This window comes from Ictidomys tridecemlineatus, chromosome 11 (assembly GCF_052094955.1).
Source record: "Ictidomys tridecemlineatus isolate mIctTri1 chromosome 11, mIctTri1.hap1, whole genome shotgun sequence".
NCBI classification, from domain to species: Eukaryota; Metazoa; Chordata; class Mammalia; order Rodentia; family Sciuridae; genus Ictidomys; species Ictidomys tridecemlineatus.
The window spans coordinates 41,135,514-41,276,729 of record NC_135487.1 but is presented as its reverse complement, the minus strand read 5'-3'; the positions used below and the strand labels follow the sequence as shown (position 1 = coordinate 41,276,729).

At 49.5% G+C, this 141,216-nt stretch overlaps 3 protein-coding genes and 1 long non-coding RNA gene across 7 annotated transcripts in view; 2 read left to right on the top strand and 2 right to left on the bottom strand.

The window, feature by feature from the left end:
- LOC144368060 (uncharacterized) overlaps window positions 1-9,228 on the top strand; it is a 15,151-nt gene extending 5,923 nt beyond the window's left edge. The window contains exons 2-3 of the long non-coding RNA XR_013427799.1: window positions 3,657-3,741; window positions 6,763-9,228. This is a non-coding gene — a long non-coding RNA (uncharacterized LOC144368060). The remainder of the gene's footprint in view (window positions 1-3,656; window positions 3,742-6,762) is intronic.
- Mroh7 (maestro heat like repeat family member 7) overlaps window positions 1-37,945 on the bottom strand; it is a 42,688-nt gene extending 4,743 nt beyond the window's left edge. Inside the window, exons 1-21 of the mRNA XM_078026329.1 lie at window positions 36,802-37,945; window positions 36,198-36,239; window positions 28,707-28,780; window positions 27,403-27,486; window positions 26,336-26,415; window positions 25,948-26,077; window positions 24,230-24,325; window positions 23,613-23,717; window positions 23,322-23,457; window positions 21,855-21,967; window positions 21,343-21,519; window positions 20,798-20,952; window positions 18,435-18,573; window positions 16,747-16,937; window positions 13,168-13,305; window positions 11,201-11,315; window positions 6,967-7,107; window positions 6,027-6,206; window positions 5,327-5,482; window positions 4,922-5,044; window positions 1,266-1,368 (exon numbers count right to left, since the gene is read on the bottom strand). Coding sequence (XP_077882455.1) covers window positions 1,266-1,368; window positions 4,922-5,044; window positions 5,327-5,482; window positions 6,027-6,206; window positions 6,967-7,107; window positions 11,201-11,315; window positions 13,168-13,305; window positions 16,747-16,937; window positions 18,435-18,573; window positions 20,798-20,952; window positions 21,343-21,519; window positions 21,855-21,967; window positions 23,322-23,457; window positions 23,613-23,717; window positions 24,230-24,325; window positions 25,948-26,077; window positions 26,336-26,415; window positions 27,403-27,486; window positions 28,707-28,780; window positions 36,198-36,239; window positions 36,802-37,885 — 3,562 coding nt within the window. The 5' untranslated portion in view covers window positions 37,886-37,945. The remainder of the gene's footprint in view (window positions 1-1,265; window positions 1,369-4,921; window positions 5,045-5,326; window positions 5,483-6,026; window positions 6,207-6,966; window positions 7,108-11,200; window positions 11,316-13,167; window positions 13,306-16,746; window positions 16,938-18,434; window positions 18,574-20,797; window positions 20,953-21,342; window positions 21,520-21,854; window positions 21,968-23,321; window positions 23,458-23,612; window positions 23,718-24,229; window positions 24,326-25,947; window positions 26,078-26,335; window positions 26,416-27,402; window positions 27,487-28,706; window positions 28,781-36,197; window positions 36,240-36,801) is intronic.
- Window positions 37,946-56,927: 18,982 nt separating this feature from the next.
- On the top strand, window positions 56,928-72,129 carry Fam151a (family with sequence similarity 151 member A). The gene is made up of 8 exons (XM_078026328.1): window positions 56,928-57,223; window positions 58,885-59,028; window positions 64,970-65,122; window positions 66,169-66,328; window positions 68,182-68,406; window positions 69,160-69,299; window positions 69,949-70,092; window positions 70,550-72,129. The coding sequence occupies exons 1-8, from the start codon at window positions 57,097-57,099 to the stop codon at window positions 71,221-71,223; spliced, it is 1,767 nt and encodes a 588-aa protein (XP_077882454.1). The 5' UTR covers window positions 56,928-57,096; the 3' UTR covers window positions 71,224-72,129.
- Window positions 70,360-138,388, bottom strand: Acot11 (acyl-CoA thioesterase 11). Of its 4 annotated transcripts, none has more exons than XM_078026325.1 (16): window positions 138,226-138,388; window positions 91,935-92,142; window positions 90,891-90,960; window positions 85,155-85,215; window positions 84,208-84,306; window positions 83,703-83,838; window positions 81,348-81,504; window positions 80,094-80,213; window positions 79,311-79,455; window positions 78,177-78,232; window positions 76,627-76,693; window positions 76,229-76,312; window positions 75,456-75,589; window positions 73,066-73,197; window positions 72,352-72,478; window positions 70,360-71,504 (listed from the first exon to the last, which is right to left on the bottom strand). In XM_078026325.1, the coding sequence occupies exons 2-16, from the start codon at window positions 92,071-92,073 to the stop codon at window positions 71,349-71,351; spliced, it is 1,683 nt and encodes a 560-aa protein (XP_077882451.1). In that variant the 5' UTR covers window positions 92,074-92,142; window positions 138,226-138,388; the 3' UTR covers window positions 70,360-71,348. The 4 variants fall into 4 exon arrangements, with proteins under 4 accessions (XP_077882451.1, XP_005326086.2, XP_077882452.1 ...); XM_005326029.5 differs by lacking the exon at window positions 138,226-138,388 and adding an exon at window positions 115,477-115,933; XM_078026326.1 differs by lacking the exon at window positions 138,226-138,388 and adding an exon at window positions 115,033-115,154.
- Window positions 138,389-141,216: the final 2,828 nt, after the last annotated feature.

Here is a 141,216-nt window from a genome sequence, read left to right as displayed (position 1 = left end):
TGATCTGGAGCAAGACTTGAATCAGCAACCAGGAAATAGATGGTGTTCCATGTAATAAGCTGCTTCTGAGCAGCACCTTACATTCTCAGGCATGCCCTCAGTCCTAGGCATTGTTCCTCCGTCCCAGCATGATCATGTTAACAGACCATCCCCCCAGCTCCTTGTCCCCATCAGCATCACCTTCCAAGGGCTCTTCCTTTCTCTAGCCTAAGCATCATGCCTGGTACATAGTAGGTGTCAACCAATACTTGCCAAAAAAAAAAAAAAAAAACACAGAAGGATGGATGCATGGGGGGGTAGACGAATAGATGAGTGGATGGCTTGCTAGTTGGATGGGTGGATATGTGGGTGGGTGGCTGGCTGGTTGGCTGGCTAACTGGATGGATGGGTGAATGGGTGGGTGGATGAGTGGATGGGTGGATGGATGGTTAGCTGGATGGGTGGATACAGGACTGGCTGCTGGGTGGATGAATGAATGGATGGATGAGAAACAACAAATTAATTGAGGAAAGGCAATAAGAGAACCTTCACTTTACAAAGGTCATCACCTTGAAGCCTGTCTGCAGCAAGGTCTCCTGGTCCTCAGTGAAGGGAGCATGGTTATTTGGAGGCAAGGTGGAGGAACAGGGGCGGTACCCCAACATGCCATCACGAGGGTTGTTTGGAAGGATTTGGGACAAGGGTAACTTATTTGGTTTCTTCACAGAAAGGCAGGGATTGTGATTGTGGGAAAGAGAAGAATGAAAACAACTGACATTGAACACCTTGATGAGCCAGGCCTCACCTTTTTAAAAATATTCTCATCCAGTCTATGAAATAGGAGTTGATCCTTATTTTACAGATGGGGAAACTGAGGCTCCATGGGAATAAATAAGCCAGTTGGAGTCACACAAGAAGGGAGATTCTACTTGACTCTCTACCCAGTTAGTCCCTACTGCTGCAGTCAATGGGGATTTGCCCAGACTGCTGCTTAGCTCGGACCCATGTTGTACTCCAAAGGGAAATAGCAGTCTGCTGTGTATAGTTGCCAGGGTTGTGACCTGTACAAAGGCTTAAGGCTGACTCAGCCTGAGGCCCACTTCTTAGCCACAATCTTTGAGGAGGGAAGACCACTGTAACATGCATCACAGCTGATGGCTGGCCAAGCCTTGCACATAAGGGGAGGCGTCTGCCCAGGTACTAGATGGGCTGGCAGCCTTGAAGGAAGCAGACTGGAGAGCAGGCAGACCCCTGGAAGCAGGACTGGTTGTGTTAGAGCAGGTTACCTATGAACATGACCGAAGATTTCCGGAGGGAGGCCCTTGAGTTCTTGGCATACTCCAAGCTCTGGCCGAGGAAGTTGAAGGCATTCTCTCGATGGGTGTTTACCTGGAGCAAAGAGAAACCCAAAAGTGCTGGGTCCTCAGAGAGATTCATTCCCCATCTACCCATCTTGAAGTTAGAAATAGTGACCCTGTCCAATAGTCACACTTTCATCTCCTTGCTTCCTAAATATCTCTGCCCTCTCCCAAAGGGGGCCTCATCTCCTCTTAGCTGATTGCAATGGTGTTCCTGTCTTGTGTATCCCTTCTTCCAATCCATTCCCTTGCTGCTACCTGAGGGAAAGTTCCCAAATGCAGATCCTGCTCCTGAGATCAGAATGGACATGACAGGCAAGGAGATAGATCTGATCAGAGTGAAGGATTCAAGTTTTAGAGCAATGGGGGAATAAACTAGGTATTGGAGGCTCTTAAAATCCAGACAGGAATGGGACTTATTCATACATTGGAAAGTAGGAAGCCAGCATTCATTTGTGGCAGGGCAGTGACAAAGCAGTGTTTGGGTAAAATAGCCTGACAGTAGTAGTCAGAATGGGTTTGATGAGCAGGAACAGGGAGGTGTCCAGCTAAGAAGCGAAGAGAGATGGTGAGAAATCTGATCGGATCATTCTCCTGTTGACAGACCCTACACACTGAGGTCTAACCTCCTGGGCCTGGCATGCAATGCCTTCAGAGAGCCTAGTGCAGATCTAGAATGCTATGCTTCCAATACACATCCCCTGCCCCCTCCCCACTACCTCCACCTGCCACACACCCTGCTGCAGACCAAGAATATGGCCTGCTCCCCCAGATCTATGCCTTGCACAAGCAATTGTTCCCTCTCTTCAACCAATAAATTACCTCTCACACCCTTCCAGCCTTAACTCAGAAGCCTTCTGTGACCCTCAGGCAGAGCTCACCCACCACCTTGATGTTTCTGCAGCATCTTGCACGTCCTTTCATGGCAGTGTGTTGTGATTATTTATACCGTCTTCCCACCAGACAGGGAGCTCTCCCAAGATAAGCCCTTTCACTCAAGCTTAGAGTCCTCAGCACTTGGATAGGGCCTGGCTTGAAACCAGTGCCCAGAAAGTGTTGGATGAATGAATGAATGAACAAATGAACAGCAAGTTCAGCAGGTTATTAACAACAGCTGCCTCCTCCTCCTCCTCCTCCTCTTCTTCTGCTTCTCTCTCTCTCTCTCTCTCTCTCTCTCTCTCTCTCTCTCTCTCTCTCTCTTTGTACTGGGCATGTAGCTCTCAGTAGCACTTTACCACTGAGCCACATCCCAGCCCTTTTCTTATTTTTTTATTTTGAGACAGAGTCTTCCTGAGTTGCTTTGAGCCTTGCTAAATTGCTGAGTCTGGCCACAAACTGCAGTCCTCCTGCCTCAGCCTCCCAAGTTGCTGGGATGACAGGCATGCACCACCAGACCTGGCTACTGACCTCTTCTTAAAGCTGAAGCTCATATGACTTTCACATGAGTAAAGCTGATGATGGCCTAGAGAGCAAGGAAGAAAGTGAGAATCCACAGAGGTCTGCCATGCAGGACATGAGCTAGGTGCCACAAGTAGCTGGCAGAGCAGTGGCCAGCAGTGTTTTAAATAAGATAAATTGATACTTTGTTAATGTCTTTAAAATGTAGGTTTCAAACTTTTCTCCTGAAACCAGAGCACCTGGCCTTTGACAGGGCCAGGGCCCTCCCAGTTCACAGGCTGCACTATGTCCTTGTCACTCATGATCACTGTCTGCCTAGCCACTGTAGGTATGTGAATTAGCAACACTGCCCAAACTTCTTCCATATCTTTTTCCCCTCTGTAAAGTGATGGAAATAATATTAGAGGCTTGACTACAGAGGCTTTGAGTGTGGCTGACAGCAGTGGGGCCTTGTTACTTTTTATATTTATGTTAAACTCCTGGGTGCAAGATGGCTGCTTACACCTTCACATGGGAAGAGCTTAGTCCCCCAGCTATTGGGATTCACTGCTGAAAACTGCCTGGCCCAGGCAATGTCCCTTTCCAGGGTGGTTGGCATCCAGGGATAGATGGACACAGGGGCATAAAGACCTGACTCCAGCCAGGTGTGGTAGCACATTCCTGCAATCCCAGTTCCATGGGAGACTAAGGCAGGAAGATTGCCTGAGCCCAGGAGTTTATGGCTAGCCTGGGCAACACAGTGAAACCCAGTCTGGGGGGACACACACACACACACACACACACACACACACACACACATGCATGCCTGACCCCTGAGCCCATTTTGATACTCTCACTTCAGGGTCTTAGGGTTGGCTGAGACCTCCGCTGAAGTTCCTTTGCAGCTTCCTCTGCCACCGACCCCTCTTCTCCCTTCCACAGGGCTGATTCAACGGAGCTCCTCCTAAACCTTCCAAGCTAATCTCATCTGCCCACGACAACAGGGAGGAGAGATTGGGACTTGATGGTAAGTCCTGCCAAATATTCTACATTTGCAGTGCTGTCCTTCTCAGCACGAGCATGGTTTGCTCCTACTCAGACTGCCCTCAGGTACCACCTAGCAAGGGGCTTTTGTGGTTAAATTAATTTACCTTGAAGTCAACAACCACAAATGCTTTTCCTTAGCACAAAACATCTCAGAGACTTTCATGTGCTGAGATGCACACATCAGGAAGCATTGCCTAAATTTATTCATCCTAGAACTTCTCCCCACACCTACCTGGGGCATATCTGGTTAAACTAGTGTCACAGGGAATACATCCTGGGGATTGCTATTGCAGAAAAGGAGGCCACTGTAACCCCTTATGCAGGGATACATTGTATAGGGTTGTAGGTATAGCTCCTATGTTTGCCTAGTTCATGCAAGGTCCTGGTTCCATCTGGGCAACACAGAAAATATTATCTACGTATAAATATATAATATAAATATATATTATACATGCAAAATATATAGAGAGGAAGACTAGTGTTTTTTTGTTTTGTTTTGGGTGCCAGGATTGAACTCAGGGGAACTTGACCACTGAGCTACATCCCAGCCCTATTTTGTATTTTATTTAGAGATAGGGTCTCACTGAGTTGTTTAGCATCTCGCTTTTGCTGAGGCTGGCTTTGAACTCACAATCTTCCTGCCTCAACCTTCCTAGTCGCTGGGATTACAAGCATGCACACCACACCTGGCTCAGGCTAGTGTTTTAACAATGCCACCCTGGTGGTCTGGAAGGGGAGTAGATTAAAATTAAAGGCTGGGAGACCTACCAGATAGCTGGACTCATGGCCCCAATGAGAGAGAGTTAGGATTTTTAAGATTGATCAGATGTGGAAGGTGAGAAAAAGGAGTCTAGGATGATTCTAGGTTTCTGCTTTGAGAACCTAGAGGGTCAGAGCAAGAATGAAAGGGAAGTCTTTAAAGTTCAAAAGAGACGTGCTAGCTCACAGTGACTCCCACAGGGGTCACTGGTCCAGTAAGCCAGTGGAGAGGGACCACCAGAGGTGGGGAGAGAAGTCAGAGATGGGTTTTCCAGAGCCAACCAGTTGTAGGTGGTCATGGAAATTGTCAGGATGCTGATGTGCAGAGAAGGATAAGAGAAGGATGGGATCCCCACCTGCAACACACTTGCAAGGAGCCTGGGCAGAGTCTGGAAACTCACAAGGTACTTGCAGATTTTGGCCACCGCCTGTGGCTGGTTGTCCCAGGGCTTCCGGCTATAAGCTTTTTTTGGCAACTCCCAAGTCATGAAACAAGAACAGCGGAAGAGGGTCTTCACACATTTCTGGGATCAAGAGAGAGGGAATACCAAACTATGAAATTCTAAGACACTCAGAACATGTTCCAGGAAAAAAAAAAAGTGTGAAAAGTGGATTTTGGAAAAATCAATTCCTATTTGAAGGGGTATAAGTGAAGTCAGGCATTTTCAGGGAGAATCCTGACATAGACACTTTGGGAAGACAGATGTGGCTGGACATAAATAACCGCCCCCACTGGGTTGTTTGTGGTCCGGGTTTGTTTCCACAAAGGGAGACACACCTACAGGCCCAGGGCCCCACAAGCTCACCTGGCCCACCTTGGTGTTGCCCTCCTGCATGATCAACAGTAGGGGCACCAAGGTATTGATCAGCTGCTCCTCCATGGCCTGAGTGCGGGGTGGCCGAAGTTTCTGGACCACCTTCCCGTATATGTGGATGCAGGAGAGGCGCACATCCTCTCTTGACTGCAGCAGACCCCAGGCTCAGAACGCCCCTCCTCCAGGAGGAGGCTCCATGGCCTTCTTTTCCCTCATTCTGAGGGGCCCTCCAGGCACAAAGACACAGAGACAAAGAACAGCCAGGCCACCCAGTGGGGCTGTCTGGGGCCACTACTCCTCCCCCAAGCCTAGGTCTGGAGTTCTCTTCATTCTTCTCAGCCAGGGCCCTCACTCACTTAAAAGGTGCCTTTGTGCCAAGTGGGGAAATGCCCCCCTCTACCAGGACTGGTTAAAAAAGAAGTATCCCTTTTTTAGGTGAACCAACAGCAATATTATCACCTTCTCTGGGCAGACTTGATTAGCTCCCTCCAGGGGGAACCAATTAGAATAAGGAATCTTCTCTGGATGAACCAATTACAAGAAGATAAGGACCAGTTGAAACAAGGTGCCCCTTCTTCTGGTCTGGAGCCTGACTCGGAACCCAATGGGGTAGGGCCAGCAGGATTACAGCCCCCCAAGTTAGTAGGGAACCCCACTCCCTATCCCTCCCTCAACCTGCGGGAGTCCTTACATCACTGAAATGCGGAAGTAGGACCTGTAGCATCTCCACATAGACTGAGCTGTCCATCAGTTTCCGGTCCTGCCCCTTGAAGATGGTCTTGAGATTGTGGACCGCCTCTACCACGAGTACCCCATCCACATTCTTCAGGCCCTTCACCATGGACGGCAGGAGGGCCTGCACCTTGGCCGTCTGTAGAACAGAGCCATTTGACTTGGCCTCTAGTTCACCAGTTGCACTTGGTGGCCCAATTCCAATCCCCTGGCCTTTGTGTATTACCTGCCACCTGCCTGAATGCCCTCACTCAAGCTCTTCCCTCTCCCTGAAGCCTTCTTTGGCCTTATTAACTCCTTCCTGGCCTGGATTTCTAGGATCTTTGGGACTAGGTAGGTGACGTCTTGCATTTGCAGTCAGCTTCCTACAGCTAAGCCCTGTCCCTTTGTCCTGGCTACATCCTGAGCTGCAACAGTGCAACAGAAAAACAAAGCACTTTAAAAAATGTCAATAACGGGGGTGGGGTGGTGGGGTGGTGGGGTGGTGGTTGGGTGGGGTGGTTGTTGGGAGAGGGGGTGGGCCTGGGGTTGTGGCTCAGCAGTAGAATGCTTGCCTAGCACATGCGAGGTGCTGGGTTTAATCCTCAGCACCAAATAAAAATAAAGATTTTCTTTAAAATGAACCCTGGCCTCCCCCCAACCATAATGATGATCTATAAAATAATAATAACTATTGCCATTCCCTTCCCTCCTAGCACCTGCCTTCAGAGTCACTGTGGGAAACCCTGATTAGAAAGTATTCAAAAAGAATATAATACGTAAAGGTTACAAAGGTAGATCCATTGTACAGATGAGACCACTAAGGATGGACAGAAATGGGCTCTGAGATGCTCGGATGGCTGAGCTCCATACTCCTCCAGGGCCAGGCTAGGCTAGGTGTTCCTCTGCCTTCCACTCACCTTCTCAGCCCTACGGGCCAGGATGACCAGGCCTCGGATGGACAACACCTTCATGACAGGGTCACGGTGGCTCAGGCCTTCCACCATCCGCCCCAGAGAGTACTCCTCGGGGATCCTGCGCACCTGTTCCATCTGGAGGAGCTGAGGAAACCAACGGCAATTACTCCCAGGCTGAGGTGCGAGTGGCCCACAGGTCTCCCACACTTGGGGAAAACCAGGCTCAGCTTCGGCCTAGAGCTGCAGACTTGGAAAACCAGCAGCTGGCTGGAGACCTCCTCTGCATGTCCTCAACACCTCGTGGCAAAAACTATGTCTCTCCCCAGTTCAGAGCCCTGTGCCTCTCCCTGCCTGTGCCATCCAGCCCCTGCTGGCCCCTGTGGCCTCATTCACACCATGCCCACCCAGCAGCCCACAGCTTCCCACCCAAGCTGCCCACTGTTCCCAGAAGGGCTGGGCTGTCTTGTCCCTTCTGTGCTGGTAGGAGCCCTTCTGCTGGGACGCCCACCTCCTCTCTGACCCCCACCACCTTCCATGGCTGCATCCAAAACTCAACTGCTGGAGCCATGCTGGACCTGAACATCCCAAGGCAGCACCTGGAAACCTTCAGGCCCCTTCTGCCCTGTGTGCCCCTCCTGGCCATGTGGGGGCTTCCTTGGGGGAAAAGATCAAGGCTTGCTCCTTGGGCTAGGTACCTAACCTGAGCTCTGGGGTGAAGTGTGAGACTAGGGAACACCTGCAGCGTGAGCTCAGGCCCAACATGAACTCTGGCCCCTTCCTTCCTGAGGACTGCCCTTCCCCTGTCCCCACTGCCCTCCTTCCTCTCCCTCATGCCCTCCCTTCAGTTTCTGCCCTTAGCCTCATGAACACGTGTCCCATTGTGCCCATGCCTAATACCTACCACCACTATTAAGATCTGTGTCTGTGAGAAGGGATCACAGGGCACAGGGAGAGCTATAGGAGAGGGTGGGCAGTTGACCAGAGGGAGGAGGCAGGGAAGAGTGGCTGCACCCACCACCCACCCGTCCTTCCACACGGCTTGGCACCAGGTCAGACAGGAGAAGCACAGTGATGTTGGCTGTGCTGACACACAGAAAGCACTTTCTGGGTGCCAGGCTCTGTTCTAAGGACATATGTGAGCACATGTCATCCTCATTGAAATTCAGTGAGGCAGGCGATTCAGTCTTCAAATTGCAGGTGAGGAAACTGAGGCACAGGCAGGCTAAGCAACTCACCCAAGTCACAGAGTTCCTTCCCTGAGTTTAACTGCCCTTGGAGCAGCAAGCACACACAAGGACAATCACAGGTAGAGGGCTATGGGGTGCAGGCACAGGCACCTCTGCTGGGGAGGTGGAAAAGCCTGAGCCCACAAGATGACTCTTGCCCCAGAGAGGCAGGGCCAGTGCTCAGGGCTCCTAAGGATTGCTGGGATCAGAAAATCTGGAGTCCCTGACCTTGTAGTGGACCTGGAGACACCCGTGAGTTCTACCAAGTTCCAACCTTCACCCCTTCCCCCAAGAATCTGTGTGTCAGCCACTAGCAGACTTAGAGAGAAGCCCCTCCCAAGAGACCAACCAGGGCAGAATCTCTGCTCTCCCTGGGATGTGTGGCCTTGAAAACGACCCCTGGCCTCCCTCAACCATAAGCACCACAATTATTTGCAAGGTTGTGTGCAGACTAACGGGGTTGAAGGGGCACCCCCTTTCTCCACAGAAATGCCCTCTTCACCATGGCTGATTTTAGGACTGTCAGCAAAAGAGTCTCTGCAAAGGAGTCCAAAGTAGATAAACTTCCAATTTTCGTGTTGCCCTGTTTACTTGGCCACTGGCCGAGAAGATACCAGCACTCCAGGTGCTGGACACCCCCTTACTAGTTTTTCACAAACATATCCAATATAATACTTTGAAGAAATGTGCAAACAAGGCCTCTGGCCTTGAGCTGGGCTTCACAGAGATGTCTACATTTTTAAGGTAAGTTACAAATGGGCTCCATGGTAACAGCTGGCAGGGGGAGGAAAGAAAGGGAAGCAGAAGCTCTCCCCCTTCTCAGGTGTTGTCCTTGAAGAGTTTACTTGCCCAGAACAGTGAAAGAAAAAGCTGCTTTCATGTGAACTTCTGCAGACTGTGAATTTCTGAGCCCCTGCCCTTACATGCTGGATATAAAACTCTGAAACTCCCTGAACTCGGGGTTCAGGGGATTAATTGATTACAGCAAAAGCTGTACCCTCTGAACCTGGCTGCAGCCAAATAAAACTGTTTCCTGCTATCTTCAGTGCCTTGCCTCGTTTGTCCCTACAACAGGTGACACACAAACAAGGCTGCACACAGTAGGCCTGCAAGACATGGTCCCTTCCCTTTCCATCACCAAGTCAGGGAAATCAGAAGTAGAACTGAGCAGGAGCTGGAGCCCAGGGCTCCTGACTCCAAGGTTTGTCCTCCCTGGAGGTGACACATTCTGCTGATGCCCACAGGGCTTGGCAGTGTTCCTTCGGGCACTCACTTGTCCATCCAAACCCCACTTTCTGGAGCCCTCCTAGGACGGGCCTGGGGATGGAATGCAAACACAATGTGGCCCCTTCTCCAGACTCACAGTGCACCCAGAGAGGGGAAAGATGCAAGAAGTTCCCCTGCTGCCTCCTGTCCATCTGACAAACTACTCACCTGTCAAGGCCCAAATGTCACCACCTCCAGAAAGCCTTCCTTATCCTTCTTATTATCCAAGCAGACATTGAGCCTCTTGCCTCTGAGCAATAAACCCTTGTAATAGCCAGGACTCCCCTGCATGACAACTGTCAGGTCATAAAAGGCAGACAAGTGTGGTGGCCAGGAGAGTGGACTTTACATTGTCAGTCAACAGATGAAGGGAAAAATGACCTGTGGTGTGTTCATATGATAGCAATCCAAAGGGAGGAGTTCTTCCACATGCCACACCTGGATAAATTGTGAAGACCGCTGCAGGGAGGGAAATGGCAGATACAGAAGGACAAAGCCCCCCCTTGCATGCAGCATCTAGAGTAGGCAAACCCATAGGGAGAGAAAGTAGAATGGAGCCAGGCACAGTGGTGCACACCTGGAATCCCAGTGGCTCAGGAGGCTGGGGTAGGAGGATTGCAGGTTTGATGCTAGCCTCAACAACTTAGCAAGACTGTAAGCAACCTAGTGAGACCCTAGCTCAAAATAAAACATAAGAAGGGCTGGGGATGTGGCTCAGTGGTTCAGTACACCTGGGTTCAATCCCTGATACCAAAGAGAGAGAGAGAAAGAGAGAGAGAGAAGAATGGAGGTTCCCAGGGGTGGGGGAGAATAGGAGAGGGAGCTAATGTTTAATGGGTACAGTTTCAGTTGGAGAAGAAAAAAAGTGTTTTGGAGGTGGACGGTGGTGATGAAGGCAGGATGATGACTGTACACTTAAAAGGGCTGAATGGCAGATACTATGTCATATATATATTATCCCAATAAGAATAAGAGAGAGGGAGAAAAGGAAAAAGAAGTGGGGGATTCTGGAACCCAAATGTCTGGCTTGGAATTCTGAATCTGCCACTTGGACCCTGGGAAAGGGACAGAAACCTGTGCCTCAGTTTCCTCCTTCAAAGTGATCATAGAATTACTGTGAGGATGAACTAGATCAGTAAATGTAAGCTCCTAGCGCATGCCTGGAACATGGTAGCGCTCAACAGACACTAGCAACCACCGCTAAGGACTCTCCCCTTCTGGATCTGTCCCTTCCAGCTTTCCCTGACCTCTCTAGCACCCGCCCCCAGCACCTCCCACCGACTTCCTTCCTCCAGGAAGCCCTTCCTGACACCTCCTCCCTGAGTCTCCTCTTCTCCCACCACAGCCTGGACTCCTCGTCTTCAAACAAGTTGCACTATGGCCCCCCAGGTTAATATCTGAGTGTCCTTTGTCTCCCAGATGCACCAAGATGCATGTGATGATGATCCTCACCATCACCCTTCAAGACGGTTGCTGTGGGAGGCCAGGTGGGATCAAGTTCATATCAGCATCTCGATGCCTGGCAGCCAGGGTTGGTGGTTGCCTGGGGCAGTCGGGGAGTGTGGGGAGTGTGAGGAGGGGGGCGAGCAAGGGAGGGAGACGGGTAGGGTCTTCATATTCTGAGAAATCATGCCCCCTAGAAAGGCTTTGGATGCTCTAAGGCACTGTTTGCACAGGAGAAATAACCACTGTTGTCACCTGAGGCCCAGGACAACCCCACCCCATGCCCCGGTCCCAGTTGGTACCTCCACGAAGAAGGCCGTGGCGGTGATCTTGTGCTTCTCGTCGCCTCGCTCCAGGAGCGGGATGAGCAGGTAGAGGATGCGGCACAGCTCCTGGCAGGAGTAGTGCACCATGGCCCTGGTGGGGGGACAGTCCCTTCAGGCTCTCCTGCCTCAGGGGACATGCCGGACTTCGACCATGGCACTGGAAATCCCCCAAGCCAGGGTCATCTGGGTTCCTGTGTTCCCAGGCCCTCTCCCCAGTGGGATCTCTGAGGTAACTAGTTTAACTCCTCCATTTTACAGGAGGGAAACTGAGGCCCGGAGTGAAGGCAGTGTGCCTGAGGGCACAGAGCGAGTCAGTAAGAGACAAGCTGAAGACCCCGGCTGCACAGGGCCACACCAGGAGAGAGGGACAGGAAGGAGGGGAAGTAAGGGTCCTTTCACTAAGCGCCAGGTGGCAGCCAAACCCTTTGACCTTGCTACTTGATTTGATCCTCACCATCACCTTCAAGGCAGTTGCTGTTATTATCCCCATTTCACAGCTTCGGCTGCTCAAGGGCACAGCGCTGGAAGGCAGCAGAGCTGAAGCCCCAAACCCAGGGCTCCCCCATTCCTGCTGCCTGGCTCACTCTAAGCTAGAGGTGCTCAAAGTGTCCCCTCCACCCACCACCCAGCATCAGCACCACCTGAGAATCTGTTAGAAATGCACATTCTCAGGTCCTAGTCCAGATCTCCCAAAGCAGGAACTCAGAGCAGCAGGCTCTGGAGATGGTCCCAAAGCATGCTCAAGTATGAGGCCCATGCATGATGCTCCAAAAATCAGCAAATCAAGACAATGTGGCAGGCAGGAAATAGGGACAGGAGTGAGATGGCTTGGGTTCAAATTCTGGCCCTAGCACTAGCTGTGTGATTTGAAGCAGTCACTTAACTTCTCTGGGTTTCAGCATACTCCCATGTAACCCTGGGATAGTAATAATGTAATGCCAATGGTCATGGTGAGAGAACTGAATGAGATCATCCATGTAACCACTCTCCACAAGGTGTTTAAAACATGGTTGGTGCTCAGTAAATGTAGTTGTGCCTCAAGACCCTGGGGAGGGTGCCCTCCTGAGCACTCCGGGGTAGGTTCTCCTACAGGAGACACACCACAGAAATCAAGGTGGCCCCCCTGACCCACAGGAAGTTGTGTGGATTTGAGAGGAGAGCTCTGGTCAGGACCAGTGGGTCACATATGGCTGTGTGATCCTGGGCACATGACTGCCCTCTGGAGCTAGGCATGTTCCTATGCAAAATGTGTATTAATGCCTGTCCCAGGCACCAGGATGGAAGCAAAAGCTAATCTGTGCTGACCTTACCACATGGCAGAGCTCTTCAAAATACCTTATTTAGGGCTGGGGTTGTGGCTTAGCGGTAGAGCACTCACCTAACATGGGAGCAGTGCTGGGTTCGATCCTCAGCACCACATATAAATTAATTAATTAATTAATTAATTAAAGGTATTGTGTCCAACTATAACTAAAAAAAAAAAAATAGCTTATTTAATCCTCACTCCACTCTCAGAAGTGGGTCTTACTATTTCCATACTACCAAGGGGGGATGGAGATACAGAGGGACAGTCATTGGCCCCTGTTCACACAGCAGGGAAGGGGCTCGGCGTCAGATGCAGGCAGACTGTCTCCATGGCCCCTCCCGGATGCTCTGACACCATCATTTCCACCACATTGATGTGGGAACCAAATTCCTATGAAAAGGTGCTTGGTAAATAACCTACGGGCTCTAGAACTGTCGGGGCCCACTATGTCCACGGTTACTTCCCTGAGTAAGTGCCAGGTGTTGGTGTCGTCCACCTGCCAAGGAGGACAGTAGCCCCTTGCAGAGACGAGTTGACAAAGGGAGCAATGAGTCTTGCTCAGAGAGATGGGAACCCAAGTCTGTCTGAAGATCTGGAGGTTCCACCCACCCCTGCCCGAGGTGTCCCCAGGGCTCACCTTGCCAGCAGAGACACTCCGCGATGGTGGTTCTCCGCCTGCCCCATGAGCTCCCAGCCACCCTGGTCCTCCAGGGAGGTGGCCTCGTAAGAGCAGCCCATCTTCAGCAGCAGGGTTTTCACCACTTTCACCACCCAGCTGCCAAGACAAGGGGACCGAGCGCTCAGTCACCCCGTTCTAGCAGGCCAGGCCTCCCTCAGCCCTCCACTTTCCCACCATCAGCTGCCGCCAGCCCCACAAGCTTCTCCCCCATGTCGTTAGAGGTAAGCAGTGTGTCTGCAAAGGGAGGCTCGTAAAATATTTAGCTTGGAGAACAAGAGAGCAAACAGAAGCAAATCTCCTTCCCTGGGAAGATGGGGTGTTCCCCCTCCCTCTTCCCCCACGCCTCATGCATTGCAGGAAGAGGCTGAGCAGGCTCTCCCCAGCCACCTGGTTCTCTCTCCTCCACTCCTCATCAAGCCCATGGCTGGGTGGGCCCCTGGCAGGTCAGTCCTCTCTGCTCACTTGGACACTCAGTCTCCTGTCCAGGACAGAATCCTTTACTCCCTTGGGACATTTAAGAAATGATTCCCCGCTGGGCAGAGTGGTGCATGCCTGTAATCCCAGTGGCTTGGGAGGCTGAGGCAGGACAGTCACAAGTTCAAAACCAGCCTCAGCAACTTAGAGTGGCTCTAAGCAACTTAGCGAAACCCTATCTCAAAAAATAAAAAGGGTTATGGATGTGCGCTCTGGACTCAATCCCTGGTACTAAGAAAATAAAAAGAAAGAACCATCAGGGTGCCCAGCAGAGTCCCCTGGGAACCTTTTACACCCCGGGGCACTGACCAGGTCTCTGCATTCTTGGGCTCCTGAGTAAGCTCAAGGAGCTGTGGTGGCGGGGGGGCATTTATTGAGATCCTACCGTATGCCTGGCATCGCACGGTTCTGTAGTTGTTCTTATACAGTCAGTCATAGCTTAACTACAGGATATATTCTGAGAAATGCTTTGTGGGCTGACCTTGTCCTTGTGCAAACATCACAGGGGTGCTTATGCAAACCTCAATGGTCTAGTCTACTCCACACCTGGCCTCCACCATAATCCTAGGGGACCTCCAAGGGTGTACTCACCATTGAGCAAAACCCTGTTATGAGGCACAGGACTGCAGACACAAACTTTTACTAAGATAAAAACTGACATGAATGGATAAAGTTTAAGTTTATATATAGTTTTCCAAAACATACACATGTGCTTGAAGGGTTCACCATGCACTGATCTGAGGAGCTCAGGAGACACAAAACTGCTAGTTCTTGTGATTCACAACAAATCCTGTCAGAAATCAGGAGAGCCTCATCCTTAGGAATTTGCTTTCATTTCTATCTTTACTTTTCAGTACAGGGTTGGGACAGGGATGCTCTTCCATGTGCTACACCCCCAGCCCTCTTTTTTATTTTATGAAACAGGGTCTCACTAAATTGCCCAAGCTGGCCTCAAACTTGTGATCCTCCTGTCTCATGCCTCTCAAGTACCTAGGATTATAGGTGTGCACCACCTCATTTGTTATCTTTCTTTCTTTCTTTCTTTCTTGATTCCAGGGATTGAACCCAGGGGTCCTTAACCACCAAGCCACATCTCCAGCCCTTTTTAATATTTTTTTAGAGACAGGGCTTTGCTAAGTTGCTGAGGCTGGCTTTGAACTCATGATCCTCCTGTCTCAGCCTCCTGAGTTGCTGGGATTACAGGTGTGCACCCCTGCACCCGACTTGTTTCTACTATATTTTAAATGTAGAGCAATCCCGTGTGAAAAAGAGAGCTCCACCTGAGGCCAGGGCGTTTGGAATCGGAATCATGGAGCCTTTATGCTGGTTCTTTGGAACCTGTGCTGTCAGGAGCATCCTCTAGCAGCCATGGAGGGAGTAGGAGCGTGTGGGGGAGGCCTTTTCTAATACTAGCCTCTCTGCCCTTCTTCCTCCCTCAGGAACCCCTTGTGCTGGTGGAGTGGCTGAGCTGGGTTGTTTAGGTTTGCATTCAGAGGACAAAATTGGTTTTTCTCTTCAAGTTAGGGCATTAGCGCCTTCTGCTAAGGCAGATTAGTGCTCCCCCTGCTACTGCAGCGGCCTTCCCTTCTGGGTGGCCCCATTTGCAGGGCAGCTTTGGTCACCTCCCCAGCAACCGCACTGAGCTCAGTGCATCCAGACAGCTGCAGCTGGGCCTGCCCTCTTGGCCCTCCCTCACATAGCAAGACGAGTATGTGTTTAGGCCAAAGCTTCTGGACATAGAATTAATTCCTAGTGTGTCCTCTGCAATGTTTCTTATTTCCTCAATCTGGCCCTACATTTTGACAAAAGTGACTCTACCTATCTCCCTTCCTCTTCACCCCAGTCCCAAAGATTTGCTTGTAACATCCCCAAATGACACCATGCCACCATGCAGAGTTGAACCAGGCACCATGGCACACACCTGTAATCCCAGCAGTCTGGGAGGCTGAGGCATGAGGATTGAGAGTTTAAAGTCAGCCTCAGCAATTTAATAAGACCCTAAGCAACTTAGTGAGATCTTGTCCCAAAATAAAACATAAAAAGGACTCGGGATGTGGCTCAGTGGTTAAGCGCCCCTGGGTTTAATCCCTGATACAAAATATATAAATTTCTGAATGGCAGAACACAATAAAATAATTTCAGATCAAGTTAAAAACTAGAATACAAAGGACAAAAAGTTAATTTCTTTAATATATAAGGAGCTCTTACAAATTAATAAGAAAAAATCCTCAACAGGCCAGGCACAATGGCATACACCTATAAACCCAGCAACTTGGGAAACTGAGGCAGGAAAATCACAAATCTGAGGGCAGCCTCAGCAACTTAGGCCCTAAGCAACTTAGCAAGATCCTGTGACAAAAAAACAAAAAGGACGGGGGCTGGGGCTCAGTGGTTAAGCACCCTGGGTTCCATTCCTCATGACAAAAATAATAATAATGAGACAGTTCTCTGTGTGATGAGATCTAAGATATGGCATAAGAGAGGAGCAAAAATGGGTACCTGTGTGAGGTCTTTTTTTTTTTAAATCCATGTGCATATACTACTTATTCCAATAAATAATTAAAAATTAAACTGCTTGAGCCTTACACATGCACCTAATGCAAATAATGTTTCTAGGGAGAGAGGGAGAAAATTCAATGGTGAGCTTCTGGGGGAGGAGGACAGGTTCCTGTGCTCCTGTGCTAAGCACTGCTGGGCACAGAGAGCAGTTGCTCAAAAACAGCTGCTGGATGAAGTATTAACTCTAATAAAAGTGTGCTTCTGGGACTGGGGTTGTGGCTCAGTGGTGGAGCACTTGCCTAGCATATAGGAGGCACGAGAGCTAGAACTTGAACCCAGGGAGAGCCTGGTTCCCACTCCAGACCTCAGCACCACATAAAAATAAATAAATAAAATAAAGATATAGAAAAAATACAATATCATTATTAAAAAAAAAAAAAAAAGGGTGCTTCTGCTTTCTCGTCTAGTCCCAGAGCTTTCCATTGATGGACTGCCCTGAAGCCTTGTGGAGGGTCTTGCTGTCCCCCCAGGGACAGCGGGATCAAGAGAGATGGCAGAACATACTGCACAGGTACGAAGGCAGGCGGCTGTGTGTCGGTCTTGGCATCCTTGCGAGGAGCCACGCGGCCGGGCAGGTTGAGGCCGATGTGGTAATGCACCTGAATGAGCAGGGCCAGCAGCAGCTGCGGGTAGATGCGCCTCACGCGGCAGACACAACTGTTGACGGACAGCAGCTCACACAGGCCGCTGGCTGCCTGGGGGAGGAGTGGGAGCTGGTGGCATGAGAAGGCATCTTCCCTGCACTCCTGCCTAAGGCCTGGACTTCTGCTCTGGGAGGCTGGACCTAGGTCTTTGCTCTTCCCTGGCCCAGCCAGGGAGAGCCTGGGTCCCACCCCAGACCTCTAGCCAGGTCCCATCCCAGAGTAAGAACAGCCTGTCTTTAGGTTTGGTCCAGGGTTATGATGTCATGTGACCTGGGAAGATTCATGGTAAGGGATCCCTTCCTACTTCCTGAGAATTAAAACAGTCTTGATTCCATTTTGCAGTTGAAGAGAACTGGCTCAGAGGAATGAAGCAGCTGCCCAAAGTCACCCAGCCCCATAGGGGCAGAGCTGGAACTTGAACCCAGGTTTCCAGATACCAGCTGTAGCATTCCCTGCCTCTTCCTCAGTCACAACACAGGTGCCCAGAACTGGGCAGAGATCTGGGCTTGGGTCCTGGTGCCACCACTGGCTAGCTGTGTAACCTTGGGCAAGGCACAGGCTATCTCTGAGAAGGACTTGCTTCTGAATCCTCAGAACTTATCAGTGTGCCTGGCACTAAGTAGGTGCTAACAAATACCTATTACATAAACAAATCAGCCCCCCAAAATAGTTGGGTACCTATTATGTGCCTGGTGTGTTTGCCATTGGGGATATCATTGTGAGCCAAATAGGACAGGCACTGGCTTGTGCATCTCACAAATTAACCCAATGGCCGCCCTCACACTATTACCAAATCACAACTAGGATAAATTCTCCCAAGACAAAGTATGTGAAGCAAAGTACACTATGCCCAGATCAGAGCAAGTCAGGGAGAACAGGGAGGCTTCCCCATGGAGGTGATGCTTGCATTGAGAGCTGAGGGATAAGCTGAAATTAGCTTGGTGGAGGGCATTCCAAGGAGTAGACACAGAGTGTGCAAAGGCCCTGTTGCAGAAGACTGCTGGATGTTTGGAGTTCTGACAAACACCAGTGAGGCTGCACTAGAGCAAGCAAGAGGCCTGTGGAGGGAGGCAAGGTGGGCAAGGGGTACCAGGTAGGAGCACCATGGCATTCTCTGAGGCCACGGGAAGCCAAAGCAGGGGCTGAGAAGAGCAGGTGTGCATTCTGGAAGATGCTTTGGAGGGATCACAGGGCAGGAGTGGAAGCAGGAAGGTGAGCAAGTGGTGAACCAGGTAAAGGTTAAAGGTGAGAGAGGCAGAGAGAACCCCATCACCAAGAAGGGCAAGGCCTCCATGGAGCCCTGGCTGGTGAGGACCCAGCCCCCCTCCAGCTCATGCTGTTCCCACTGCTGCAGGCTGCTATCCCCACAAGTGACACCACTATGTCATCCAGTGGGTCACAACCAAGAGCCTAGAGTCAGGGACTTGCCCAGGGAAGGCCAAGTATCACTGGCAGGTGGGACCCGGAGCCCTTTAAGCTAAACACAGCGGGAGGGAAGAAGGGAGGGAGGGAGAACAGAATGGTGGGGCTGGTGGGCTGCGTTCTCACCGCCAGGGGCACAATGGAGGCCCGGCCCTTCTTGGTGACTGGCTTTTCCTTCAAGCTGGTCAGGAGCAGATCCAGGAGGTCTCGGACATCACAGCTGGGCTTGCGCAGTATCAACTGCCTCCACATCTCTGCTCCATTACTGAGGTGGGGGAGGGGGAAGGTTAGGGGATGCCAGCAAGGAATGGTCCAGAAAACACTCTCCAAGGGAAAGGAGGCTCATGGTGATTGAAAACCCTGTTCCCAGAGACCACGCCAGGTGCTTTATATTCAATTTACTATTTCAGCAAATATTTATTGAGCATGTGCTGCACTAGGCAAATCTCTAGGGCTACAGAAGCAAAAAAGAATCGGATCCACGCAGGGTAACTGAATTTTCACAGTGACCCTCAAAGCAGGCATTGTTATTCCCATTTGATAGAAGCAGAAGAGAGGCTCAGAGAGGCGAGATTGCTAATCCAAGAAGATACAGCTAATGAGCTACAGAAGCAAGGAGTGACCAGATCTGATGTCTCCAAAGCCTGCGCTCCTCCCTTCACACCAATGAGCAGGCACCAAGGCAAGGGAGCCCTTATCACCTAATACTAGGGATCATGTCTCCTTCCCCTGAGCAGGCAGTTCCCCAGGCAGGGGAAACCCCTGAATGCAGCAGAAACCAGCCCACAGAAGTCCTGCCATGGGAAGTTGACAGAGTGCTAAAGGGTTAACAGAAACCCTTTCCCCCTCTACATGAGCATCTGAACCTTCCCTTCACTCTCTAGCTCTGTTCCCCTGGAAACCTGATAAAGATAGTATGTCAACTGTGTTGCTAGGCAACATTACTTATGGTAAAAATGGTCTTTATGACCACTTGGTAAATTGCTTCTGGACTGAAACTATCAATTAGCAATAAGAACTGATGGGGATGATGGGGACGCTGCCAGGAGCAGTGACTCTTTAATGGGATTGTCCCTGTGGAGTCCCCAAAAGTGAAGCCTCTAGAGTTGACGTAAGAGACTCTGGTCCCTGTGGTTCCATTTCAGCCAGGGTATTCCCCATGGGTCTCCTTTCCTCAAACCTGAGCTTTACCTGGGAGGCCCAAGAAACCATTTCCCAGACCCAAGCATCCAGGGCACAAAACTCAAGGAGGTCCTCACCCTAGGACTCATGCAAGTGCAGGCTTAGCACCTGGGGAGGGGCCTCCTTCAACACCATGCCTAGATGCTTGGCCTGCCTCTGCCTTGTGCTCTATCCTGACTGACTCTGCTATCACATGTGATCCCTGGAAGTCATATGAATCAGTCTATTTAGGGGCCCCAAGAAGAAGGCCCCTGATATCAGTGCATCTGAAAGATGCTGGATCATTCTATTCTTTTTCTTTTAATATTTATTTTTAAGTTTTAGGTGGACACAACATCTTTATTTTATTTTTATGTGGTGCTGAGAATCAAACCCAGTGCCTCACGCATGCTAGGTGAGCGCACTACCACTTGAGCCACATCCCCAGCCCCGAGCTGGATCATTCTAATGGGAGGATGTGTGGCTGGGTCCTCACTACCCCTGCTGATCTCCTTGGCTTCTGCAAATGACCCCAGCTGTCCTTATAAGAGCATACCCTAAAATGCTGTTTGCACAGCTCTGCATAATTCTTTCACATTTACTCAGAAAAAAAAATCATCCTAGGGTTTTGATCAGCCACTGCCTTGTTTTATTTATTCAAAGACATGGTGGGAGCATTTCCTGGGCTGAGAGGTCAAGGTCAGCCAGACTGGTCACCATCTGGCCACCGTCCCCTCTGTCCATCAAACCAGGAGCTCCCTGGAGGCAGTGAACATGGGGCATCTCCCTGCACAACTACAGGCCCAGCAGGTGCTCAGCCCAGCTGGTCTCATTACTTCATCACACCACCCACCTCTGGTGTAAATATAGGGATCAATTCCTCCTTTTGCTTCTGGGGGGAAAACTGAAGCCCAGAGAAGGCAAGCAGCCTGCCCAAGACCACCAGCTGCTGGAGGTAGAATCAGGACATGCAGGCCTCCTTCTTATGACACCAATAAGAGCTCTGGGCTTAGAGTCAGTCAGACCCAAGTTTAGGTCCTCCTTCTATTGATGGCTCAGTGGGCTCCTAGAGCAAGAAACTTCCCCTGAGTCTCAATTTCCTCATCTGTAGAATGGAGCTTTTTTGAGAACAAGAGAATGTACTGGCACTCAGCATGACACCCAGCAGTGCTCAGGAAACGATTAATGGTTTTCTAAGTACCACAGGTCATGGGCAGGGGCCATCTGGGAGGGTGAGGGGCTTCTCTAGAAGGGGGGTTCCAGCCTGGGGGGGGAGCTACTTTGTCCCTCTGAGGTATAGTGGCTGAGAACCCGCCCCCAATTGGTACCTGTCTAGCGGGAGGGGACACATGAGCAGGGCCACCACAACCTCCGTCATGAAGGAGCTGGCCAGGAGGGAGACGGGCAGCAGGGCCACCTCTCGGGCCCGAGGTTCCTGGATGTGGCTCAGCTGCATATAGATGCCCTGCATGATTTCTGGGATCTGGGATACAGCCATGAGCAGGCAGGACGAAGGTCCATCAGAAAAACCAAGAAGGCACGGGGCGGGGGGGGGGGCGCGGGGGGGCGGGGGGGGAGGAAAGAAGATGGAGACAGGAGACAGCAACAGGGGCAGGGGTGGGAGGGGACAGGAAGGAAAGAGGAGAGCAGCACGGAAGAGGGGGCTGCGTCCCACCTCCGCACCCCACCCCGCCAGGTGAGCTGGCTTCTCTGAGGGTGGAGAGCCACCCCCTGCCCTGCCCCAGTGCTGGGGGGTTCCACCACCTCCCACCCTGCTCACAGTCAGGCTGTGCCAAGGGATGAGCAGGCTGAAGGGACAGGGGAGTCCCCCAGGCCCCAGTGGCCACCCGCCTCTGCCCCCAGGAGGCCTTACCACCTCCAGCGCCCTGTGGCGGTACCACTCCAGCACTGAGCTGAGCGTGACCTCAGAGGCCAGCTGCATCATCTCCCCGGAGTCCTTCCCCCGAGCCTCTGAGCCGCCTTTCAGCCCTTCCAAAGCTGCCAGCAACAGGTCCTTTACCTGCTGGGGCCCCAGGAAGTCTCCAAATTCCTGAAGCAAAGGTGCAGAGAGAGCTCCAGACCTTGAAGCATAGAGCCAGAGCCATATAGAGGCTCGAAGACGACCTGACCTGCTACAGAGGGCATGCCACCTTCATCAGCAAGGGCTGAACCCTCTGGGGAAGAGCTACAAAAGTCGGGGTGCATGGGCCCTGCACTCAGGCTGGGTGTCAGGGAGAGGGAAGTTGTGGCATGGGCTGGGGGAGGGGCACTCAGGTGGGCTGCTGTGGCTGGAGCTATGGGGAAGCTGAGCTGGCACTTAGGGCTGCGGCACTGTCCTCCTTCCCTCCCTCCCATGGGAGGCGCGGGCTGAGGGGCAGCAGTCACCGCGATCACACGCAGGATGTTCTGGCAGGGGCTGACAGGGTTGTAGGGCCCCAGGAAGCGCTTGTTGCTCTCGTACAGCTCCTTCTTGTTGGTCTCTTCCTTATCTCTGGCTCCTGCAAGAGAAGAACCTTCCAGGTGAGGCCTGACCAGACTATTGCTCTTAACTTTTTATTAAAAGCTACAGAAAGGGGCTGGGCTTGTGGCTCAGTGGTAGAGCTCTGTCTAGCATGTGCGAGGCCCTGGGTTCAATCCTCAGCACCACATAAAAATAAATAAACAAGATAAAGGTATTGTGTCCAACTACTTCTTTAAAAAAAAAAAAAAAAGAAAAGAAAGAATGAGCACACCCAGGTAAGGTAGCTGGCACCCAAGTCAAGAAGCAGAACACAATCAGCATCCCAGAGGCCGTCTTGTGTACCCCTCTTAGGGTTACCCCTTGCTCCCCACAGGGCAGCCATTCCTGACCCCCTACCTGGAGTTCCTGGCTTTGAACTTCATAAATGGACTCATGTGGTGTGTGACACTGGGCTGGTTTCCACATATACTCTTTTTTTCCTCCCCCAATACAGAGGTTTGAACTCAGGGGGTGCGTTACCACTGAGCTATACCCCTAGTCTTCTTTATTTTGAGACAGGGTCTCACTAAGTTGCTCAGCCTGGCCCCAAGCTTGATTTCTTCCTGTCTCAGCCTCCCTGGGATTACAAATATGCACCATCATGCCCAGCTCTTAGGAAAGGCCTCAAAAGCTTGTAGATTTTATTCTACTGTAATCTTTATACAGATAAGGAAATCTAAGCCTAGACAAGCAAAACAGCTAGGAAGGGCCAGAGGTCCTTGTAGGCAATGACACTCTTTCAGAGCCAGAGGTCACCTGGACTGGGACAGAGTGGGACTTTAGAGAAAGAAAGACAAGAGACGGGGCTTGTACAGTGCGTGCCACATCACTAGCTCCCTGAAATTGAGTCACCCCTAGTTTCTTCCACCAACAGGCTCCAGCCACTCCAGATCCTAAAAGAGGATCTGCTCTTTGTTAGTTCCTTCAACAAATACTCACTGAGCACCCACCATGTGGCCTTGGGCACACAGTGATGACTAAGATACAATCCTGCCCTAGTCTCATGGGGTTACATTTGAGTGGGGAAGACAGACAAGAAAACAACATGTTGGGACCATCTTGCCTGAGTGTACATGATACTGTAGGGACATGAAAATGACTGTCACAAATTAAGCACAGAAGGACGAGGAAAAGCTTAGAAAGGATTATTTACATCAAAATAGGTTTGTCTGTAGGTAGCCTCTGTCCCCTGGCTCTGTGGGAACTAGGGCTTCACACCAGCTTCCACAGTGGCCATCTGACCCCGGGCTGGTCTTCCCATCTCCCACCAGGGCCTTACTGCCTGTCTCCAGCCAAAGACCAGCTGAGTGGCCTCCCAGGAGACCTGCCCTGGGGGCTCCCACAGGGCTTACGTTTCTGGAGCTCCAGGATAGTGTAGAGGATGGTGATGCCGTCCAGCGCCTCCCGGCCAATCTCCTCGTCAGGATCCCCGATACGAAGGATGAGCCTCCCCAGTAGGAGCCCCAGTGCAGGGAACCCCGAGGACATCTGTTGGTGTCGTAATCACAGGGGCGGAGTCTCACAGGTTCAGTATACTACACAGAAACTGGTGAACAGAGCTGGGCCGCCCGGCCCTGACAGCAGAGCCCTCAGAGCTGGGAAGAGTCTCCCTAGGAGCATCCACCCCTCCCAGCCACACTCACGAAGAAAGGCAGAGTCAGGAGTGTGTGGTTCAACACGGAGACGTTGCTGTTCACAGCTCGCGCTCGCTCGTGGGCCTTCCCAGAGTTCATCCAGGGCCCTAGGGGCTGTGGGGACCAGGGCAAGACTCAGCTAAGGTCAGATGCCAGCCCCTGCTGCTGGGCAGACAGGCCAGCCTGCACCATCTGCAGGAGCTTCAGAGAGCGCACAGAGGCAGCTCACCAGGCCCTCCTCCTCTTGTGGGGCTTAGGGAGAGATGGGGTCCAGGAGCTGAGAACAGGACTCACTGACCAGAGGGAAGGAGGACAATGAGGAGAGAGATGAAAGGAGGAGAGTCATGAGAGCAGAAAGAGACAGGGACAGATAGAGAGAGGGAAGCTATGGAGCAATCGCAGGAGCTGTATGGGGCGGCTCTACATAGAGTAGGGGGTGGGGAGAGAGTAAGCGGTGGCAGGAGTCTGGGACAGGGCCTGTGAGTAGCACCGGGAGGCAGAACACTGGCCCAAAATGACATCCTGAGGTCAGATCACTCCTTCTGGTCCAGCCTCCCGCTGCTCAGACCTGACTCCCTGCTTCCCTCTGCCCTTCCCTGCTCCCTCCCCAGCCCCATTCCCTGCACCTCCAAGATGCTCTTCAGTCCAGCAGGAGTGGGGTCTTCAATAAAGAGGGCATTAAGCAACGTCTGTAGAGCATCCAAGGTCTGATGGTAAAGTGTCTGTGGACAGGAGGGAACCCAGTTGCTAGGGGTTAGCACCCTCTCTGGTGGCAGGGAAGAGGGGGCAGTAGGGCCCATGAGAACCACTTTCTGGCCCCACTTCTGAGACTCGCCTGAAGTGTGATATTGGACAAATCACTCCCCCTTCATGGGTTCCAGTCTCCTTACCAACAAAGTGGTAATTATGATCCTTGCACTTCCTACCTTAAAGGGGGAGAAAGCAGAGAACCAGCATTTATTGAGACTCTGCCATGGGCCAGGTGAGTGCCTGGTGATTTGCATATCCACATCCTCAAATTGAGGAGACACTTGTCCAAAGTCACACAACAAGGAACTGTCAGGTAGTGAGGAAGGAATGAGGGCCAGCCTTACTTTCATTATCTCTGCTCTGATTAAGACCCAAACGGAGTCTCCAAGTTGCCTTAAAGGAGCCGTCTCTCCCTTGGCTCACCATGCAACAATGCTGGAATTGTTCTATGGCTGCAGCAACCACACACACATAATGCCAAGCAGTGGGTTTGTATCACTTTGGGGAAGGCCCTCCTTTCCTTGCCTCCCCTCCTCCTGCTGGCTCCCCAAGTATATCTCCCAGGTTGTCACTGTCCAGGCTTCTTGAGTCTGCACACACCCTGGAGCTAGTGGCCCTTTGAGGTACACCACAACCACCAAGCAAACTTCACTGCCAACTACCTCCTTCTTCCCTCCTATTTGCTGATTACTGCGCAGAACTTCCCTCTCCTGGCCAGACCTGGTACTGCAACAGGGCCGCCTGCTCTTCCCAGCCTGTAAATGATGCCTTGCCTGGCCTTCTGGTCTTCTCTGAGGGCCCCAGCACCACACCCAGAGCCCTCCAGCTGTGTGCATGGGCTGGCTTCCCCTGCTCTCTAGCCTGGCCTCCCATTTTAGGCTCTTTACAGCACCAAGACTTTCTTGTGTGTAGCACTGCCTGCTGGCTGCGATTTTACATTTCTTTGAGTGAACCTCTGATAAGGTTCCTCCACCCCGAGCACTACTGTGAGGTCCCCACACTGAGCCGGGTGTGAAGAGGTACTGGCTAAGGGAGAGGATGGGTGAACACGCTTCACCCTGAGCTGGAATCCCTCTTCCTCAACCTTCCCCCCAACCTGGCTCCCCACTCATCCTGGACTGAAGGTCACTTCCACCACTTCTCCAACGATGACATCACAGAAGTTCAAAGATGCTCAAATGAGCCCCTTGAGATTCTGCTCCTCTAGGTGTCTGCTCCAGTTCCCCAATCTTGCTTCCTTATGGCTCAGTCCTCAGCACCTGCCCCCGCAACCCTGGCCACCTCCTCCAGCCATAGCAATATCTGCCCACTTCCCTCTCTCAGGGCAGGGCCCAGAAGTGAAGGGCCCCCAGATGAAGAGGCAGCTTTTGCAGTGATTTTATTTACACACCAAATTTATCAAATGCCAGCTCAGGCCAAGAGAGGTGAGGTGAGTGACCCAGGCCACATGACTAAGGCATAGGGAGAGGCTCCTACCTACTCCCAGAACCTGGCCCTTTCTCTTGCCCGCTAGGTGTCCAGAGACACAGCTCACTCCAAGCCCCCCCCCCCACAGCCCTGGGGACACACCTGGAAAGGAGGGCAGGCACCTCACCTGGATGTCCTCTGCTTTGGCCTCGTCTCTCTCCTGCATGGCCTGCACGGAGGGCAGTGAGAACACACTCCGCACACACGTGTTCACCAGCTCTGCCCTCTCCCGCACACCCAGGATGGGCTGGGTGTGACTGGGAGGAAAAAGGAAGTGAGGCATGGAATGAGGGAGGGGCTGCAGGTGCGGGGCAGGGGTGAGGGCCCCTGGCACAGGCCTGGATGCTGAGGTCTGAGCCACAGGAGGACGAGATGAGGTGGCACCAGGAGAGTGGGTGTGGAGGGCTGACAGCCAGGCAAGGACTGGGCCAGGGAGAGGGGAGGCTCAGAGCAGGGAGGGGCTCAGGGAAGGGCCCAGGAGAGACAGGCAGAGCCCAGAGGTAGGGTGTGGACACCTCAGTTGGGTCAGGGTCTCCATGGCCTGCCGGCGGACGGAGCTTGAAAGGGAATCCAGCGGCTCATCCTGGATCTGCCTCTGGACAGGGACCACAGAGGGCCAATGAGGACACCTGGTTACAGACCACCAAAGCCAATGCCACCCCTCCTCCAGGGAGCAGGTGCAACAGCCCTTCAGCCTGGGCAGAGTCCCCCACCAGCGGGGTCCAGAGAGCCAGCTCACTGCTCAAACTCTATCCTGAAACTTCAGTTCAAAATGCCAAACACTCCCAGCCCTCACCTGCTGCACCCCACATGGAGAACTCGGTAAAACTGTTCCTGCAGCAGCTTAGTGACAGAAAACTATTTTACCCACAGACCTGCCCAAGCAAAAAACACTACTCATGGCCCTGAAAGCTGCCTGGTTGGATTCCTCTAAAAGGACCTTCTACTTTTCACTTTTGATCTAGCACCTATATACAGTAGATGCTCAATGAATGTGTGTTAAATGAAAGTGTACTGGGGATTGAACCCAGGGCCTCACACATGCTAAGCAATCACATGACCCCTGAGCTACACCCTAGTGTCTCTCTCTCTCTCTCTCTCTCTCTCTCTCTCTCTCTCTCTCTTTCATACACAAAGCCAAATATAATTTTATAAACTTCAGTGATTAACCTTGCCCAACTCATTCTGGTGGATAACAGAGAAGAGACTGCATTCAGCAATCCTGAAGTTGCCCACCAGGAGGAATTTCTGGGGAAAGAATGATTCAGTGATAACCATTTCCCATGCACAAGGCTCTGCAGGGAAAGCCCACTGGACTGTTCTCCCAGAGACACAGGCATTGTGACCCCATCGGCAAAATGAGGAGAGTTGGCTCAGAGAAGAAAAATAACCTGCCCAGGCTCCCTCAGGGTAGGTAGAGGGCAAGTAGAAAGGGAGCCAAGGCTCAAGTCTAGGTGTCCTGTCCTTCATCCTATCTTCCTCCCACCTCACACCCACCCTCGCCCAGTCTCATCAATGGGTGGGCTCGGGAATTCCACCCCTTCCCACCCAGTGCCGCACACCGCTGTGGCCCCCCTCGCACCATCATCTTCTTCATCATGGACTTCTTCTTTCCTTCCCCTTCCAGCAGGTCCTGGCCCTTCTGGACAGCCTTGACATTCTCAGCCTTGGAACAGAACCACAGGGGAAGCCCTACTGAAGCCAGCCCTTGGGGGGTACATACAGCATCTGCTGACACCCAGCACCTTGAAAAGCCAGTCCCAGCATCAGCTCAAGAGAAATAACAAGTTTCTCCCCCTCCCCCCCAGGGGAGGCAGGGAGAGCTTGGGTGGGGTGGGTGAAGACTGGAGAAAAATCTTGGTGATAGGGATTGGGAAGGGTGATCCTGAAGGCCAGCATTTGGAGATCAGATATGAGAGATGGCAACAGTTCTCCTTCTCCAGGAAAAGACAGGGAGAGACAGAAAAGGTCTCAGCATCCAACCTGAAATTCCACTATTACTAACACTTAGGAACCTTCTAGAACATACCAGTCAAATTAGGGCATTCTGCTGCATGACAGAGGGAACATAGGAACCCACCTCCAAGTAACCTATCAGTTACCCTATCTTAGAGGTGAAGAAGAGAAGCTAGCCATGAAATAAGTAAATAAATTTAAAATAGTAAAGAAAAAACAGAATGGAGATGGTGGTGGGGTAAAGATGGCCCAGAGTTCTTTTCCACTTCTATCAATGGAAAGGGCAAAGACCCAGAGTCGGGAGGGAGTTCAGGGTGTGAGAAGAGGGAAGGGCAAGAGTAAGGCGATGACAAGAAGAATGCTCTGGGAGGAGGATGAATGTTCCCTAAATACAGGGCCTCTTGCTCCTGTCACCTTCTCCCTGCCCCCACCCACACTGCCTAGGGGCTGGAGCTGGCCTGAGTGGATCCCCTGATTTCAGACCCCATCCACAAGCTGTTCTTGCTCACACTCAAGTGCCAACTTCATGTCACCTAGAAGGCCACACCAAGGGGCCAGTGGGCCTTCATTTGTCCAGTCTGCCCCACTGGCCCTCACCAGGTCCTGCAAATGCTGTGCTTCCAACGCCTGCTGCATGGCCCAGACCTAAACTGGGAAATGACTGTGTCCTTAAAAACTTTCATAGCGCACCTACTATCATGCCAAGCATTGCTCTAAATGCTGAAAATGCTTCTGTAAGACAGACGGACATCTCTGACTTGTGGAAGACTCATTCTAATGGAGGAGATGAACAAGAAACAGGAATGAGGCACGCGGTGCATGAGAGGATGCTGGCTATTTAGAAGGAAGAAATGCCACCAAGGAACAGGAAGCTGGGTGGATGGGGAGGGGTGCCCCAGGAAAGTGGCTAGGAGTGGAGCAGAGGCATACCAGTGCCGGTTTGTTGTCCTCTTCTCTGTTCTCTGGCACCTTCCTCAGATTTGAGGTCACTTTATCAAAGATTTCTGCATGTCACGGTTTCCATGAGAAGAGAAGCAGATAGAACGTAGGGGGACTCAGGGTGCCAGAGTCCCTTCCCACCCGACACCCCAACCCTCACTCCCCCAGCTGGCTGAGCTTAAAGTATAAATCAGCTCAGGTCACCCCCCCTACCAGAAGCCCTTCAGAGGAGCCACATTCCATTAAGCAGGAAGCCACCACCATTACCAGGACCGTCCCCCTCCACTTCCCAGCTTCATCTCCCACGGCTCTCCCACCCTGGCCTCCTCCAGTCCTGGACAAGTGTACCCCCAGGCCCTGACACAGGTCGTTTCCACTGCCCAGTCAGTCCCCTGCCATTCCCCCTTGTCCCTCCGGGGTCCCTTCCTTCCGGTCTTTGCCTGCCACTCCTCAGAGACGCCTCTCCTGACCGTTGGGCCAATTGAGGGCCCACTGGCCCCTCAGGGCGGCCTCCTAGTGACCCAATTTATAAGTGACCACTTATTTGTTTCACTAGGCACCTGCTACTGCTCAGCCCTCAATTCTCTCACTTTTTTTGGGGGGGTGAAGGCCCCCCTTTTCCCGGGGCTCTTCCGGTGGGTGTTCCAGCGACTGAGTCCCCCAGAATACTGGAAGCCCTGCCCATCGCCCCCTCTTCAGCTGGGGGTGGGGTGGCCTGAACCCAAACGTGGCCGAGAAGAGCCCCAGTGACTGCTGCAGGGCGGGTACTGAGGTGAGCAGGGCCAGTTATGGGTCCTTTACTTATGGGTACCGAGGGGACACTGAAGGTCAGCAGGTCTCTCTCAGAATTCTGAGGTCAAGAACCAGAACCTGGGAGAGCTGGAACTCTGGGGCACCTTGGCTGCAACCGCCAGAGGCTGCCAGGGGAAGGCGCCAACGGGGAGAACCCAAGGCGGGCCACGCTGGGGCCAAGACCTTGGCTTCCCATCACCGTCTCCACTGCCACCCACCGGGCTCCCTGGAGAAATGGCGGATTCCAAGACTTGGGCAGGGGAGCCCAGGATGCGCCCGGGATACCTTGTATCAGAAAACAAGGAAGAAAGCTTAAAGAATCAGCGGGATATTTCAAGAGAACAGGAACACTTACTGGAAGGGTATTCCACTGGCCAAATTAAGGAAATTTCGAATATCAAGAAAAATAGATAAAGGTTGAGATTACTATCAGCAGAATTCACCAAAGGGAATTCTAAAGGGTATCCTTCAGGCCAGAGAAAATTAATCCCAAATAGAAGGTCTGAGACACAATAAATAAAGAAGCAACTGAAGGAGGTTAATATTTGAGAAAATAGAAGAATGTGAACTATATAAAATAAATAAGGGTTATGAATTTAACAACTTAGAATTAAAATGTCTTACTGCAATAGCATTTAAATTGGGGGGGGGAGTGAATTAAATGGGATTAACGTGTTCCTAAATCTTAAACTTTCTGGGAGAAGGATATTTGTATTGGGCAAACTGGACACTTTTATTCAACCTGTACATTAAAGCTTCTCTACAGAATCACTAAAAGAGCACAGAGGTGCTGGGTGGCTCCGTATAGTGTGTGGCTAACATGCTCCAGGCCCTGGGCTCGTCCCCAGAACTGCAAAACAAACTTCTACAAATAAAAGACAGCAGAGGATACTACTTCCACCCAAGGAAAATAGAGAAAGTGAGGAGAAACAACCACCCTAAAGCCAAAAAAGGACAGAAAAAGAAACAGAATCAGCAGGACAGAGGACACAAGCAGGTAAAGACACACAGACACCCAAGTCGTCACATTACATATGCGAGGACTGGGGCTTGGAAATAGCACTATATAGAGGACACTACCTAAGTCCATCTGTGGGTTTAATGAAATCCCAAAGAAAATCCCAGCTGGTTGTCATTCTATTTTACTTTGTGGAATTTGACAAGTTGTTCCTAGAGTTTATATGGAAAAGCAGAGCACTTAAAACAGAGGTTTTGTTGTTGTTGTTGTTGTTGTTGTTGTTTTGTACTAGAGACTGAACCCAGGGGCACTTTACCACTGAGCCACATCCCCAGCCCTTTTAATTTATTTATATTTAGAGACAGGGTTTCACTGAGTTGCTTAGCACCTCACTAAGTTGCCGAGGCTGGCTTTGAACTCGTGATCCTCCTGCCTCAGCCTCCCGAGCTGCTGGGATCCCAGGTGTGCACCACCATGCCCAGCCTAGAACAGAGCATCTTCAGGAAGAGCTAAGTTGGAGGACTATGGTACTAGATATCAAGAGTAACTAAATGTTCTCTCTCACATGTGGAGCTAGAGAAAGAAAGGAATAAAAAGGAAGCTTGTGAAAACAGAAGAGAGACCACAGAGTAAAACTAAGGTGATGGAACAGATGGGACAATGGGAGGACACAGAAAAGTCCTGGGGAACAAATCTACAAATTATGCTACGTTCATGTACAAATATACCACAATGAATCATGCATATATTTATAATGCACTAATTAATAAAACAACAATAAGAATGGAAGAGAGCCGGCGGGGTGGCACCACGCCTGTAATCCCAGTGGCTCAGGAGGCTGAGGCAGGAGGATTGTGAGTTCAAAGCCAGCCTCACCAATAGCAAGGCACTAAGCACCTCAGTGAGACCCTGCCTCTAAATAAAATACAAAATAGGGCTGGGGATGGGGCTTAGTGGTCAAGTGCCCCTGAGTTCAATCATCAGTAACCCCCTCCCCTGCCCCCCCCAAAAAGAATGGAAAGGTGATCATGAGAACAGGGCCAGTAGATTGGGGAGAGGGAGAAGCGAGGGAAATGGAAGGTACTGGGGAATGAGACTGATCAATGCTATGTGCATGTAAGAATATGGCCCCAGGAAGCCACTAGTATGCAGAATTATAATGTCCATGTAAAAAGAAGTTTTAAAAAGAGTAAGTCTAAAACCCGGTAATTAAGGGGATGGTTAAAGGTACGGCTTGATGTGACTGCAGCCATCTTGAGTCATTAGTGACAATACCAAATGCTGGTGAGGATGTGGAACACACTGAACTCTCACATTGTGGGAGGGTAAGTTAATTCAACCACTGCTCTAGTTGGAACACTGTGTCCCTCCAAAATTCATGCTAAAACCTAGTCTCTAATGCCACAGTACAAAGAGGGATGGACTTTAGGAACATTAGGTCATGAAAGTTCTTCCCTCATGAATGAGATTAGCCTCGACTAGGTGCAGTGCAGCGCACCTGTAATCCAGTAATAAGGAGGCTGAGGCAGAAAGATTGCATGTTCAGGGCCAGCCTGTCAAGACTCTCAGCAACTTAGTGAGACCCTTTCTCAAAATAAAAATAAAAAAATAAAAAGGTCTGATGGTATAGCTCAGCAGTAAACCGTCCCTGGTTTCAACCCCCAGTACTACAAAAACAAAACAAAAGAGGCTTTACATAGCCTTCAACCTATTCTTCCCTTTCTACCTTCATGAGAACACAGCATTTGCCCCTTCTGCCATGTGAAGATATTGTAAGAAGACTCTCACAAAACACCAAATATTGGTACCTTGATCTTGAACTTCTAGCCTCCAGAACTCTGAGAAATAAATTTTTGTTATTTATAAGTTACCCAACCTCTGGCATTTTGTTACAGCAGCAAGGACCAACACAACTATTTTTAAAAAAATATTTGGCGATGTCTACTCAAGCTATAAATACACATACACTATGACTCAGAGATTCCACTCTTGGATAAAGGTCTCTGCACCAAAAGGCATATACCAAAAGGTTCACAGTGTTGGGAGCAGTGGGGTATGCCTGTAATCCCAGCAGCTCAAGAGGGAAAGGCAGGAGGACAGCAAGTTCAAAGCCAGCCTCAGCAATTTAGCAAGGCCCTAAGTAACTTGTTGAGAAACTCTCTCAAATTTTTTTAAATTACAAAAGGGCTGGCAGGGGGAGTTCAGTGGTAGAACCTCTGTGGGTTCAATCCCTTAGCAAGGCATTAAGCAACTCAGTGAGACCCTGTCTCTAAATAAAATACAAGATAGGGCTGGGGATGTGGCTCAGTGGTAAAGTGCCCCTGGATTAAATCCCCAGTATGTATGTATGTGTATATATATATATATATATATATCTCCTGAGTAACTGAACAATCTTGAAAGAAGAAAACAGAGCAAGAGGTCTCACACTCCCTGATTTCAAAATAACATGGTACTAGCACAAGGACAGACGTGAAGACCAACAGATTAGAATAGAGAATCCCAACATAAATGCTCCCATACAGGGTCAAATGATTTTTTAATAAAATGCTAAGACTTCACTGGGGAATTGACAGTCTTTTTAACAAATAGTGCTAGGAAATCTGGACATCCACATGTAGAAGAATGCATTAGGAATATAAGGTCTTCCTAAATCAAGGAAGACAGCCAGTTGCATTGTGGGTGCCTGGAGATGGGCCTGGGGAAATGGGGAGTTACTGTTTCATGGGAACAGAAGTTCAGTTTAATAAGATGAAGAAAGTTCTGGAGATTGAGGGTAGTGATGGCTGCACAAGATTGTACTTAACACTACAGATAAGCACATTTAAAATGGCTAACATGGGGTCTGGGGTTGTGGCTCAGTGGTAGAGTGCTCACCTAGCACTGCAAGGCCCTAGGTTCGATCCTCAGCCTCACATAAAAATAAATAAATAAATAAAGGTATTGACAACTACAACTAAAAATATACATTAAAAAAGTAAATAAATGAGGGCTGGGTTGTGGCTCAGTGGTAGAGCGCTTGCCTTGCACACATGAGGCACTGGGTTCAATCCTCAGCACTACATAAAAATAAATGAATAAAATAAAGATATTGTGTCCATCTACAACTAAAAAAAAGAATTTAAAAAGTAAATAAATGAAATAAAATGGCTAAGATGGTAAATTCTATGCTATGTGTATTTTAACACAGTAAAAAGAAAATTGGAGGAAAACAAACCTTTTTAATTCAAAAAGAAATGAAGTTGAACCAGACAGATATATATATATATATATATATATACACACACACACACAGACACACACATAAACACATGCATACAAGAGTATATTATTAATATTTAAAGTATATTGCAAGCTGTGCTGGTGCAGGTCTGTAATCCCAACAACTAGGGAGACTGAGACAGGAGGACCATAAGTTTGAGGCCAGCTGTATCAACTTAGCAAGGCCCTAAACAACTTAGCAAGACTCTGTCTCAAAATAAAAAATAAAAAGGGCTGGGGGTGTAATTCAAGGTAAAGTGCCCCTGGGTTTGATCCCCAGTATCCCCCCCCAAAAAAAAGAACAGAATGCAAAGGTAACCCACAGAATTGCACAAAATATTTTCAAGTCATATATCTAATAAGGGAATAATATTCAGAACATGTAAAAACTACAACTCAACTACACAAACAAACAAATTCAAAAATAGGGAAAGGATTTGAATAGATATTTTTGCAACAGAAATATACAAATGGCCAAAAAAGCACAAGAGGGCTGGGGTTATGGCTCAGCAGTAGAGCGCTCGCCTAGCACATCGGGGTGCTGGGTTCAATCCTCAGCCCCACATAAAAATAAAATAAAGGTATAAAAATTAAAAAAAAACACACACACATGGAAAGATGTCACTAATCAAAGCCACATTAGTCACTAATCAAAGCCACAGTAAGATATCACTCTACACCCTTTAAGTTGGATTTTAGGGAGTGAGGGAAGGAAAATAAATGTTGGCAAAAACATGAGAAAATGGAAATCTTCTACATTGCTAGTGGAAATTACCAATGGTTTCTCAAAAACTAAATCCAGAATAACCAGTAGTTCCACTCCAAGGCATATACCAAGGGGAAATAAAAATGTGCATCTATATAAAACCTTGTGGGTAAATGTTCATAGTAGCATTACTTAAAATAGCCAAAATATAGAAACAGCCCAGGTGGCCATTAACAAAATGTGGTATGTTCCTACAGGGGAATCTTATTCAGCCATAAAGAGGGATGAAATGCCAATACAGGCTATAACATGAATGAAACTTGAAAGTATTGGACCAAGTGAAAGAAGCTAATCCCAAAGAACCCCATTCTGAATAATTCCACTTATATAAAATGCTCAAAATAGGTAAATCTATGCAGACAGAATGTAGATTAGTATTGTCTAGGGCTGGATATGGGTTAGGTAGGTGATTATATCTAAATGGTTCAGGGTTTCTTTTGGGATGATAAAAATGTTCTGAAATTGATCATGGCCATGGTTGCACAAATCTGTATATAATATAGCTTTTAGATTGTACACCTTAAAGGAGGGAATCAGATTTTACAAAGTAAATTATATCTCAATAAAATTGTTTAAAATAAAACCTGCTTGAGCCAGGTATGATACACACACGTATTTTCAGCTACTCAGGAGGCTGAGGCAGGAGCATCCCGAGTTCAAAGCCAGCCTGGCAACTTAGCAAGACTGTCTCAAAATGAGAAAAAGGGCTAAGGAGAGGCTGGGGTTGTAGCTCAGTGGAAGAGCACTGGTCTTGCATGCATGAGGCCCTGGGTTCAATCCTCAGCATCATGTAAAAATAAATAAATAAATATAAAGATATTGTGTCCATCTACAACTAAAATAAATATTTTTTTAAAAAGGGCTGAGGATGTAGCTCAGTGTCCCCGAGTTCAATCCCCAGTACTTAAAAAAAAAAATCACTATCAAAAACAAATTTCCTCTACATTATCAGAATCATCAATACCAAAGAGGGATTGTATTAGAAAGCAAGATCTAGGGCTTGGGCTGGGGCTTAGCAGTAGCGCATTTGCCTGGCATGTTTGAGGCACTGGGTTTGATTCTCAGCACCACATATAAAAATAAACAAAAAATAAAGGTCTATCAACAATTTAAAAAAAGGAAACAAGATCTGATTTATGATACCAATTAAAACCATAAAATAGCTAGGTTTAATCCATCAAAGACTGCACTAGACCTAAATTTTCCATATACCCTATAGCAAGGAAAACTTGAATACATAGATAAACCAATAGCATTCTAATAAAAATGCCAATAAAAGTTTTTGATGACCTATACAAATGTATTTTAAAATGTATGTGGCATAATGAAAGTCTACTAATTGCTAAGTCAATTTTTTTTATACATTTATTTTATCTTTTTTATGTGGTACTGAGGATTGAACCCAGCGCCTCAGATGTGCTAGGCGAGTGCTCTACCACTGAGCCACAACCCCAGCTCCCTGCTAAGTCAATTTTCAGGAGGAATTTCCTTTTGAGGTCCTCCTCTCTCATCTTCACAGATGTGAATACATATTTACATAGTAAATTATATCTCAATAAAATTGTTTAAAATAAAACCATGGTAATTTTTAAAATAAATCACACATGGTATTGGTACATAAACAAAAATTGATTAGGAGAAGATGTTTATAGCAGCAGAAACTGATAGAGAATGAATTACAGAACTGCAAATCAGGAAGAAGAACCAGTTCCAGACAAGACTATAGGGTCTTGACCTGGTGGAGACCCTGAAGTCTCAACAGTGGTGAGCTGAGTCTGAGCTACCTTGGCCTGAGGAGCAAGGCCCGAAATTTTTCCATAAAAAGGTGGACATTCTGAACGGAAGGTATAGTTGCTAAATAGACTTAGAATGTGGACAGAATAGAAATATTATATAGTTCTGGGTGTGGTGGCGCCTACCTATAATCCCAGCGACTTGGGAGGCTGAGGCGGGAAGATCACAAGTTTAAAGCCAACCTCAGCAGCTTAGTGAGGTCCTAAGCAACTTGGTGAAACCCTGTCTCAAAATTTTTAAAAGGGGCTGGGGATGTGACTCAGTAGTAAAAAATGCTCTCGGGATCAATCGCCAGGATCAAAAAAAAAAAAAGGAGGAGGAGGAGGAGGAGAAGAACAACAACTCCTCAGGGAGTTTAAGCAGCTCATTCTAAGTCAAGTGCTAGGTCTCTGTGTGCTATTGCCATTGTGCTACCTGTTGCAGGCTGCTCCCTTCCTCTGTCCTCTCTGCTCCCCGCTCTGCCCTATGAGTCTGAGTATAGTCATCCTTTAGGGCTGTGGCCCTTCCTTACTCACCCTCAGGGAAGCTGTCGTTGACTACATTGTTGCACACCTCGGCCCAGCTGTCCAGATTCCCCTCCAGGGGCATGGTGCGAATGCTATTGTCCTCAGAATATTCCTGCTGGCTGCTCAATGTCAAGGTGGAGGTGTCACTGATCATGAGGCTGGAGCCCATGCTCAGAGTCTCATTGGAGCCCAGGATCAGAGTCAGGCATGAGGGTGGCGAGAGGGAGGACCTGGGGCCATGGGCAGCGGAATGCATGCTGACACCATCGCTCGAGGCAGAAATCAGGGTCAAGCATGAGGCCTGAGTGACCGTCATGTTCACATCAGGTCTGGGGAGACTATCAGAAGCCACGTTGACGGTCCCCTTTGAACCTGGGCTCCAGGTTGCACCAAAGGATCCTTTGGAAATAGACCCAGCGATGTTACATGGAGCCAAATTGAGAGTCTCATTTGTGTCTGGGATTGGGGTGCCACCAGAATCTGCATCAGCGTTCAGGTTTAGTGCGCAGATGTTTTCTGAGCCCACATCGAGAAGCTGATTAGAGTCAGGGTCCAGAGTAGTGTTTGAGACTCGAATAAGGGGTGCTTGTGAGCCCGACCGAGAGACACAGTGGCCCAGAACCAGGGCTTCTCTAGAAAGGGACCTCATAAATGAGTTCGACTCGGGCCTGGAAGGGTTGGAGTTACTCTGACCCAAATCAAACATCTTGCTCGGAAGGGGCTTGCAGTCCTGCTCAGGATTCAGCCCAGAGTGGTTCCCTGAGCTCAGACAGGTGGCCTCTGCAGGGCCTGGGCTCAGAACAGGGTTTGAGGCTGGACTAAGGGACCCCTGTGGGTCAGGCTTTGAGATGAGACTCGGATTGTCTTCGGGGCTGGCAGTGTTATCAGGAATTAGGTCAGAGGCCTCCTCTGGAACAAGATTCAGAGTTGGATTCAGGTCTGGAACAAGAGGCACTCCAGGACTATGGGGTGGACTCAAGATAGGATCAAGGGCCACATCCATGTTGGGCCCAGCGAGGGTACCAGAGTTGAGACTTGGTGTCATCTTTGGGTCTTCATGGAGGACCACACCAGCCATTGGACTCAGGGCCATGTGCAGTCTGGAGGTCTCTCAATGCTACTGCCCCTTCTTTTCAATGGCCAACTGTCGAGCTCCCTGCAGGACCCCTGAGAGAAGACAAAGGCCACTAGGCGGCACCTGTTAAAACTTCCCCTGCCAGCTCACCATTCTTAGAATGAGGGCCTCTTGCTGTGACTTACAAGCCCTTGATGGTCCTTGGACCACCTTTCCAGCCCCATCACACCCTGTTCCCCTCCTTGCTCTCTTGGTGTGTAACCCCCTTCTCTGACCACAGCCTGCTTCCCCTCAGCTCATGACCCTGAACAAGCGCAGTGCTCTTGGCTTCAAACCTCCCCCTGTCATCCTTTGCCAGTCCCACTACTCCCAGTAAAAATGCATCCCCCTTCATTCCAGCCGCTCACTGAGTAATCTGGCCCTTACTAGGGTCAAGCTCTGGATGTCTAGACCTGTCTTATCTTGGACTCTGGGGCACTCACAGCTCCTAACACAACGCCAGGCACACAGGTGCAAGTCTACAATGGACAGACCAGGAACCTCTTCTGCTTTAGGTAGAAAAGGGGGAGGAGCCGAATTCCAGCAGGGTACCTGTGTCAGGGCCATGTAGGTGCACTAGCAAGGATCCCTGAGCCTTGGGACACTGCAAGCCAGAGATAAGCTCTGAAGTTGCTAGAACTACTCTGCATGTGGTCATAGCACTAGCCTCAAAGCCACGTTGGCAGAGCCACCTGTGGCCCTTGACGGCTGGCCTGTTCTGGGTGAGGCCGACTCTGTAGAGAAGAGCACGGGCCGTACCAGAAACAGAACCTGCTCAGTGCAGCAATCTAACCACTGAGTGGACTCCCATGTCCTCCACTACCACCCCCCACACACACACACACCCGGGGCCACGCTCCCTGCAGAATCATTGGGTTGGCTCACCTGCGTACATGGTGTTCTTAAGCAGGCGTGGGCCCCTAGGAGGAGATGCAGAAGGAAATCAAGTCAGGAAAAGAGCAGCTTTTTCAACTCCCACAGAGCAGTCTATAGGCCAGGTAGGAACACACATGCGCCACTCCCCACATTGTGTGCACATACACAGACCAAGTCCTGGAGTTCAATACTACTAGTGAAGGTCAAAAGGAGAAAGGTCACTCACCCCATTGGCCCTCTGGGCAGCTAAGACCATCTCTAAATTCCTGCCTAAACTCCTCCTGCCATCTTTAGGAAAAGTACCCTGTCATTAAAAGACCCTCTGCATGTGTCTCTGGCCCCAATTTTTGCCCTCCATATATCCTCTTCCCCTCTCCATTCCACCCTTGCTTGGCTCCTTTGAGTCTCTCCAAAAAAAAAAAAACCAGTGATGTCTGGACCTCCCAATGGCCGGGTGCCCCTTCTATACTCCCCTTCCCCAGCTACTGCTTACAGCTTCACCCTCTCAGGGCTCAGGGTCTCCTAGATGGTTGAGGGCACCTGTAAGTTCTCAGGGTACCTGGTTCCCTTCACCTTCCCTGGAACCCAGAATCTGGCTTCCCCACCAGACTAAACTCCCTAAGAGCAGGGACCGTGACCACCTGGCTCTCTGCCCATGTCTAATGTCTAGCATAGCACCTGGCATGCAGTAAATGCTCAAAAAGGTTTGGGTCCACTGTTTGATCCTTCTCTCTCTCCTCCACTTTTGCTAGGTCATTCCATCCCTACTCACACACCAACTCGGTCACCGAATCATTTCCTCCCTCTGCAAATGTGCTGTGCACTTTCTAACTTGGCTTTGGGAAGATCATAGATCTGGATTCACATTGTCTTGAATTCAAACCCCAGCTCATCCTCTCACTAGCCTGGGTGGACCAGGTCAAGAGACTTCTCCCTGCTGGCCCTGTTCTCCTCAGGGGCACAAAGTCCCTGTCTCACCCGGAGGTGATAGTTACCGGGCCTGCCATGGAGCTCATGGCCCGGCCAAGGCCTGACCTAAATGACAGCTGCTCATTTCATTCCTTTGCTGAGCACTGTGGGAAAGAGCTGTGACGCCCTCAGCGGCCATTGTTTCCTAGAGGTTCCTGTGTGTTGCATGTGCCCCAGGACCAGGAAGTGTGCACTGCCCCCCAGTACAGGGCGATTTCACACAGGCATTTTAAATGTGGGCTGCTTGATTCCACAGTCCCTTGCCAAAGCCCTGTACTTAATTTTGTGTTCATAATTTTGTCTTTTTTCATTTAAAGAGGAGGCTGTATTTTTCCCTGATTTTCCCTCCCATCCATGCACACAGGCACGCGCGTGTGCGCACACACATCACAGTTATGAAAGAGAGGCATTTTCAACCTGGAAAAATAGGGGTGGTGCAGCTAGGAAGCAGTGAGTAGGATTTTGAAAGAGCTACCTAGTTAGGGCTGTGGGAAAAGGCACTAGTGTCCCCCCGCACCCCAGCAGATGCTCAGTATCATGTCCCTTGGGCAGAATGCCACAGGTCTCAACCCTGGTTGAAACCCTTCCATGAGAAAATATTGGATCATCCCCACATTCTCAATCCTCCTCCTCCACCCTGCTACAGGGAAGCCAGTCTTCAGAGCTGCCTGACAGGCACTGGGGCAGTCCATGGTTTGCCCTCCACCATGCAGATGCTGTGCATTGAGAAGAGCAGCAGCTGGTGAGGGACTTGTGGGACCCAAAGAAGCTACGATAGCCACAAGCTGCCTGTGGACCTTAGCCCCAAGTTCTCATGCCCACAGTGGGGAAGGCAGAGCATGGCTATAAAACAGCTCGTCCAGTGCAAGAGTGAGAAGCACCGGCTGATGGCCATCCCTCTCCCCGAACTCAACCATCCTCTCCAGACCCTGGGCAGGGGCTGCTAGTGCACTGCCCCCCAGTACCTTAATGGGTAGAATTATCAAAGATCTTCCGGTTCCTCTTTGAGGAAAAGATTATCAGATATATGGGCCCAGAATGTGTTGGCCACTTGTGCAAGTATGTTTATATAAACAGATGTGCACGTGCTCAACATCTGACACTGGGGCACCTCAGATCCAGACAATGCAAACCAGAACTCCCCAGGCCCTCCAATTCTCTATTACAAAGGAATGAAATCATCACCCAATGCAAGAACGGTAGGATCCTTGACTACCATGTTTCTCACTTGCTGCATGCAATTTTAGCCACGTTCTACTCATTCTAGATCCAGAACATTTCTCCATTCCCTCTGCCAGACCCTAGTCCTTGTCCCATTGCCTTGGGTTGAATCTTGGAATTGCATCTTGGGATTGCTCACTCAATAGACGCTCCTGTTTGTAGTCCTGCTCCCAACAAATTATTTTCCATAATGAACCACAAAAGTCTTCCTTTAAAATTGCATGCATCAGGGCTGGAATTATACCTTAATGGTAGAGCACTTGCTAGCATGCATAAGGCCCAGGGTCCAATCCCTAGCACCACACATACACACATACATAAATCATGCAACAGTGTGGTACTGGCATAAGGATAGACCAGTATAATAAAATTAAAAGTCCAGAAATAAACCCATGTGAATGGGATCAATTGATTTTGATAAGGGTATAACTATTCAATGGGGAAAGAACAGTCTCTTCAACAAATAGTGATGTTGACATGCAAAAGAATAAAGATGGACTCCTACCTTCTACAAAAATTAACTCAAAATGTATTAAAGACCTAAAAGTAAGAGCTAAAACTATAAGACTCTTGGAAGAAAACACAGGAGTAAATCTTCATGACCTTGGCAATTGCAATGGTTTCTTAGGTATAACACCAAAAACATAAGCAGCAACAAAAATAGATAAAATGGACTTCATCAAAGGTAAAAATTTGACAGGGGTACATGCCTATAACCCAATGACCTGGGTGACTGAAGCAGGAGGATCACAAGTTCAAAGCCAATCTAAACAAATTAGAAAGATTCTCAGCAACTTAGTGAGATCTGATCGCAAACTAAAAAATAAAAAGGACTTGAGACATAGGTCAATGGTAAAACACCCCTGGATTCAATCCTCAGGACAAAAAAAAAGGTAAAAATATTTGTACATCAAAAGGCACTGTCCACAAGTGAAAAGACAATCTACACAATGGTAGAAAATGTTAGTAAATTATATATATGATAAGGGTATAGTATTCAGAATACATAAGGAATTCTTACAATGCAATAACATAAAGACCGACAACCCACTTAAAAATTCGACTAACAGGGCTAAGGATACAGCTCAGTAGCAGAGCTCTGGCTTGCATGTGCAAGGTGCTATTTTCAATCTCCAGCACTGGGAAAAAAAAGAGACAGAGAGATACACAGGGAGAGAGAGAGACAGAGACAGAGAAAAACAGAGAAAGAAAGCAAGCAAGAGCGATTGAGCAAACAATTTAAATAGCCATTTCTACAGAGATGAACAAATGACTCATATGCACATGAAAATATGTTCAAAATCATGAGTCATCAGAGAAATGCTAATCAAAATGATATGGAGCTGGGTGCAATGGTGCATACCTGTAATCCCAATGATTTAGGAGGCTGAAGCAGGAAGATCACAAGATCAAGATCAGCCCCAGGGGCTGGAGTTGTGGTTCAGTGGGCAGCGTGCTTGCCTAGCATGCATGAGGCACTGAGTTCGATCCCCGTCACCACATAAAAATATGCAAATAAAATAAAGGTATTAAAAAAAAAAGATCAGCCCTAGCAACTTAGTGAGTCCCTAAGCAACTTAGAAAGACCTTGTCTCAAAATAAAAAATAAAAAGGGATGGGAATGTGGCTCAGTGGTTAAGCACTCTTAAGTTAAAACCCCAGTACCAACAACACCAAAAAAAAAAAAAAAACTATAATGAGATACTATTTCACATCCACTAGGATGGTTATAAATTTTTTAACAGAAAATAACAAGTGTTGATGAGGATGTGGAGAAATTAGAACACTCATACATTGCTGGTGGGCTTGTAAATTGGCACAGCCTCTATTAAAAATCAACTTGGTGATTCCTCAAAAAGTTGATCCAAAATTTCCATTCTGAGGTATATAATCAAAAAAATTAAAAATCTGTGTTCCAAATATATACAAGTGTTCATAGCAGCAGCAATATCCACAAAAGCCAAAGGTGGAAATAACCCAAATACCCATCAACTGATGAACAGATAAACAAATATGGTATGTACATACAATGGATTATCAGCCATAAGGAGGAATGGATTCCCAGTGCATGCTAAACAGGGATGAATTTTGAAAACATGCTAAGTGAAAGAAGCCCATCACAAAAGACCACATATTATGTGACTCCATTTGTAGGAAGTATCCAGAATAGTCAAATCTATAGAGACAGAAAGCAGATTCAAGCCGACAGAAAGAACTGCCAGGGCCCAAGGAAGGAGAGAGCAGAAGTGACTGCAGAATGGGTGTGGAGTTTCCTAGCGCAGATACGTTCAGGAACTAGGCAGTGGCGATGGTTTCGGGACTCTGTCAACACACTGCATGTCACTAATGGTAACTCCTATGCTGTGTGTTGTACTGAAGCGGCACCCCCTTTCTCCACAGAAAAACCCTCTTCACCATGGCTGATTTTAGACTGTCAGCAAAAGAGTCTCTGCAAAAGAGTCCATTGTAGATAAACTTCCTATTTTCGTGTCGCCCTGTTTACTTGGCCACTGGCCGAGAAGATACCAGCACTCCAGGTGCTGGACACCCCCTTACTAGTTTTTCACAAACGTATCCAGTATAGTACTTTGAAGAAATGTGCAAACAAGGCCTCTGGCCTTGAGCTGGGCTTCACAGAGCTGTCTACATTTTTAAGATAAGTTACAATTGGGCTCCATGGTACAGCTGGCAGGGGGAGGAAAGAAAGGGGAGCAGAAGCTCTCCCCTTCTCAGGTGTTGTCCTTGAAGGGTTAACTTGCCCAGAACAGTGAAAGAAAAAGCTGCTTTTATGTGAACTTCTGCAGACTGTGAACTTCTGAGTCCCTCCCCTTACATGCTGGATATAAAACTCTGAAACTCCCAGAACTTGGGGTTCAGGGGATTAATTGATTACAACAAAAGCTGTGCCCTCTGAACCTGGCTGCAGCCAAATAAAACTGTTTCCTGCTACCTTCCGTGCCTTGCCTCGTTTGTCCCTACTACAGTACCACGCTTTACAAATTGCATGTAGTAGACAAGAGGGTGTAGAGTCGCTTTTCTCTGCTTCTCCCTTCTAAAGACAACTAAATATTCAGGAAATAGTGAAACAGACAACCATTAAAAACAACAACAAAAAAAAAAATTTAGGGGCTGGGGCTGGGACTCAGCGGTAGCACACTTGCCTGGCATGGGTGAAGCCCTAGATTCGATTCTCAGAACCACATATAAATAAATAAAATAAAGGTCTATCAACAATTAAAAAAAAAAACTTTAAAAGCTGAAGAGAATACAAAGGATTGACTTGGAGGATGACACTATGATGCGTTCCTTGGGGTTTTGTTGTTTTGGGTTTTTTTGTCTCGCATATATCCCAACTGGACCAGAGAGGTCTGCAACATGGACCTGCTTAAGTCTTCAGACAAAGAACAAGGAAAGGGGAAACCCAACAGGGCGTGCACCGCACTGGTCCCCAATCCCTACTCCATACCTGGAGCAGTGGCAGACCATGTCAACAGAGCTCCACCCTGTGGCAGGGAACTTACCACACTCCACAGCCCCTGGCCCTCCCAGTGGCAATGGATGGCCCAGGGGAAGTGACTTCGGTCCCTGCATGCAGCATCCCCAAGAATGATCAAGAGCCACAGCAGTGCTCCCCAAATTAAGCAACCAGGGCGCTATATACTATCATTGAAATCTCAGTCCACAAAAGTAAACACTAAACCTTTACAGGTTGACTGTCTACTAAAATAGAGGATTAAAGTAGGAGCAAGAGTATCTTAATATAGTCAAACAACAACAAGTGCTGGCGAGGATGTGGGGAAAAGGGTACACTTGTTCATTGTTGGTGGGACTGCAAATTGGTGCAGCCAATTTGGAAAGCAGTATGGAGATTTCTTGGAAAGCTGGGAATGGAACCACCATTTGACTCAGATATTCCCCTTCTTGGTCTATTCCCTAAAGACCTAAAAAGAGCATGCTACAGGGACACTGCTACATCGATGTTCATAGCAGCACAATTCACAATAGCAAGACTGTGGAACCAACCTAGATGCCCTACAATAGATGAATAGATGAATGGATTAAAAAAAATGTGGCATTTATATACAATGGAGTATTACTCTGCACTAAGAAATGACAAAATCATAGAATTTGGAGGGAAATGGATGGCATTAGAGCAGATTATGCTAAGTGAAGCTAGCCAATCCTTAAAAAACAAATGCCAAATGTCTTCTTTGATATAAGGAGAGTAACTAAGAACAGAGCAGGGACGAAGAGCATGAGAAGAAGATTAACGTTAAACAGGGATGAGAGGTGGGAGGGAAAGGGAGGGAAATTGCATGGAAATGGAAGGAAACACTAAGGGTTATACAAAATTACATACAAGAGGAAGTGAGGGGAAAGGAAAAAATAATACAAGGGGGAGAAATGAATTACAGTAGAGGGGATAGAGAGAGAAGAGAGGAGGGGAGGGGAGGGGGGATAGTAGAGGCTAGGAAAGGCCAAAGAATACAACAGACACTAGTATGGCAATATGTAAATCAATGGAAGTGTAACTGATGTGATTCTGCAATCTGTATACGGGGTAAAAATGGGAGTTCATAACCCACTTGAATCAAAGTGTGAAATATGATATGTCAAGAACTATGTAATGTTTTGAACAACCAACAATAAAAAAAAAGAAAAGAAAAAGAGTATCTTAATATGATATTCTAAAATGTCCAGGATACAGTTAAAAAAAAAAAAAAAACACTACCAAAACCAAGGAAAGTCTCATCTTGAGGAAAAACTATTAGCTAACATTAACACTGAGATGAGTCAGATGTTGGAGTCTGTGACAAGGATTTTAAAACAGTCATCATAAAAATACTTCAAGAAGCAATTACAAATCCTCTTAAAACAAATAAAAAAATAGAAAATCTCAACAAAGAAATAGGGTGTTGTGAAAAAGAACAATAAGTACTATTTGAGAGGCTGAGATAGGAGGATCACAAGTTCAAGGCCAACCTCAGCAATTTAGTGATGCCCTAAAACACTTAGTGAGATCCTCTCTTAAAAAATAAAAAGGGCTGGGGATATAGCTCAATGGTAAAGAACCTCTCTCTGGGTTCAATCCTCAGTACTCAATAACATAAAATAAAATAAATTATATTAAATAAAATTAAAATATTTTAAAAGGATGGGGGACATAGCGCTCACTGACAGAGCACTTGCCTAACATTCACAAGGCCCTGAGTTCAACACCAGACTGAAAAAAAATAACTGAAACTAAAATAGAAATTATTTTAAAATACAATAACTGAAATTTTTTGGCTTTTTTGAGATATAATTGGGCCAGGCATAGTAGCACACGACTGAGGAGGCTGAGGCAGAAGGATCTCGAGTTCAAGTTCAGCATCAGTAATATAGCAAGACCCTGTCTCAAAATAATAACTCAGTGATACAGCACTCCTGGGCTCAATCCCCAGTACAAACAACAAAAATAAAAGAGGTATAATTGCTATACAAAAACTTGTACATATTTAATATGTATATTTTAAAGAATTTGGGTATATACATATATCCATGCTACCATCATCACAACTGAAGTATGAAATATTATTTCCAATTTTTTTCTTGTGTTGTTTTATAAGTACTTGAGAACACTTTACCTAAGATCTATTCTCTTGACATATTTTACATCACAAATTATCACAGTGTTAACTCTAGCCACTGTGTTATACAGATCTCCAGAACTTACCTATCTTTGCGTAAGTGAAATTTTATACCCAATGAACAACAGCTTCTTACTTCCTCCTCTCAGGAATAACTGAATCTTTTTAAACTTGCTGGATGGGCTCAATAGCAGAGTGGAAGACAGTGAACTTGAGAAAAGATCAATAAAGATTATTTAAGCTAAACAACGGAGAAAACAAAAAATGAACAGAACCTCAAGGATCTGCGGGGCAATTACAAAATATGTACAATTTTATATCATCGGAATCCCCGAAGGGTAGTACAGATACACAATGAAATATTATTAAGCCATACAGAAGAATGAAATTACGGCCTTTGACAGTAAGGCACCACCTGGATGGAACTGGAGGCTATCATGCTAAGTGAAATAAGCCAATCCCAAAAACCAAAGGTCAAATGTTCTCTCTGGTATGCAAATGCTGACTCAAAATGTGTGTGCATGTGGGAGATGGATGTTCACCAGATTGGGACAGAGGGGAATGGGGGGAAAGAAGGGAAAGAAGGGGGGATGGGAATGGGAATCAGACATCGCTTCCCTACGTTCATATATGAATATCACGTACAACCACATACATCATGTGTACATCATGTTCACATCATGTACAACCTTAAGAATGGGAAGTTATATTCCATGTATGTATGATATACAAAAAATATAATCTACCATCATGTATAACTAAAAAGAAAAAAAATTTTTTTTTAATGCAATTAAAAAAAAAAACAAAAAACAGAGTCCCGGCATGGTAGTGCATGCCTGTAATCCCAGCAGCTCAGGAGGCTGAGGCAAGAGGATCTCAGTTCAAAGCCAGCCTCAGCAAAAGCAAGGCACTAAGCCACTGAGTGAGACCCTGTCTCTAAATAAAATACAAAATAGGTCTGGGGATGTGGCTCAGTGGTCAAGTGCCCCCGAGTTCAATCCCTGATACCAAAAACAAAACAAAAATCCCAGAGGGAGAAGAGAAAGGGTGCTGGAAAAATATTCAAATTACCAATAGCTGAAAACACCCCAAATTTAGTGAAATACATAGATTCAGAAAATTGAGTAAACTGACAATGGATAAATGTAAAGAAATACATGCCAAAACACATCATGATTAAACTTCTAAAAACTGAACACATCAACAAAAATATCTGAAAAGTAACCAAAGAGCAATACATACAGGCAAAGAGCCACTCAAAGGACAGCCGATTTCATATGTGAAGCCATGGAGAGCAGAAGAAAGTGGCCCACGTTTTTGAGCACTCAAAGAAATGAAGTGTCAATCACACATTCTAGATCTGGGAAACCATGCTTCAGGAATGAAGAGGAAATAAAGAGACCCTCAGATGGAGGAAAAACGCATATAAATCCAACAATCACTTTCCCCCATGATAACCCCCCTGCGAGGACTCAGGAGTTCTCAAATTGCAGGGCGCAGGTGGAGCTGATATTTTTAAAAAGCTTGATCCCAAGCATCATGCTCAGACCCCTTTGGGTAGCTCAGGACCAACTTTTTATCAAACTCTCCTCCCTCTCTCTCCAAAATGATTATTACGGAGCTGGTAGACCCTCCATGAGCGGGGACACCGGGGTCTGTAGGAAGATGTCTCTTGTTTCTTTGACTCGAGTCCTCGGCCCACAGCACTGTCCCCTCCATCTCTCCAGCTGCATCCATCCCTGTTCCTGGCCTTGCACCCCATACCTGAACCACTCTTTCTCCCAGGTCCACCTCTTGCCTCAGGGCCTCTGCTAGGACTCTTTAATCTTCCTGTAAACTTCCCCAAGACCACCGATCCACACTTCGAATGTTTCCTCTCACATCAAACCTAGTCACATTTCAGCACTATGTTAGATGTCCCCACCTCTGGGAAGTCTTCCTGGGACCCCCAAGTGAGGCGCCTCTCCATGTGATCACTTGATTTACTTGTATGTCTCCACTCTAGAAAAATAGGCCTGGTGAGTGTCTGACTGCCTTGTTATCTGTTTTTCCAAGACATAGCACAGTGCCTGGCATAAAAGGGAAGCTCAGAAAACATTCCTGGAAGGAATGAGTGAGTGAATGACAATTCCCCAAGGTAGATATCATTCTCCTCATTGACTAGCATGTTAATTTAGACTGCTCACAGCTCTAAACTGATTTTTGTCAAGTCCCCAGCAAGTGGCAGAAGCAGGATTCAAACCCAGCTCCACTCAACCCAAATTTCCCCATGATACCAAAGAGATTTCCCAAGACATAAATCACAAAGGAAGCACATCTTCCCGTTTCTCATTTCCCATCCCCTCTGCCACCCTTAGGTCCTCAGAGAAAATAGTCAATGAAAACAAGCCAAATTGCCTAAATCCCTGCTATAATACAAAACTCCAGAGATTTGGAATCAGAACTGAATTGGAAACTGGTCCTGTCTTTCTCCAGCTATGTGGGGCCTGGACAGGCCACCTTGTACGCTAAGGACCCATCTCAGGTCCATAAATGGGATCAGGCACATAAAATGATGACCACAGAGCTTGGCCCACAAAAGTCCCCCACCAAATGTCCACCTCCACCATCCTTCCCTGCCTCTGAATGGAGATGGTGGGGGACTGGGAGAAAAGAACAAAGTCAGTTTCTAGGTTCTCTGCCTTCTCCTTCCCTCCCCCTGGATCTTCTCACCTCCTTCCCCCTCCCCCAGCTCCCACCCTCCCTACTCTGAGGATTCACTAGCCTAATTCTGTGAGCCTCAAGCTGTTGATGTCAAGTTCAATGTGTTACCTCCACCTGGGGCATCCACATGGTAACAGAACATTCAGCTTTAAGCCAAAGCTATGAAGTTCTAACTGGGGAATTTCAGCCAGAGGGGGAAATTTTACCCAGGGGGGTGGGGTCTAGGTGGTAACTGCCTTGTGGAGGCTTTGGAGGCTGACCCCACCCCTGGGACTTTCTCTAAGCTTCCCCTCAGCTTACCTAGGCTCCCCCAAGCCCAGGCTGGTCTGCGGTCTTTGTGAGGTCACCATGATCTGGAAGCTGTCCAGCCAATAAGACCTCTGCCTACACAGTGGGGAGAACCAAAGGAATGTCCTTTCAAAAAAAAAAGGCATGTCATTGGGCATGGTGGTGCACGCCTGTAAACCCAGCAAGTCAGGAGGCTGAGGCAGGAGTATCCCAAGTTCAAAGCCAGCCCCAGAAACTTAGCAAGGTCCTAAGCAACTCAGCAAGATCCTAAGCAACTTAGCAAGAACCTGTCTAAAAATAAAATATCAAAAGTGCTGGTGATGTGGCTCAGTGGTCAAGCACTCTGGGTTCAACCTCTAGTACCAAAAAAAAAAAAAAAAAAAAAAAAGAAGGACCTGTCTTCAGGCTCCCCACAGTTACTGGGAAAGGATCTCACTTATGAAGACTTGAATATAGCCCTTGCTGCTCTGTTACTGTGACTTCTTTTAAAATGGACCTGTTTCTCTTCCTGTGTCTCAAATCCTCCCTAATCTTTCCCCCTCCCTAATCTCAGGGGGAAACAGGATTGTCTTTCTTCCCTATCCTAGGCAGAATTATCTGTCCTTGAGCGCACACCCACCACAAGACGGAAGTAATTCAGATGGCACCAGAAAACCTAAAAAATGATTATCTCCCAAAAGAACAAGTGAATCACAACTCTGAGTAGCCGTTGAATCACCTCTTTAAAAATACCATCCCCCCCCCCACCATGGGCAAAATCACAGCCTCTGAGACAGGACTGTGTTTCTCCTTTATTAGCAAAGCAATAAACCTTCTTTTTCCTTTGTCTCAAAACTGTGTCCTTGTTATTGGATCGGCATCGAGGACAAGGATTTCAATAGCAAACTCAGCTTCCCATGGGCATTGAAGAGTCTCCATAAAAACCCCTCACCGTCTGATCTCAAGTCTCTGTTTATCTTGGGGGGAAATAAAGGTCTTTTGAACTGGGTAGCCCGTGGTAAGGAAATTAAGACTCTTAGAGGAAAAGTACTGGCTCAAGGTCAGAAGCCAGGAGGACTGCCAGTGCAAGTCCTTGATCTTTGCCCTACTCCACCCTGCCTCCTCTGCCAGGTGCAGATAACAGTGTGGAGCAGGGTGAGTAGGGCCAAGCCAGTCCTCGAGGTGCAGAACTGCAACACCTAGATTCTTGGATAAGGAAAGGACCTGCAGCTATCTCCCTAAAGAACATCATTTAATGATAAGCAATAACTAATATAATAAAATTACAGTAAGTAGATGGAAAAACTGAACCATTTACAAAAGGAGAATGAAGCTGTCCGTGAGGTTGGATTCTCCTTTTTCACCCAGATCAGTCAATCTTGGGATAGTCTCAGATATGAAAAGTAACATGTTCTGAGACATGCCACCTAGAAATTGTCAGACTCACTCCTGACCCCAGAAGCCCGACAGCCCTTGAGAGTAACCTCACACAGCAGCTGGTGATGGCAGACTCTTGAATTCCCTCCCATCCACCTTGAATCTCGCCTTTCCTGCCCCCACCCCTTGGTCCTTCACCACTCCAATGCATTCTTGGTCCCTGCCTACCAACGCCGCCTACAAACACTGCCAAGTTCTCTCTCCTAGCAAGACTCCTTCCTGCAAACGTGCCTCTTTCCCCAGCAGCCCCTCACTATTTCTTGAGCTATAACAAGCCATGACAAGTGACTCCCGAGGACCCTTTGACTCTTCCCTCTCCTCCCAGGTAAATAACAACCAAGTCCTTCCAATTTTACTCCCAAGTCTGCCCTGTCCCTCCAACCTCATTGGGATCCTATTATGGGAGCCCCAGATATTGGCCAAGTCTTCTAGGAAATGTCCTCCAGGGCAGGTGCAGCCAGCCTCCTGCATCCCCCCCCCCCATGAAGGGAGCTCCCTGCAACTCACTTCCTCTAACACCTTCAACATTTCCCCACTGTCTGCCAAGGCACAGCCCAGTCCCTGGGCCCCTTGGCATTGAGGCTGCTTCACAGTCTGCCCATCTACCTTATCTCTGCTCCCATCTCGGATTTTTTAATTTATATGGAAGATCATATATATGCAGAAATTTGCACGTGCATTAATTCTCACCAAGAGAGCACACCCATGTAATCAGCACCTAGATCTAAAACATTTCCACAATCCCAGAATCCTCCTCCCCCTGCAATCACTGTCCCCCACAAAGGTAACCACTACCCTGACTTCCAACACCATGGTTTAGATTGACTCGTCTCTGCACTACATAGAAATGGCATTAGCACACAATCTTGTTTCTGTTACCTTTGGTTCAGATTTGACCTAGTTCACACCTGGTAACTGTTCCTCCTCTTCCTTCTTTTTCTTATCACCAGTTCTTTTTATTTATTTAGAGACAGAGACTCACAAAGTCACACAGGGTTACTCAAACCATTTTAACATTCATACTCCAGTTATCAAAGTCTAAAGTTAATACTGTTATCTTCCTTTAAACAAGCAAACATATAAAAAAAAAAAACAACCCACAGGGACCTTATAAGATTTTAAATCCAATCAGCCACCTCCAATTTCTATGCTGCTGTTTTTCCTTATTTTAGTTTTCCTCTGTTTTTATTTCATTTGCCTATTAGACTTTATTATTTTTTTTTCAGTAATAAAAAGAAAAAAATATATTGATAGGCCCAGTAAGTGTGTGTTATATGTTCATGAGCTGGGTTCTGGAACAATCAATCATTTTTTCTGACTACAGTGACTCCAGCTGCATTTCCTAACTGTGATGGGCTTCCTTCAGGGAGAAGGGCAGGTGGGGACACTGTCGCACAGAAGCAGAACCTCTTACATTAGCAGCTTGTTTTGATTGTTTTATTTTGTTTGGGGGATCATGGATTGAACCAAAGGGTACTTGACCACTGAGCCACATCCCCAGTTTTTTTCATTTTTTTATTTGGAGACAGGGTCTCACTAAGTCACTTAGGGCCTCGCTGATTTGCTGAGACTGGTTTTGAACTTGCAATCCTCCTGCCTCAGTTTCCCAAGTCACATCTAGCCTTAAGCCTTTTTAGATTAAAATTGTTTTGAGACAGGATCTCACTAAATTGCTGAGTCTGATCTCAAACTTGAGATCCTCCTGCCTCAGCCTCTCAAGTGACTGGGACCACAGGCATGTCCCATCATGCCCAGGCAGCAGAAGTGATAATGTAAGAGGGGTCCGGCGGAGCGTCGGAGGGAGAGACCACACAAGAGACTTACTCCATGCAATTGGCAAAAGGGGATTTATTGGGGATCCATTCCAGCACACTGGGGCCCCGTGCTCACTCAAGAAGGGAGAGCAGCCCGGAGCCCAGAGCAAAGGTCAAGCAGAGCTTAAGTACACTTTTTGGAGAGGGCGGTAAGCTTTGCATACATCAGAACAAATCATCATGAGGCGCGGGAAAATTGAACAACAACTCTGAGATGTGATTGGCACATTCATTGGCGGGAACAGGTAGGGTAGGGGTGATTGGTCATTCCTAAGCGGGTTACACATTCAAACTGATTGGTTCGGGCCCTGTGACAAACTGCACAGGGCCCTAGGCTAAATGGCCAGTAGGGCGTTGTTTTAACTATCTCAGGAATTCCAGGTTCTGGGTGTAACAGAGGAATTTAATAATACCTAATCTTTTACATTCAAGCTTTCCAGCTTAGAAACTTTACCCTTTCAATTGAACAGCTAGCTGCTCCACATCTGCAGTGCTGGAGCCTCCCAAGCACCTGCCTTCTTCCCTATTTGTCATGGGGTGAGAGTAGGAGAGTATCAAAGCAACCCAGGTAACAAAGCCTGAGGCTCAAATTTCCATAGGTCTTTGGCTGTTCTGGGTGTTGTAATGTGTGACAACAGGTTGCTTTGTGGCAGTGCTAAACCTGGGTACTAGGGACATCTGGCCTTCTCCAGCTATTTCTCATACCAGCTTTAAGTATCACCGACTCAGATATAGCTGAGCACCCTCCTGCTCACCCCACAGGTGAAGGACCCCATCCTCCACACTGAAAATTAGTTTTTTGTTTTGTTTTGTCTTTTGGGAACCAGGGATTGAACCCAGGAGTGCTTAACCACTGAGCCACATCCCCAGCCCTTTTTATTTTTTCTTTTGAGACAGGGTCTCACTAAGTTGCTTAGTGCCTCTCTAAATTGCTGAGGCTGGCTTTGAACTTGAGATTCTCCTGCCTCACCTTCACCACCACACCCAGATGAAGTCTAGCTCTTTACCAGGGGCACCAGGCCCTGCCCACCTCCCCAGCCTCATCTCCCAAACTCTTCCCCCATGTCCCATCTGGTGCTCAGGCCAAGCTGCACTGCACATATCCTCCAAGATTTGGCTGGCTTCTCCCAGCCAGCTCAGGCTGTGATTCTTCCCAAAGGATCATGGCCCATGAAAGAAGTTGGGGCTCTTCCCCCATCTCCTGCATCTCCTGATCACACACATCCAGTCCCATGCCCACTGCCACTTTCCATGCCAAACATCCTTACAGTTCGTGTGCTCCCTCCTGCACACCAGCCCTAAAACAGCTGCTCCACACCTGAAATGCCCAAATCTGCAGACATTTCCTCTGCTACAAAACGCTGTGAGTGGGTCCCAGAGCCTAGTACGAGGCCCGGCACTGAATGCACACTCAGTGACTTCAAGTTGTTACTTAATCTCACAAGAGATAATCACAGACAGCAGAGGAGTCCTTTGAAGCCTGTTTCTCTTGCAAAAGCCAGAGCTGGATGAAGCCCCTCTCCACCCAGATGCATCCTGCAGAGCCCCCAGGTGGAGAAGCAGCCAGGCCCAGGGCCTCCGAGCTCACTGCCTGCTTCTCAGGGAGGATGGGATGGGCCGCATGGCCTGCTGCAAGGGGTTCACACCCCAGCCTCGGAGTCCTGGATTAAAAGAGGAATGATGAGGCTTCCTCCATGGATGTCACTGTTATGCTCAAGTTCAGGACCCCCAAAAGACCACCAGAGACCAAGATCGATGTAAGCAGCTAGCTCGGTCCTCCACGCACACAGCAACTGGTGACACTGAGAGGCCCAAGCCCAGAGTTTGCAGCAGTTTTACACACTCTTTGGGGAAGGCAAGCACTTCACATACATCATAGCATCTCTTAGCAAATCCTCACACACCGCAGGAAAATCATAAAACAACTCTAAAACAACATGATTAGCACATTCCCTGGAGGGAACAAGTTGGGTAAGAGTGATTGGTTAGTACAAGAGGGGGATTCGTTTGAACTGATTGGTTTAAGCCACGAGGGGTGTGTGTACGTGCTGAACTACATGGTTTCCCAACATGTTGCCAACCACCATAAACTACTGGGAGGGTCATCTGACATCCTAGGTATTTTCCCTGTCTCATGCTGATGGGTGGTGGTTACTAGGGGGTTGCTATGGGTCCTCACCTAGCCTGACTGAATCAGGGACACCTACCCTGCAGATCTCTCCTGTTATTAGTGGATAAACAACTCAGTAGGGTGGGTCTGTGCCTAGGAGTGCTCTGTGGGTTTTTCCAAGGACGTGAGTCACCCCCCCCCCTTCCTTGGACAGGCTTTGCTCTGAGATAGAAGCTGGTTTCTCAAAAATGGAGTCACATCAATTTCTCAATCACGAACACTAATTGAGCTATGGTTAATATGAGGGTGGTTTGTATACCGAGATCCCTCACAGACTGTAAGAATTAAATTTGGGGGTTTTGCTGGATAAATATTTTCAGTTAAATATTACAAACAAAAAAAAAGGGATCATCACCTTTTCGATGGGAATGGACAAGAAAAGACCAGCAGATGTCATAAAACCAGGCAGCTGGGCCTGAGGCCAGCCTGGCCTGTGTTTGAATGTGAATATGAGGTGACTTGGGACAAGTACTGAGCTCTCTGAGGTTCAATATCTTCTCCTGTATCATTGGGACACACAAACCATTTAGCAATGTTGTGACTGTTAGAAATACTGGGGTGCCACAAGGAATCAAAGGCGAGCTCAGAAGTAGCTCTGCAAGGCAAACTTACTTCTACAGAAGTGCATACTACCCAACCTGGCAAGCAAGCACACCTGGGCCACACATGGGCCACACATGGGCCAGCAATCCCCCTACTAGCAGGGGATTGATAGCAGGAGCTTGGGGTTGCAATCTATGTGATTGGCTCATTGTAAAAATAGGGCAGGTGAAGGGAAGGGCTGTAGTCAAAATGGTTACAATTGGATTTTAAAATGGCTATGATTAGATCTTACATCCCAATTAAAGCTAAACACTATATTCTGAAAATGGATCACTGAACTTTCCATTTCTTACACAATTAGTATATGAAATAAAGATGTGAGCTGGGTGCAGCAGCGCACGCCTATAATCCCAGTGGCTTGGGAGGCTGAGGCAGGAGAATTGAGAGTTCAAAGCCAGCCTCAGCAAAAGCAAGATGCTGAGCAACTCAGTGAGACCCTATCTCTAAATAAAACATAAAATAGGGCTGGGGATGTGGCTCAGTGGTCGAATGCCCCTGAGTTCAATCCCCTGTACCTAATAAATAAATAAACAAATAATAAAGATGTGAAATACTTTATAGGATATCAATGAATAATATATTTTGTTACTGTTTGTAGTAATAAAAGCAGAAAAAATGGGAACCAAACCAGCTCAGACTCCTTGCTCCTAACCCACTCACTAATCAGTCACCAAGTGCCCCCTGCTGGATTTCTTTATCAGCCTCTGCACTCTGAAGCCTGTGCATGCTCATTACAAGTAACTCCTGGATTCATTTAAGTTCCAGCGTCCTTGAAATAGGGACAGTCTCTAAATTTGCTTCGCATCCTGGAGCCCCTAGAGCTCCCTCTGCAAGAGAAGGGGACCCAGCCCACTGCCCATGGACTTCCATGCAGGAAGGTGCAGGAGTGTCCTGCACAACTATCAGTTTTGATCCCAGTTCAATCCACCAGCTGTACTCTTAGATAAAAAGAAAATTTATGTCACTCAGGCAGATTTAATCTCTCTCCTTGTCACAAACCCTTCCCTGACCCAGGGATTTTCTGGGGCAGGGCAGAAAGTCCTCGAGTTAGAAAAGGCCATTATGAATCACCACAGGGACAGAATGAGGCCAGGAGCAGGGCAGATGTTTGCCCCAGACCACCAGGAAAACAAGGTTGAGCTGGACTAGATCTCTGGCCTTCCAACCCCTAGGCAGGAGCCACAGGCAGGGGTGGGGGCCCAGGCCATGTCCTTCATTACTTATTATTGTGCTCAAAGTTCATTTGGGGGATGACAGGATTTTCTGCTTGACCTGTTAAGATGCAGGGAGGGTGAGGGGAAGAGGAAGAGGGCGGGGAGGGAGGAGGGATTTAAGGAGCTGTCTCCAGGCTGGGACATCCAGGACTGCAGGAGCCGGCCAAGTCTGGAAGAGCATTAGGTGCTGTTGGATCGCCTGCCTCCCACCCAATCCCAGTGGGGAGTCTCAGGGATTCTGGGCTGTGAGGAGTAGGGAAGGGAACACTCTCTAGGAAGGGTCAGCATGGCCTGCAGGAAGAGCTGCTCCGAGCATCCGACCAAGTGGGTCCTTGCCGGCAGTGCCAGTGTGGCTCTGCTGTTCACCATTGGGATGGTCCTGGGCTTCACCCTGCAGCGGGGCACTCGGTCAGGTAAGAGTCATCCTGCAGCCACACAGTTGGTCTCCCCATTGCTGTCCTTCCTTGTTCCCACCAAGGCTGTCCTACCAACAGCTGATCAGATCTTTTCCTGTCCCTTATTCCAACTAGACTCACCCCCACCCACAGCTCTAGCTGCCTCTTCCATACCCCAGCCCTACCAAGACTTCAACCCTGGTGGAGGGTCCCGCTGATTTTCTTTCCCCTGGTCAGTTGCCTGAAGACCACCAAACCTTAGCCTTCGGCCCAGACCTCCCTCCTTTGCCCTCAGATGGGTTTTCCCTCTTGGGAATTTTGTGGGCTCCTCAAACTCAACAGTCTGGGCTGAACTCAGCCTCTCCCTGCCTCCCTCCCTCTCCTTATCCCTTTCTTGGTGAACCTGGGGGAGCCTCCACATTCTCCGAGCCTGGTGCCTATGCCCGGCTCCTGAACCTTGAGGGCTCTGCCTTCCACCCTCTACCCTCCCTGCAGCCCCGCCTCTGAGACCTCTGATCTCCTGGACCCTGCCGTGGCCTCCCCTTCCTACGAAGTCCCTCTGCCATTAGCTTGCTCTTGCCAGTACCTGTCCCTCTCTGCAGCCAGCGAGCTTTTTCTTCTTTTTTTTTTTTAATTTATATATGACAGCAGAATGCATTTCAACTCTTATTACACATATAGAGCTCAATTTTTCATATCTCTGGTTGTATACATAGTATATTCACACCAATTCGTGTCTTCATACATGTACTTTGGATAAATAATGATCATCACATTCCACCATCATTAACTACCCCATGACCCCTCCCTTCCCCTCCCACTCCTCTGCCCTATCTAGAGTCTATCTATTCCTCCCATGCTCCTGCTTTCTATCCCACAATGAATCAGCCTCCTTACATCAAAGAAAACATTCGGCATTTGGTTTTTTGGGGATTGGCTAACTTCACTTAGCATTATCTTCCCTAACTGCATCCATTTACCTGCAAATGCCATGATTTTATTCTCTTTTATTGCTGAGTAGTATTCCATTGTGTATATATGCCACATTTTTTTTTTATCCATTCATCTATTGAAGGGCATCTGGGTTGGTTCCACAGTTTAGCTATTGTGAATTGTGCTGCTATAAACATTGATGTGGCTGTGTCCCTGTAGTATGCTGTTTTAAGTCCTTTGGGTATAGAGCCAGGAGAGGGATTGAGCCAGCGACCTTGTTCTAAACAACCCACTCACTCCCTGCCCCCAGGACCCACCCCACTCCTTTGCTGGCATCTAAGACCTTTCACCACCTGCCTGTAGCCCTCTTCTCCAGCCTTCCTGGCCTGTCTCCATCTGTAGCAGGCCAGTGGCCATTCCTTTAAACAACCATGCTTTCCCGTGGCCGAGCCTTCATGTCTGCTGTTCTTTCTGTCTGTTTTCCCCATTTTCTGTCAAACATACATCCATCCTTCAAGGCCCCTTGAATGTCCCCTTCTCTGTGAACTCCCTCTCTCTCTGCCCCAGGCAGCACCAGAGCCTCCATGGCCCCAGAATCCTGTGCCTTTCCCTCTCTGGCAGCACCAGGGACTGTGTGCCTCACAGTCCCCTGCAGCACATGGTGGGAGTCCAGGGAGGGTTGGGGGTGACAGGTGTGTTGGGCTGAGGCTAGGATGGACAGTAACAGCTCCTGGCGTTCACTCTAGGCTGTGAGCAGGACGTCTGCCGGCCGGACGCAGACATGCTGGAGTACCTGCTGAGCCTGGGGCAGATCAGTCACCTGGATGGCCTGTCAGTCACCTGGTACCACGCAGCCAACAGCCAGAAAGAGATGAAGGCTGCCCTGAGCAGTAAGTCCAGTTGCCAGAACTGGGGCAGGCCAGGGGGGGCACGGTTGGAGGAAAGGGAGGAGGGCAGAGGGGAGGCCGAGAAGCCATGGTCACTGCGGCCTTAGAATGGCCATCTTTGTGTTCTTGTTGTACTCCACCTGGGGAAGTGGGGCCCTGGACACTGAGGAACTGGCTCCAGCTAGTGCAGCTCCAAGCCTGGGATTCGGAGCAGATGTCTGATTCCAAAGTCACCACTGTACTGCCCTCTGTCCCTTGGCCTGTCAGATGCCCCCTCCTAAGGAGGCCTTTGCCCTCAAGTCTAAGGAAGCCAGAGATCTGAATTGGAATCCTGGAGCTACTAAAATGAATGGTGAACACCTGAGCAGCTTGTGTGACTCCTCTGAGTCTCAGATGCAAAATGATTATGGGTGACCAGTCAGCTGCCACTCAGGTGGGCCCACATATCCACATCACACAGGGGTTCTCCAGGGAACACTGTGCACCCTTCTTCATGGGCACCATTTTATAGAAAAGTGGAGACTCAGAGAAGTCATGGGACTCACTCTAGGCTGTGCTGTCAGAAAGTGGTTAGGGAGTGGAGGAGCCCGGACCGTAGCCCCACAGGGCATGCCCAAGCCCCTGTGCTGCGCTTGATCCCTGGGTCAAGGAGGAAACACTCTCTGTCCTTCAGGACATTTTGGGAAGCTCAATAGAAAATGTTCATCAAAGTGCTGGTGCTTTAAAGCTGTAAGAGATGAAGTCTTCAGAAGACACAGGGTGCTGACCCGACCCCCAGGGTTTCTGACTCAGTAGTTCTAGGGTGGGGCCCGAGAAGTTGCCTCTCCCACAAGTTTCTAGGTGAGGTGTTAGCTGTTGGACGCAGGACTGCACTTTGAGAACTGTGGCCCAAGAAAAACCTTCCAATTTCAGATGAGGAAACGGGTGTGGAGTGGGAGAAGGTCTTGTCCAAGGTCACACAGTGGGTCTGAAGCAGAGTGAGGCCTGGAGCCAGCCTCTAATGCCTGCAGGCTCCCCACACCTGTGGGCTTAAGATTAAAGCCTGGGAAATGTTGAATGAATGAATGAATGAGGAGAGGTGGGTAGGGAGGACTTTCCAGATGAGGCAGGCTGGGTGGGGATGTTTGTGGCTGCTCCCTGATCTTCTCTGTCCTGGAGGCTGATTGCCACTCCTTCTCCTTGGTGACTAGGAGGACAAAGAGCCCTCTGCCCTGAGATCCAAGCCAGAGAAGTACTCATCCAGGGAGAAAAATACTGAGGGAATGAAAAAAGGACCTGCCACCCCCAGGTTCTTCCCTGACACTGGTAGGAACCATCAAGGCCCCACCGAGGCAGGACCTTAGTTGAGAAGATAGCCAAGCGCCCCAAGCAGGCCCTGCCACCAGCAGGGAACTGCACAGGCTCCCCTTAGCATAGCTCCAGGGGTCCAGAGAAGCCCCAGGCCTCCTTTCCTCCCGAGGATTCTGCCAGGTCCCTGCGTAGACCTCTGGAGGAGTTATTGCCTTCCTAAAGGGGCTCTGCTATAGAGGTGGGCTGGTGAAACCATCTTGGATGTAACTGGTCATCTGTGTGGAGAGGAGACCCGGAGGAAGGCAGGCAGAAGTGGGCTCTAATTTTCCCTTGGCCATTTATCAGCAGAATGATTTGGGACAAGTGACTTCACTAGTCTATAGCTAAGCTCCCCGCTCTGTACAGTGTAGGCCCGTAAGGTGACCATTTATCATCCAAGCCAGGGCACGTTTGGCTGTGAACGAGGTCGGGATTGGGAATTATGCTGAGCAACAGAAATAAGCCAGGGGGTCCCAGGTTACCTTAGGTAAGTGAGCTACTCTGTGCAAATAATAATTAACACTTGGTGAACACTAACCAGGGGCATTTTACTACTTAATTCTTATAGATGAGGTAACCAGCTCAGGGGTCAGAGAAACTGCCCAGGGTTCCACAGCTGGCCAGCGTGAGGGCTGGGGCTGGAAGGCAGTGGTGTGGATTGGGGGTCTGCACCCCCAGCCGCCATGCTGTCCTTCCTCAATGCCTAACCCTCCTTGCCCAGGGAGGGCAGGTAAAGGACTTGGGAACTGCAGGTCCCCTTCCCTCTGGAGAGTAGCATCCTTCACTCTGATGGCAACCCCCTGAGGACCCGGGCTCCTACTGTGGCCACAGGAACCCCATCCTGCCCTCGTCTCTCTTGTCCCTTTTTGTTCCCACTCCCCAAGCAAGACAGCCCTTGGGAAGCATGACACAACTTTTGTTTTTTTTGGTGGGGGGAGGATACCAGGGATTGAACCCAGGGGCACATTCCCACCCCTATTTTGTATTTCATTTAGAGACAGGGTCTCATTGAGTTGCTTAGTGCCTCACTTTTGCTAAGGCTGACTTTGAAGTAGTCATCCTCCTGCCTCAGCCTCCCGGGCCGCTGGGATTACAAGAGGTATGTCACCGCTCCCAGCCATGAAACAATTTTTTTTTTTTTAAAGAGAGAGTGAGAGAGGAGAGAGAGCGAGCGAGAGAATTTTTAATATTTATTTTCTAGTTCTCGGCGGATACAACATCTTTGTTGGTATGTGGTGCTGAGGATCGAACCCGGGCCGCACGCATGCCAGGCAAGCGCGCTACCGCTTGAGCCACATCCCCAGCCCCCATGAAACAATTTTTAAGGGAGAAGATTTCTCAGGAAGAAGCTGGTCCAGGTAGTGATTACGAGGAGGCCAATTAGGTTCAGAGTGGAATTTCCACCAGTATTTTGTCCCATCTGCTGAGTATTTGTGTGGAAGAAGAATGAGAAACGAGTCAGCCATGGTCTGTCTTAAGGGAAGGTCACTGGGATGCAGAAACATGGCTCCCCCAACCCTACCCTGCTTCCTCCTATGGCACCTCTACTTCCACCAGGCCAGAACTGGCCCCAGTGAAATAGGGGAGGGACCTCGGTGCTCACCTCTAAAGCTACCCTCTTATCTACCAGGTGCATCTTGGGCCTGGCTTCCCTAGGCCTCATGGAGCCCCAAAACCTTTGACCCCTCTCACTGCATTCCCAAGTGGCTAAAAGTTAAGATACAAAAGGACTTTGCGTTTCGGTCACAAAGTCTATCTTCACAACACTCACAAAGCCCTTCACGGATCCTAATCAGCTCTGGGGCCGTACCTTGTGTTCTGGAGCTGGGAAGCTCATCCCTTCTCACTGATGAGAACAGTCACCTCGAAGCACCAGGTATAACTCAAGGATGGAATGGGCTGATGTAAGAAGTGCTGGCAGCAGCCCATGGTCAGTGACCTCCATCCTGGAAACCTAGACACCTGGTTTAGACAAATCTGCTGAAATTCTCCAGGGCATTGGGTGACCTCGCATCTCCCTCGGCCTGGACAGGCTGTTCTTGACTTTGCCATTAATGCATTCAGCCCATCATTCAACACCCATCTTTGAAGCACTTTCTTAGTCCTGGTTCCCTCTAGGCACCAGGAATTCGAGGGATGGTCAGTTCCCACCCTGACCCTGTTGTCACAGAAGTGATACTCAGGAGGGCTGGCACCAGGTGAGCAAGAGCACCGCCCTGGCTGACCACGCAAAGGAGAAGGTGGTGTTCCTGGCAGCAGGGAGCAGACTGGGGCTCCCTGAGGAAGTGATGTTTTCCCCCTACCCTGGGTGAGAGGTGTGGGGGGAAGAGGGTTGCAAGGCAGCAGCCACACCTAAGAACCCAGGGACGGGAAAGACGAGACAAGCTAGAGTCTTGCCACTCAAAGTGTGGTCCAGGGACCAGCAGCATGGACCTCTTTGGGGAGCACGTTAGAGATGCAGAATCTTGGTGCTGCCCCACATCCACTGATCAGAACCTACCTTTTAACAGTTCCTGGATGATTTCTGTGCATGTTAAAGTTGGAAAAAGTGGAGTGGCTGGAACCCAAGGCAAGAGGGAGGGAGAGAGACCTGAGATAAACTGGAAAATGTGTCAGGGTCTGGTCAAGAAGGCTGCAAAGATGGCCTTACAGAGTTTGGATCTGAATCTCAGGAATATGGGTGGATTTTTAGTGAGTTTTTTAATTTATTTTTTATCAGGATGATGATGTGGTCAGGTAGGTGTTTAGAACACTCTGTAGAGAAGAGGCTTGGAGGGCTGGGGTTGTGACTCAGTGGTAGAGTGCTTGCCTAGCTTGTGCAAGGCCCTGGTTTTAATCCTCGGCACCACATACAATAAATAAAAGTTTGTGTCCAACTACAACTAAGGAAAAAATAAATATTAAAAAAGAGAGAGAAGAGGCTTGGAGCCATGCTAGAGGAATCAAAAGCAGTCAGGCTCAGTACACTGGAGAAAGGCCCCTGCCAACATCAGTTGCCTGTGATATTGTGGAAGCCGGACTTGAATCCCCCCTCAGTCCACTGCACTTCCCAAACTCAAGCACCCCTTGCATGGTCTTCAGAGACTTTTAGAAAGGCCTGAGCCCCTACTAGATGAACTCTCAAAGACAGGGATCCGAGGATATTCTCCTGATGGAGTTAACCTTGTGAAATTAAAAGATAAAAATAACAATGCTCAGTGCTGATAGGTATGTAGGTGAGGGAGGCCATCCCTGTTCTCTAGGTGGAAATATGAAGCAGAACAGCCTCTCAGGAAAGTAACTTGATAATATGGTCTTGTAAATGATCCTTTATTGGGCTGTAGCTCACTGGTGCTTGCCTAGCATTTTTGAGGAACCAGGTTCAATTATATATTTAAGTATCTGGTATTTTGCTGAGGGCCATTGCCAAGTAGGAATGACGATTCGAAATCCTTGCCAGCGTACCCCATGTTAAATGGACTTGCCTTTGAAATTCGCTGTGACCTTGCATGTGTGTTTGAGAAAGGTGACCCTGCTCAAGGTGATCAAGGGTGGATCCAGGTTTGAGGAAGTATCCTGCAGGTTTGGGGAAGTATCCGGGTTTAAGGCTTTCCCAGTTTAAGACAATAGGGGTTTTAGGGAAGTTGGAGGTTGAAGATTATTGCTGCTGGGATTAGGGTGTTCCTGCTGCTTGTTCCCTTGAGTTCTTGTGAGATTCAAATGGGATTTGAAAAAAGCCTCATGGAGTAGGTGAAGGGGGCGGGCAGATTTTGGATTTCCCCAGAACCTGTTTGTAGACAGCCGGTGTGAGTTCGGGAATAAAGGATTGCTGTTTGAATCTACAAGTGTGTGGTGGCTCGTGATCTTGTGCCAAGCCGAGACATTGGCATTTGGCAGTATTTATATATATGTGTGTGTTTGTACATAGGTGTGTGTGTGTGTGTTATACCAGATATATATTCCTGTTTTATACTGTTTTGGCCTGCACTCAGATCCTATAAGGAGGAATCAGAAAATCTTGGCAAAAAATTAGAAACAATCAAAATGATTCAGGGGTGGGGGGATGGTAAATCACATCATAGTGAATACCCTCAACAAGGTATTTTGACTAGTTTTGTTGTTGCTTTTTTTTTTTTGGAACTAGGGATTAACCCAGTGGTGCTTTCCTACTGAGCTACATCCACAGCCCTTTCTATTTGTTCATTTTTATTTTAAAACAGTCTCACCAAGTTGCTTAGGGCCTCTCTAAGTTTCTGAGCTTGCTAAGTTGCTCAGGCTGACCTCCAACTTATAATGCTCTTGCCTCAGCCTCCCGAGGCTCTGGAATTACAGGTGTGCACCACTGTATCCAGTTTTGTTTTAATGAGATGTAAAGAAGATTGTGAAAATATCTCATAATGTTGCAAGAAAAAAAAACAAAAATTATAAATGCAAGGTAGTTTCAACTTTGCAAAAATTACCCACGGGCAAAAATGAAAGAAAATCCATTAAAACATGAACTATGATGGAAATGTGGCTAACTATTTCCCTCTGCTGTTTTTCTGTATTTTCAAATGTTCTATAACAAATGTATAATGCCCTTACGATGAGGAAAAAATGTTTTTAAAAACTGAATTGTGTTCTGACCCTGAAACAGGCAACGCCATGGTCTTAGAGGCAGATGTTACTGTCCATGGGCTCAATACCGCGAATGAGACAGGGATCCCCATCATGGCCCATCCCCCTGCCATCTACAGTGACAACACCCTGCAGCAGTGGCTGGAGACGGTGCTAGCCTCTTCCCTGAAGGGTATGTGCACCCTGGACCCCTCCTTAGCACCCCAGCTCTCTGGTCCTGGGGAGGGGTCCTCACAAGTTGCTCACTGCCCTGACTTCCCAGGCTCAGTGAAGACCAGGTGAGGTGGGGAAGTAAAGGTGCATGTCCAGGTGTTCTCTCTTGGACACACGGGCGAGATGAGGTGCCAGAGCAGTGCAGAGCAAACTACAAAGTGCCCCTTGTGTTCAGGGCGTCCCTTCCTGTATCCACAATACTGGATGCAAGATGTTCAGAGCTGAACTTCACACCTGCCCCCATGTCGCAGTGTCAGGTACCCTCAGAACCCAGGCACCCTCCTAGTGTCTCCCTCTCCCCCACCCTCCACTCAGCTGCTGCATCTGCGAATTCGATCTCCAGCCCTCATCCCTCTCCTGGACCTCCTTCCTCACTGGTTCCTGTCCCAAACACAGTCCCTCTGGCCTTCCCTTGCCTACTGAGTGCTCGTGTGCACGTGCATGTTCTCTCTCTCTCTCTCTCTCTCTCTATCTCTCTCTCTCTCTCACACACACACACACACACACACACACACACACACACTGTGACCATTCCAAAAGGCCAGTATTTTTCATAACATTTCCCTGCTTTGAGGGTCAATGGCTCCCCATTGTCTTGGCCTGGCTTTCAATATCTTTTCTAATTGTCCAGCCCCACCTCCTCACCACCCTGAATGAGATGGGCTTCCATTTGCATGGCCTGATGGTGCCTAGATGCTCCCTCAAACACCCCCTCCTGGCAGCCACGCCACTTCCCTGCAGGCCCTGGTAGTTCAGAGCCTCTGAGCCTGTTCAGGAATCCCCATGCCCAGGTCTTAGCTGGCCTCTGCTTCCGCCCCACAGCGGGTGGGACTCACTGCTCTAGAGGCGAGCCCTTCTCTGGGTTGGCTCTGTTTAAAAGACCGTCCTCACACCCAGCCACCATCTGCCCTGTCTTCCCACCTTCCGGAACCTCCACCACACACACCCTACCTGCTGGCTCAGCCACATCTTCCAGTTCCCCAAGCCCTTGCCTCCTCCCCACAGGTATCAAACTGGACTTCAAGAGCCTCAAGGCCGTGGGCCCCTCCCTGGACCTCCTACAGCAGCTGACAGAAGCCGGAAAAGTCCAGAGGCCCGTGTGGCTCAATGCTGACATTCTAAGGGGCCCCAATGTGCCCCTCCCAATAGAGGTCAATGCCACACAGTAAGTGTTCACCTCTCTGCCCCAGCTGCATGCAGCCCTCTTCTGTCAACACCTAGCACGGAAGGAGAACTTAGGGAACCCGAGTCTGCCTTCAGTTCACCATGTAATCTCACCTGAGTCTTTGCATATGCGGTTCCCTCTGTCTTGAGTGCCTCTCCCCCTTTTTGGAAGAACTTCTGCCCAGTCACTACCATCTCCAGAAACATACCTGACTTCCCAGGCTGCTGAGAGGCTTCCTCTGGGGCCCACAGTTCCCAAATTTCTTCCTAACACAGCCCCAATCTCATTGGGTGATCACCGTTCACAGGTTTTCACCCCCACTGTGGACTCCCAGGGGGCAGACAGGGCCAAGCTCAGGATTTGGCTGCAAGAAAAGTCTAAAACATTGGCTCCATCCCAGTCCCCCTGCACCTCCTTCCACTAACAGCCCTGGGAGACCAGCTGCAGAGTGTGCAGTGGGTTGCAAAGGAGGTTTGTGTGGAACGAAGGGATGTCCTTAACTTGGTCCTTAAGCAGGTAGCACTGCTAGGTGAGGAGAGGGTTTTCCTCCCCATTCTACAGATGTGAAAAAAAATCACAGAAATTGAGGCTCAACTTGTTGAATGTTTATTGCGCATCCCAGGCACTGTTTTAAGCACTTTACTTGAAGAATACCACTAACGCTTGCAATGAGAATGAGGTAGGTGCTATCGCCTTGGGTTTACAAACATAGGAACTATCTTATGGAAGTCAAATGACCTGCCTACATCTATTAGTAGCAGAGCAGAGATTCAAACCTAGGCCTTTGTCGTTCTAAGCTCCATGCTCTTTACCTTCCATTTCTCTCTCACCCCATCTGTGCATCTAACCATCCATCCAACGTTTAGAGTATGTCTCCAACTGGGACACTTGGAAAGTAGCAGTTTGAAAATGTAGTCAATGGACCCAGAGAAATATGGTCAATCTTCTTGGAGTGTTGATTTTACTCATGATGTGGGCGGGGGAGGGACTGTTTGCATGTTAAAATTTACATAAGAGCATTTTTTTTTTTGTACCAGGGATTGAACCCAGGGACACTTCACCACTGAGCCACATTCCAGTCCTTTTTATATTTTATTTGGAGACAGGATATAATTAAATTCCTGAGGCCTCACTAAGTTTCTGAGGCTGGGTTTTTTTTTTTTTTAATATTTTGTTTTTTAGTTGTAGTTCAACACAGTACTTTCATTTTATTTTTATGTGGCGCTGAGGATCGAACCCAGCGTTCTGCACGTACTAGGCCACAACCCCAGCCCCCTGAGGCCGGCTTTGAACTCACGATCTTCCTGCCTCAACCTCCCAGTCTCTGAGATGACAGGCGTGTGCCACCACACCTGGCTTAAAAGCAAAATTTGAAAATAAATAAGAAATTTGCCAGGTGTGGTGACATATGCCTATAATCCTAGAAGCTCAGGAAGCTAAGCCAGGAGTATCACAAACTCAAGGCCAGCCTTAGCAACTTAGTGAGACCCTATCTGAAAATACAGAATTAAATTAAAAAGGAAAGGGGGTGTAGATGATTGGTCGAGAGCCCCTGGGTTCAATCCCGAGTACAGAGACGGAGAAGCCCTTCCTTTTTGGAAGTGATGCTGTTATTTGAGAATCAGAGGTTGACCAGCCCCAGGTCAGAGTCAGGGCCTGAACCCAGACTCCCCTGGCTCCAGAGTGCGCACCCCACTTGTGGGTCTGTGAACAAGTCACTCTGTTCCTCAGGCTCTGCAGCCGCCCTCCTGTCACAGATTCAGCAGGCCCCGCCACTTCCTCTCGCTGTGATGAGGACACAAGAGGACAGGACCAGCGTGGCTCTGAAAGACCAGTGTCTCCCTTCTCTGCAGGTTCCTGGCACTGGTCCAGGAGAAGTATCCTCAAGCCACCTTGTCTCCAGGCTGGACCACCCTCTATACGCCCCTGTTCCCAAACAGCACCTACACCCAAGCCATGGTGGAGAAGATGCAGGAGCTGGTGGGAGTGCTGCCACAGAGGGTCACCTTCCCTGTGCGGGCTGTCATGGTGCGGGCTGCCTGGCCGCACTTCAGCTGGCTGCTGGGCCAGTCGGAAAGGTGAAACCCCACAGCTGCTCTCACGCCCCTGCTGGTTCCAAACCCACCTCCGGGATTAGATGCCCGGGGAAGATCCCTGATCCCGACCTTTAGGCTAGAAAGTCCTAAAGATCATCTTATCCAACCCTACTGGTGCTCCCACCTACAATGTCCCTGTCTTTTATTTGTATACTTCTGGTGACGGGCTGCTCACTACTTCCTGGGGGTGGGAAGGGCAGGTTTCCATTGGTGGGTAACTGTCTGCCTGTTAACAAGTGTTTATTCTGAGACAGAATCCATCTCCCGGCAGCTTCCTCCCATAGGCCACCTATGCCCCTGGGGCTGCAGAGATTACACCTACAACCTCTGCCCAGAATAGCCCTATAGGGCTCAAGGGACCCCTCACCCTACCCTGCAGCCAGCTCTCAGCCACCCAACCCTCCCTTTCTCAGCCCTTCCCCACAAAAGTCCCAAGGTGGCCCACTTCCCCTCTTCACACTTGACCTCCTCCCCACACCTTGCCCTCTGTCCTTGTCCCTTTCCTAAGGCAGAGCTCGAAAATAGGCACTCTGAGTGGACAGCTCCTGCGTCCTCCCAGACTTTGGCTTGCAGTTACCCCCAGGAATGGGCAGTGCTCAGGCAGGAGGGGCTGTGTGACACTGGAGGACTGGTGCCCCACCCTTGGGCCCAGCCAGCCTCTGGTTCTGAGCACAGGAGGGGAGCCGAGGGTCTTGCTGGGCCCAGACTGGCACTGAGCCAGCTGTCTGGGCCCAGGTACAGCCTGACACTGTGGCAGGGCGCCTCCGACCCCGTGTCAGTGGATGATCTCCTCTACATCCGGGACAACACCGCCGCCCACCAAGTCTACTACGACCTCTTTGAGCCTGTCCTGTCGCAGTTCAAGCAGCAGGCCTGTAAGGAAGGAGCCTGGGGAGGGTGGTGTGGGTTGGATTCTGCATAGGGCAGCCCCTGGAGCAGAGCTGGGGGGAAGTGACATCAGAAGGTGAAGATCCTAGGTGGAATAGGAGGAGAGATTCTGCTATTGCAACTTAGCCCCGGGATGGCATTCTATTTAAGTGTCATATTCATGAAGCCAGAGTTCCAATTTATAGGTAGGGAAACAGGTGTAAACAGTTACAGAGTTTATATGTCATCAGATCTTAACAAGGCAGAGCTCTTATCAGAACTCAGCAAATTCCAACCCTATAGACTTTCCATGTAGCACAGTCTCTCTGTGGGTGAGACTTAATAATCCAGATCCTACTGTGCATATTTGCTCCCTTGACCCTGCAGCTGAGTGGTCACAGGGGGTCCCATCAGAGTCCACATTCCCACTGTGGGAGCTACCTAAGTGAGGGGGAGGATACTAGCTGTGGGTACAGCTAGCTCTGGTTCTATCCAGTTCCAATCCAGTAACTGCTGAAGGACCTTGGGCAAATCACTTCTCCTAGTCTATCAAAGCAGGGAGATGACAGCAAGAGTCTTGGAATATGGTAGAATCAGGGCATATAGAAGGCACTCTGAATGGTTGCCACTTCATCTCAACAATTTTGGACCCCTCAGTAAATACCACAAGGAAGCGAATGTACTACACCGGCAGCAGCCTGATCCCTGTTCTCCAGCCACCTGCGGGTGATGGTCTGAGCGTGGAGTGGCTGCTTCCAGAAGTGCAAGGCAATGGCAGAACAGCAATGATCACGCTCCCTGGTAAGTCTGTCTACAGCCCTGGTATCCCTAGCTGACCTGCAAAGGTGTCCTTTACCAGTGGACCTTGGACCTCGGTTACCATGGCAACATGGGCCCTTGTAAGCCACACATTGGATACAAAGTAGGGTGGGGCCGGGGGAGTGCGGTAGTCTCAAGAGCACCAGCTTCCTGGCCTTCAGACCAGCACTCTTGAGTCCTCAGTCACATGATGCTATAGGAGGAGCTGGCATCTGCCCCAAGTCTTCCCCACAAGGAAAGGCCAAGAGCTGAGCTGGCAGCTTATCACTTTAGTCTTGACAAGTACCAGACACCACAATTGGAACCCAGGACAAGGTTAGAGGATTCCAGAGAGGTCAGGCCGTCCCCATAGCCACACCCCCACCCCACCCTGTGCCCTTTTAATAAGAGATTCTGGCTCTCGTGGGAACCTGAGACCAGCCACGGTTGCCTCTTCCAGACAGAGAAGGAGTGATCCTGCTGGACGTTGGTCTCCAGGGAACTGCAGCCGGGGACCCTGTGCCCATCGTCCGTGCCCCAGGCAGCGCTGCCCTGACACTGGAGTCATGCCTGCTGCAGCTGGCCACGCGCCCTGGGCGCTGGGGCCTCCACGTGCACATAGCAGAGCCCGCAGCCCTCCGTCCGTCCCTGGCCATCCTGGCACACCACTCAGCCCTTGGCCACCTGCCTCGGCCTGTGTGGGTCGGGGCCACAATCTCATATGGAAGTTTTGTGGTCCCTGGCCACACAGCTGGCAAAGAGTTCCTGAAGGCTGTGGCTGAGGTATTCCCCCATGTGACTGTGGCACCCAGCTGGCCCGAGGAGGTACTAGGCAGTGGATATGGGGAGCAGCTGCTCACGGATATGCTGGAGCTCTGCCAGGGACTCAGGCAACCTGTGTCCTTCCAGCTGCAAGCCAGGCCACTGGACCAGAGCATGGTGGGAGCCATGGCCAGGCTGCTGGCAGCCTCCCCCCAGGCCACCGTCACAGTGCAGCACAGCCCCACTGGGAGCAGCTGTTCAGCTGTGTGGGCAGGGCTGCTGGCAGCCAGCGGGGTGGACAGGACCAGAGTCTACTGCAGGCCCCCCCAGGGGTACCACAAGGACTTGTGGGCAGATGTTGGCAGAAACTGACCGCCCAGTGGTCCCGGGCCAGCCAACTCCTAGGTCCAGGCTTCCCTGCAGGAGGCAGGAGGAATAAATGCTTCTGCCTTCCTCCACACACGGCACGAAAGTCCTCGGGGCAGCTGGAGGGGAGCCTAGAGGGTCTGGAGGCTGGGGGCCAGGTCATTGCGATTGTCCAGGAGGAAGCGTTCACAAGCCTTGAAGGTGGTGTAGAACTCCGAGGAAAGGCCGGACACGTTGGTGGTCACGTAGTTGAGGATGTCTGGGCTGACCTGGTTGTAGTAGGACACCTGTAGGGTGGGAAGCCATGCTCAGGGAAGCAGAGAAGGGTGAGGGGCATGGCCTACCCCTGGGCATGAGGCGGGGGTGGGGAGAGTCGCCTTCTGGGAGAGCAGCAGATACAGCCCTGCTCCAGGGAGTCTTGAAGGTCAGTTGATAGGCATGACCTTCTCCAGCCGGTTTCCCCTGACCCTCCTCAGGGTGCTGACAACCCTGGCTGCCAGTCACCACCCACTGTACTGTCATTGGGCATCTTTTCCTTCAGTTATGTGGCATTCAGGGAAGGGACTAGGTCTCCAGAACCTCCTACAGAATCCCCCTTAAATAAAGGTGCTCTGGGGCTGCAGAGAAAACGTTGGACTTCGGCCTGGAGCATGGCCCCCCCTGAGTCTGTTGGCTCAAGTGTGTTGATGTAGCCAACACTGGCTGAGGCTCACCAGCCTGGAGCTGCAGGGCCCCACAGGAGCTGGAAGCTGGTGTGGGAGCTGCAGTCCCCCACTTTCTCAGCCTCCTCCCCACCTTTTCAATTAACGCGGACTGCCTTGCTGAGTTTTATGGGCCTCAGAGCCATATAAAGCCTTCCCAGACAAGAAGTACACAGGTAAATAAATAATGAGATGAATTTTTAGATCAGAACCCAGCCTTCTGCTGTCTGCATCCTGAGCTTTCTCCAGGCTCTCACTTAGTCACACCCATCAGATCTTAATGCAGCCTCCTTTCCAGCCTCCGATACTCTGAGGCTCCCCCAGGTTGGGAGAGGGAGGATGCTGGAAGGGGATCCAGGTCTGGACTTGTCCTAGCCCAGCAGCACTGAGCTCAGTATAGTTCAAAACAATGCTGTTGGACGCCAGGCCTCACCTTGGTCAACTGGTCCCCCTCGCGCCAGAGGCAGAAGCCTGAGCAGAGGGTCTCCGCACGACGGTACTCTGGCGTCTCGCAGTACGTGGGCAGCGTGACTGACCTCATCGCAATGACATAGGGGTCCCTGGAGTGGAGGGAAGCAGAGGGGGCAGAGATCAGCCACAGAAGGGAGGGTCCACCCCATCCCCCAAGCCTGAGCTTTGGCTCCAGGCCAGGCTGGGGAGAAGAGGCAGCTACACCACCCACTGGGGGTCCCCTGGAAAAGTCCCTCCACTGTGGACAGGCAGGGGGAGAGCCGCATGTGATTTTATTCATCCCCGTGCCCCTGTCTAGAGCAGAAGGGACACCACTATCTTGGCCTCCCCACCAGTGGCAGAGTGACAGGCTCGTGGCCTTCCAGTCACAAAGAGGAGAGTCCAAGGAGTGCGTGTGAGAAGTGCCTTGTCCAGAGCCTTGAGTGTGGCAACTTTGGCCACCCAGGCCACAGAGGGCCCTGCTTTAGGGCAGAGGTGACTCAAGATGAAGTGTGGGCCTTCATTTCCCACCTTACTCAAGTAAAGCCACGGCAGCCCAGAAAAATCTAGTGGGGCCTGGATCCCACAACCAATGGGAAGCAGAGTCTAACTCCAGGATGATGCTCCCTCCCCAGGGAGGGAGACGAGGCCTCCCCAGCTGGCCACCTTATTGCATCCCCAGAAGGTAGGCACTTACCCATTGTCACAAGGCTTGCGCCGTGAGGCCAGGATCACAAAGTCCTGGGGCTTGGCATCACGACCAAGGGCAGGGCTGATGATGTGGTAGATGGCATCGTCCTCGTCCACCTGTTGCACTAGTTCCACGCTCCTGGGGGAGGCCAGAGCTCAGGGCCCAGGGAGCCACACCCGCTCCCATGGGACAGTGGGTCTGCTGGGCCCCACATGCCACAGCCACCCTCAGCACCATCTGTGATGGACACTTCTTTCCCTGCACGAGTCAGCAGGACCCAGACAGAGGGCCTGAAGGCCTAGCCAAGGACACATGCAGGCACAGGCACAGGCACATTCACACAGACACACAAGCAAATACACAGGGACAAAGCCATGTATAAACCCATTCACACGTGACAGACACTGGTAGGTAACTGTGAACACGCATCTGTGTACATCTGTATGTCCCACAGAGGTATGAAGGCTTGGTAGTTGTGGTTTGTTTTAGTGTGTACCCACTGTGTGCCAGGTACTATTTTCAGGGATACATGCATATTATGTCTCTGGCATAGCCTTGTGCAGTGGGCACCCTCAGAATCCCCATGTTATAGACGAGGGGCTGAGACAGGACAATCACCTGTCCCTAACTGTAGAGCTAAGAGGGACACAGGGCTGGGATGTTCAGCCTCCGGGCAGAGAACTGTAACCCCAGGCATACGGCACACACATATCCAGGTACATGCAAGCAGGCTCACGTCAACACACAGGAGAACCACACAGATATGTACAGCCACCTCCGTGGCTCTCCCCCTACACTGGGAGGCTATCTTGGGAGTGGGGTAGCTGTGGGCAGGGAAAGGGAAACAGGCTGGAGATTCTCTTTACCCTCAGGGGACTCTCCACCCTGACCCTAGATGCCATCAAGTATCAAGATTCCATATGATCACTAGCCCACCTCCTCCAACACCCCACATCCACCACCCACCAGCTCTCAGTCTCCCAGAGTGCACCCAGCAGGCCTGGACTCTTTAGAGTAGCACTACCCTTCCTGTGAAGAGATCTTCAGCAGGTTCGATGCTGCCAAGCAGGCCAGACTGGGGCAGGCAGACCAGGTAGGAAGGGGAAAGCCAAGTTGTCTTAAGTCAACTGTGATAGGTACGGCTCAGTGGTAAAGCATTTGCCTAGCATGCATGAGGCCCTGGGTTTGGCCCCCAGCATCAAGAAAACAAAAAATCAACTTGCCAAATGACAGTTCCCTGTATTGCCAGGCACACAGACCCTCCTTATGGAGGCTCCTCATGTAAGCCATTGGAGAGGTGACCAAAGACCCCCAGACCTAGGGTGTTTGCATAACAGAAAATGCTTTGAGGGTCTTAAAGAAAACACAAGTTTAAACATTAACTTTCCTATATTGAGCACTGACATTTTGGCTATTTTCCTAAAAAATATTTATCTTCCCTGACTAAATTCAAGAAGATATATAAAAAATCAGGCACTCTTGCCTCTCCCAGGAGCCCTGCACTAGGAGTTCTAAGTCTTTTTCTCACCTTCCTTTTTCAAAAAGATTCCTGCTTGCTTGAGGGGAAAAAAAAAAAAAAGATACGTGAAGAATCAGTAAATTTGGGGAACAAATGTATTCAAAGGAATAACATTCGTAGTCAATCACTATATTTAAAAGTAACATTGGCCAGGCGTGGTGGCGCACACCTATAATCCCAACAGCTTGGGGGGCTGAGGCAGGAGGATCGTGAGTTCAAAGCCAGCCTCAGCAACTTGGCGAAGCCTTAAGCAACTCAGTGAGACCCTGTCTCCAAATAAAATATAAGAAGGGCTGGGAATGTGGCTCAGTGGTTGAGTGCCCCTGAGTTCAATCCCTGGTGTCAATAAATAAAAGTAACCTTCACATACATACTTAAAAAAATTGACAAACTAAATTCTGCAAGTTGGCCACTTTACTTAGATGGTCTAAACATGGGAGGGAGCCCCACCCACCCCTCAGCCTCCCAACCTCATTCCAAGCAATCCCTGGGCCCCCTTGGAGCAGAACTCCACAGAATGTGGTTTGAATATCCTCTGAGGATAAATCCATGATTCCCATTCCAAGTACCCATATTAAGAGGGAGGACACTGAGGCCCAGAAAGGAAGTGGGGCCCCAAGTCACACAGCTAGTTGAGGCAGAAACAGGACTTAAATCCAGGCCCCCAAGTCCAATCCCAGGCTCCATCTCTTCCCTGAGAGCTAAAAATGCCTATGACCCTGACCCCACCTAACATGACTACAGTCTCCCACCACACTCTTAGTTCCCACTGAAGGCCAGCAGGGGCGAGCATGAGGTGGGACAGCTCCACAGGAGATACCATATCCCACCCCAGTCCTGAGAAGGGACCCAGCCTGGCTATCCCCCAGGCCCTCACCGGTAGTGCTTGTCCCACTCTGGCCTGCGCTGCAGGTCTGAGAGCAGCAGGAAGGCCTGGGCTGCATCCACGTGCACCACCATCTCCAGATGGAAGGAGAAAAACTTGTCTTCCTCCAGGCTGTACAGGCGGACCTGCATGGACCAAAGGCAGCCTTAGCCCTGCACCTCCTCCCCAGACGGTGCTGGGTGATAGGGTGCTGCCTGGGATGCTGGGGGCAGGGGCTGAAAGCTCAGGGTGGCCACCGACTCGCTGTGTGACTGTGAACTGGCGCTTAAACCTCTCTCAGCCTCAGCTGCATCCCACAGAATGGATCCCTGATCAAAGTCAGCACAAAGGGACCGACCGGAAGGAATCTTAAGCAGTGCCTGAGGCAGCAATGCAGGGGCTCCTCAGAGCCAGGTGAACTTGTGACTCCTTGCATCACAGGTGGGCAATTGATTTGTCCAAGGTGCAGGTAAGCCTGGCAGAGCTCAGATGCTACTCCACTTCCCTCATCCCCGCGGTGACTCACTATAGAAGGGGCAGAGGGAGGGAGGGGTGTTGGGTAGAGAGCAGCAGACATGCAGGCAGGAGGGAAGGGCTGGGGCTTCTCTGCTCCAGGCTCTGGGGACAGGCTCCTTTCTAGAACTGGGTTGGTGTCATGGTGTCACTGAATTGCTTTGAAGAAATCCCCTTCTGCCATAAGTGGCCTGAGAGGTCCTGTCACCAGCCACCAGCCTCCTCTGGCCACTCAGAAGGGAGAGAAAACATGGGTGAGCAGGGTCAGCTACCTGACTGATCTCCGAGGACAGCACCCAGTCGTCCTTGGCCATGAGCATCTTCAGGGAGGACACGTTGTTGTAGCTCAGGTACACCTAGGAAGAGCACACAAAGGCTGCCCTCCCCTCCTGAGGCTCCTGGGTCAAGGCCACACTGGCATGGGAGAGCCTGAGGACTGCCTGAGGCCTTGGGGAAGGAAGTGCAGGCTGGTTCTGACCCAGACAAGCTGCTCTCAGGCCTCAGCTCCCTTCCGCCAAGCAGGGCACATAGGCAAGCCCCTCGAAGACTGACCCTCTGAGCAAGGCGTCGGCCTCCCAAGTCCCTGTTCCCTTAAGGTCTCCTTCCAATAGGGAGGGTGAGGGGACCCTGGTGGGCCTGAGGGCTGTCCTCTTGGAGCAGAGAGCCTTACCTGGTTGCTAGGGTCCCAGGGAACAGAGAGGGGCATCTCCGCCTGCTTGCAGGACACAATGTACTTCCTGGGAGGGAGGGAAGAAGAGGCCATCACTCTCCACAGTCGTCATTGCCGCCTGCCAGGCTCTGTGCAGAGCCCAGTGGGGTCAGGCACTCCTGTCCTGTCTGGCTAGGGAGACTGGACTGTGCGTCACCCAGACAAGAGCTCAGTATCTCAGCCAAGCCCCAAAGAGCCAGAGGGGACCAGGCTGTGAGGGAGAGCAGGGTTTAAGGCTCTGTCCCCATGTCTCTGCTGAGCAACTCCACCCTAGGCCTCCGTGTACTCCTCTGTGAAATGGGATCAATAGTCACACCTGCCTTGTGGGACTTCACAGGAGAACATTGGCATATGGCGAGCATGCCACCAAGGGCCACTTTCTTATTAGCCATGGCCTGTGACCCCCTTGTGACCTCCTGGCCTTACAGCACTCAGTGTATAAAGTGCTGCTCTGCAGGCAGTCACACCAGGGTCCCGTCACTAGCAATGATGCCCCCTCTCAGAAACTTTTTTTCTTTCTGTTTTCTTGCTTTCTTTCGTGTTTTTTTTTTTTTTTCCCAATACTGGTGATTGACTCCCAGAGCTCTCTACCACTGAGCCACATCCCTACCCCTTTTTTCATTTTGTTTGTTTTTTTTGTTTATTTTGGGGAGATACTGGGAATTGAACCCAGGGGCACTCAAGCACTGAGCCACATCCCCAGCCCTATTTTGTATTTTATTTAGAGACAGGGTCTCACCGAGTTGCTCAGCACCTTGCTTTTGCTGAGGCTGGCTTTGAACTTGTGATCCTCCTGCCTCAGCCTCCCAAGCCACTGGGATTATAGGTGAGTGCCACTGTGCCCAGAAGGTTGTGTTTTGTTTGTTTGTTTGTTTGTTTTGGTAATTGAACCCTGGGGCTCTTTACCACTGAGCCATATCCCCAGTCCTTTTATATATATATATATATATATATATATATTTTTTTTTTTTTTTTTTTGAGACAGGGTCTTCCTAAGTCGCCCATGTTGGGCTCAAATTTGAGATCCCCCCAGCCTCCCAGTCACTGGGATTACAGGCATGTGCCACCATGCTCAGCTAAATCTTTCTTCATCTGACACACAGGCCTCAGGGTTGATGGGATGAATAAAGGATTTAAAATCATCCAGGCCTGGGGCTGGAGTTGTAGCTGAGTGGTAGAGTACACTTGGTTAGATTCTCAGCACCGCATATAAATAAGTAAATAAAATAAAGGTCTATCAACAACTAAAAAATATATTTTTAAAAAATCACCTCAGGCCTGGCTAGGTTCAAATGCAGACTATAGTGGCACCTATCTGTGTCCGTGGGATCAAGCCACCTAACCCCTATGTCCCCAATGTCCTTACCCCTACAAAAATAGGTCATAAGACCACTATATAAATGAGGCCAAAATAAAAGCCTTAGCCCATGAGCAGCCTTGAGGGAAGTCAAGAGTCCTGGGGTTGGTGGAGCAGCACAGAACCCTGAAACTTGCCGGGAGCGCCCCCTCACCTGTCCAGGCGGATCTTCTTCCTGGCACTGGCCTCTCTGTACCGTCGCTCACCCTCCTGGGAACGAAGCGGGGAAAGGTGTGGGGTGGGTGGCACAACCAGCTAACCCCAACTCTGCCCCTAACTGTCCCCAGGGCCAGGAGAGGCCTTGGAGCCTAAAGTGGAGCTCATGTCTCATGGGGGCAGCCAGAATTAAAAGATCGTAGCCAGGAAAGTGCGAGGGCACTGGGCCGCAGCTCCAGGCCTCCGTGCATGGCCTTGGGGACGTCATCTCCCCTCACTGGGCCTGTTTCCTCCTCTGGGAGATGTGGATCCTTAGAGGGCACCTTCACTGGTCACGTTTACTGGGTACTTGCTGTGAACCAGCCGCTGGCCCACGGACTCCCCCTGCAATGCCATCCACTCTTACAGCAGCCCCAAGTCCACCCATTTTATATAGGAGGAAACTGATGCTCAGAGCTTGTGGCTGCCCACGGTCTCGGGGTCCGGGGAGATCAGAGCTCAGATGGCCTGGCCTGGAGCCCACCTCCTAAGTCCCCACTCATGAGCACCCCAGCTACTCCTGCCTGCCTGCTCCCTGCGGCAGGGGACCTTCTTGGAAAGACCGGGTGGCCACTACAAGGTCACCACCTGGTCCATGAGAAGCACAAGCAGCATTTTTGGACAGCCTTTGAGCCCAGGCCCCTGACCCTCACTCACCCTGTGCCTCTCACTCCCCTGTCCCCTCCTCCTGACATCTCTGAATACTTCCAGGCTTAGCCAGGCACCCCGTGAGCCCCACAGCCCTGGGAGGCAGGGAACACAGACACACCCATTTTATAGATGGGGGCTGAAAGCTCAGGAGGCCACCCATGAGAATGTGACGAGGTGAGGTTCTGACCCAAATGCCAGGCCTCTTCCCAATTCTGCAGGCGCTTGCAGGACCATGAACACCCGACACCAGCCAGACCCATACACCCAATCCAAGTCCTGCCCAGTGTGCCTTTACCCCAGGGACACCCCAGGGTCATGGCCAGGGTGCTCAGAGCTGGCGGCCCCAGCACAGCACCAGGGCCGGGCCCCTCAGTCCCCAGGCCTGTCAGAGGCAGAGAGGAGCGGAGGGAGCTCATGGGGGGCATAGTGCTGCCCAGCTTACCCCAGGCTGAGGCCGAATCCAGGGCAGCATCTGGGGCTGGTCATCTGCATCCAGGACCACAAAGGTCATGAAGGCGCTGTTGATGTGCCGCCGGTGGGTCTCAGCCTCCTGGCGATAGGCCTCCACGCACACGCCCACCTCCATGCTGAGGGGAGGGTCGGCTGCCATGCTGGAGGGAACTTCCCAGCCATGCTCCTCCCCAGCAAGTGCACATACACACACAATCACACACACACACACACACACACACACACACACACACACACACACACACGGTGCACAGAGTCCCACTGGCAGGAACCTAGAAGTGTCCCCTTCCATCACTGACTACAGAGTGTTTACAGGGCACAGAGCACCGGGCCCAGCCTGTGAGACACAGAAATGGATAGTCCTGTCCAGTCAGTGCCTCGTGGGCTCACAGCAGGGGAGGAGCCTCCAAACACAGAAGCAGTCCTAAAAGGTCACGTCGGACCTCAAGGGTCAGTGTGAGAGGTGGAGATGGACCACCTCGCTGGAGGAAATGCCCATTCTACAGATTTCCCAGGCGCTACCAGCTCAGTCGCTGCTACCCACGTGCTGCCCAGGACCCTTGACCCTACAGAGTGGGCAGCAGGGGAGCTTCCAGAGGAGGGAACACTGGCACTACACTTGGGTGAGGTGGAGGGACCGGCAGCCAGGCAGGGTCTAGATCCAGTTCACAGGGTGGAGGTCTTGGCAGGTTTGCATGAAGCTCCTCTGTGAGGTTAGGGAGCACCCTCAGCCCCACCCAGCCCAGCTCCTCACCTATGCTTGAAGGCGTTGTTCACGATGGCCTTGAGCACCAGACGGTCTCCAACCTGGGACGGACCTCGGAAGTGGAACATCTCGATAGCCTTCAGTGTGGGGTGCCCACGGCAGAGCCGGCTGAGGGGCAGGGAGTGAGGAGACAGGAGACGTGTCCCTCAGGGCTTCAGCCACTGGCCTGTGCCAGCCTGAGCACGCCCCCACACCCAGACTCATCCTGGGACCAGAGTACCACCCTCTAACCCAACCCAGAGACAGTTCTGCACTGAGTCCCATTTCACAGCTTAGAATACTGAGGTCCATGTGAGTGGCTGGAAGGAGCTGAGTTTAGGAGATAGAAGAAAGCGCCTTCCTCATCTTCCTCCCAACATTTACCTTAGTACCTGCTAAGCCCCTCTGTCCCAGAGTTGTCATTCAAGAGTCCACTAAGGCACTCTTCCTCCAGGAAGCCCTCCCTGACCATCCAAACTCTCCATCTAGTCTGAGACCTCATTGCACTCAAAGTCAAGAACTGTCCCAAATGGTACCACTTAAGTACCTCTCCCCCCCAGGTTACCACCGAGAAGGGCCACCTGAGCCAGGTTCTAAGGATGAGGAAGAATCAGCCTGGGGGAGGGCATGGGCTGGGAGGACACTCCTGGCAGAGGGGACAGCAAGTATGTTCAGAAAGATATGAGAGTGTCCACTAGTGAATGTCAGTTACCAAAACTATTTAAAAAAAACACACAAAAAAATTTGATATTTAGAGTAGAACAAGCCCCCGGAGGTACAGGGGTTACAGGAGACAGCAATTGTTATCACCACCAGGAAGAAGGAAACAGGCAGGGGTGGCTTTGAGGGGGAGGTGGCAGGTTAACAAAGCACCATGGGGGCTGTGTGGCAGGAGGCCACACCAGGATTGGAGCCAGGGGCCAGGAACGCAGAGCATGGGAACAGTGACAGTGATGGCTTGATTTAAAAGGAGTGGAAATTGTTGGGAAAAGCGGGCAGGGCCAGACCAAGGGGAGGCTGCTGGGCCTGGCCAGGGCTTGATGTCTCCCAGGAGTCCAGGGGGAACGAGGTGGACTCTATGAGTGGAGGAAAGAATGGTCAGCTCGCAGGAAACCCTTTCTCTCTGGTTCTCCAAAACCCTGGGTTACCCTAATGAAGAGCCAAGCTTCTGAGGCCTTGCTTGGCAGGGCCAGCAAGTGTCCCCAGCCAAGGGAGCACCAAGGGGAGGAGGAGCAGGGAGGCAAGCAGAGCCCAGGCCCCCACCTGGCTGCAATGGTAGCCACATTCTCCATCCAGGCCATGATCTGACCCCCAAAGGTGTTGCCCTGGTGGTTGGCATGGGGGGGCAGAACCAGCTCCACGCTCTCCACGCGGGTCTTCTCAGCCGGCACCATGCAGCTGCAGTCCCTGCTGTCCAGATCTGGCCAGGGAGGGGGCAGGGGGAAGGATGCAAGGAGGTAAGGAGGCCACCAAGACGCACCCCTGCAGCCCCGGGATCCCACCCTACCCTGCTGCAGCCACCCAGGATCTTTAATCTGTTAAGCAACAGGGAAATGGGTGCAGGTGTTCCTGGGTGAGAGGTGGAAGGTCACTGAGGTCACTGATATGAACCTGTCTCAGGGAAGAGACCAGAACACCTGGTCTGAATCCTAGCTCCACCCCACACCCCACACAGGCTGTATGACCTTGGGCAAATCAAGGACCCGCATGGACCTCAGCTGCTCCATCTGTGAAGGGCCGGTGTCAACCCACCCCACCGTCTGAAGGTGAACTGTGATGGTGGTTATAAAGGGCTCCACTCCAGACTCAGTGGATACACCTCAGAAAGAGAAGCTCTTCCCACCTCTGTCCTGACCATTCCCTGTCCCTTGCAGCCACAGCCTTAGGATGCCCTCAGTAGCAGGGGCCAGGGTGTGAGGGGGGCCTTGGGCTTCTGGGCTTGACACGCCCCTCCCAGCCCAAGGTGGTGCCATTTGTCCCCTGTGTCCTATGGAGACAGTCCTCTGCAGGGAGGGTCCGTAAGAGGAATGGCATTTCACTTGGCTGACACATTCTCCAAAATGCCACCAGCGGGCTGGGGGGCAGGGGAGCAGGAGCTGAGGATGACCCAGGCCCAGATCTGGAGGTGGGATAGGAAGGACACTGGCAGGATGCAAAGAGGACTTTGCTTAGCTGGAGCTGGAGCAAGCAAAGCGACTGCACCAGATGGGGCAGCAATCAGCCCAAAGGCCCAGATAGATGTCAGGCAAAGGCATCTGGACTGGCCCATGGGGAGAAGGCTGTCAGGTCACGAGGGGTCCAGGAGACTGAAGTGGGATGGATGGATGTAAGGAGGCCAATGGGAAGAGCTGGGAATCCCAATCTCAGTGTCCTGCTTTCGCTGGGGTTAGCAACTTCTACCTGCTTTCTCTCTACCCAGGCAGCCGAATCACCTTATATTTGTCCTCAAATCCCTTAAAGACCTTGCACTTGAACATTCTAGAGATTGGGAAAGAAATTCAATGTTGCCTCCAGACCTTTGCCAGACTGTGCACTCTGTCAGGAACACCTTCCTTCATCTCTCCAAGGGAGGTCTTCGTGTGCCGATGTAGACTGACCTCCAGGGATTTTAGAGACATGGAGCAGGGGGAATCAACACACAGCACAATATGTCCCACATGTTCCCTTTTTGGTAAATTCATGGTGCTAAATAATGCACACTATGCTTGAATATGCAGGGAATACTTCTGGAAAGGAATTGAAAACCAGGTAACAGGCTGGGCTCAGGAGGCTGAGACAGGAGGATCGAGAGTTCAAAGCCAGCCTCAGCAACAGCAAGGCGCTAAGCAACTCAGTGAGACCCTGTCTCTAAATAAAATACAAAATAGGGCTGGGGATGTGGCTCAGTGGTTGAGTGACCCTGAGTTCAATCCCTAGTACCAAAAAACAAACAAACAAACAACAACAACAACCAAAAAAAAGTAACTTCTAGGCACAGTGGTGCACACCTGTTATCCCAGCAATTTGGAGAGGCTGAGGCAGGAGGACACAAGTTCAAGGCCAGCCTCAGCAACTTAGTGAGACCCTATTTCAAAATAAAAGGGCTGGGAATATAGCTAAATGGTAGAGCACCCTTGGGTTCAATTTCCAGTACCTCAAGAAAAAATTGCCTCTGGGAAGGTAGCCTGGGTTCTGGGTTAGGAGGGAGTCTTGGTTTTTTATCTATATCCTTTGGGAGATTAAAAAAAAATACGCATATACATAGGTGCTTCTTTAAAATCCTACAGTCTTTGAGTCCTAGCTCAACACTACCTTCCTGAACACCTTGGTTCCTAAAGATTCAAAATGCATTTTGTTGCCAACAAAGGGATCTCTACGTATCCTATCGCCGTCTCCATGGCTCTTGGGGGCTCTGGGCTCCCAGGCTCTGGGCTTCTGTGTACTGGGGTCCTGGGCACTGGGTAAGAGGCTCGAGAATTTCCTTTCTCTGGAGGAGCCCAGGAGGCCAAGAAGGCTAGACAGGCCTGAGGCCACCAGCGGCAGAAGTCCCTAGGAGGATCCCTTCCTCTCTGCCCAGTGGGGGCCCAGCACAGGGATATGCAGGACACGGGCCGCCATCCCTCTACGTGGGCTGCTCACCCTCCTGGATGGCATAGTTGGCCAGGAGGCCCTTGATGGTGTCGGCATAGACCAGTCGCATGCGCCGGCGCTCAGCTGCCACGCTGTGCTCGGTTTTCTCCTCCTCCGTCCGTGGTGTGATCTGCTTCAGCTTCACCTGTTGGCCAGGGCACAGGGGGCACGTGCTCAGGACAAGGTCTGTCTCCCAGACCACGGCATGCCTGAGGCTGGCACTGGCTAGGCTGGGATGCTGGTGGGTCCCGAGGCAGTCTCCTCTCCTGGGGCTCACCTTCCTGCCTCCACCTTGACGTCCCCCCAGCTCCCTTCCTGGGCAAAGTCCCAGGTTATAGAGGGGTCATTGTGAACATGAGGAACGCTGACGAAACTTCTTTGCATGAGATGTGCAGAGAGGGGTGAGGAGAGGAGGAAGAGGTAACCAGGGTAGGATGGCAATGAGCCTTCCTCCCGGGGCTGTGGCCCGGACCCGCCGTGACAGACAGCACAAAGGCAGGGAGCAGCCATCTACCTTGGTAAGTTCCCGATGGGCCACAAAGGTGGCCAAGGCCTTGCACACATTCCACTGCTTCTCAGAGCACAGGTCCTCAGAGGCCACCTGGATGCCCACCTGGAGAGGAAGAGTGGGATGGGAAGAAATAGCCCATCAACTTGAGGCCCTCATCTGGACAAGACAGGAAGAGCCACTCTAAGCTGGGCTTCTGGGATTCCCGTAGCCCCCACCAGGCCTAAGCCAGAGGCCTGTGGCTGGTTCTGACTCTGCTCCTGGCTCCCTGGAGAACCTTGGGCAAGTCACTGCTCTTCTCTGAGTCTCGGTTTCCTCATCTGTAGAATTCGAGTGATCAGAGCTACGCTCTCAGGACTACTGAGAAGACTAAAATGAGACTGTGTCCACAAAAGGTAAAATGTTGGCCACATTCAAAGGATGGACACCTGGGGGTGCCTGGGCAGGACCTGGGCACTTGGGCATAGTCAGGGATCTGCTGTCCTAGCCTTGATGGCTCAGCTGGATGAGGTTGCCTGGGCCTGCAGTCCACAGGGAGGAAGTAGAGTCCCCCGCAGAGCACAGGGCCCTGTGCATCACCACACAACACCCCTGCCCACCACCCCTGCAACACAGGAACCATGTTCCCATTTTACAGATGAGGAGACAGAGGCCAGGGGAGGTAAGCTAATGGGTGGAAGCCCAGCAGGCTGCCAAGAGGGCCTGGGCCACACTGGAAACCATGTGGCTCAGTGATCTAAGGCAAGGCCCTTCCCTCTGCCGGGCCTCAGTTTTACTGTCTGTGCTATGGGATGTTGGACAGGAAGCTCTTAGGACCCTCCTATCCCTGCCAATCAGTTCAGAACTCTGCTGCCCCAACCAGGTCTCTGCAGCTAAGTGTGCCTGGGCTGAAGCTAAGAAGAATGGGAAGGAGGAAGGCCCACCCTAACCCCAGGCAGTGCCCACCCACACACCTCCATGCTGGAGTTGAAGGCCCGGTTCACCTTGGCCTTGATATTCACCACTTGTCCAACACTGGGGAGAGGAAAGCAGGAGGTGAGCCTTCCAGAGGGGACGGGGAGGGAACCACAGTAGATCTGCTGGGGGAACTGGCAAAAAGGACTTCAGGGATCGCAGGAGGTATTCCCATCTGTGATGTCACAGAGTCCTCAAAGCAGGCTGGGGAGACAGTGTGGGCACCCACTTCGCAGGTAGGCAAGCTGAGGCCAGGAGAAGTGGCCTGGGGTCACTGTCTCCCTCCTTCCCCCAATCCCTTGTTCAGTTAGAGCTGAGTCTTTCTACTCTTAGCTCTGTGGCTTGCTCTATGGGGCAGCCCTCCCTGTCTTCCAGTCCCCATGAGGGTCATCCGCCAACCCCTCCCAGTGGACTGACTAGCCTCCCACAGCCCTGAAGTTCCACTGCAGAAAGAACCAGTACTTCTGTTTCGTTTGGGCTTGGTTGTATGGAGCAAGCGCTCTACCACCAAGCCACACCCCCAGCCCCAGGGGCCTCTGTTTTGCTCGATATTGACTCTCCAAGGCCCGGCACAATGCATAGAGTGGGTCCTCAATAAATAGTGGCCACCTGAATTAACGAATTCCACATTTATTGAATGCCTACTAAGTGCAAGGGGATATTGAGAGAGGGTGGATAGGGAAATGGAAACATTTAAAGAATGAGTGCCATGTGCCAGGCACTGTGCATTACCTGGTTTGAACCTCAAAATAAGCCTTGCAGGTAGGTTTGGGAGCAACTGAGCAACAGAGAGGATAAGCCATTTGTTCAAGATCATGCAGCTAAAAAGTGACGGGGCCAGTATTCTAGGTGATTGTGTTGGCTGCCCAACCCCACTTCTTCCAAATGTAGCCTATCCTTCTGGAATGTTTCCCATGTTCAGGTAAATCCTCAGGGGAGTCACCCAGCTTGCCCTCTGCCTAATTGGAGACAGCAGTGAGGGGCCAGCTGGTGGGCTATGGGGTGAGAGGACAGGAGGCTGGAGAGCTGGCCCTGTTCAATCACAATGTGACTTCGAAAAGTCCTTTTTACCTTTCTGCACCTTGGCTCATGAACATGGAAACACAGTGCAAACTTCAGATTACACTGCCTCCTGCCCAAGCCTGGGACGAGCTCACTCCAAGACACCTGCTGGCCAAGGGCCCACAGTGAGCACAATGAGAGGCTGACTGTCACACTGCCAAGCTATGTGACCTTGGGAAAATCACTTCACCTCTCTGAGTCCTCTTCCTTGTTTTTAAAGTATGGGGAGTGTGTGCCTACTGCCTGTGCCTCTTAGGTTCAGGAGAGATGAAGAGTGGGCCTGACCCAGCCACTGAGCACTGCATGCGCTCAGGTGCTGCATGTTTGACTTCTGTTCATGTTGTCACATGGGGGAGGGCTATGTTAGGAGACACCTGCTGACAAGGTGGGAAATAAAATGAATAAAGTGGCATGATGTCTGTGCAACCCTCTTCAAATGGCTCAGAACCAAAAGAGAGAGAGAGAGAGAGAGAGAGAGAGAGAGAGAAGAGAAGTTTGTGTCTTTATTTATCCTTGTCTAGTTAAAGTAAATGTAGCAAATGTTAAGTAATGGATCTCGTAATGGTGACCATTTCACTACTCAGATTTCTACATGTTTTTCATGATCAAAAATTAGAAAAAGGCTGGGGATACAGCTCAGTTGGTAGAGTGCTTGCCTCGCCTGCACAAGGCCCTGGGTTCAATCCCACATGCCCTCACCCCCCCCCAAAAAAAAGAAAGAAAAAGAAAAAATTCAATTTCTTCTGGTCCCCAAAGTACAGCTGTTCCCCTCATCCATGGCTCATGTCCACAGCTTGATATCTATAGTCAACTGCACTATGAAAATGGTAAATGGAAAATTCCAGATGTAAACAATTTATAAAGTTTAATAACTTTTATTAAAGTATATTTTTATAATTGTTCTATTTTATTATTAGCTATTGTGGTTAATATCTTACTGTGGCTAATTTATGAATTAAACTTTATCATATGTGTGTATAGAAAAAAACACAGTTTACATAGGGTTTGGTACTGGCCACTGTTCCAGGCATCCACAGGGGCTCTTGGAACATATTCCCACAGATAAGGCAGGACTGATGTAACTACCGCTGTGGCTCAGCGGTAGAGTGCTCACCTAGCAGGTGTGAGGCCCTGGGTTCCATCCTCAGCACCACATAAAAAGAAGTAAATAAAATAAAGGTATTGTGTCCAACTACAAGTAAAAAAAAATATTTTTTTAAAAAAGTCTATTTTCTGTGTAAGAGGACTGGGGATGTAGCTCAGTGTAGAGGACTTGCCTAACATTCATGAGTTGCTGTGTTCGATCTCCAGAATCTCACAGGCGCCAGGATAATTGTACCCAAAGAAAGAGATTTGTGATTCTCTCCACTCCGCCCTGTCCTCCTCCCCAGCTCACCCAAAGCCAAGCAGATGCCACTTAGACTTTGGAGCTTGTTTTCCTCCCAACTGTCCTGCATCCCAGCACTCACACTACGCTGGCTCCTTCAGGGGTCCCCACAAGCCTTCAGTTCCCTGACACCGTCCAGGTAGTCTTCACAATGCTAAAGGGTGGCTCCCCATAAACTAACCTGAACCTGTAAGCCCTTCTGGAAGACCAATTACTCCCAGCAGACAGAGGAAAACGTTAAAGTATATATTCCATAGAGATGCTAACAGCAAAACCCAGAAAACGGAGAACTCTAGGGGACAAATGCCAGGTTCCTCAACAAACAAATGTCAAGGGAAAAAAAACAGAGAGAGGGAGGGAGGGAGGGAGGGAGGGAGGGAGAGAGGAGAATCACAATTCAAGGCCAGACTCAACAACTTAAGGGGGCCCTGGTGTTAGGGATGAGCAAGTATTATCTAAAGATGTTTTAAAAAGGGACCAGGTGTGCTTACGTACACCTGTGATTCCAGCTACTCGGGAGGCAGGAAGATTGCAGGTTCAAAGCCAACCTCAGCAACTTATTAAGACTCTGTTTCAAAATAAAATTTGAAAAAAAGATGGGGATGTAGCTCAGTGGTAGAGCATTCAAGGCCCTGGGTCTTCTCCAGGAAGACCCCTTAATACTGAAAAAGAAAAGAAAGGGGTGGGGGGAATAACTTGGACTGGGGCTTAGCTCAGCAGAAGAGCACTTGCCTAGCATGTGTGAGGCACTGTGTTCGATCCTCAGCACCACATAAAAATAAATAAATAAAAGTATTTTTAAAAACCTCAAAAACTTATACATAGCAACTGGACTTGCAAACTTATTTGCATCCTGACTTGAATGAAAAAGATAAAGCAAAAAATAAAAATTAAAACAAGGTGGGGCTGGGGATATAGCTCAGTTGCTAGAGTGCTTGCCTCGCATGCACAAGGCCCTGGGTTCAATCCCCAACACCAAATAAATAAATAAACGAACTCCTGAGATAGTGCAGGCATCTGAATACTGATGACATTGATATTAGTGGGATATTACTGTTCATTTTTTACTGTTCATGTTGAAGTTATGTTTTAAAAGAATACTGGGGCTGGGGATGTGGCTCAAGCGGTAGCGCGCTCGCCTGGCATGCATGTGGCCCGGGTTTGATCCTCAGCACCACATACCAACAAAGATGTTGTGTCCGCCGAAAGCTAAAAAATAAATATTAAAAAATTCTCTCTCTCTCTCTATCTATCTATCTCTCTTTAAAAAAAAAAGAATACTTAGTCCTTAGAGCTATATTTGGAAATATTTTTAAATGGCAAAAGTATAAACAAACCAAAACCTTCTCCTGCTTTCCTCAGGTGCAGCCAGGCCTTTCCAGGCCACCAGCGATGCTCCAGACCCCTCCCCCAGACCTCCCCACTTTCCCTGCCACCCACAGCCCCCTCCACCAGACTCACCTTCACTTGGCTGGGCCTATAGCAAGTCCATTCTTTGTGCTCTCTATCCCCAGCCCCTCCAGGGAAGACAACCTGTTTCAGCAGCAGGGACCCAGAGTAGGCCAGACATGGTCACAAGCCTCCAAAGCATTGCTCTATACAGAGCTGACAGTACTGCAGCCAGCCCAGACCTCCAGGAAGACCCCTTGACTACCCTCCATGGCACCACTCTCACCCACAGACATGGGAAATGTAGCCCATTGGTCGGAACAGGGACTTGGGTCAGACCAGCAGCCTGGTAGTATTTCCTGGGTCCTCCACCAGCTGTTCAACCTTAAACAAGTTACCTCACTTCCCTGTGCCTCAGTTTCCTCCTTTGAAAAATGAGGGTACTAATAGCCATGACCTCATAGTGTTGTTCTGAGGATTAAATAAATTAACATATTAAAAAGGCATTCCAAGCTGGACACAGTGGCGGATGCCTATAATCCCACCAACTCAGGAGGCTAAGGCACGAGAATCACAATTAATTCAAGGCTAGACTCAACAACTTAAGGAGGCCCTAAGCAACTTATTGAGACCCTTCCTCAAAATAAAAAGGGATAAAGGGATGGGGATGTGGTTCTGTAGTTAAGTGCCCCAGGTTCAATTCCTGGTACAAAAAAAAAAAAAAAAAAAAGGCATTCCAAATAAGGTATTGATGATATGGGTTCATTAATTATGACAAAGGTGCCCTATAAATATGTTACTAATCAGGGAACTGGGTGTGGGATATGTAGGAGTTCTGTACTATATTCATAGATATAACCTTATGGTAAATGTAAACCTATTCTGAAATTTAAAGTATTTCAAAATGTGTGATAAGCATCTATATATCAGAATTCACATTATTAGTGTGGAACTTGCTATTTTTCACAATGTCTTTGAGGAGCTGGGCCCCATACCCACTTGGAATGGAAATTGTTTCTGCATCTGCCTCCCCTGCCGTCTGGGAGCTCCTGGGAACAGAGATCATGCTCTAATGGACTCTGTGTCCCCAAACCCAGCATGGCCCCAGTCCAGCTAATATTAAGTATGTAGTGAATGACTAATGAGCACTGGGATGGCCAAACTTCTCCTTAACCGGGACACACCGAGCACCAGGCAGTCCCAAATAAGCCCTTGGCACTTGGCATTGACTCCCTAGGTACTGATGGCCAGCTAGGAACGGGCTGGAGACAGAGCTGTGTGGGCAGCCCCTGCAGCCTGTCCCAGTGGAGGACTCAGATGCTCCTGGAGTCCCAGAAGCAGGCAGGGACCAACAGGCAACGTCATGCAAAGACAAGCTCAGAACGGTGTAACCAGGACAGTCATTAGAAAGAGGAAAAGGTCTCCCTCCGGTAATGAGCACCTTATCAACCTGGGCGTGTGTGAACACAGGGAGATGGGCCAAGTTTCAAGCTCAGGCTTTGCCAAGAAACTTTGCCTAGGGGCCTCCCTCCATTACAAAACCAGTGATCACAGAGAATGTCCAAGCTCAGAAAGGCATTCACTGGTCAAGCCTAATGCCTTCGATGTTCAGATAAGAAAACCAAGGCCCAGAGGGAAAGACTGACCTCCCCAGAATGACATGGCTCTTGAAGGACCACAATGATATCTCAGCAACGCCCAACTCCAAACCACTTCCCGAGCCCCACCCTGGCAGAGGGACCCAGCCCACTGCTGCCCAGAGACCCAGCAGACAGGTCCTTGCCACCAGAAGCTGCCCTTCTTCCATATTCAAAAGCCTGATAGACTCCAGGCAGGGTCATGGGGGAGTGGCCATGGGTTTGTGGCACGGAGGGACCTTGAAGCAGATGCTGCTTACCTGATGGTGTGCTCAAAATAGATATCGTCCATGGAGGCTGTGACACAGGGGCAGCCAGCGTGCCTCTCCGCTGGCGTCAGAAGAAGAAAGCCAGATGTTAACAGGCTTCCCACGTCACTGGCCTCCGATCAAATGTCACCTCCCCAAGAGGTTTCTCCATCTGCCCAAGCCGAGGCCACCCAGCCTTCTCCCAGACCCTTCCCACCATTACCACATTTTGACCCTGTTTTATAGATCTGGTTCCCTGTGTCTAGTGACCTGCTAGACTGGGAAGTACTTGAGGGCAAGAATTTCTACCTGTCCTGCTCATCGCTACACGAGGCTCCCAGGTCAAAACCCTGCATAGACTCTCAGGCCAGCAGCTGCTGAATGAATGGGGGTGATCACGCCACGCCGTCTAGCCTGACTTCCTGAGCACCCACACCTCACCCACCTGTTCCCTTCCCTGAGCCTTCTCACCCTCAAGACTTGCTTACTTGCCTGGCCTATGTGAGGCACTGGGTTCGATCCTCAGCACCACATCAAAATAAAGTAAACAAAGACCTGCTCAGGTGCCCTAACGCCTCAGAAACCCCTCCCTGTCCCCAGAGCTGGGTCAGGGTCTCTCAAATAGGCAGTGGGGTCCTCCTGCATGCCCCCCTACATCCCTCCACCAGGCTGGGAGCTCCCAGTGGGCTGGAGACACCATCACAGCAAAGAGAATGAAGCGAGCTCTGCAGCTCTGCTCCACACGGGGACCACTATCAGCAGCCTGTCGCCATCGGTGCTCGGGGCATTTTCAAGCCGATGGTGAAGCAGCCCTGTCTATGGCTGCACTGTGGAAGCAGGGGCCTCAGGGCACAACATCAACACCCCAGGGCTGTGGGCCCTGGGGGAGAGGGAGGGCTGCCCTGAGCACTGGGAAACTGGGAGAGCACTTCAGGCACATGGACCAGCATGGGCGAAGGAGACACTCAGGGGTCAGTCATCATCTCTGAACAGAGGCCCCTGCTCTGGGTCTGTGGGGCCCGTGGCTGGAGATGGCCAGGCCAAGCGCAGCCTCACCGGACAGACAGGCCATGGTGTCGATCCATTTGAGCAGCTGCCCGACACTCAGTTCCCCACGATGGTTGGTGTGGCAGGGCAGCACCAGCTGGCTCATCTGCACCTCCGTGGGGTTCCGGTATCCCTCACCCTCTTCCATGTCGTTGTCGTCCCCAGCACGTGAGACTGACTTGCGGGATGTGCGGCTGGAGAACACAGAGGCGAGGCCCTGGAGAACACGGAGGCAGAGAGATCAGCTCTCCCCAGGGTTCTTGGGTCTGCCAAGCCCTGAGACCTTACGGCCCCAGGGAGAGGAGAAGCAGCCCAGGGCCACCTCCCACCAGCCCCACCAGGAGAGAGGTGAGCACCCTCCAGCCCATGGTCTCAGACCCCAGAGGCTCCATGGAAGCCACCTGTGTTGTTTCTTTTTGGCCAACAAATCTGAGCTAACACAACTTTGGACCTGAGAAAGGGGGAGAGAAGAAGAATATAGAAACTTCACTTCCTCACTTCTGCCTGTGGGATAACTTTTGAAGTTTTGCTTTTTTCTTTTTTTTTTTTTTTTTTTGATACGAGAAATTGACCCAGGAGCACTTAACCACTGAGCCACATCCCCAGCTGTTTTTATTTTTTATTTTGAGACAGGGCTTCCCTAAGTTGCTTAGGACCTTGCTAAATTGCTGAGGCTAGTTTGAACTTGTGATCCTCCTGTCTCAGCCTCCTGAGCCGCTGGGATTACAGGCGTGGGCCACGGCACCAGACTAAGAAAGAAAATTCTTATACATGCTTCACAATGGATGAACCTGGAAGACACGGCAGTCACAAAGGGACAAATACTGTGATTTCATTCACAGGAGGTCCGTAGAGTAGTCAAATTCAAAGAGACAAAAGAATGACAGCAGTCAGGCGTGGTGTCACACACCTATAGTTCTAGCAACTTGGGATGCTGATGCAGGATGATTGCAAATTCAAGGCAAGCCTGGGCAACTTAGTGAGACTGTTTCAAAATAAAAAGGGCTGAGAATGTAGCTCAGTGGTAGAGCACCGTGAGTTCAATCCCTAGTACTGTAAAAAGAAAGAAGAAAGAGGGAAGGAAGGAACAAAAGAATGAAGGACAGACAGTGGCTAGGGAGGAAGAAATAGGGAGTTACTGTTTATTAAGTATAGAGTTTCAGTTTGGGAAGTTGAAAAAGATCTAGAGATGGTTAGTAAGAATAGTTGCCTGATTGAAAATGTGCTTAATGCCTCTAAACTGTACACATAAAAATATTTAAAACGGCCGGGTACGGTGGCACATGTCTGTAATCTCAGTGGCTCAGGAGGCTGAGACAGGAGAACTATGAATTCAAAACCAGCCTCAGCAACAACAAGACGCTAAGCAACTCGGTGAGACCCTGTCTCTAAATAAAATACAAAATAGAGCTAGGGATGTGGCTCAGTGATTGAGTGCCCCTGAGTTCAATCCCTGGTACCAAAAAAAATTAGGGGCTGGGGTTGTGGCTCAGTGGTAGATCGCTCACCCAGCATGTGTGAGGCCCTGGGTTCAGTCCTCAACACCACATAAAGACAAATAAATAAAGGTATTATGTCCATCTACAACTAAAAAAAAAATATATATATATATATATATATATTAATGGTACATTTTTAAAATGTAAATAATGCAAACACTCCAATTAAAAGGAGGTCAATAAAGGTCAATAAAGCAAGAACCAATAGTGAAGACAAAGAAAAGGAAGAGAGGGAGCGAGGGGACTGACCCCACTCTCTGCAGGGAGGCCTAGGGACCTAGTGAACCTGCAGTAGTCCAGCTGAGAATTGTTCCCATAAAAGTGCTTCAGGAAGCAGCTCTGATTTCGTCCCCACAGGCCCTTTCTTGAGCTCCTGGGTTCTTCAGTTGGCATCAGGAGCCTCCAGTGGGTGCTAATGCCTTCCGGCACTCAGAACTACTGACTGGGAGGGCTCTGGGCAGTCCCTGAGCAGCTGTCTGATCCAGGGCAGGACCGCAGCAGCTGCCAACTGGAGAATCAGCAGGGAAGGTCTTCAAATGCACTCAGGAGAGGTAGAGTCTCAAGCTTGAAGCCCACCCTGTCTTATTCTCCAGGCAGGACAGGGGGCCATGCCCATCAGCCCCTCTGATGGGGGCTAGGGAGGCAACCTGCCGTCCCTTCTCTCTGGGATACCCTCCTGGGTCAGTCTGTGAACTCAGGATCTGGGCAACCCTGTGTGTGAGAAAAATGAGAGGCAGGCACGTGGTGCCAATTGTCACAGCCAATGCCAACTCTAGGGGGGTGACGACAGTCACAGCTAACATTTATACAGCATTTAAGTGTCCACATAATCTGCCTTAGCAGATTATTTTACGTGTATTAATTCAATTTTACGTGTATTAACTCAATTCCATTTGTACAACAAACCTGTGGGACAAGTATGTTATCATCCTCATCTTACAGATAAGGAAACTGAGGGTCAGGGAAATAGCAGAGCCTGGCTCCCATCCCTGAGATCTGGAGCGGTCTGAGCTCCTTCCCTCCACACCAAGACCCTTGCAAGGTTTCCTAGGCCAAGATGAGGAGTCAGGGTCCTGGGCCTCAGATGTAGCAGCAAAGAGCGTCCTGATCAGATGGCGGGCCTGCCACAGCTGCAGGAGGGAGCAGTGCTGGCTCCTGTGATGGGGGTCTGTGTGTCCCGGATAAGTCCCCCCACAGGCAACCCTAAGCTAATTCTATAAATTCAAAACCTACCAACATGACTTGTTCAAGCCACGGTGAACATGACTTTGACCCCTCAAGTGATAGAACCAGGATTTGAACCAGGCCTGTCTGACCCAGAACTGCTGTGGTTCCCAGAGAAGCAGCTCATTCCCAAGAGCCACTGGGTAGTAAGCACAGGGCTGGGAAAAAAGAGAGCCACAGCACTGAGACCTCTCAGCCTGGGCGGAGGCCCATGGAGTGCCAGGCTGACCAGCTTTCCTGTTGGCTTGAAGGCACTGTGGTCCACGCAGCAGGACCTGTTGCCATGGTAACCATTGCCAAGGTATCTCCGGTCTGGCCGTGCACTGGAGGCCTACATGGATGCGGGAAGCCGGCTTTCTGGGAGCTGGGGCAGAGAGAGAGGGAGGAAGCAGGCAGAGTCCATTTACCCACACTCTTTCCAAACCCCTCTCACTGCCAGGAGTTCTGGGAAGAACAGTCCAGAAAGAAGCCCGGGGAGAACTGAGGAAATGTGGGAGGCAAGAGGCAGAGGACTGGTGGGCAGAAAAAAGGAAGCCAACCATCTGAGGTTCCTAGGCAGTCTGGACACGCACATAGGGAAGCCCCACACAGGGCCCTGCTCTATCCCACCCACCACCTCGCCCGGCCCTCACGAGGCAGGCAGAAAGCCAGGACTGTCAACCCATCTTACAGATGAGGAAACTGAAGCTGGACAAAGCCCTGGGCCAGGAGTCAGACTGCTGAGCTCCAGTTCTCTCCCTACTTCTCAGCGGAGCCGTCCCTATCCCTGACTGTCCTGCTTCCTGTTCTGTGAAAAGGAACCCCGCCTTCCACTAGACCCTGTGTGCCTGGAGACAGGATCTTTGCCTCATTCATTCATTCCCCAAGCACCTTCTCTGTACTGGACCCTGGGCAAGCACCAAGAATAAAATGACGACTTGAACCTAGAGGGGCCTAGCACACAGTAGGACCTCAACAGAGGTTTTCAGAAGGACAACCAGAGACAGACTTAAGTGCAAATTCTAGCCTGTCCCTCAGGCGCTATGAGATCATGAGCAAGGCCCCTTTCTTCCTGAGTCACACCTCCCCTCCCCAGCAAAGAAGAGAACTGCCACTCCCTAAGGTACATAGCACTGGCTCCAGGATTCTAGGGTCTAAGCCCGCCTGGGGCCTGGCACCCCCAGTGGGATTCCCAATCAGGAAGCTGCAGAGTACCATCACCCCATCAAACAGAAACACTATGCTCCTCCAATCAGGGCTGAGCCCTCCACCCTGAAGCAAGCTGAGGACCTCATTGCAGCTGACAAGAGACTCCTCTCACAGGAGGGGTGCAGAGATGGGGTGGGAGCAAAGGAGGTGGGGACAGAGCAGCCCAGGCGGCCCCAGGCACAGTCTCTCAGACCCCCACCTCCTCTCTTAGGCTCTGAGGCAGTCTGCCCACATGGGGCAGGCCAGGCCTCCCTCTCAGGTGGGCAGCCAGCCAGCCCGGGAAGCAGGGGTGTGTGCAGCCAGGCAAGGTTTAGCCAATGGCACCCCAGACTGGAGCCACTCCTCTCCAGAGAGCAGAGGCCCTGGCTGGAATCAGGACCTGGAATAGCCAGGCAGGCCGGGCCAACGCAGCTGACAGGCCCAGCTGCTGTGAAGGGGAGGGCACTCAGAGGTCAGAGATGTGCCCTCTCCGATAGTAGCCATGCCAAGCACTGGCCCCAAGCCATAGCCGACCTGGCCAGATTCGATGATCCTAGAGTAGGCCCTGGCTAGTCACACCGTGGGCTCTGTGTCTGTCCTCCTGACCAGTCACATCACAGACCTGTTGAGTCAGAGCAGGAGAGACCACCTTGCTCAGCTGGGGGGACTAAGGCATGGAGGGAAAGACTAGTCCAGTGTCACCCAGCTGAAACGGCAGAGACTGGCCCTCCTGGGCCAGGTTCCTGCTGGGCAATTCGACAAAAGGCTAAACCGCGATTTCCTCTCTCCCCCGAGTGTCTAAGTCCCAATAATCCCACCTTCTTAAACACTCAGCCTCCCCTGAGCTGACTAGTCCCACAGCCTGTCCATAGGCTCCAGCCACCCCATCTCCCTCCAGCCTCCACACAGCACCAGGGAGATCTGTCCCCAAAGAAAACCCAGAGACTCGACCACAGCTACTTATTATGCCCTGCCTTGCAGGAAGATCTGGTCAAGTCCTCAGAACTCCTACAACGGACTTCACGCTTCCCTCTGACCTTAGGACCACAATGACCTCTCTCTCTCTCTCTCTTTTTTTTTTTCTTTCTTTCTTTCTTTCTTTCTTTTTTTTTTTTTTTTTTGGTACCAAAGATTGAACCTGGGCCACTGAGCCACATCCCCAGCCCTTTCTATTTATTTATTTATTTATTTATTTATTTATTTATTTATTTTTGAGACAGGGTCTCTCGAAGTTGCTAGGGCTGCCTAAGGCTGGCCTTGAACTTGCAATCCTCCTGCCTCGGCCTCCTGAGCTGCTGGGATTGCAGGAGTGCAACACTGTGCTCAGCTTACAATGACCTCTTTAAAGAACAGTTCTCGCCAGGCACTACCTGCTCAAGACTCTTCGATGGCTCCCATGGTTGTCAGGAGCAAGGCCCAGCCACTGCAGCTCTACACTAGCCCCAGTCCCACAGCTCCCAACCACGTGCTTTCCTCAGAGCACTGCTCCCGCTCCTGCTCTTCTCCCCCACCACAGGAATACTGCTTCTGCCAGAGCCCCTTCATTTGCCCCTGTCCACCCTGTCCACCTTCTCCTCTGCCACTTTCATCCTCTGTTCACACCCTTCATCCACAAGGAGAGTCAGGGCTCCCAGGCTCCTGCAGCCTCCTGTCTCCCTCACAGCACTGACCAAGCCCTGCCACTTCCATTACCCCCACAGGACAAGACCCAGGCCCAGCACAGAGCAGATGCCAAATGACTGCCAGTGGAAGAGAGGAAGGAAAAGACGAATGACAAGGCAGCCTTAGAGCTGAGACTCAGGACAAGAGGCATCTGTGTGAGCTGCCGAGAGGCTGTGGGGAACAGAGGGGCAGGAAACAGCAGCAGCTCTGGTAGTGTGGACATCGGGGCAAAGCACGCTGGTGGGGAAATGCAGGCACACTGCTGGGGTGGAAACAGGAGTGGGCAGTCAGGGACCTGGTGAGCAGACCCAGGTGCCCAGAAACCCTGGAAGACTCCTGGAGAAGGGTGTGGCCCACAGTGATCAGTCAGGGCACAGATCCCAGTGCCTGCGGGTCCTGTTCAGAATAGCAGGCCTAGTGCAAAGGACAGCACCTGCCCTGGCAGGAGTCACCAGCTTGAACAGCCTCTGAAGATGCCCACCGCGACACCAGCTGGGCACAGGCATTGGGGTTGGCCCAGCTTGGGTTCAAGTCCAGCTCTGCTACCTCCCCATGAAACCTCAGGCACACTGTTCAACATTTATGGGCCTCAATTCCCTTACCGGTAAATATGGGGTTATGATACCTACCTCCACGTGTCACTGTGGGGTGAAATGAAAGGAGAGCGAGTGTATAAAACTCCTACCCTATGGCTAGCTCTTTCTGATCACTTACTGTTAATTTTAGAAAGTTGAGTTTGAGTTTCCTACAGAAATAAAGCCAGGAAAGACCTAAACATAGTTGACGCAGGTCTGTTCACATAGTACTTTCTACCCATAAACTCACCAGAACCCAGCCACAGCCCTGTGAGGGGCCAGATTATGAGCTCCTTTAAGCGGTTCTGGGACAATTTATAAAGCCAGTGATCCCGGGGCAGGACTTAATCCCAGCCAAATACCACGAAGCCAGTGTTCCCCCACCCCATCTCTCCCAAGGGCATGGAGCGGGGTCCCCCCAGGCAGTCCCTAGAGGGGGTAGGGAGAGAAGGCCTCTGGCCCACCCTTGGAGCCATGGGCAAGGCCCCATGAAAGGCCTCCTTGTCCTAGCCAGGTCAGGCTGAGCAGTGTGAGCCAGATTCCTAAACTGGATGCCTGTCCCCACCAGGGAGGCCCAGCCCTTTTCCAGCCTCTTTGAGAGACCAGTGCAATCAAGGGCAGCCTTCGAGCCATTTACCCACAGGCCAGAAGGAGTACTGTCCACATTCCAAAGCTCTCCCTCAGGCCTACTCCCTACCTTCTTCCCAAAAAAGGCTCTGAGGTGGACTCTACACACCCACAGGGGACACACACAGGATACACATTCACTGGGCCAGAAATGCAAACAAATCCAGTTAAAGAACCAAATAAGGGAAGAAAAGATTATGGTAGGAATCCAGATCCTGCCATTTGGACTTGAGGTTCCGAGCAGACAAGGCAACAAAGGGTAGCAGAAGATACCAAACTCTAGGTAAAACAGGGAGCACGCATCCATGAAGCCATCCTGAGCCTGGGAAGGGAAATACCACAGGCTTCTAATTACCTAAAACATCAGATTGTGCCAGGCACAGTGGCACAGACCTGTAATCCAGGTGGCTCAGGAGGCTGAGGCAGGGGAATTACAGGCTCCAAGCCAGACTCAGCAATTTAGTGAGGCCCTAAGCAACTTAATAAGACCCTGTCTCAAAATAAAAATAAGTAAATAAAAAGGGCTGGGGATGGGGCTCAGTAGTTGTGTGCTCCTGGGTTCAATCCCCAGTACAAAAATTGAATGAAGAAAACATCAGATGGTATCTCCACTTCTGTACTCCTGCTCTCCCTGGCTGCATTATCTCCTCCCCACCTCAGCACTCTGGCACTCGCCATGTGCCTCACCTCTGTCGTGCTCTCCATTGTGACAATGCCCACTTAATCATGGGTTATTTGATGGATACCAGAATAGAAGATCCACAAAGCAGGAACCATCTCTCCACTCCTGGTGCCTATAGGGCCCAGGAGCACAGAGTGTGGCTTGTTGTGGTCCAACTATATGCATTTGTTCAGTGGGTCCCCAGCTCTCCTAGTGCCACCTCACATAGGCAGGGAGCACACACATCATGAGGCCCCATTCCTATCCCTGTCCCCTCAACCCATTCTAGAACAGAGAGCCAGAACATCACCTGCCTTCCTCCACCCCCAAGGGTAAAAATATCCTTGTCTGAAATCTGACGCCTACCCTCAGCCAGGTCAAGGTCATCAGAACTGCCAGGGTCCACTGAGAAACTGGCCAGGAGCCAGAGCAAATGGAGAGGGCATTTCCTGAATGCCACTCCATGCACATCTCATCTGACCCAGGAGCAAATATTTGAGGCCCTACCACTGACAAAGTATCCAGGCACCCTTGCTCAGTGAAGTCCCAAATCCCGCCCAAGTTTCCCAGCTCTGGACTTAAGCACAGGTCTCTGGCCTCTGTCTACCCTGCAGACTTTTCCTTGGCATCATGAGTGAGAAGGGCTTGGAGACTGATTACACCTGGATGGTTGCATGGATGGGGAAACTGAGGCACAAAGGCTCTATCCAAGGTCTTAAGCAAATGGGCTGAGAGTCAGGCAGTCCTTGGGCAAGTCTTTGAGTTGTTTCCTCCTTGGGAAAAACGGGACAAGCAGCCCACCTCCATCCAAGGGTAGGACGAGGATCAAAGCAGATTCCTACAGGCACAGCGGCACACAGCCATAATCCCAGGGACTCCAGAGGCCGAGGCAGGAAGGTTGCAAATCAGCAACTTAGCAAGGCCCTCAGCAACTTAGTGAGACCCTGTCCCCAAATGTAAAATGAAAAGGGCTGGGGATGCAGCTCACTGATAGAGTAGTAGGGACTGGAAAAAAAAAAAAAAAAAAGCAGATCCCAAAACTCAAGGCAGCAGCTAACTGTGAGGTGCTGTACACATGTGCGGGAGCATCACTCAGGGAGACTGCAGAGCATGGGGCCGTCGGCTAGATGGGGCTCACTTTTCTCAACCATCAAAGAGACAGCAGCCTTTGTTTCTCACTTGGGGAAATGGAAACATGGAGAAGGGATGCAGCATGGAACAAGGGGTCCTGGAGTTCTGGAATCCCAACCCTACCTCAGCAGCAGGGGAGCCTCAGGCAACGGCTTCCCCTCTGTCCTTAGCTATTCATTCATTCATTCAGCAACCAATGGGCAACCCCCCTGGGGTCAGTTTCCTCACCTGTAAAATGAGAATCCTAAATACTCAGCGTGGTCCTGAGGCACAAAGGTGAGAACACAGGCAGAGGCAGAGGCTGTCCTCCGTGTCTTCATGCTCTTATCCAAAGGCTAGGTCAGGCCCACCCTGGTGGGCAAGCCTGAGTTGGGGGCCACGTTCACAGGGTCCAGATGGGAAGCTAGGCATGGAACCAGAGGCATCCTGGGAGATGCTGGTAACCCAGGGGCTGGGGCTGCAGGAGTGTGTGCGGCCTGAGCCTGCGTGGGGGCTGGCGGCCGAGACCCGCAGGATGGGGCATAGTCTGTGGGGGCTGGGGTTCCGCTTAACCTCAACTAGCTTGACGTAGCCTTTGGATAAGAGCATGAAGACATGGAGGACAGGCTCTGCCTTTGCCTGTGTTCTCACCTTTGTGCCTCAGGACCACTCTGAATATTTAGGATTCTCATTGTACTGGTCTCTTCTCTGTACTGTTGGGCACTATGCCTGCAAGGTGCCCAGAACTAACGGCCTATGGGACGTGAGCAAGTGTTTTAACCTGTCTGGGCTTTTTTCACAAGCTTCTTTTGTTCATAAAATTGAAGAGGGTATGCACACAGAGCAAGATGGAGAACAACGGCTCTCCCTTGAGGATTTACTGAGTACTGAGGATTTCACATGCAGTTTTAATCTTTGCACTTTTATCTTTTAATCTCCACACAACCCTGCTGTTATTAGTCCCATTTTACAGATGGGGGAACAAAGGCACAGGGAGGGCAGGTGCCTTGAATATGCACACACGAAATCATGCAGCCAGTAAAGGGCAGAGGTGGGACTTGGGCCCAAGTCTGTTTAACTGTAAGGCTGAGGCTGCTTGGCCATTCTGTTGTAACTGCCTGGCAGGCAGAGTAGTCACCGCTGCCTCCCAGGCACTTGTGACAGCCTTGGAGACAAGACTCCCTAGAAGCTCCCCATCTACTCTCATGTCCCCTGCAGGAAGAGCTGTAGTATCAGTACCCTTCAGTTCAGAGTCAAGGCACTTTCTGGAACACTGACTCAATGAGCCACCACCATTGAGGAGACTGTGCGCTCTCTGTGAGCTGAAGGTTGTACCTTGCAAATCCTCTGCTCTGAGGAGAAGTCACCTCATGCCAGATGGGACTCTCTCCAGAACAGCAATGCCACCTGCCATACCCCATCCACTGACTGTCCAGTATGAGCTCGCTTGCTCCCTTGGACCATGGGCTCACTCTCTCCAACACAAACCCTTCTACTGAGAAGCACATCTGCCCATCCAGGTCTCCCAGCACCTACCTCACCTCCACCCCTGCTGCCTCCCAGTGGCTTTCTCCTTTTGTACCCTCTGCCACCTCCCACTCCCTACTCCAGCATGCCCCAGAAAGAGGCCAGGAGGGTGCTGACCCCAAGCGCGACTGATCTCTGCCGTGTGCACCTCAGGGGACTCACTAGGACAGCACCCAACCTAGCACCCACATGCACAGGCAGTGACCTCATGAGCCCTGGCAGCTAGGTGGCCATTCAGAGGCTGTGAAGGACAGACCTGGCCTCACCTCATGAGAGCCTTACATGCCTTCCCTGCCAGACAGCCAAGGCTGCTGCCTGCCACCGCCTCTAGGTCACCATGGCAACAGGCAACCAGGCAATAGGCTCAGGCCCTGCCATCCTGCAAGCTGCCTCATTTACCCTGGAACTGGGCACTGCAGCTCCTGGCATCACAACTCCCCTCCAGGAGAGAGAGAGAGGGAGAGAGGGAGGGAGGGAGGGAGAGAGAGAGAGAGAGAGAGAGAGAGAGAGAGAGAGAGAGAGAGAGAGCGCACAAGCAGGAAGGGGGAAGAAAAGAGAGCAGCTATAGACAGAGGGGAAAAACAGCTGTAGAGAGAGAATGGAACAAAGGGAGAGGAGGGAAAGAAAGAATAGAAAAGGGATGAGGTCAGGGAGAGAGAAAAAACAAAAGAGGCTGACAGGGAGCCCGGCACACACACACACACACACACACACACACACACACACACACACACAGCAGAGGGAGAAGCCAGGGAGACATGAAGGGCCCCTCCCGCCTCCCCCCACACACCACACACCACACATTCCTCTGGCTGGAGCTGCTCTCAGCCTGGGGATTCTGGCAGCCGCTGGAACTTCCTGCCCCAGGAAGCGGGCAGCCTGGTGGGCCCCTCTTGCTGAGGGCTGTGTCTTGCCTTCCCCAGCAAGTGGGGCTCCTCTCCCAGCCCCTCAGGCCACACCTCCCCACTGGGCACCTCGCAGGCCCCCAAGGTGCTGGTCTCAGAACTCCCCTACCACTCAGCCTCCTCCTTCCCACCTTACCCACCTTACCCCCCTCCCCAGGACCACACAAAAACTCATTTGTCTCTAAAATGTTCAGGAAGCAGCGCAGAGCAGGGCGGGCAGGGGGTGTGACTTGTCACCGAAGACATTCCCTTATTAAGCAGTGCAGGTGGAGCAGGCCTCAGAAGGAGACTTACAGAGGGACACCAACCCCGTGGGGCTGCTGCAAAGGCCTCACATTGGCAAACCTGAGGGTTGAGAGGCGGAGGCTGCGGAGCAGACAGGGCGCCATGGTTCTTTCCAGGCTGCACATGGCCCTCTTCCTTCAGCCTCCCATTCTGGGACTGCAACAAGGCTCTAACCTGTCCTAGCCCCGCGATACCCCACTATTTCCCACACTCTCAGAGGAATCTGAACCCACAAGAAAGGCTTACTGAAGAAAAAAAAAAGGTGGAGGGAGAGAAGAAAGAAAAGCACAGAAAGGCACGGGGTGAGCAGAGGTGGCTCAGCAGGCTCAGACTGTGCTGGCTCCTGCCCTGCCTGGCTGGCCGGATAACCCTAAGCCATTTACCTAAACCACTCAGTTTCCACATCTCTAAAATGGGAACAGGACTGTCACAGAGAGGACTCAATGAGATTACATGTGGAAAGAACAGGAGCTGACCCACAGGAAGGGCTCCCAACACTCAGATCTTTGTGTTGTTAAAAAGCCGGGCATGGGCCTGATGCAGCGGCACCTATCTGTAATCCCAGCTGCTCAGGAGGCTGAAGCAGGAGGATTGCAAATTCAAAGCCTCAGCAAAAGCAAGGCGATAAGCAAGTCAGTGGACCCTGTCTCTAAATAGAATACAAGATAGGGCTGGGGATGTGGTCACTGGTCAAGTGCCCCTGAGTTCAATCCTGTGTACCGCCCCCCCACACACACACACATAAAAAAGCCAGATATGGTTTAAAGACACAGGAAACTGTCTAGAGGGGAAAGGCCTGAACAGGTGGGTAAGGGACATCTGATGAGACTGGTCAAGTGGCCTTTGCAGAGCATGGGTCAGCTGGGGCCTCCTAGCCCCATTCCTATGACAATCATATTCATTTTTTCCTCCCAGTACTGCCTGTTGAACACAAAATCTTTCTCCCACCAGGGCTTCATTTCAATGAAGAATCAGGTTTGAACAAGATGGAGTCCATGGCCCTTCATGAGGCCTCCCACAGATGTCCACACAGTCCAACACTCGGTCGCTTGACCCTTCCTACTTCCCAGGCCCCTAGAAGGCTCAAGACCCTCAGGGTACTGTACTTGGCTTCTTTTTGCATTCTACTGTCATATATTCCTAATTAAAATAAATTAACTAATTTTTTTTTTTAAAAAAGAAGTACCCCATTTGCCTGTTCTCATATTAAATTGAAACTGAGAGGCATCTCCAAAGGAGTACCCCATTTGCCTGCTCCATTCAACACCAGATCAGATGGCTTGAATGAAATCACCCGGTCATGGAAGGCCACCTGAAAGTCTGTAACATACAAGACCAAGCAGAAGAAGCCAAGTGGGGTGTGGGGGAATGGGGGCAGGAAAGATGGTGGAATGAGATGGACGCCATTACCCTAGGTACATGTATGACTGCACATAGGGTGTGATGCTACATCGTGTCCAACTAGAGAAATGAAAAGTTGTGCTGCAATTGTGTACAATGAATCAAATTAATTAATATTTTTTAAAAAAAGAAGCCAAGTACAGTGGCTCATGCCTGTAATCCCAGGGCCTTGGGAGGCCTAGGCAGAGGATCAAAAGTTCAAGATCAGCCTGGGCAACTTAGCAAGACCCTCTCTCAAAAAAAAAAAAAAAAAAAAAAAAATTAAAGGGATGTAGCTCAGTGGTAGAGCGCCCCCAAGTCCCAACCCCAGTACTGAAAGGGAAAAAAGACCAAGCAGACCCAGGAGATGAAAATAAAAAAGGCTCACTTTGCAGGCCTTCCTTGAAGTGTTTCTGCTACTATCCCTTTTCTTAAGTTGTTTGCGTGCGAGGGTGGCTCTAGCTTAATAGCTGTTTATGTGAAAACAGCCTCATGATTTAGTCTGTCCACAAACTCAACAGTGAAAATCCTGCTGTAACCCAAACCCTGGCCCTGTGGCTGCTGAAGACTTACCGCTGCGGTGGGGGTAGGTGGTGAGGGGTCCCATTTAGGGAAAGAGTGACTCAGTGCAGGGAGGAGATAGCTGGGGTTTTGCAGCAGCATGAGGCCCAGCACTGTGAGGGGGGAACAGAGGGGCCAGGACCAGGAAGGACAGCCAGGCTGCAGGAAGAACTGTGGGGTGAGGGGGAGCCAGGCTGCGTGGGGGACTCTGGCTGCAGAGTGGGCAGCCCGCTGGGTCAGAGAGCAGGAGACCTAATAAGGTATAAAATCCAGATGACACAAGGATAAACAAGGTTAGAAAGAGGCCAGCTCTAGCAGGTGTTTCTCTCTGTTAAACTCCCATTCCTTACTTGCAGGAGCTGGGAACACAGGATGGCACACAATAGCCTCATGGACAGACAGTAAGCAAAAAGAAACAAGGTCATCTTAGAGAATGGACTGTGCCAGAAGAGAGAAAAACAGGGATGTCATCAAGAGAGAAGGTGGTGGGTGGGAAGAGGTGACCTGGGGTGGGAAATGGAGAGCTCCTGCCTAAGGTAAATGGCAAGGAGCAATTGCACAAGGCCCTGGGGCTGCAGGGTAGCAGGCCGAAAACAGAGGGGTTTGGCTGTCAGTGGGGGAGAAGGTGGAAAGGGAGAAGTCAGGAGGGCAGTTGGGGTCAGGTTGCCCAAGGCCATGTAGGTCCCCACAGGGGCTGGATTTCCCTCCAGCACCACTTGCTGGTGGCTCCCAGACAGGAGGGTGAGAGGAAGGGAAGGCTCAGGCTTGGAATGAGTGGCTGGGAAATTTATTTATCTATTTGGTACCAGGGATTGAACCCAGGGGTGCTTAACCACTAAGACACATTCCTATGTTCCTAGACTTTTTTTTTTTTTTTTTTTTTTATGAGACAGGGTTCTTACCTGGTTGCTTAGGGCCTTGCCGAATTGCTGAGGCTGTATTTGAATTTTCAATATTCCTGTCTCAGTCTCTAGAGCCAATGGGATTACAGGTATGTGACACCACACCTGGCAAGAATTAGACATTCAAAGAGAGGTGTCAAAGAGTTCCAGGGCAGGCATGGTGGCACATGTCTGTAATCCCAGCAACCCAGGAGGCTGAGGCAGGAGGATTACAAATTCAAAGTCAGCCTTGTCAATTTAGTGAGAACTTGTCTCAAAACAAAAAAAATAGAACAGAACTGGGCGCACATCTGTTAATCCCAGCAGTTTGGGAGGCTGAGGCAGGAGACTCATAAGTTCAGAGCCAGCCTCAGCAATTTAGTGAGGCCTAAAGTAACTCAGCAAGGCCCTGTCTCTAAATAAAACATAAAAAATGGACGGGGATGTGGCTTAGTGGCTAAGTGCCCTGGGTTCAATACCTGGTACTAAAAAAAAAAAAAAAAAAAGGCATGTGAGTATTTGCAACTTTGTGGTCAAAATGCAGCTGATTTTTTGCTACTCCTGCTGAGAGGCAGAATCGAATCCCCGCCCCTGGATCTGAGTCACCTTTGGTGACATTTCAACCAGTACCTCTAAGACCAGATCATGCGAAGCCTTGCTGCTTCCACCCAGGCCTTTGGGACCTCCTGCTCTATAGCCCTCTGCCAGGTTGGAAATCTGACTCCCCTGAGACTGTCACACTGCAGAGGTCATCTGTGGGTATTCTGAATGACAGTCCCAGCTAAGCCCAACCTTGAAGCCATCCCTACTGAGGTGCCAACAAAGTCAGTTAGCTCATCTTCCAACTAAACCCCACCAAGTTACCTCCACCAGTGCCCCACAGGGCAGAAGAATCACCCAGTAGAACCCTGATGGAGCTCCTGGGCATCAAGATGTCATAAAGAGCTGTTTTAAGCCACTAAGTCTGAGGTGGTTTGTTTTGCAGTCTTAGGACTAGTACCAACAAGACCCAAAGAGAGAAGGTAGCCAGAGATACCCACACTTGACACAGGCCAGTAAGAAGGAGGAGCCTGGAGGGAGGCATCAGCCAGGTGGGAGCAGGCCCTGGGGAGGGTGGCTCTCCAGGAGCCACAAGCAGAGCTGAAGCAGACGGGGAGAGAAGCTCTCCCAATTTAACCACAGGAAGGGAGTGGGGAGGGAAAAGGATGATTCCATCAGAATGACTTAGGGAGAGGATGAGAGGTAACCAAGTGGAAATGGGATCACAGAAAACTCAGTGATTTTTAAGGAGAAATGGAGCAAAGAAACATGGTAGCAGTTGAAAGGGGACATGGGGACAGGAAGGTCCTAGATGTTAGATGTTAGAGCTCCTTCCATGCTAAGGAACAGAGCCTGTAGGAGGGGTCCCACGAAGCCAGAGTGCTGCCCACAGGTCAGGAGCTGCCCAAGAAGTGACCTAGCAGAACTCAAAGACTGCTTTTAAGAACCACAGTTTGGTGGCACATACCTGTAATCGCAGCGGCTCAGGAAGCTGAGGCTAGAGGATCACAAGTTCAAAGCCATCCTCAGCAATGGTGAGGCACTAAGCAACTTAATGAGACCCTATCTCTAAATAAAATACAAAATAGGGCTGGGGATGTGGCTCAGTGCCCCTGAGTTTTATCCCTGGCACACCACCCCCCGCAAAAAAAAAAAAAAAAAAAAAAAAAAAGATCGCTTTTAGAAATCCAAGGCTACCACTTGTCATGCAGCCACTGTGTGCCAGGTCCAGTCCTTGGGGATCCTTAAATTTTCAACTCCACTGTAATCCCAGCAACCCAGGAGGCTGAGGCAGGAGGATTGCAAATTCAAAGTCAGCCTTGGCGACTTAGTGAGACCTTGTCTCAAAACAAAAAATAGAAGCAGAAATCCTCACTTCACAGATGAGGAAAACAAAATTCATCAATAAAAGATCCCTCCAAGGACTCTTGATCAGTAAAAGGCAAAGGAGAGGTTGAACTGAGTCCTGACTCCAGAACCTAGCAAGGGCTCTCTGTAGAGGGAACACCCCCAGAAGGAGGTTAGGCCACCAGTCCATGGCACTCCTTTCCTCTGGATTTTTACAGGTGCTAGGGATCAGTCCCAAGGCCTCCTGCAAAGCCTGGCAAATGCTCCACCACCAAGCCACATCTCCAGGTCCCTACCCTCGGCACTTCAGACTCTCCTCTCTTGCCCTCCAGGCAATAGGGGAACACCACTGACTGGGGAGGTGGTCTCTGAAGAGTGGATCTTACCTGGGCTGTGGAGGGATCTCTGAGGTAAAGACCCTGGCTGCCACACCACACCACCACTCCCTGTCCACAGGGCCAGCCTGGCCAGCTCAGAAGTCCCTCCCACTCACCTGTTTGCCTAGCTAAGAACCAGTTTCCCCAAGAGACACACCTTTCTTAGACTTGCTGCCTAGAAGCTCTGCTTTTATCTTCAAAATCAAGGGGAGGGTAGGACTGGAGCAGCTCAGAGTCCCAGGAGGCCCTCAGGGTGGGGCTGGGAAGCAGTGCTGGGCTCTTCCGCTTCGGACTCCCTTCCGGGACAGACCATCCCTCCACCCCATCCCTACTCTAAAGTCATTTAACCCTTGGCCCTTTCCTCTCTCGGGGGCCCACCCTTTCCATGAACCCCATTGCTTGCAAAGCCTGTAGGCAAGCAGACTGATCTCACATTAATTTCTTGGTCAAGCTCACGGTGTGAACCTGCTCAAGTGACAGGGTCCATCATTACCCTGCAGCCCTGCCATGCGGAGATGAAGCTGAAGCTGAGAAACAGCTCATCAACATCACCACAGGGTCTTCTGGCTCCAGACCTCCCCTCTGTCCCTGCCAAGGCTCACTGGGGCTGGATCCCTGGAGGAAAGAGAGGTACTAGGTCTCTCCACAACCTTCTCAAGGGATCAAAAGAAAACATGGACCTACCTGGTACAGAGGCCTGGAGGCTCCTGGAAACCAGAGGCCAAAGGGCCTTTAACAATCTCTGACTGGGGACCAAGACCACACCTGGGCCAGGCCACACCCCAGGGCAGATCACAGCCTGTTCTAGGGTCACAAATAGGACACAATTTAGGAGTGGAGAGACCTTAGAATTGGCACTGCTTCCCCCCCAGCGAGCCCCCAGAGCCCGGATTCAGCCTGGGCCCAGCCCAGCTGCTGACTCACTGGCTCTGAACAGCCTGATTTGACAAAACACGGACAGCACATTCTAGATGGCAAAGTGCACATGAGGAGCCAGAGCAGGGGAAAAGCCCCAGAGCAGGGGCTAGTGCACGTGTCTCTCTGAAGTCTGGCATCTGGCTGTGACGTTCTACAGCGGCTCTGCATGATTCCATTTACTCCTCACCTAGCCCTTCGAGGGACAAGGAGCCGTGCCTCTGGCACAGGAGAGGGAGCCAAATGAAGCCTGGTTATCAGAGGAGCTGAGGGCTCTGTGCCACCGAGTGGTAGAGCTGAGATTCTGCTTTCTCCCTGCTGGAGCTGGTTCTGCCCACTGGGTAAGACTCTCCAAAAAGCCTTACCAGTTTGTGTCTACTGACATTAATGAGTTAATGTGTAATTGGCTGAGGGCAAATTATTACCACTGAGGAAGACCCAGGCAGGAGATGCATATGTATATCTCCTGCCCCCCCCCATACACACACATATTACATGGTCAAGGGGGGCAGAAAGAGTGTCCTCAGGGGTCCCTGCTAAATTCCTTCATTTTCTTGTGGAACTGGCTCTTTCCTACCTCTCACATACAGGTGCCTCTCCTAGACTGCACTTCCTAACCCAGAAAAGCTCTCAGGGCAGCCAATCCATCACCTCCTCCACGGAGCCTGTCCTGACCCCTCCCTGAGCTGGTAAAGGCCACCTCAAGGCTTTCATCTGCCCCAGCTTGGCCACATTGTGCTACCATCATTACATGATCCTCTCTCTATCTCCCCATCATCTGGGGCACCTGAGGACAGGTCCAGTCTGACTCATTCCTGCATCCCCAAAGTGCCAAACTCTGGGCCTATTGCTACCCTGATGCCACCTCTGACCTGCAATGAGGCTGCTCCTGGGAATGACAAGGGCACAGGCTTGTAGCCAGGGAGCTGGCCAAGGACCCAGCTAGTAGCACCCACCTGTGCCTGGAACCACAGGACAGAGCAAGTACAAGGCAAATATGTCAGTTTCTTGTCTCAGCCAGGTCAGACCAGAACAAGGTAAAGAGCCTTGGTACCCAGGATCCCTGCCCAGCTGGAGCCTAGGATCAGGCAAGACTTCAAATTGTCTAACTAGCTCAAAGTGACTTAATGCCAGAGCCTTGATCTGAGAAGCCAGTTGAGCCAGGATGGTGGTGCATACCTATAATTCCAGTGACTCAGGAGGCTGGAAGGATCAAAAATACGAGGTCAGCCTCTGCAACTTAGTGAGACCCTGTTTCAAAATAAAAATAAAAAGGGCTGGGATGTAGCTTAGTAGTAAAACACCCCTGAGTTCAATCCCCAATACCAAAAGAGGGGGAAAGAAAGCAAGTTGAATGCCAGCAGCCTTGCAGAGCTGTTAGGACATTTAAATATGCCTAACACTTAGTAGGTCCTCAACAGAAAAATTAACTCTTACCATCTCAGTAGACCAGCCAACCCTGCCACTAGGCCATTGAGGAAACTCAAGTCCAGATGAGATGGGGGAAAAAAGGAATGAGTACTAACCAAGGCCAATCCCATGCCAAGTTCTACAGTCCTCCAATGGCTAATTCTATCAACAACCTGGCAAGTTTGCTTCATAGATCAAAAAACTGGAGCCTACAAAGGCAAAGTAAGTAGGCAAGTCTCTCTGGACCCTTTCGCTGTCTGGCAGAGCAGTGAATAGCTCTCCAAAAGTTCCAAGATGCCAGCACAGTCCCACTACCAGCCCAGGCACAGGCCGGGGTGGTGGTACAACCTTCCCTAGACCCTGATATATGCATGGGAGGATCAGCTCAGACAGCCTGGGACTCCAAGCCCACATTTTCAGTGTGCAAGCGTGGGCAGAGGAGGCTGAATGGGGTAGGTCCAAGGGTGATGGGGGCCACCCACTGGGTGCACAGGGGTTCCAGATGCTTTCCCACCAAAGCAAGACCTGGAGAAGGGTCCCAAGCTAGCAGGTGGGTCTTGAGTCTCTCTGGCCAGCTTCAAGAACCCAGGGACCTCATCTCACTTCTTTGTGCCTCATCTGTGCAGGGGGCTGATCCTATCCCTGCCTCCCTGCTATGAAGAGTTGGAGTCATTGGGAAGGCAGTTGGGACCATCAGAGTGCTAGCCACACAGAGAAGCAGAGTCAGGAGGATTGTTCCCCTGGGTCCCTGAGTCCAGCTTGCAGGGGCTGTGCATCTTGTACTAAGCCTGGGGACCAGAGAGTCTTTAGGAGCTCACAGCACACCAAACCCCCTCACCTACAAGGCCCAGATGCACAGCTGCAGCATCTCAGAGCCTCATCTCTGCTCTTCCAGCTGTTCTGCCCCTGGTTCTCCCCACTTCAAGCCACCTGGGCTCCATTCAGCTGTCAGACACACCAAGCTCCCACCCCTCAGAGCCTACAAATGAACACTGCTCCCTCGGCCTGGAATGCTCCTCCCAGGTCTTCCCATAGCTGCCTTTGCTCAGCCACTAGATCTCTGCTCAGCTGTCACCTGCTCAAAGAGCTCTCCCCTGACCTCCCTCTCTTTTCTCTCAGATCTCAGTGCTCCAGACAGCCTGGTAAGCCCTGCAATGCCACCTACTAGCTGTGTGGTATGAGAAACAGTGCTTAATCTCTCTGTCTCAGTTTCACCTTTAATATGAACACAATAACATTATCCACTTCACAGAGTTGTTACAAGGAAATAAATAAGTTATTGCATGCTTGATGCATAGCTCGCACAGGGCAATGACTCTTTAGTCACAGTACTTAATACAGACTTTCGTTGGTATTGATTTGACTACCATTTTACCATCTGTCCCCTGTTAGCTGTCAGCACCCGCCACATGTTAATCCTCTGGAGTTAAGTACCTGTAGAGGGAACAAGCGAAGTGGGTAGCACATCCTGAGCAGAACTTATTTACTCTGGGGCCAGGTAGAATGGGGGTTCAAATGGGAAGCGATGGCTGGACTTTGAAGGACAGGAAGAGTCCTCCAGACAGATTAAGAACACTAAGGGCATCTGCCCATGGCCAGACTGGATTTCACACACCGCTCCTGAAGAGGTTGATAATGATTGTTCAAGTCTCACCTCTTCCTCTGGGATCACCTCAGCCCACTTCCGTGGTCATTCAGTCATTTCTGAACCCTTGCTATGTGACAGGCACATCATTCTATGTCTACAGGTGTCTACTTCTCCACCACTCCTCCTCCTCCTGCGGGGAGAGCAGCCCCTGCCTTTCTCAAGACCACCCTCAAGGTGATACAAAGATCTGTCACAAATGTTCAGGTTTCTGGATGTCAAGTTAGGGAACCTCTATGATCACCCAACATGCTGAGACCCAGTCAGAGGAACACCTGGCCCAGGTCACACAGTGAATATGGAGTGAACCTAAGATTCTAATCCAAATGTCCTATCCTAAACCTCCCCGCATCCTGGGCCAGACCCCTAGCAAGGCTGGGTGGGTCGAGTTGGGACAGAAGTTCCTCCAGCTGCCCTCAGGTTCATGGTGAGGTAGCACAATCATGCTAGAGGTATAGCCAAGCAAATAGGTCTATGAACACAAGCACAGATGCCCACAGATGTTTACGAGAGAACTGGGACAAACATCCCTGTCACTATTTCTGGAGTAAAAAGGTTGTACAGGGAACTGACGGTCAGGAGTGCAGGACTCAGTTCTCAGTATAGACTGACATCTTGGATGGGGGAAAGAAGAGACATATATGAGTCAGGACAGGGAGAACTTTCCAGCATCCCTGGATCCACACATAGCACCCTGCCTGCCACCAGGCTTAGTGGCACTCACAGCTTCAGTCACTCAGTCACTTTACACACCAAGTATTTGCTCGGTACCCAGTCGTGAGTAGGAGCCAGAATTACCAGACTTCAACACTCACTCTGTCTGCAGTGCCTTGGGGTACTGGAAATTGTCCCCAAACCATGCAAAGTGGGACTTGTGAAACAACCCCCTACTTCTGTTCCCAGTGTAATCTGGCTTCCTCGTACCTAGTGAAAATACTTTGGTGGGGTTTTTGGGTTTGCTTGCTTTTCATTAAAAACAGCTTTGATACCAAACCAGAAAACATCCCTCCCAAATCTCCCGCATTCAAGAAGAGCTAAGGGAAGAGGCAAGGGAAATCCAAGAATCTCTGCCAACCAGGCACAAGTTCAAAGGTAGCAATCAAGGTCACATCCCCTAAGCTGCCTCTGTGGCAAGTTCCTCTTGAGCCATCAGCTTTTAGCTGATGTGAGGTCCCTTGTGTTCTCATGAGCCCAGTTTCCACATCTACACCCTGCTCCATTCCAAGAATCAATGGAGGTAGTACAGGGGAACCAAATGGAGGATGGGCTCAGGACATGTGGGTTGAATGTCATTTCTGGACTTTCATCTGGCTGTCTCAGGTTTCTTTTTTTTTTTTTTTTTTTTTTTTGTACCAGGCATTGGACTCAGGGGCATTTAACCACTGAGATACATCCTCAATCCTTTTTATTTCTTTATTTTTTCATTTTGAGACAGGGTCTTGCTAAGTGGCTCAAAGCCTCCATAAGTTGCTAAGGCTGGCTTTGAACTGGGATTACAAGAGTGCACCACCATTCCCGACTCTGTCTCAGGTTTCTTAAAAGCTCAAACTGTGGAGCCAGGACCACTGAATTCAAATTCCAGCTCTGCCACTTCCTACCAGTGTGATCTGGGACAAATCACTTCACATCTCAGAGCCTCAGGTTCCTTATCTGCAATTTGGGAGTGGTGAGTGCACCTCCCTCAGAGAACTAATTGAGTTAACATGTGCCTGACTTTGGCTTGGTGCCTGGCACAGGCAGCACTTATGGGGATCTGCTACTATAAAATGACACTACTCTTACCCACCCGCTTGTCCCCAGTTACAGATAAGGATTAATGGGAAAATAGTCCTGAAGGGTTAAATACGACAGGGACCAAGAGAAGACACAGGCAGCCCACCTACCTGGAAGACCCTCTCTCTGCCCCCTGGGCCCTGCTGTTCAGATCCCACCTGCCCTGGCTGAGAAGTCACCTGTTCTCATTCATTCACTAATCATTCCCTGGATTCCAGCCAGGCCCAGCTCTGTGCTGGGTCCACCAGGAGCAGCTACATGGAGCTCACTGGCTTGTGGGAGGGGTGGACATGCGAGTCAAGCACACATTCCAGTATGAGAAGGAGCTCACATAGCGGTGCACAGTGATGTGAGAAATCTGGGAGGGCTTTCCAGAGGAGGCAGCATCTGAGCTCAATCTGATGGCTCAGGAGGAACTTGCCACAGAGGCAGCTTAGGGGAGGCACGGGAAGGCTGGGGTGACTGCGAGAAGGCACAGCATGGACACAGCATGAAAGAGAGACCACGGGGACACTGAGACCATGGAAAGCAGGATAGTGGGCTGATGCCCAGAATTCAGAGGGGCAGGATGGGGGGATGAGAGGGAGGCATGCACAAGCCAAGTCACCAAGATCCCCAGCAACAGGTAAGCAGTGTGAAGGGGGTTGGCTGTGGGAAGACAGGTGCACTGGGAGGGGCAGGAGGCCAAGTTGAAAGGTGGCTGTGCAGGTGGAGGTGGGGGATAAATAAGATATTTCTTTATTCCCACCGGTCCCTTTTTAAAAGTTTTTTTTTTTTTTTGCTGAAAATGTCCTCAATAGACAGCTACTATATGCCCAGCAAAGCTCTGCCAGTCTATCCTGAGCCCTTCTCCATGCACCAGGTCAAAGATCCCTGCCAGACACTGAGAGGCATGTGAGTCTGGGGCCTCAACATGAAATTTCAGCTCCAAAGTCCCTGTTAAGAGGTTCTAGGGGAAAGTGCTCTTCAAGGTCACCTCACAGAACACTTTTCCACATGGCCTTTCCCTCACATGGTCCTGCTCTCCCGTCCTTACCCGGTCACGCTCCGTGATTGAAGGGTGTACACACCTTCATCCTGTAACTTCCATTGCTCAAAGGGCTTTGAGCGGGGAGCTGGAACACCACAGAGCCAGCTCAGATGGCCAGCAGAAACACACACACACAACTGCGCCTGCAGAAATGCACAACCCCACAAGAATTCCAGAAGAACTCGTGGCGAGTGATTCCAAACAGCCAGCCCTTGGGGATCTAGTGGTCCCTAGGGCTTGTTTGGAAATTGCTGCTTATAATTAAACAGCCCCGGGCTTCTGCAATTTCTTTCCAAAGAGAGCTAGAAAATGGCCCGTGGGAAGTAAAAAAAAAAAAAAAGAAAGAAAAGAAAAGAAAGAAAGAAAGAAGCAGAAGAACTTCTAACTTCAAAAGCAAACGTTAATCTTTATGGGTCCCCAGCCTCCCGCGCCCCAGCCCACTGGTCATACCCTTCGCAGTTGATTGCCGACATTCTGGATCATTGCGGCCGCTAGCAGTGTGGACCAGGCGGTGGGGAGCAGCGCGCTCCCAGAGACAGCCGCAGGTCACCTGAGCCACAGCCGGCTCCGGCTGGGGCTCCAAATGCAGCCAGCGGCCTCGGGCTCCTCCTCCCGAGCTCCCGCCCTCCGCAGCCAGAACTTCTCGCCGCGTCCCGGCCTCTCCGCAGCCGCTCCCGCTCCCCTCCTCCCGGAACCCCTGCCCAGAAGGATTCTCAGGGGCTGCCAACTGGGCACCGCCGCTTCGGGAGCCAGTCCCCACCTATTGGACACCCAGCCGGAAGCTCACTCGGCTTCCAACCCCAGCGAAACTCCAATCACCCCCATTTCCAGCCCCCATGCCGGCTCCGTCATCCTCCCCCACGGGGACCCTAGGCTCCAGAATGGTCCCCAGGGGCCGGAGATTCAGCTCCAGGTCCAGATTTCCATCCGTCCACAAGGGGTCAGGCTGCAGCACAGCGGGAGGCCAGGGCGCTGCCAGCCACCTTGCAGAGACAGCCGACCCACCTGCTAGGACTCTTCACCCTGGAGAGAGCCGCTTCCCTGCTCCACCCATTCAGGCTGTCAAGTCCAGCAGCTGCTGGCCAGAGGCAGGGCGCACCACTCACTTCTTTAACTTGGGCAGTGAGATTCTTCTAAAAGTGGCACCTGCCAAATTCCACCTGATGGCCATGCAGGATTCAGCCCCCTGTAGTCACCACCAGGATTTTCCCCATCTATCCCTGACTCCTGCAAGAAGCTTGACCAGGAAACCTTGACACTCAAGTTGAAGTTGGGACAGTAAAGAGCCTGGAAGGTAGAAAATAAAAGGGTGGGGGAAGGGATCCAGGCAAGAGAGCTGCGGTAGGTAAGTGGATGGGGGAGATAACAAGCACCCCATAACAACCAGGCCCCTGTTGTGAGCCAAGCACCCACCAGGAAGGTACCCCAGGTGGTACAGCCAATAACTACAAAGCACCTGCAAACCGATCAGGCCAGCTCCCAGCTCTCTGCCCTCTCCTCTGTCCCTCATGCTTCTAATTCATTCACTATAAGCTCAATACTGTCTCTTCTGGGCATGCTTATGAGACCTGGATTCTGGGTCTGGTTCTTTCACTAATGTGCTGTGTGACTCCAGGCAAGTCCCCTCCTCTCTAGGCTTCCCTGCTCTGGGAATCAAGGACTATAATGTCCTTCCCTGTGAGCTCAGGCCTTGCCCTCAAAGAGTTTGTATTTATCAGCATTTCTGTGTCTAGAAATGAGAAATTAAAATCAGCAAGACCTTAAAAACAGCAAGATGGCCCACAGATAGCACTGGCACTGAAGACTGGGGAAATCCAGGTTGCTTTCTGGCAGTGCTAGAGCTGGCCTGAAGTTTGAATGGCTCTGGATAGACTGAGAAGAGGAGTGAGGTGGACAGGCTAACAGGAACAGAAGAAGATGCAGGGCTCTGAGGAGCCTCATCTTGCAGGGCCTCTGATGCCAGGTGCCTCTGGGAATGATACACCCAGCATGATGAAGGCCGTATGAGTTGAAGAGGTCTCACGCAACCTGCCTGGACTGGGAAGGAAACAAGCCCCAAGAGGGACAGCTCATCTCACTCGGTCCCTGAGGTAACTTGATAGGCAGGCAGCCAGGGCAATTTCAGGGCCCTCAACTATATAAAGGAAGGAATGGAAACCCAGAGAGCTTCTGGCCCCCAGCCACCTTCTCTCCAAAGGAACACCATGTCTCAGCCTCACTGGATTTAGCCCAGTGACCCTATCTTAGAAATGGACAAATTGAGGCCCAAGGATGGACAGGAAGCCACCCAAAGTGAGGACATTGTCTAGAATCACCACTCCTGACCACTCCTGACCTCAAGTTCAGAGCCCTGTCTGCACAACCCCACAACAAGGCATAAGGTAAAAGGCTTCGGTTAGACTTACAAGAGGACTTCCAGAAACAAGCAATGGAGAGCTAGATCTTTCTGCAGAGACCCATCCAGCTCACAAAGATCTCCTCTTCCCCATGTTATTTATTAAAGGATTAGCTCCTGTCTCATTGCCTCAGCAGCTCTGCACCGTCCATTCCTGTAGAGAATTTTCCCATGGGTATCTGCATCCCCTTTCCAACTCACCCGGCAGCCCCCTGAGGGCTGAAACCACATCTTACTCATCTCTGTTCTCCCTGCCCACCAGCACCCAGACCAGGGCCCCAAGTGCAGGAGGCATGAAGCATGTGCATGAATCATACATAGTCCAGAGAAGCCCGACTTCAGCCTGAGTCAGGACCACCTGGAAGGCTTGTTAAAACAGATTGCTGGGCCCATATCCAGAGTTTTTGGCTCAACAGGGCCAAAAAAGTAGGGCCCAAGAACTTGCATTTCTAATAAGTCCCCCAGTGATGCTGAAGCTTATCACCAGGAACCTCACTTTGAGAATCAGTGACCTAAGTTAATCCTTCCATGTTATCACTGGGGAGAACGAAGCCCAGATTTTTTTCATTTATTTATTTATTTGTTTGTTTATTTATTTAATTAATTAATTTTGTGCCCGGAATTGAATCCAGGGGAATTTAACCACTGAGCCATATACCCAGCCCTTTTTTATGTTTTATTTTATTTTGAGATAGGATCTCACTTGAGTTACTTCTGGCTTCGCTGAGTTGCTGAGTCTGGCTTTGAACTTGTAATTCTCCTGCCTTAGCCTCCTGAGCTGCTGGCATGAGAGATTTGTTTCTGTTTGTTTATTTGGTACGGGGATTATGACAGGTTTGTTTTTATATTTGTTTTGGTTTGTTGGATACTGGAGATTGAATGCAGGGGCATTTGACCACTGAGCCACATCCCCAGCCCTATTTTGAATTTTTATTTAAAGACAGGGTCTCACTGAGTTGCTTAGGGCCTCACCCTGCCGAGGCTGGCTTTAAACTCTGGATCCTCCTGCCTCAGCCTCCTAAATTGCTGGGATTACAGGTGTGCACCACCATGCCCGGCAACAGATTTGGGTTTTTTGTTGTTGTTGTTGTTATTGTTATTGTTGTTTTTTTTATTTATTTTTTAGTTGTAGTTGGACACAATACCTTTATTTGTTTTTATGTGGTGCTGGGGATCGAACCCAGGGCCTCTTGCCCGCTAGGCGAGCACGCTACCACTGACCACAACACCAGCTCGTCAGGTTTGTTTTTAATGTAGAAAGAGCTTGTGATGTCCTCAGCCCAAAGGCCCAGTCTTCCAGTGAGCCTCTGGGACATTCCTTGTCTGCAGAAAGCCTGCTCTGGAAGCTCTGTGAGCCCAGAGTATTTTCTCCTCCAAACATCCCTTTTCCCACACTGTATCCTTCTTCTCTGGCCCCACAGTCGGGCCTTCCTGGATGGAGCACAAATGTCTACATTCATTTTGCAGGTCCATACCCTTTCTCCCCACCCAGTGACAAATCACAGTGCCACTGAGTTGTCACTATCAGGCCTAGGTCCGTCTTTCCCATTTGACTCACAAGCACAGGGACCTCATTGGAGTCATTTGAGTCCCCAGTACAGACCCTGATATTACAAAGTGATAGATGAATGGATGGATGAATTGAATGAATGAATGAATAGGTATAGGAGTGAGTGAGGAAATGAATGAGAGAATAAATAACCAAACCCGAGAAATTCCTTCTGTTGGGCCTTTAGCCTTAAGCCTTCCATATAGGACTACAGATTCCCTGGGCAGGAGGACCTCCAGCGTCATCCGCTCCAACTTCCACTTTTCAGTATCCTACGTGGCCTAGATCCTACAACTCCATGCCCATCCCTAGGATTCCAGCCTCCACATGTATACCCCCTGGATTAAGGGTGAACTCCCTCACGCTGCCTAGACAATTAGAGAGTTTAACAGCCACTCAGAACAAGGCTGCTCCCCTGGGCCTGAGACAGCCAGCCGAGACAAGGGAGCACATGTCCAGTCCCATGCAAGGCCTCCCTGTTCAGGCTTTCTTCTAATCCTCTCGCGCCATGAGCTGCTTCCCACGGTTCCCTCACACACCTAGGGTTTCTTTTTTTCTTTCTGTTGCCTCCACCCCATGGTCCAAGAGTAATGAAGAGTCTACATCCAGACCTTACCACCCAGGCACAGCTGAAATGCCACCACCTCCAGGAAGCCTTCCTTTCCCATCCTAAGTGGCACGCACAGCACACACACTTTGCAGCCCTTTATATCTCACAGTGCTTCTTCTCTTAAATTCAGAAAATTTGTGCTAATATCCCCTTTTTGACCTTACGTAAGCTAGCAGCAGAGATGGAACACAGAGTATCCTGACCCACCCACATACTCACACACTCACACACACCCGTGAACACTCAGTCTTATTTGGGGGGGATATTGGGGATTGAACCCAAAAGGACACTTAGCCATTGAGCCACTTCCCCAGCTCTTTTTCACATTTTATTTATATTTTATTTCCATATATTATTCATATTTTAGAGACAGAGTCTTGCTGAGTTGCTTAGGGCCACGCTAAGTTGCAAAGGCTGGCTTTGAACTCACAATCCTCCTGCCTCAGCCTACTGAGCAGTTGGGATTACAGGATGCACACCACCACCTCTGGCTCACTCAGAGCCTTAAACATAGTAGATGTTCAATAAATGTCCCCAGAATGAACGAATGAGTGAATGGGAAAGAACAGGGACTGTGTGAGAAGTGGAAGCGCATGCATGCATGAACACATGATCCAATGAAGGCCAAGCCTGTTTTCCTCAGTCCCCTCCTGTTCCCCAGGCTAAAGACTCCAGTTCCTTCTCAGGGGCCCCCTCGGGCATGGCAGAACACAGGAAGCTGTGGGATGAATGAAGGGGTGGGCAGGGGCCCAAGAAGGAGGAAGAGGTGGAAGAAGGGGGTAGTGATACCAGAGGAAGAGGAAGTGGAGGTGGTTCAAAGCCATGCCCCTCGGATGCCCAGCCCTTTGTGGAGAAGAAGCGAGCACAAGTAGAGCAGTGAGAAGCAGGCTAAATGGTCCAGCAAGGTGCGGATGGAGAGCGGCAGGGTCAGCAGGTCATGAAGGCAGATTCAGGATGAAGGAGCGAGTGTCGCCAGCCCTGCACTCCATCCTACCTCTGGGGTCTCACCAGCTGGAATACCCTACTGGGCCCGACTTCCTTGCACAGGAACTGTTCAGCAAGAGGGCTGTCCTCCCGGGCCCAGCACGTCCCCAAGTGAGTCAGCACTGGCTGCACCCTCTGGATTCGGAATCTCAAGTCCCCAAGTTCTCCCCCGGCAGCCTCTGAAGTCCTCCCGCGTCCTAGCGAGAGGCCCGCCCACCCCAGCTTCCCATCCCGGGATGCTTCAGGCCACAGCATGCCCAAGCAAGAGGTCATCCGGCACCACCTGGCCGTCCGGAGGCCAGTTCAGGAAAGAGGCTCACCTGCCTCCGGAGAGACCTGCGGGGAGGAGGAGCCTGGAGGGAGGGACGTGGCCCTTCCGGGGGGCGTGGGGGATGGGCTGGCGTGTGGAGGGGAGCTTACCCAAGTGCTGGGACACTCCGGAGCCAGTTTTGCTTGCTGGGCAGAAGTTGGGGGAGCGTCGGAGGTGCCAGAGCAGAGGCTGACCGCGGAGGCTGGAGGGAGGCGCGGAAGCGGCGCCAGGCAGGGGCGAAGGAGGGAGCGGTCCGGGCGAGTTCCTGGACCAGAAGGCTCGGTCCCTCCCCTGCCAGGAGCGGGTGGGGCGGCCCCGGGCTGCTGGGCCAGCAGATCACAAAAGTCCAGGCCTCCTGGCCGGCGCCAGACTCTCCAGCCCACCCAAGGCGTCAGTTCCCGGGCACTGGACGGGGGCGGAAATGCTGGCACCAGGTCCAGGCCGAGTGCAGCTGGCGCTGGGGCGTGAAAATTGCCTCCGTTATCGCTCAACCAACCCCTTATAGTCTTCAACAGGACTATCTGCTAACCAACCTCACCTTTATAGAACGCCTGCTACGGGCCCAGCCCTGTGCTGGGATGAGGTTCTGAGTAGGACATACTGACCTTGCCCTTATGAGTATTGAGAGGGAAAAAAAGGGACAAAAATGGATGGTTCCAAACAGTGCAAAGATAATCAATGCCACCCAGGATCTCTTCACCCAGAGCAAACCACTGTTGACACCTGGGGACATGTGCTTCCAGTCAGGCTAGAGCTGAGATGTAGGCATCTCTCCAACCCTATGTCTGTATGTTGCATGATATGAACTATCTGATACAGGATATGCTCCTAAGATAATGGACTCAAGAGACACTGCTTTTGCTAAAAGCAATGACTTTGCCTAGACCTGCAGATGTCTTATGGGTAACTGAAAGCAGAATACTGCTTGGCGTCTCTGCCTTCATTTTGGGTCCGTCTTTTTTATTATCTTAAATGCTGTAACCTACTCAGCTCCACACATCCACATGTTAATCATCCAAGGGGTGTTCTTCTAAAAACTGGTAACTCAGTTTTATTTGCTCTAACTTTACCTTTGACCCAACTTATTCCCCTTCAAGACTTAGCCAAGATTTGCAAGCGAGGTAGAATACAAGAAATAAAAAAGAAAAAAAGCCAGGTGAGGTAGCAAAAGCCTATAAGACCAGTGACTCGGGAGGCTGAGGCAGGAGGATTGCAAGTTCCAGGAGAGCCTCAGCAACTTAGTGAGACCCTACTTCAAAATAAAAAAGGATTGGGGATGAAGCTCAGAGGTAAAGTGCCTCTGGATTAAATTCCCAGTACCAGTGGAAAAAAAGAAGAAAGAAAAGAAAGAAAGAGGGGATAGAAAGAAAGGACGAGGAAATGAAATTTTGATTCAGAAGTTCCTCATACGCTTCCAGATCTGTCATTCCCAAAACTAGTCTCTCTCCTAAGGCAGTCACTCCCGAATTCCTGGGAAATCTGCAAATTTTAAAGTTAACTATAAATCTATTCACTTAATGATAATTACCGTGAGCACTGTTAATTAACCCTCGAAGTAAATAGATTAAAAGAATTACCATATTTTGAAAAACCTATAAGTTAGGGAGATTTCCACCACTATATATTGATTATATAATGAAAAAAGAGCACGTTAGCCTAAAGATCCGAGATTGACCTGACCACCATAAACTGCCTTGTGATCACTAGACTGATATCATCCCTACATACTTTCTCACACACACCCCTCTCCAAGTTGCCTCTCTTTATTGACTTACTTTTTTTTTTTTTTTTTTGTAATACCAGGGATTGAACTCAGGCACTTGACCACTGAGCCACATCCCAGCCTTTTTTTAAATTTTATTTAGAGACAGGGTCTCACTGAGTTACTTAGTGCCTCACAGTTGCTGAGGCTGGCTTTGAACTCATGATCCTCCTGCCTCAGCCTCCCAAGCTGCTTGGGTTACAGGCGTGCGCCACTGCACCTGGCTGAACTTACTTATTTTGCTTACTTTTTTGTGGTGCTGGGATTGTACCCAGGGGTGCTATACTACTGAGCTACAACCCAGCCCTTTTTATTTTGAGACAAACTCTCATTATGTGGCCCAGGCTGGCTATGAATTTTCAATCCTCCTGCCTCAACCTCCTGAGAACATGGGATTATAGGTGAACACTACTGAACCAAGCCCAAATTCCCTTTTAAAAGAAGAGCCAGGCCTGACACAGTGGTCTATGTGCCTGTAATCCTAACAACTCAGAGACTAAGTCAGGAGAAAGATCACAAATTTAAAGCCGGCCTGAGTAACTTACTGAGACTATCTCAAAATAAAAAAATAAATAAATAAAAGGGCTGGAGATGTAGCTTGATGGTAAAGCATCCCTGAGTTCAATTCTTGATCCAAAAAAAAAAAAAAAAAAAAAAAGCCAGACAAAAGCTCATCTCTGTCTTGAGATTGCCCACATTCTCTCTTGAACATGTATCTGCTTTCCTAAATAAACCCCTGTCTATGCCTCTGGTACGTGCTGAAATTAATTTTTCTTATGTAAGCCAAGGACTCTGCTCATCCTGAGCTGAGTTACCCCTTCTCTCTGGTAACTTCTTGGGCCCTTCTCTGGAGGTACCTCATCTCCTATGACACAAGGACATTCGACTGTCAGCCTCCACATCATCCGGTCTCAGACCCCTGGGGTAGCACCTAGAAGTCTTCAGTTGTTTTGCCTAAAACCTTTCAGGAACACTAAATGTTGCAGGCAAATCACCCGTGAGACTGTCCCCCTAAACAGAAGCAGTCGTCCCATGGTAACTGAAATGCCCTCTCAAGTACTAGGACTTCTCCAGAGCCACCTCTCTCTGCAGAACTACAACAAAGACCATGATCAACCAGACCACAATTTGACCAAGACTCTTCAATTCTGCCTACCTCTTGCCCCTACCCCAATTCTTCATCTAAAACTGAAGTTCATATGAATCCCCCAAAGGCAGGGCTGAGACGCTGGGTCTCACTTTACCTTCCCAATACAGCCATATTAATTAAAGTTCCTTTCCTGCTTTTTGCTATTACTTTTTCTGTTGGGTCTTTGGGGTGAGTGGCTATATCTGGTTTGGTGGAACCCTGGGAGTCAGTCATCTGGCCTAGGACACCAGCGGTCATTGGCTTGGATGGACCAGCTAGATAGATGGATGGAAGAGCCAGTGTTGGGACACATGCTCATCTGGTAAACTGAGAAGAGACTTAACAAAGTACAGCAGCGATCCCCAAAAGAAGATGCTTCCAAGGAGGAGGAGTGTGGCACTGGGAGTATATTCCACACCGGGACCGGGAGCTGGAGGGGGCTGGGCATTCCAGGCACCCACAGAGGCTGATACAGGAACTCATCCTGCCCAGTCACTGTGGGGAAAAAGGGACAGTTGGTGGAAACAGAGCTGCTGTGCAACTAGCCATACCTGAGGCCCACGTGGCCTCCTACGGGGACCTGCCGTGGTAACAGATGAGGGTCTTCCCCTTGCCACTGGCTTCAGCCATGTTCTCAGAGCACCCAAAGGGTGAGACCCTCAGGGCCAGAATCATGAGCATCTCATGGGTGGGCCTGAGCCGCAGCCTGGGTGCCAACACAGATCATCTCTGGCTCAGCAGGCAACATTAATGCTGAACCTCAGCTTAGCAGGGTCTCTGGGTGTCAGCAATAGCAAATGACATCCAAGATCACTCTCTAAGTGCTGGTGAGTCACATCTGAGGACACATTAGAAACCTAAGGGATTGGTGGACTTCACAGAGAAGAATTCCCACAGTGACAGGAAGGATGGTTGGGGTGGCACGAACCATGGTGGTCCCTTTGTTTGTTCTTGCATTACTGGGGATTGAACCTGGAGGTGCTCCACCACTAAGCTACCGCCCCAGTCCTTTTTATTTTTTTATTTTGAGACAGCATCTTGCTAAATTTCCAAGATTGAATTTGAACTTGCAATCTTCCTCAATGTCTCAAATTGCTGGGATTACAGGCATGTACCACCATGCCCCGTTTAAACATGGATAAATTTTGAGGGCATTATGCTCAGGAAATAAGCCAATCACAAAAAGAAATACTATATGATTTCACTAAATGAGTTATCTAGAGCAGTCAAATTCATGGACAAAGGAAGTTGAATTGTAGTTGCCAGAACAGGGGAAAGGGGAAAAAGAGAGATTACTTAAAGAGTTCAGAGTTCAAGTGTTTTGTTATTGTTGTTGTTGTTGTTTCTTTTTTAGGATTCTTTTTTCACAATGCCTTTATTTTACTCATTTATTTTAATGTGGTGCTGAGAATGAAACCTAGTGCCTCAAACATGCTAGGCAAATGCTCTCCCACTGAGCCACAAACCCCAGCCTCAGAGTTCAAGTTTTGCAAGAAAAAGTTCTAGAGAATTTGAATAGATTTTACACTACAGAACGGTTACTCTTAAAATGGTTTAATCTGGGCTGGGCTTGAGCTCAGTGGTAGAGTGCTCACCTTGCACATGGGAGGCACTGGGTTCAATCCTCAGTGCCTCATAAAAATAAAATAAAGATATTATGTCCATCTACAACTAAAAAAAATATTTTTTTTAAAAAAATGGTTTAGGGGCTGGGGATGTGGCTCAAGCGGTAGCGCGCTCGTCTGGCATGCCTGCAGCCCGGGTTCGATCCTCAGCACCACACACAAAGATGTTGTGTCCGCCGAGAACTAAAAAATAAATATTAAAATTCTCTCTCTCTCCCTCTCTCTCTCTCACTCTCTCTTAAAAAAAAATGGTTTAATCCTCAGGAGGCTGTCACAGCAGGATTTCAAATTCAAGGCCAATCTCAGCAACTTAGTGAGGCCTTAAGTAACTTTGCAAGACCCTGTCTCAAAAAAATTTTTTTTTCTTTTTAATTAAAAAATAAATAAAAGACTGTGAATATAGCTCACTAGTAAAGCACACCTGGGTTTAATCTCCAGTACCCACCAAAAAAATAAAAAGTTTAGATGGCAATTTTTATGTTATGTACAATAATTTATCACAATGCAAAGAATTTTAAATAAGAGTTCTTTATACATTCTATATACAAGTTATTCTTTGTATATCTGTTTTGCAGATATTTTCTCCAAGCCCATGGCTCATGTTTTTTTTTTTCATAATAATATCTTTTGAAAAGCAAAGTTATTTAATTCTGATAAAATCCAATTTATTGATTTTCAATTTCACAGCATAGGCTTTTTTTGTGTCCAGTTTAAGACATCTACCAAATCCAAGGTCACTGAGATTTTCTCTTATGCTTTCTTCTAGAGGTATTATAGTTTTGGCCCTTATATTTATATTATCATCTTTTTAGTGTTTTCTTTTTGTTTTGTGAGAGTGTATTTAGAAGCGCTTGGGTTTTGGTTTTGCTTTGCATACTAGAGATTAAACCCAGGGATACTCCGCCACTGAACTAAGTCCCCAGCCTTTTTTCTTTTTTTTATTTTGAGACAGAGTCTTCCTAAGAGCTTTGCTTCATTGCTGAGTCTGGCCTCAAACTTGAACTTTTCTGCCTCAGCCTCCTGAGTTGCTGGGATTACAGGTGCGCACCACCATGCCCGGCACAGCCGACTTCCATTTTTTTAAATATAGTTCACCAGTTGTTCCAGTGCCATTTGTTTTAAGACTATCCTTAGCCAGGCACGGTGGCACATGCCTGTAATCCCAGCGGCTCAGGAGGTTGAAGAGGGAGGATCTCAAGTTTGAGGTCAGTCTCAGCAACTTAGCAAGTCCCTCAGCAACTTTGAAAGACCCTATCTCTAATTTTAAAAAAGACCAAGGAGATATTGGGGATGTAGCTCAGTGATAAAGTGCCCTTGGGTTCAATCCCCAGTACCAAAAAGAAAATAGAAAGAAAGAAAGAAATGATTTTTAATATTAAGTGTATGTCTTGAAATTTATTAAACTCACTTAGTTTTAGTGGCATTTTGTATGTTCCTTAGAATTTTCTTTGTAATGATCAAAGTGGTGTCTGCAAATAAAGGCAGTTTTCAGTTTCTGATCTGCATGCCTTTATTTGTTCTTAGATTTCTCCCAACTTAATGCTCCCACCTCACCCCCACCACACCTTCTTCTGGATTACAAATCACAATTCCAAAAAACCTTATGCTCTCTGGAGGCTCTCTCTCACCTGAACCCAAGAAAATCCCACAACTCCCAGTAAAGGAAAACTAGAGAGCCCTGGCTGGAGACTCAGAGGACTTTGTTACTCCCCAGCACTGAGCAGGGCCTCTGTGATGCCCTGGTGGGCGGTGCTTACAGAGAAAGACTCAGAGGACTTCTTGGTTGGATAGGCATGCGCCTTCCATCCATCTTGTCTTACTGCGCTGATGACACCCTCCAGCACACACTGAGTAGGCGTGGTAAAGGCAGGACATCCTTGCCTTCAGGTTCCTAACCTTAAGAGAAGGACATTCAGTCTATGTCTCTGCCGTGCTAAGTATGACATTCGACATGAGTTTTTGCAGATGCCCTTTATCTGGCTGAGGGAGTTCCTATCCTATTTCTAGTTGCTGTGAGATTTGTTGTTGTCGTTGTTGTTTTGTTTGCTTGTTTCAGTACTGGGGACTGAGCCCAGGCTCATCCTATCTCTCAGCTACATTCCCAACCCTTTTGTTTGTTTGTTTATTTATATCTTAAGACAGGTTCTCACTAAGTTGTCCAGGTTGGCCTTGAATTTGCCATCCTCCTGCCTCAGCTCCCAAGTCTCTGGGATTATGAGGTACCCCACCATGCCTGGCTGCTACCAGTATTCATCATGAATAATGCTGGATCTGGTCAAATACTTTTTATTTCTTAAATGGTAGTATTCACCACTGAAGTTGTTATATGATGTAGGCTGTGTAAGATGTTTTTAAACTACATATCTACATATTCAATTTCTTCTTTCTCTCTCTCTCTCTCCAGGGATTGAAGCCAATGTGCTTAACCACTGAGTCACATCCCTAACCTCTGCTGAGGTTGGCTTTGAACTCATGATCCTCCTGCCTCAGCCTCCCTAGCTGCTGGGATTACAGGCATGTGCCTCCATGCCCAGCTTCAATTTCTTTAATAGATGTAGAGTTGATTAAGTTGTCTATTTCATTTTTTTTAAATATATTTTTTAGTTGTCAATGGACCTTTATTTTATTTTTTGATATGTGGTGCTGAGAATCGAACCCAGCCAGGCAAGTGCTCTACCACTGAGCCACAATCCCAGACCTGTCTATTTCATCTTAATTGAATTTGGGTGCACTCTATTTTTTTTTCTTTTTCTTTTTTTTAAAATTTTTTTTTTTTTGGTAGATATAGATGGACAAACCGCCTTTCTTTCTTTCTTGATTTATTTATTTTTATGCGCTGCTACAGCTCGAACCCAGTGCCTCACATACATGCCAGGCAAGTGCTTTGCCACTGAGCTACAGCCCCAGCCCTGCATTGTATTTCTGTTTCATCAAAAAGTTCAGATTTATTGGCCTGAAATTATTCATAACATTCCCTTATTATCTAGTTAATGTCTATCAAACTGGCAGCGCTCTCCCCTCTATCATTTCTGATATTGGTGGTTTATGTCTCCCTTTCATTTTCTGGATCAGACTGGCTGGAGGTTGATCAATTTCATTAAACTTCTCAAGTACCAGATTTTTTGTTTCATTGATTTTTCTTGCTGTTCCTCTGTTTTATGTTTATTAATTTCCACTGTTATATTTATTATGTCCTGTCTCCTCCTTACTTCAGTTCAGTTTGCTCTTCACTCTCTAGTTTCATAAAGGTGGAAGCTTAGGTGATTTATGAAAGAACTTCTTGCTTTCTAATACAAGTGCTTAATGCTGTATATTTTCTTCAAACACTGCTTTAGTTGCATCAAAAAACTTAATATTGCATAGTGGCACACACCTATAATCCCAGCTGCTTGGGAGGCTGAGGTAGGAGGGTTGCAAGTTCAAAGCCAGCCTCAACAAGAGGCACTAAGCAACACAGTGAGACTCTATCTCTAAATAAAATACAAAATAGGGCTGGGGGGCTGGAGTTGTAGCTCAGTGGTAGAGCGCTTGCCTAGCATGTATGAAGCACTGGGTTCAATTCTCAGTACCACATATAAACTAATAAATGTAAATAAAGGTCCATCAATAACTAATAAAATTTTTATTAAAATAGGGCTGGGGGGCTGGGGATGTGGCTCAAGCCGTAGCGCTCTCGCTTGGCATACAAACAAAGATGTTGTGTCTGCCAAAAACTAAAAAATAAATATTAAAAATTCTCTCTCTCTCCCTCTCTCCCTCTCTCTCTCTCTCACTCTCTCTTTAAAAAAAAAAAATAGGGCTGGGGATGTGGCTCAGTGGCTGAGTGCCTCTGAGTTCAATCCTCGATACCTGCCCCCCCCCAAAAAAAAGAAACTTAATATTGTGTTTTCATTTTCATTCAAATTGGAATCATTTCTAATCTCTCTGTGACTTCTTCTTGACCCATAGGTTATTCAAAGTGTACTATTTTATATTAGGTACAAATTTAACTGAGGATATAAAAGAGTTATCCACTAAAAAATCCAAAACACAGATAAAAGAAACTGAAGAATATACAAATGAATGGAGCGATATCTCGTATTCATGAGTTGGAACGTTAAAATATTCATACTACCCAAAGCAGTCTTCAGACTCCATGCAATTCCTATCAAAATTCCAATGACATTTTTCACAAAAATAGAAAAAACAATCCTAAATTTTGTGTGGAACCACAAAAGATCCCAAACAGCCACAGCAATTTTGAGCAAAAAGAACACAGCCAGCCAGGCACAGTAGCACATGCCTATTAACACCAGCTACTTGGGTTTTTTTGTTTGTTTGTTTTGTGTATCGTGGATTGAACTCAGGGGCACTCAACCACGGAGCCACATCTCCAGCCCTATTTTGTATTTTATTTAGAGACAGGGTCTCACTGAGTTGCTTAGTGCCTCACTAAATTGCTGAGTCTGGCTTTGGACTCACAATCCTCCTGTCTCATCCTCCTGAGCCGCTGGGATTACAGGCCTACACCACTGTATCTGGCAACACCAACTACTTGGGAGGCTGAAGCAGGAAGGTTTGCAAGTTCAAAACCAACCTCAGTAATTTTGCAAAACCTTTTCTCAAAATAAAAGATAAAGGTGGGGCTGGGGTTGTAGCTCAGTGGGTGAGTGCTTGCCTCCCATGCATGAGGCACTGGGTTCGAACCTCAGCACTGCATTTAAAAATAAATGAATAAATAAAATAAAGATATTGTGTCCAACAAGTAAAAAAAAAATTTTTTAAATAAAATAAAATAAAGCTGGGCTCAGTGCCACACTCTGTAATTGCAGAGACTTCAGAGGCTGATACAGGATGAAGACAAGTTCAAAGCCAATCTCAACAAGTTCCTCAGCAACTTAATGCAATCCTGTCTCAAACAAAAGGGTGGGGGGAATGTAGCTCAGTGGTAAAGCACCCATAGGTTCAATACCCAGTAACCCAAAAAAATAGCAAAATTAAAATCTGGGGATATATAGGTAGAGCACACCTGGGTTCAATCCCAATACCATAAAAAGAAAAGGAAAAAAATCCAGAGACTTCACACAATCTGGTTTAAAATATATTACAAAGTGATATAATCAAATAGTATGGTGCTGGCATTAATATTGACACATAGGGGTCTGGTGCTGTAGCTCAGTGGCAAAGCGCTTGCCTAGCATGTATGAGGCACTGGGTTCCATCTTTACCACCACATAAAAAATAAATAAAGGCATGCTGTCTATCTGCAACTACAATTTTTTTTATTTAAAAAAATTGACACATAGACCAATGGAACAGAATGAACAGCCCAGAAATAAACCCACATGTTTACATTCAACTGGCTTTCAACAAAGATGCCGAGAATACACAGTGGGGAAACTGACTTTGCAGACAGTCTCTTCAAGAAATGGTACTGGGGGCTGGGGATGTGGCTCAAGCGGTAGCGCGCTCGCCTGGCATGTGTGGGGCCCGGGTTAGATCCTCAGCACCACATACCAACAAAGATGTTGTGTCCGCCGAAAACTAAAAAATAAATATTAAAAATTCTCTCTCTCTCTCTCTCTCTCTCTCTCTCTCTCTCTCTCTCTCTCTCTCTCACTCTCTCTTTAAAAAAAAAAGAAAAGAAAAGAAAAGAAATGGTACTGGGAGCCGGGCACAGTAGTACACGCCTATAACCCCAGCACCTGGTGAGGCTGAGGCAGTAGGATCACAGGTTCAAAGCCAGCCTCAGCAACTTAGTGAGGCCCTAAGCAATTTCGTGGGAACTTGTCTTTAAATAAAATATAAAAGGGGCTGGGGATGTGGCTTGGTGGTAAAGTGTCCCTAAGTTCAATCGTTGGTGCCCAAAAGAAAAAAGAAATGATGGTGGGAAACTGGATATCCACACTGCAGAGGAATTGCAGTAGACCACGTCTCACACTGTATACAGAAGATCAGTCCAAAACGCAGTAAAGACTTAAACATAAGAACTGAGACCGTAAAACTACCAGGAGAGAGCATAATGGAAACGCCCCACGACACTGGTCTGGACAATGACTTCTTGGGAGATGACTCAAAAACACAGATGACAGAAAAACAAAAATAGACAAACAGAATTACATCAAACTGAAAAGCTTCTTCACAGCAAAGGAAACAACCAAGAAAAGGAAGAGACTGTTATGCCAGATTCGTGGGACCCCAATAGACCTCCAGGAGCCGAATCCGATGTGATCACACAGAGTCTTTATTGCAAGCTCCAGCCTGGATTCACAACCGTTCCCGACGCAGTGGTCCCAGGGAGTGAGTCCTGGTCCTTTGTCCAGTGAGATTTTATAGGTTTTGGGGGGATACTCTATGCGTCACAACATCACACAGAAAATCATTCCATACCTCGGGAAAATCAAACAACAAGTTTTAACATTGATTAGCACATTCAATGGCGGGAACAAGTTGGGTAGGGTGATTGGTTAGTACAAGAGGGGGATTCATTTGAACTGATTGGTTTAGGCCACGAGGGGTGTACGTGCTAAACTACATGGTTTCCCAACATGTTATCAACCACCATAAACTACTTGGGGATCATCTGGCATCCCAGGTATTTTCCCTGTCTCATGCTGTTTGGAGGTTGCTAGGGGGGTTGCCATGGGTCCTCACCTAGCCTAACTGAGTCAGGGACACCTTGTGCTGCAGACCTCTCCTGTTATTTACAGACAAAGAACTCAGCAGGGTGGGTATGTGCTTAGGAGTGCTCTGTGGGTTTTTCCTAGGACAAAGGTCACGCCCCCCCCTTCCTTAGAACAGGCTTTGAGGTAGAAACTGCTGTTATTTATTTATTTTTAAAAATGGAGTCACATTAGTTTCTCAGAGACAACCTATGGAAGGTGGAAAAATATTTGTAAACTATGTGTCTCATAAGGGGTTAGTGCGCAAAATATATGATGCCAACAACTCAATAGCAAGAAAACCAATAATACGATTTTTAAATGGGCAAGGACTTGAATAGACATTTCACACACACACACACAAAAAAAAAAAAACATAAAAATGGCCCATACTTATATAAAAATATTCACCATTATTAATCCTTAGGGATTATTTAAAACCATAATGAGGGACCAGAGTGTAGGATGCTTGCTTAGCATGCACAAGTCCTAGAGTTCAAGCCCCAGCACCCAAACAAACCCTCAAGGAAGATCACCTCACACCTCTTAGAATGGCTATTATCAAGAAGATGAAAGATATAAATCAGGAGGCTGAGAGAAAAAGATCACAAGTTCAAGGCCAGCTTCAGCAACTTAGTGAGACTCTGTCTCAAAAGAAACAGTGGTAGAGCTCAGTGGTAGAGCACCCCTGGGTTCAACTCTCAGTACTCCCCCACCCAAAGAAAAAAAGAAAGAGAGAAAATATGGGGGCTGGGAATGTGGCCTGCCTAGCATACACATAAGCTCCAACATTATTTTAAAAAGCAAAAAAATATAAGTGTTGGTAAGAATGAAAAGAGGGAACCCTTGTAGACTGTTGGTGGGGAGGTGGGATACAAATTAGTACAGCATTCGGGAAGACAGTAAGAAAGTTCCTCAAAAAATTAAAAATAGAACTATGATATGATTCAGCAATTTCACTACTGGGTATATATTCAACAGAGATGAAATCAGCAGGTCAAAGAGATGTCTAAACTTCAGCTAAGATACAGAACCAATCAAATTGTCCATGAACAGAAGGATGGAGAAAGAAATATAAGAGAGAGAGAGAGAGAGAGAGAGAGAGAGAGAGAGAGAGAGATGGAATACTATTCAGCCTTCAAAAAGAAAGTAATACTGTCATTTGCAACAAACTGATAATCCCAGAATATTTGTTAAATGAAATAAACCAAGCACAGAAAGACAAACACTGCATGAGCTCACTTATATATAGAATCTAAAAAAGTCAAACTCAGCAGAATGGAGGTTACCAGGGGCTGAGGCCCAGGAGACTTGGGTCAAAGGCTACAAATTTCTAATTAGATTGAGATCTATTGTGCAATATAATGATTAGAGTTGACAAAAAATGTATTATGCACTTGAAAATTGCTAGGGATTGAACCCAGAGGCACTTTATCACTGAGCCACATCAAAATAAAAAATAAAAAGTCCTTTTTATTTTTTATTTTGAGACAGAATCTCACTAAGTTGCTTAGGGCCTCACTAAACTGCTGAGGTTGGCTTTGAACTTGTGATCCTCCTGCCTCAGCCTCCCCAATTACTGGGATTACAGGTGTGCATCTCCAAGCCCACCTCATGGTTAGCAATTTTAATGTTTTTTAAGAACTACCCATAGTCAAAAAGACCTTCACTTATACTTTCTTCTTAACATTTCCAAGTATTGCTTTAGGCATGTAAGTATTTAACTAATTTGAAATGAATTTTTTTTTTTTTTTTTTTTTTTGGTATCAGGGATTGAACTCAGGGCCACTCGACCACTGAGCCACATCCCCATCCCTATTTTATATTTTATTTAGAGACAAGGTCTCACTGAGTTGCTTAGCACCTTGCTGTTGCTGAGGCTGGCTTTGAACTCCACCTAGCTAAAATGGACTTTTTTTTTTTTTTTTTTTTTGATGCTAGGGATTGAACCCAGGGGCCTTGTGCATGCAAGGCAAGCAGTCTACCAATTGAGCTATATCCCTGGCCCTGGATCTTTATTCTTGTACATATATTTCAGAATCAGTATGTCAAGTTTCACAGAAAAAGCCAGTTGAAATATTAAATTGGAGTTGCATTAAAATATATTTATACATTAACGTATTCATTTGGGGAAAAAAATCAATACTCTTATCAATGCTAAGTCTTTTTCTCCATTTATTTAATTGTTTTTTCCAGAACTTGGGACTGAACCCTGGATGCTCTACCACCAAGCCACATCCTGAATGCTTCCTTTTCTTTTCTTTTTTTTTTTTTTTTTTTTTTTTAATTTTGAGACAGGGCCTCACTAAGTTGCCTATGCTGGCCTCAAACTAGTGTTCCTCCTGCCTCAGCCTCCTGAGTTGCAGGAACTACAGGTGTGTGCTGTGTTATTTGTCTTTATAAATCTCTCTCAGTTAAGTGTTTTTTTTTTTTTTTTAACATGCTGGTTTTGCACATCTTTTACTCTTCAGACACTTTATTCCTTAGGTACTTCTTCTACTTCTACTATAAACCAGGTCTTTTTCATTCCATTTCTTTACCCAGGGCCCACAGTTCCCAGTACATCCACGACGGGGCTCCAGGGGTTCTGTGAACCTTCAGAAACTGTGTGTTCTGTGAAGCAGTTCTGTCCTTGTGTCAGATTCTCAAATAACAATTGCCAAAAGTACGAAATGCCTCTCGTGGGACAGGCGTTCCCCTGAGCACTCTACAAGACCCACAATCACCTGAAAAGTACATGCAATTAGACTCCCCATCTTTCTGATAAGCTCAGAGAGATTAAGTGCTTTGTCAAAGTTACACAGGAAATTAATAGCCAGCATTCAAGCCCCGGTTGCCTGATCTCAAAACCGTACATTTAACCTCTGTGCTCTGTAGCCACCCCTAGGGTTCAAGGGGCCCTGCTCCAGGTCTGGCATTTGGCCTCTCCAGCAGGAAAATGAGGATTCCTGCCCTGCCTCCCCCCAGGGCTGTTGGAGGGTGGTACAGACAGGCATGGAAAAGAGTTTCTGTAAACTGTGAAGTGCAGCACCCGAGGCAGCCTGGGGAGCAGAGCAGGCAGAGGCCCAGCCTGCCCACTCCCGGGCGGTGGCGGACACCCAAGCTGAGCCCGGAGGGTCGGGAGGGTCATCCTCCCTCAGCCCCATTCTGCACCAGCCCCTGCTGAATAGAATCAGAAATGGCCACAAGAGGGAAGGACCCTATCCAGTGGGTGACCTTGACAAGCCATGCCAGCAAGAGGTGAGGTGCCATGGCAGAGTCAGGCCTGGGAGTGGCAGCACAGAAGAGCCAGGGACAGCCTGAGATGCTGGGACAGCTTCCTGGTAGAGGTGACCTCTGAGCTCTTCTTCCTAGCCTGGCCAGGCCGTCCCCTAGACAACCATCTCCCGGCCTCCCTGGGGACTCCTCCAGCAGCCCCCTGCCCCAGGGACTGACAGGACAGCTTCTGAAGACGCTCATCTGCTGTGCACACGCCTGTCTAGAAGCCCTGAGTAACCTCTATAGGGCTCACAACAAAATCTACAGTCTTGCCCAGCACAGTGGCACACGCCTGAAATCCCAGCTACCTGGGAGGCTGAGGCAGGACCACAAGTTCCAATACCACAGGGGGAAAAAAAAAAAAGAAGAAGAAAAAAAATCCTGTCAAGTGCGGTACACCTGTAATCCCAGTGATTTGAAAGGGGGCTGAGGTAGCAGGATCGCAAGTTTGAGACCAGCCTCACCAATTTATTGAGGCCGTAAGCAACTTAGCAAGATCCTGTCTCCAAATAAAAAATAAAAGGGGCTGGGATGTGCTCGGTGGTAGAGCACATACTAGGTTTAATCCCCAGTACAAAAATAAAAAGCAAATCCATCATCTCCCCACGGTTTCCTCACTCCTCCCAACTTGCTCTGCTGCCTTTCCTGCGCCTCAGTACCTCTGCTGCTGTGCTAAGCCCTTGCCCTGCTCTCTCCCTGAGTGCTCCTACTCACCCCTTAGGGCTCAGCTCCAACAGCTCCTCCTAGGGTTGCCCTTCCCAATTGCCCATCTAAAGACCATCTCCCCAGGCCTTCTGTTCCCCCTCTCAGCTCCTTGTTAACCGCTTTCTCAGCTTTTATTCTAACTTCCAATTGTTTTTTTCTATTTCTTTTTCTCCCTCCTTTCCCTTCCCAGTATAAACACCTTCTGGGGACTGAGTCACACCTGCTTATTCTCAATAGTATCCTCAGTGGCTACCCACAGCAGGCATTCGATAAATATTTACTGGCCTGGCACAGTGGCACACGCCTGTAATCCCAGTGACTGGGGAGACTGAGGCAGAAGGACCTCATATTCAAGTCCAGCCTCAGCAACTCAGCAAGGCCCTACGCAACTGAGGGAGACTGTCTCAAAATAAAAAATAAAAATGGCTCAGTGATTAAGACCCTCTGGGTTCAATCACTGGTACCAAAATAAATTTTTGTTGTTGTTGGACGATTAAATGAGCTAATTAATTGAATCTTAAAGAATCTCCAGTGAGCTGTGCTGTCCAATCTAATAGTCACTAGCTACATGTGCCTTTTCAAATTTAAATGAATTAAAAGTAAATACATTTAAAATTCTGCTTCTCATTGTAGCAGTCACATTCACACTCAATGGCTACAGGTGGCCTGTGGCTTCCATAGGGGACACAGATATGGAGCATGTCCTTCATTCCAGAAGGCTCTGTTGGGTATGGCTCTGGATGATCTTAGGTGAACACAGGCATTTGGAGACGAGGCGTGGCATGTAGCACCCGGGTGCGCCACCCATCTTTGCATGATCCTGTTTGTCATCAACAAATTCGGCTTGAGGCAAGGAAGGATGTCAGAAGGAGGAGAGTCCCCAGAGACCAGCTGGTCCCATCCATCCCCATTGAAAGCAAAAATTGTGGCCCAGAGAGGGAAAGGGCCCTATCTAAGGTCATAGAGGAAGTCACAGCCATGGCACCAGAACCCAGGCCTCTCGACTTCCAGGCCTGGGAGTCAGTTTTCCCCTCCCAGGCACCCAGGCACCCCTCCTTCTTGGCCCACTCCCCCCACAGACAGGCCATCAAGCTCACAGAGCCCCCCAGGCTGGTCCTGGCACTCACACTAGCTGCTCTTATCTCTTATTTACCCCCTACGGTCCCCCCTCCGGCATCTGACCCTCAGAAATTTTAGACATCCCAAGGAGAATAGCTGCTTATAACCACTTGCTAATTACACGTATGGATGTCAATTAATTCATTTAGCTAATTAGCCACTCGATGAGCACCACGCACCAAAGAACTGTAAAAGACAGGCATATGGTGAGAGAGGGGATGCTCATGCAGCATGCAGGGACCGGGAGGGTGGCGGTGGCTCCAGCCCCTCCCATCCCACTTGAGTGGAGGGAGGCGACCTAATGGCTGGGGGAACAGCGCTGCTGTGCTGCCCCTGCCGTAAAACGTAATTACAGCTTTCACTGACACTGCCAAGAAGACGCGTGCACACATGCCATCATGCGCAGACAAGCATGCATGTGCACACACGCATTTGTTTACACACATCCACCCTCAGGTGCACACAACAGAGCATGCACATACCCATGTGCACAGTGCACACACATGTGCACATACATATGTAGACACGTGGGGTCCTGTGAGATCAATCCACAATCCACAGAAATGTCCTTAAACCAGGCATACATTGGTAGAGGTTGGAGGAAGGCAATTCATTCATATATATATATACGAATATATATATGTATATATATTTTTTAGATGTGCTGGGGATAGAATCCAGGGCCTTGAAATGCTAAGGAGGTGCCCTTGAGCCACGCCCCAGCCAAGGCGAATCTTTTTTTTTTTTTAATATTTTTTTTTTTTAGAGAGAGGGAGAGAGAATTTTTAATATTTTATTTTTTTTTTTTTAGTATTTGGCGGACACAACATCTTTGTCTGTATGTGGTGCTGAGGATCGAACCCGGGCCACACGCATGCCAGGCGAGCGCGCTACCGCTTGAGCCACATCCCCAGCCCACAAGGCGAATCTTTCATTGCACTTTGTGCTGCGCTCTGTGCTCAGCCCCACCACTTACAGTATCATTTAATCTTCAGACAACCCCAGAAAGTGAACTATCCTCACTTTCCAGATGAGGAAACTGAGGCCCAGAGAAGCTAAGCTATTTGCCTCACCCAGATGTTCAGTGGCAGAGCTGGGACTCATTCCCTCACCTGCACGGCATGGAAGGGAAGGGGTTGTCATCTCCTTGCAGTTAGTAGGCTTGGAGGAAAATCTCCTCTTGGGGGGACCACCTGCTTCACAGGCTTCACTCCACTGAGATGAGAAGAACACTGATGAGAGAGAGGATTGGTAGGAGGAGATATGCAGTGGGACTCTAACGCAAATGTCAATGTCACTGGGAAAGGAGTCTTCCAGGCAGCAGCTTCTTCATCCTGAGTCAGCTCTGACCCTGCCTTGCACCAGGCACGGACTCGGGACATGGGGTGAATCAGATCGGAGCTTCATGCAGACTGACATGGGCTGCGTCACAGGCAGCCAGATGGCAAGCCCAGGCTCCTCCCTTGGCCATGAGCCTCTTTCTCCCTTGTACTTGGAAGGGTCTGGGCTGTGAAATGCAAGACAGACCCGGCAACCACGAGTGACCAGTGGGAGGTGGAGCGTGAAGACCCTGGCTTCCTTGCCTCTTGGTGGGGTTGCAAAATGGAGCCTGTCCCCCACCCCATGCCCATGAGAACCAGCCTGACAGCACACCCTCTGACCTTCCCTGCCCCTCCCCTGCCTCCTTCTGTTCTTGCTGGACCACTTTCCAAACAGCCTATGTACCAGTCCTTTGGGATCTGCTGATGGGAAAATAGAATTTGAGGTGCCCCCAGTCTGCTATAAAACAGAAGAGGTGGGCAGTTTTGCTCATCACTGCTTTTCTCTCCTGACATCCAGCCCTTTTCCTTGTCCCCCTCAAGTCCCAGATGTCCCCAGTCACCTTAGAGTCTTATGCATTCCACAATCACCACATCTTGTAAGTCAAGGCTTTCTCTTCTCCACCAGGGAGGTGAGGGGAGGTGGAGGCTCTGGGTCCTACAGGGGAGGGAGGGCTCATGGGGTGTGGTTTGTTCTCTCCCCATGCATCTAAACAGTAAGACACGTCCCACACGTCTCACTGTTCACACACTCCTCTGGTAACCTACCGTGGGCCTCTTGGTGCAGCAAGGCCCGCCCTGCTCTCCAAGAAGCTCTGCAGAGCTCTCCTGCAGGAACCCTTGAATGGAAGCCGGCTGAAGGGCTTAAGGGCTGCCTGAGCCCTGGGTGTCTGCCCTTCTCTGGGAGGATGTGGGAGCTCTATCTATCTCTCCATCTGCTTTCATCTGTCTCCCTTTCCAGATCATCTTCCCAACCCAATCTGGAGGATGTGGAGATAGAGGTGCCATTTCTGAATGTTTGTGCTCCCCCATTCATGCATAGTAACCTAACCCCAATGGGTAGTATTGAGATGGGGGGGCCTTTGGGATCATGAGGGCACTCATTAACGGGATAAGTACCATTCATGGGTTAAAAGAAGTCTGAGGGGCCTGTCTGTCCCTTCCACTATGTGAGGATGCAGCAAGAAGGCACCGTCTGTGAAGCAGAAAGCCCCACCACACACTGACCTTGCTGGCATCTCGATCTTGGGCTTTCCAACCTCTAGAACTGTAAGCAATAAGTCCCTGTTGTTTATACATTACCCAGCCTCAGATATTTCATTCTAACAGCCCAAACAGACTAAGACAAGGAGGGATCCAGTTACCAAAGGTTGTGCCAGAAATTATGCCAAAACTTAGCCATGAAGCTGAGCTATTTATTATGCTTACAAATTGTGTGAGTCAGTGTTTAGCTTTTTCATTGCTGTGACTAAAATAACCAATAAGAACAATTTAAAGGGGGTAAAGTTTATTTGGGGCACATAGTTTTAGAGGGCTCAGTCCATAGATGGTCCGCTCCATTGCTCTGAGCCTAAAATGAGGAAGCCCATCATGGGGAAAGGGCCCATCTCTCACAATTCAACCATGTCACCTCTGAATATTACCCCAGAAACACAGGAGCTTCAGAGTGGGGGGTGACACCTCATATCCAAACCATAACAGTCAGGAACTTCAGGGAACTGAGTGGTCCTCATTTGGGGTCTCTCCTGTGGCTATAGTCAAGTGCCTACTGGGGTTGCAAGTATCTGAAGTCTTGATCTGGCCCAAGGTCAAGCACTATTTTTTTCCCACAGTACTGGGAATTGAACCCAGTGAGCTGCATTCCCAGCCCTATTTACTTACTTACTTACTTATTTTTGCAGTACTAGGGATTGCATCCAGGCGTGCTACCACTGAGCTATATCCCCAGCCCTTTTGAGACAAGGTCTTACTAAGTTGTGATCCTCCTGACTCAGCCTCCCAAATCACTGAGATTACAAGCATGTGACACTGCGCCCTGCTCAAGGATGCACTTCTAAGCTTTCAAGATGAGCAGGATAGGGATTAGGAGACCTCTGTGAGTCACTCTCCTGGCAGGCAGGCTAGGGCTGGCTTCCACCAAGGACTTCAGCCCCTGTTCACGTTCCTTCTCCCAGGGGCTGCTGGGTATTCTCACAGCCTGGAAGCTGGTATCCCCAGAGCAAAAGAGCAAAAACCCAAAGCAGGAGCTGCAATGCCCTTTACCATCCAGTCACAAGAGTCACTTGTCCTCACTTTCCTTGCTGTCTTGGCCACAGGAGGCCAGCTCCAATTCAGTGTCAGAGAGAGCCAGGAGGTCCAATCACTGGGGCTATCTTGGAGGCCGGCTAGCATGGGGAGCTTGGTGTACACAGGATGCAATCTACACTGCCTGCTTCCTCAGCCCTGGCCCCGCCCTGGAGCACCTCTCTCCCTCCACACCACCTCCAAGTCCCCACTCACACAAGACAGTTGCGTATAGTAGTGTGCACCAGGAATCCGGGGCACCAGAGGTGTGGGGCCCAGAGCAGGAAATACCTGCCAACCTCTTGTCCAATATTACTGTCATGAACACTCATCCTCTTCTGGCCTCATGGTGTTCCCCTTTCAGGTCATACTCCTCTCGAAAGCCCACAGGGTTTTCCTATCTTCCCTCCCTTATTGGTAGGAACCTCAAAAATTCTGGGAGCGTCAGAGTGAAAAATCGGCTTTATTACTGGTCAGGCTCAATTGGCATGGAAAAGGAGG

Coding starts and splice junctions, on each gene's coding strand:
- Fam151a (XM_078026328.1), top strand. CDS start 57,097: ATGGCCTGCAGGAAGAGCTGCTCCGAGCATCCGACCAAGTGGGTCCTT. Junction 59,029..64,969: donor GATGAAGGCTGCCCTGAGCA/GTAAGTCCAGTT, acceptor ACCCTGAAACAG/GCAACGCCATGGTCTTAGAG. Junction 65,123..66,168: donor GCTAGCCTCTTCCCTGAAGG/GTATGTGCACCC, acceptor TCCTCCCCACAG/GTATCAAACTGGACTTCAAG.
- Acot11 (XM_005326029.5), bottom strand. CDS start 115,509: ATGATCCAGAATGTCGGCAATCAACTGCGAAGG. Junction 84,307..85,154: donor CCTTCAACTCCAGCATGGAG/GTGTGTGGGTGG, acceptor CTTCCTCTCCAG/GTGGGCATCCAGGTGGCCTC. Junction 78,233..79,310: donor GGATTCGGCCTCAGCCTGGG/GTAAGCTGGGCA, acceptor CTTCGTTCCCAG/GAGGGTGAGCGACGGTACAG.